The sequence below is a fragment of the Lissotriton vulgaris genome, chromosome 11 (assembly GCF_964263255.1).
Source record: "Lissotriton vulgaris chromosome 11, aLisVul1.2, whole genome shotgun sequence".
NCBI lineage: Eukaryota > Metazoa > Chordata > Amphibia > Caudata > Salamandridae > Lissotriton > Lissotriton vulgaris.
In genome coordinates this window covers 1,062,723,344-1,062,833,012 of record NC_141699.1, presented here as the reverse complement: position 1 = coordinate 1,062,833,012, position 109,669 = coordinate 1,062,723,344, and the positions used below count along the sequence as shown (strand labels likewise).

At 41.1% G+C, this 109,669-nt stretch overlaps 1 protein-coding gene across 3 annotated transcripts; it reads left to right on the top strand.

Annotated features, from left to right (window-relative positions):
- Positions 1-15,592: 15,592 nt before the first annotated feature.
- On the top strand, positions 15,593-91,070 carry LOC147684074 (dehydrogenase/reductase SDR family member 4-like). Of its 3 annotated transcripts, XM_086944431.1 has the most exons (10): positions 15,618-15,889; positions 19,400-19,543; positions 25,029-25,208; positions 34,561-34,738; positions 49,144-49,245; positions 50,949-51,019; positions 59,708-59,759; positions 63,672-63,806; positions 81,585-81,640; positions 90,455-91,070. In XM_086944431.1, the coding sequence occupies exons 3-10, from the start codon at positions 25,033-25,035 to the stop codon at positions 90,567-90,569; spliced, it is 885 nt and encodes a 294-aa protein (XP_086800557.1). In that variant the 5' UTR covers positions 15,618-15,889; positions 19,400-19,543; positions 25,029-25,032; the 3' UTR covers positions 90,570-91,070. The 3 variants fall into 3 exon arrangements, with proteins under 3 accessions (XP_086800556.1, XP_086800557.1, XP_086800558.1); XM_086944430.1 differs by lacking the exon at positions 19,400-19,543 and having other exon boundaries at positions 15,593-15,762; XM_086944432.1 differs by lacking the exon at positions 19,400-19,543 and having other exon boundaries at positions 15,651-15,889; positions 24,965-25,208.
- The last annotated feature ends 18,599 nt before the right edge of the window (positions 91,071-109,669 follow it).

Genomic DNA, 109,669 nt, shown 5'->3' with positions numbered 1-109,669 from the left:
CACTTTTGCGCCGCCGGTGCTTCATTTTTTGGGATGCACCAGTGGCATAAAAAAATGCACCTTGTTGCACCATATTTTACAAAGTGATGCATCTTGGTAGATCCGTCACTTTGTAAACCCCTGCTCCACATTATACCTGCACCAGGTATAATGTATCCAGGGGGGCGTTCCGACGCAAGAAAGGGTCATAGAAGGGACGTAGTGAAGGCTATAAGATTTCACTGTGCCACTACTAGGACGCAAATGCGTCAATATATTACTCCTGCCTCATAGCAGGCGTAAGACTGACGCAGGCACATTTCACATGGGACTTGCCCATGTGAAACGACCCATTGCATCCACACGCTGGAATTCGCTCCCCCGTTGTGTGCGGTTGGAACCCTGCTACTTACGCTTCCGCAAACAGCTTAAAACTCTGCTCTTTCCCAAATAAGCTCTTCCCCCCTCTTGGCCTTCTCAAGCTCTGATAGCGCGGGGATGCCTCCGGGTCACCAGGCGCTTTATAAATCGTTAAATAAATAATAAATAAATAAAATTGCTGGAGTTGCGGCACTTTTGTGACACAGTCCAGCAATGCAACATTTTTGCGCCCACAGATACTTCAGAAAATACTGACTTATCTGTAACTCCTTGTGACATGATGTGTCATGATGTGTCATACTGTAAATATGATGCAGCATTGGTGTCGCAAGGATAGCGCATTGAAAAGTGACTCATTGCTCTTTTCTCGCAGCGATGCGTCACTTTAAACGAGGCCCTGAATGTTTAGCACTGGCTATCATGCAATGTATTTTTTTAATTTCATGTGAACAATTGCAGTATGCATATTCGTGGCTAAGAGGGGGGGAACTTTGTGGCCGGGCTAGCCCATATTTCTGCATAGCTGCATTAATTTGGAGGTTGCATATGTTTCAATGTTGTTAGCCAGCAGTCTTCAGTTTGGAATGTTATATGAGGCATTGCTCTTAGTGTACTTTTACTACCATTGGCGGCCGCCGCCTATCTTGAGTGGTAGGACGGCCCGGGAGGAGGGCAGGGGTTTGGGGAGGGGGGGTGAAATAATAATAAAAAAAAGATTTCCCTGCCGCTCCACTGGTGGCCGCCTCGCTGCTCCTCTCGTCGCCATCAGGCCGGAAGGGGATGAGCCCTCAGAGCACAAGCTCCGCACCCAATACAAATGCTGCTCTCAATGAGAGCAGCGCCAGGATTAGTCTGTGGGGCCTTGTTTGCTGCTCAGATGGTGCATTGGAACCTGTGCCTTTTCTCCAACCCTGGTGTGTAACACAGCATGGTCGAAGAAACATAAGTGAGCATGTGTGCTTGGCCAGCCTAGGACTGCCGGCCAAGCTCACATGCGCCCTTATGAGTGCACCCTACTCCTCCCTGACATGCCTGACCCTTCCCCACCCTATAGTCAATGTGGAGCTTGGCCAGGCAACAGAAATAAAATGACAATATCTGTTTTATTGTCATTTTATTTACCATCTGCTGGTGGGGGCTGTTGGGGCGACGCTCCTCCGCCACGACGGAGGAGCCATGCCTGTTTACTTCATAAAAGTGGCCTGACACCTTTGGCAGATATTAGATATAGGATGAAGGATGTAATGGAGGGTACAATGGTGGTTGGAGGGAGCGCGACTTTATGAAAAACAAACATTCTTGAAGTCTTTCACATCAATCCAAATGGATGTATTTCTACTTTAAAAAAAAATGAATATTGAGAAGAGCTTACACTAGCTCATGAAGTTGAATATCTGCTATGGTGTCAATACCAGCAAGTTCGCTTGGTGGGCTAATGCACCAGCTGGACATATTTGTACATATGTAAGGTTACTTTCACTTTGTTAGATAATTGATATAGCGTGAAGCTAATTTGAATGAACTGTTAAAAGTTATTCATAAAACATTTGTATGCCAGGAGAAAATAGAATCATATATGCTGATGGTCAGACAGGAAATATGTTCTTTCTCATAAGCCTTTAAAGAGGTATTGTGAGGAAAATCTGTTGGTAGAGAAAAGATATTCCTCTCTTTAACAGAGAATTTTTTTTCGTTATCTCTATACTGCTTTTCTGCAGAGTAATACAAGCAGTGGCGGCCGCCACCTATCTTGAGTGGTAGGGCGACTGCAGGAGGAGGGAAGGGGTTTGGGAGGAGGGGGGGTTAAAATAATAAAAAATAAAAAAAGACTTACCCCGCTATGCTGACTGCCACTTTACTGCTCCTTTCATTGCTGTTGAGCCAGAATTGGATAAGCCTTCAGGGCACAGGCTCCACACCCAATCCAGACGCTGCTCTCACATGACATTTGAGTTGAGATTCTAGCAATAATTATTACAGTGCAAATCTTCTCCGCCTATGGTTTTTCGGAGGTAGTACTAAACACTAAAATCATTCCCTACACATGTTACTTTCCTGTAACAAAATACCTCTCTGTGGGCTTTAATACAGAGAAATATTAATCCACCCTAATGCCTATTGACTTTAAACATATGCTTTTCACAATCAGTATGTCAGGCCTACTGCCTTCATCATTCTTTTTTCTTATAAACTATATCCTCTATAATTGTCCTGTCAGCCTGTGCAACTCACACCTACTATGCTGATTTAGAAACTTTCACACAAGGCAACCTTCTGATAAACTTTTAAGAAAATTAAAAATATGCACAAAATACAGTTGTAAAAACAGGGGTGTATTTTACTACATGAAGTCAAAGAAAGAATGTGCTTTAGAGACACGGAGGCAGAGTGTAGAGAATCAAGGTGGGGAGTCAGGAGAGACTTGGCATTAGGAGCAGTCATGGGGATGGTGCATAAAGAAAAATACATGAAAGGTCTGTGAGGAGCTCGAGCTTTTACATGAATCTGTTTTACAAAATAAAGTCCTCATCACAGACCCTGATAGACCTGATCCTTCAATGGCATAGAAAAAAGACTAGCATTAAAGAATTGCCTCAACTCCCTTCCAAACAGGCTAAAGCACTGACTTTCATAAAACGTGACTTGCTTACACTCATATGTACTGCAGCATTTTGTATTACGTTGAAGAGGCTGTTTTATAATTTAACACAGTGGTTCCCAAACTTTTGACTCCTGAGGACCCCCAAGCAATTTGTAGGATTTAAATTTCAAACATTAAAAGAGTGATTCGAAAAAGATTACCACACGTGTGCATACAAAACAAATACTCAAATTACTAATGATTTTAGGGGCATATTTACATCACTTTTTGCAACGTCCCCGTGGCGATAGGGGCTTCGCCTTATTTTCAAGGCAGTGTTAAGCCACTTAACGTGGCTTAACGGTGCCTTGTAAATAAGACCCCCTTTCACCCAATGCTTAGCATGAAAGGGGTGGGCAGTGGGTGTTGTGGTGCGCATTTGCCCTGCAACACCCATTGATTTTGATGCTGCCCCCTATTTACAAGGGCAGCGAAATGGGAGGCAGCACCATAATTAAGACTAGGGAAAACCTGGTCATAAGTTGGCAAAACAAGGAGAAATGCTTTATTTCTCCTCGTTTTTGCAAAACGCCTTGGATTGTTTATGTTCAGGAAGGTGACCCTTCCTGAAGGATATATGATGTTACAACGCGGACTTTTACTCCGCATACCGTTACAACGCGGTTTTTACAACGCGGATACTGTAACAACGCATGTATTTACAACGCATTTTTTTACAACGCAGGTACCTTTACAACGCAGACCATTACAACGTAAGTATTGGTAAGTATATGTTAATATTAATAATATAATAGTAACTTAATTTTAAAAATATAATTTAATGTAATTTTAAATAATTTAATTTCCGTTAATTATTTTAAATTTAAATTAATATTACTTTATTTTTACCATGTACCCCTGTACCCCAGAAACTGAAAACTGACCCTAAACCCCAAAAATAAATTAAAGTAATTTTATGAAATATAATTTAAATTAATTATTGAAAATAAAAAAAAATATAACTTTATTTTTACCCTGTACCCCTGTACCCCAAAAACTCTAAACTGACCCTCAACCCCAAAAAGTAATGCAATGTAATTTAATTTAATTTATTTACTATTAAATAATTTAATTTAAAATTAAATTTAATTTATTTTTACCCTGTACCCCAAAAACTGAAAACTGACCCTGAACCCTAAAAATACCCCTTTACCCAAAAACTAAAAACTGACCCTGAACCCTAAAAATACCCCTTTACCCAAAAACTGAAAACTGACCCTGAACCCTAAAAATACCCCTTTACCCAAAAACTAAAAACTGACCCTGAACCCTAAAAATACCCCTTTACCCAAAAACTGAAAACTGACCCTGAACCCTAAAAATACCCCTTTACCCAAAAACTAAAAACTGACCCTGAACCCTAAAAATACCCCTTTACCCAAAAACTGAAAACTGACCCTGAACCCTAAAAATACCCCTTTACCCAAAAACTGAAAACTGACCCTGAACCCTAAAAATACCCCTTCACCCAAAAACTGAAAACTGACCCTGAACCCTAAAAATACCCCTTTACCCAAAAACTAAAAACTGACCCTGAACCCTAAAAATACCCCTTTACCCAAAAACTAAAAACTGACCCTGAACCCTAAAAATACCCCTTTACCCAAAAACTGAAAACTGACCCTGAACCCTAAAAATACCCCTTTACCCTAAAACCCAAAACTGACCCTAACCCCTAAAAATACCCCTTTACCCTAAAACCCAAAACTGACCCTAACCCCTAAAAATACCCCTTTACCCCAAACATATAACATTTAAAAAATAACTATATACTTACCAATACTTACGTTGTAATGGTATGCGTTGTAAAGGTACCTGCGTTGTAAAAAAATGCGTTGTAAAAACATGAGTTGTAACAGTATCCGCGTTGTAATGGATGCGTTGTAACAGTAGTGCGTTGTAAAAAATGTGTTGTAACAGGTGCACACCTTCCTGAACATCAACAATCTTTACAAAAAATGACATTTAGTAACTTCAAGATTGTTAATGTGCTGGAAGGGGGGCCTTCCTGTACATAAACAATCTTCCCCAGTTAAGTGTAGCGCCAGCTCAGGGGAAATGCAGGGCTGCACCATATTCTTGTAAATATGGTACAGCCCTGCCTTTCTGAAGTGGCGGAGTGTGTTGTTAAGCCATGGAGGCTAACGACACTCTCCGCCACTTCTGTTGTGTTTTATATTGAAAGAATTTGCAAGAAAACGAAAAAAGTTAATGAGAAGGTTGGAGCTGCACCTCCCTGACTAACATTTCAATGGTAAGTTTTATTTTGCAGTACGAGGCTCATGCCAGTGCCAGACTGGAAACCCAAAGCAGCCCTGGCAAATGATTTCAGCACCACCAAGTGCAGTGAGTGAGCCTTACCACTACAAAGGGGGTGTTGGGAGGCTCTCCCCCCCAAAACATTTAGGAAAGAATGGTGCAGTCTACAACACAGTTATCATTATATATTGATTTGTATTAGCTTTTAAAAAATAGTAAATAAAGACCTGACTATGCTCCAGAATACGACAATCTTTCTAGGAGTTCTTCAATGATTCCCCCACTATGACCCTCCAACAGCCCTCACCATTGCCCCTCTGTCACATGTATTTCATTTTTCATAGCATCCCTCATACCACTGTAGGATGTCAGAGCAATTTACATCACACACATAGAGACAGTGAATCATACGTATAAATCAGTGTATAGAAAATGTTACATAGGGCAAAGGGGACTACAAGGTGTAGAATTCACATGTCATTCATACTGGTAGGCATTTTTAAAGAGTGCTTGGTCTAGAGAAGCACAAACTCAGTATTCAGAACATAACACAGTGGTTAGCATTGACTTTAACAATAAAAATGCATTTCCACCCAAATAAACCTTTTTAGCAGCATCAGGATAATGAAAGACTGGGAAAAAACATAAGTCACTAACTTGTACCTTGCAGTTTGCAAGCAGCTGCTTGATGACAGTTTATAGGTCACTGTGCTAGATTAGGATTGTCACTCATGAACTGCACAGTAATGAAAGAATCTCTCTGACAAAAGCAGTAACCCACTGACCTAAACATATAAAATACAGTTTTTTAAAAGGCATGATACAAGTTCTTTGCAGTAGGCATATTAACCCTCTGTGCTACATTAGATAAGTCGAAGCTGCCACTGGGCAAAACTCTCATCTCTCTCCAGCAGCGACATTAATCACTGGCATTATCTTGACACTTTTATTGTTCTTTGAAACTGCTAATTATACAAGATACTTTGCAGTGTTTTTAAAACTGCTGCCTGCGGACCCCCAGGGAATTTGTCAGGGACCCCTGGGGGTCAGCGGACCACAGTTTTGGAAACACTGAACTAACACACTTCCCTCATTTGGACACCATATTGCCTGTACTACCAGTGTAAAAGTTTACACAAATTTCAAGAAGTACAGTCCAGCCTTGTCGTATTCCTTACACTTTCTCACGTAAAACTGTGCATGTGTTGGGCGACATAAATGTGAGACTAATTCTGAGCCCTCTCAGGATACGTTGGCCTATATTCCTGCTAGCTCACAGTGCACCATCTGTACCTCTAACCTTACAGGCCATAAAATGGATGTGCAACCTCAGAACATGACAACCCTGACTCCCCAAGGAAATCATGGTAACAGATCTAGAACCCTTTCGCTCAGTTACTTACGCATACCCAAAGAGGTACACAAGAAGTACATGACATATGCTTTGAATATTTATTGAATCATTGTGATTCTTGAGTAAAATACGTTTGATGTAATGATTACTAGAAGGAAACAGAATAATGTGATTAGCATTACAAGAATGGTGAAAAAATTGAACAATTCAATCATTTTGCTGATTAGAGCACATTATATGCTTGCATATACATACTGTAATATAATGTACTCTTACCTATAGTATTCTACCCTATCGTATCTAAGGAGAGTGTATCTACCAAAATCCCTATCAGGTGTCCTAATTCCATGTTACCTGTGGGTAAGTGTCAGAAATCTGCCCATCTTGGTATAGAGTTAGACAGCATCTCTCTCATGAGGTGACAGGAATCAACCGAGCTGAAATTCTGGCCTGCACCAAAATCTCAGTGACAGCGAAATGCTCCTCTTAATAAAGAAATGCTTGATGCCATATATATAATAACATCCTCCATGCTGCCATGCCGCAGCCCCAGTCAGGCTGCCATTGTTTATTCTATTGCGATACCGTTGTCACATAGTGGCCAAAAACAAATACCATCTTGCATGCTGAACTTAGCCCTTGTACAGAATGTTCAATGTGTTCTGATAGAGTGCCCACAAAGTGGTATTGTAAGCAAACAGAGTTCAGAGTTGTGTTTAGGGAGAGAAGGCAACTTAAGAACGTGAGCATGTTAACATGAGAAAAGTGACGCAAAAGTGGCGCAAAGGGCTAGTAAATCTGCCCTGGCGTTTTTTAACTGGACCTTATACTTCCACGTGACCTCCTGAATTGTCAGGCAAAGCCCCATCTATAAAGAGAAACAAGTGGGGCCTGAAGGGTATTAGCTTTATGAGGCTTTCTCGAAGAGGTGTAAACTGAATATTTCAGACAGTTTGCAAGGGGTCCATATCTGAGCATACCCCTAGCACTGAGGTAAAAATCAATATGCTTGTTTTAGGGTAATATTCAAAAACGTCCTGAGCAAGCAAAATCTTCTTGATTTATGTTACACTTTAAACTGTTACCTTTTTGGAGTCTATACATTTAAAGGTTTTTGATTGGACATGACAGTCCAGCCAAATGCCACACATCAAGGGTTATCACATCAAGGGTTATCCTAATGCATGTTAGTGAGTGTCCCCATAATAATTCACAAAAATGAATTTGCCACAAACATTTAGCTCCTCTGGGCATTGCCCAAGGCTCTTTAGTTTCAGTTGGCTTGAGTAAAGCCAGCGCTCATTTGGATAATCTTCATGCACAGTGAGTCAGGTCCATAGAAGGAGTGATTGTGGTGGACGTGGAAATATTACCTGGGCCCAGCTTGTTACAAGGTATATGTGCTACAGGCTCTAGCCGTTTGGGTGCGAGAGGGGCCTGCTGCAGCACCCCGGAAATACCCATGCTAGAGTTCAGAATGTGAAGGAGCAATAAAGATGCCTTTTTGATTTTGTTTTATATCTTGTAACAGAAGTAAAATGTTGCTGCTTACTCTTTTCACATGGGGATTGGTGTTTATCTTTCTCTGACTACAAAGTAAGATCATTTTGTAAAGTGAACTGTGTTACAGTCTTGCGTACAGCTAGAGTGAAAGGCTGTAGGATGTCAGATTTATTCTAACTCAGGACACAACTTAAATACCTGTACATAAACTGTACAAATATTTCAAAATATATCAGCAGTTAGGAAAGCATAAAGGAAGCACTTTGTTTTGTAATTCTGAGCTGTGATGGAAATAAAGCATTTAATACGATCAAAACAAATCAAGACACTTTAGTTGGTGATGCACAAATGGTATGTTAAATATTCACCGTACCCTGAGTACTACACATTATCCTTTGTGTGCTGCATAGTTTTATCATTAAACCTATGGGGATTATTTACACACCCAGTGCACTACTGGGGCACTTTTTTGACATTCCGGTGGTATACAGTGCGGACCCATATCTGCGAGGGCTGGAAAGCCACCCACCCTGCATGGCTTGTCGTGGACTCGTAGATTATAGTGTACGGCGACCAAGCGCAAGTCACTGCATTGCCAAACACTGCCTTGGGGAGGTGTGCCATGGGATTTTTTTTGTGGGTGTTCCCACTCAGTTCCCATTGTTTTTGACACGTTGCTAGATTTACACACCGTCATTCTGGGAATGTATCAAACCACTATGCCTACATAGAGGTGCCTTTGTAAATTTAGTAGCCATTTTTATGGAAAATGTGCTGTCAATGAATGCCATTTAGCTACCACACCATGCTTTAGAAATATATTTGCACCATCATGCTCCTAGATACATAATTAGCTACATACCACCGCCCTGTCATTTTCCTGCTGAATGGGTTTTGCTTATTTGCTACATGTGTTCTTTTTAGGACACTTACTACACGTGTTCTTTTTATGACACTTAGGGTTTTCACAATCTCTATTACTTCAGTGATGAAACATTGATGGCAACACCCCACTGTGAAAATGATTCCAGCACCACTGATATGTTCTGTCAGCAAATCCTGGAAACTCAGATGAACTCTGATCAGCTTGCAGGTATTGAGAGCAAGCTCTGAGATGTTTGCTGCTCCAGGGATCAGTGATCAGCCACGTACTCTGTGCCACAAGTCCCCCCACCAGTTTGAGGCATTCAGTGCTCTGCTCAGAGTCTGGCCAGACTCAGTGCGATCAGACTGCAGCAAGGATTGTTAACTAGCAACATAGTCACCTGGATTGATTTTTTAGGTCTTAAACCAGGTAATCCAAGTGAGTGAATCAGTCCTGGTAAAATTTCATGTTTTACCTAATCTTCTGTTCTCTACGAGTATATGCTCTCACTAGATGTTTTCTGGAGTTTATTTCCATGCAGCATGTGATACTTGTATTGTGCATAACTGTGAACGGAGTCACCTCTAAGTATGAAGGTGAATTCAGGTTATTTATGTGTAAGCATAAGGGAGCATGATTGAGACCTGTGAAATTTAAGATAAGGGCAGTATGTTCTTCTCACTGTGCCTGTTGGTGGCTCATAAAGGTGTTCATACTACATCATTGCAGCACAACCCAGGAGGGTCAAGGGAGGTTTAAAGAAAATGCATGTGCTGACTCCTCAATTTTACCACTATACCACACAAATAAACACTTAAGTCTAAGTAAGAAAAAGAAACTGATTAAAGAAATAGAGGATACCTAACTGGAAGGGTATTCCTTTTTAAGGATGGTTTCCCTCATCCAACATAGGTGGCATGCTTCAACATCGGGAACTTCCTTGCACCATGATATCTAGGCAAGGTGAGGGCTTCAATGATAACACTGAGAAGGCGGAGCTCAACTGATGTTTTCAGAGCTATGGTAGGTACTCTACGAAAAAAAGAGCTGAAGGGTAGTGGGGTAAGTAGAGCATGCAAAAGTGATTTGGTGGTTACAACTGGCTATCGGGTACACATACACCTTTATTTGTGTGCCCCTGGGTCAGGATTAAAAGAAAGGACACTGGAGGAGTAACCTAAACCTGCTGAGTGTGTCAACGGAGGAGGTTAACGTGTTTCTGCCATTATATCGTCTGATGATGTGTTATGGCATTTGTCTGGACCTAAAGTAAATGTGCTTGAAAATATTAATACAATACAAAGCCAAACAGTTATCCACTGGTTAATTAAAGGGGTATCTATCCACTTTCTGTCACCTGTATACAAATATAGATACCTAGGCTATTGTTTCCAAAACACATAGGCTTGTTTAGTTGTGCCACCTAACAGCTAAACAAAGTGATATGTACAATTGGACCTATTGTTGATGCATGTAGAGAGGACACACTGAAACAACTGAGTGAGACACAATCGGAACAACTGCTGAGGTGAGTACTTACATATCAAAGCAGGTGTACATGCAAAATAATCCCAGAGCAGAGGTTTTGCTAACAATCCCCAGGTGTGGTGCATCAACTTTTGCCCCAAGTCTGGCAAATCGTTAACATGCACTCCTTTGAGACAGAACATGTGCATTCATCTGTCAAACCCTCAATTCACCTAGATACCTATAAATTCCTTTTTTGAGATTCACCTTTGAGTACAACAAAGAGCAACTTCCTTTCTTGGACCTCCTTATTTACCCTTCTGCCGGGTTTCTTGAAACCGAACTGTCCAGGAAAACCATTGCACAGAATGCCTTACTGTCTTATAACAGTTACCACCCTAGGTCACTCATAGATAACCTGCCTTTTTGGCAGTTCCTGCACCTCAGGTGTAATTGCTCTCGTGAAAAAGTTCAAGGAACTTGTTAACACCCTGTCTACCCAACTACTAGACAGACAGTATTCTGCCCTGCTAATTCGTATGTTGGCTAAGAAAGCCAGGAAGCATAATCGGGACAAAATTTTGAATATGAATATGCAGTAATTGGCACATTCTGAACAAAGGGAATAAGTCTATCCCATTCCCCCTGTTTGCATTCAAATGCAGCCTTAACTTAAAGGGCCCGTTAGTTCACACAAGACTCCAGACAGTTGCAAACAGACAAGACACACCCAGTACAAGTTCACTTCCCCTGTGGCTCCTGCAGTGTTTGTGCCCTGATGGAACACACCACTCACATATTGACAACTGGAGCAATACCCCTTGGGAATTGCGCGCAGACTGGATTATCGAAAATCTCATCGACCTCATCACCTGCCCTTGTGGGCTCATTAGGTTGGTATGATGACATGAAAAATTAAACTTGCATTACTGAGCACAAAAGCAAGATAAGATGCAGGACAGAGGAAACTAAACTGCCCAATCGTTCCACCGAGAAAAGGACATATACCCGATGAATTACACTGGACAATATTGGTCAAACATACTGTGCTGCTATTAGTTGCAAACATCTCGCAATACCTTTTGGTGGAATAAAAAAAAGTGGATCTTTAGAACACATAGCCACATTAATGGCCTCAACAATGAAATACTATGGTCCTTAATCCCCTGAAAAATTAAATGTACTTCTATGATGACATGATGCCTGTATATATTGAGTGGTCTCCACCTACATGCACACCCATGTGCCTTAGGTTTTATTCGATTGCTTCCATTCTTAGCAAGGGTTTCTAGGGCAGTCGCGTACCATCTTTAGGTAGGTCTGACCCTCAGACATATACCATCAAGGCATATCTTGATAGTCAATCATGGGATGACATTCTGGATCGATTCAATTATATTTCATTTATTTTATTAATATATGCCTGCAGATTTTTCTTTACACAATGGCTTTGCCTCCCTTATCGCTCTTTGCTATCACCCACTATGAGTTGTGCGGCGATATACTACCTCTCCCATGTTCATATTACGTTTAGCATTCATAGCATGCCTTTCATGTGCATGATGTTTGGTAGACCACAGCTTTCTGGTGCAACCACGAAACTACACTTCTAAGCATGCCTGATTGACACATCACAGCGTCCCCACTGGTGCATGAGCATTGAGCACTGATAAGCACTTCCATCCCCGCTGTCAGTGTCCTCGAACCTGCCAGTGGATGCAGCTGTGTTACACAAAAAGGAGGGTTGAACCCATGCAGTCACGGGGATCTGGGTGCTACGTTGTACATATAAGAGGGGTCCCCGTAAGGATAGTGTATTGTAATAGACATACACTAAGATGAAATTACTCAAGATATCAATTAGACAAACATAAACAATAAATTTGGAATTGGTATATCTAATTTATTACCAAAAACACAGCGTAAGATCTGATAACAATTAATGAATCAACTTATGCAAATTAACAAGCCCCAAGAAGAGGGAGGAAAAGGTAGTGCTCTGGGGAGTGAAAAGGAATAAGGAATGTTGACACAGTATTAAAAAGGATAACATCCAAATTTGGTAACAGTACAAATCAATTACAATACAAATGCCCAAAAAATATAAGGCAAATTTCACTCATAGTCAATAAATCATATTCAACGGTCACAGCTTATTGCTTAGTGGATCGGGGGTGTGCCGGAATCTCAAGGAAGGAAAAGTCGACGTTTCGACCCCTATTAATAGGCTAAATATAGTCCTTAAGCGGGGTCTTCATCAGGACGTCATACTGGAGAAGAGGGGGGAGGGGCAAATCATGGAGTACGGCCCAGCCGGGCTCTGTACAGGATATGGCCGCCACACCAGCTGTTGCGGAGTTCGTGGACATACCGATTCAGACTACGCTGCCTGCCGTTCCGATTCACACGTCAGCGCTTGAGTTCAAACCGCGCTTTTTGAAGCGGCACTACCCGCCTTAACCCAATATTTGATACGCGAACGCCGGAGTTGCATTCCTGCCCTGATTCAGTCCGTGTTTTTCAACTCCGTTCCTCTTGCATGACGGAGATCCAGTAAAAGTCTCATTTAGCCTTGACGCCTCATTTTCTTTGAGGTTCCTACCTCGTTGGACTGACCACTACTTTCTGGTGTGGCGGCCATATCCTGTACAGAGCCCGGCTGGGCCGTACTCCATGATTTGCCCCTCCCCCCTCTTTTCCAGTATGACGTCCTGATGAAGACCCCGCTTAAGGACTATATTTAGCCTATTAATAGGGGTCGAAACGTCGACTTTTCCTTCCTTGAGATTCCGGCACACCCCCGATCCACTAAGCAATAAGCTGTGACCGTTGAATATGATTTATTGACTATGAGTGAAATTTGCCTTATATTTTTGGGGCATTTGTATTGTAATTGATTTGTACTGTTACCAAATTTGGATGTTATCCTTTTTAATACTGTGTCAACATTCCTTATTCCTTTTCACTCCCCAGAGCACTACCTTTTCCTCCCTCTTCTTGGGGCTTGTTAATTTGCATAAGTTGATTCATTAATTGTTATCAGATCTTACGCTGTGTTTTTGGTAATAAATTAGATATACCAATTCCAAATTTATCGTTTATGTTTGTCTAATTGATATCTTGAGTAATTTCATCTTAGTGTATGTCTATTATAGTGGATGCAGCTGGACTTGGAACAACCTGTAGAAGTGGTGGACACTGTGATGAGTCATTCAAGCATTGAAGAACGGGCACAGAACCAGGTTACGGGTAGAGTGGAACAAACTGGGAGTTCGCATATGCTGGGCAGCCATTATTGCATCCTTAAACCCTGACAATACAACTTTGAATATTCTGCTCACAAAATGTGTTACCATTGCATTGAATAGGTTTAGCCACCTGGGGGCTTCCCCGGGAGTTCTGGTGTCATCCCGGATGTGCCACTGAGAGGCCTGGCCTAGCTCCATCCCCCCCAGGACATTAGTTCAATGACTGATCTGCTATATAGCTTTGTACCACTATTTACAAGCTTCTCTAATTAATGTAATGCTGGTAGTCACACAGGGCCGGGTTCACACATGGGTCAGTAGATTTAAAATGTTGAACGTCTGGGGCGTGGCTTCAGTCCCGACACAAGATGGTGGCTCCTATTTAACCCCTTCGATGCTGATGACGAGATCAGCTCGTCATCAGCTACGGCGCTCGTATGCTGATGACGAGCTGAGCTCGTCATGTAACGCAGGTTTTCGAAAAACCCAGCACACAGCGGAAAAACCGCTAGCGTGCATCAAGCCCATTATCGCTGCTTTAGCAGCAGTTTCCTGCGGATAAAAGCGGTAATAATGTATCGCCCTTTCTTGATAATATGGCCCTAGGTACGTCGTCGCCTCACCTTCCTATGATTCTTGGCAAATCACTTTATCTCCCTGTGCTTGAAAAGAAATAAAGTTTTGTAGTGTAATCTGGTGCTGATGTAAAGCCTTCGGATGCCTGTGGGGCACATTTAAGCAAAATAACACAACAAAAAGAAAAAAACTGCCACCAGTATTCCTGAGAAGCATTCATGCCAGTGGTGCTAGGATAGTGTCTGCATTGGAAACCTAACCGGGGCCATCTGAGAGAGGCCATGTTTGTCCCACATACAGTGGAGCCAACCCGTAAACGAAAGTGGCATTGGGGGCCAAGCGGACACCAGTATAATTGAGGAGCTATTAGTATCCCACTGAGAGAGAAGAGTAAGAACCTAGGGCCATATTATCAAGAAAGGGCAATACATTATCGCCGCTTTTATCGACATGAAACTGCTGCTAAAGTGGCGATAATGGGCTTGATAATATGCCCTTGTAAATTCCCATAGAAGCCCAGGTTCTGGTGTTAACCTGGGCTTGTTTACATCAGAGGTTAATTTGTAAAAAAAAAAAAAAAGTGCTGGGCTCTCGTCAAGAGGTATCTAGCACCAGCCAATCGCTCCTGTTGCCCCGCCTAAAACAGAACCAACTCCCAAGCATGAAAGTGAGGAGATGATGTGGCGTAATGGACAGAGCTGTCGACTTCGGAGCTGGGGCACCAGGGTCGAGTCTCGGCTTCGACTCAATATCCTGTGATTTTGGGCAAATCACTTATGCTCGCCTTAAATGAATACATCCCTAATTAGTGCTCCTGAAAAGCACCCCTGTTGAGGAGTAAGTGCCGGGAAACCACCGGCTCAAATTAAGCATTGGTTTCGATATAATGTCCACCGACAGGTGGGCTGGAAAAGGGAGGGAGCCCTGCAGTAAGTCCTTCTAAACTTCTTAATTTTAACCAGTGTCTTTGGAAAATCATGCAATCCAATGCACATAAAGCCAATATTTTAGTTATTTACTTTAAGGTAGAGCCACTGAAGACTATGGAGTGGACTAGGCAGTGGCTCACTGTGACTGCAATTTGTGGCTTCCAGAGCTGTCTGAGGCTTGCAGTGCAGCCAAGCTATCCCTTGTAGTCTGTAAAAAGTAAAGTAGCTATCCAGCCCCCTTGGAGGAGAGAGTGGGGGGCCCTGGGATGTGAGTACAAGGCACGGGCACTGTGCGCCGATTCTGTGAGGCTTTTGAATGGGGTGGGGGTGCAGTTAGTTTTGTTATCAGTAAGACACAATAAATGATGCAATCGTTCCAAAGTTCTCTGCAGGGCCTCCCAGTCCTAAACACGCCCTCTGACCCGGCAGGCGGAGCTCCTGCCAGTGCTGCTGTTCCCTCTGTGGCCAGGGACACAGAGGCCAAACTCACTGCCACCGTCCGTCGCTGCCCTGCTCTGTGATCCGAGTGTCTAAAGACCTACAGGGGAAGCTGGATCCAGGTGAGTGAAGTGCCATGGATTAAAGAACAGCTGGGCACCTCGGCTCCTGCTGCCTGCACGGCCCTCTGATGCTGCTGCTCTGCTGTCTGCCTGCAAGGACTTGTACTTTGTTGCTGGGGTGTGACTAGTGCAAAATAGGAGGCAGCAGAACAGGTTTGAGGTGCTTTGCAGAGGGGACAGGATATTGTAGGCCAGGAAAGAGGTGCATTAGTGAAAATACCGCAAGAGAAAGGGATGGTTATTTTGCATGGCTGTATATTTGAACAGGATTTTGTTTGGTACATAAAGCAAAATGCCTTCAAAGGTTCATTAACATGTGCGCATCTGTAGTGGCCTTCTTTTCATGCATTTTGTAGTATTTTATAAAATACCCTTTCAAGACAGCCACCGCTGATGGGACTGTCTTCGCAGCAGCTATATAAGATGTCAGCAAGCATTGGCAAAGCCAATAGGTTCCAGGACGAGAGCTGATGGATTTGCTTATACTTTGTTTGTCTGTGGGCCATTAATTCTTCAAATGTGTTAGGATGTGTCTGCAGAGGTATGTTTTGGGCAAGGCCGAGCGCTAGAATAGCGACGCCGCCATTATGGCAGTCGCACCGGTCCCCGGGGACAAGGTGGTGGTGGGAGCACTCCCACCTCCCGTGAGGGTCCCATGGGAGGGTGGGGGGTGTGTGTGAAGTGAACCGGAAGCACTTTTGTGTTTCCGGTTCACGAGGGCGCCCAATTTTTGGGGTAGGACTGGTTTAGACCGGGATACCCCAAACGTTACATTATCTGTCTAACAATGTATCCAGACTTTCTGCGTAATTGTACATAATATGAATAAATAATGTTTTTTAATTTTGTAATAAATACGGCCGGGGGGTTACAGCCCACATTCCAAAAAGTAAAGTTGGTGTGGTCTTATTGTTTGCTTAGAAGGAGGGAGGGTTACCCCGTCTGTACAAGGGCTGCGGGTAAAAAAGGCAAATAGGGACTCGGGGAGTACCAGACCATATGAGGCTTATGCTGGAATGGCAGGTAGTCTCTGAGCTCTCTGTGAAAGGCTCTGGTAGAGCTGTGTGGGTCCCAGTACAAGACTGAAAGGGGATTTATATGGACCACTGAGATGTATTGAAAACGGTGTGTGAATCGCAGTTATTAACAGCAGAGGATTCTAAACGTTGGAGTGTGGGAGCATTGGATGTGTTTTGTGTGGGGTAGAGCTGGAGCAGTGGTGATGGAGAAATATGTGCATAAGCAGAGCTGTGTAGGGGTTCTAGTAATGCACTTCTGACCATACAAGTCAGGAGTGAGGTGCACTGGAAGAGCTGTATGGTATTCCTCAGTTCACTCTGTGCGGATTCCTGCCTTGCAATAGGAGGTCAAGAACAGAAGAGATGTGGCCTAATGGCTAACCTGTCAATGTTGAAACCTCGGATATTGGTTCCAATGCTTGCTTCAGCTGTTGACTAAAGGTCCTGTGGTTTTGGGCAAGTCACACCGTGTCTTAAAAAATGTGATTATGTGAAATGCAGTTATGAATTGTAATGTGTTATGCAATCAATCAATTTGTTTCTTTATTTATGAGTTGGAGCTCCAAAGAGGTCCATATAAAACCACACCAATACAATAAATAACAAGCTATAAAATGAAACCTTTGAGGAGTAGGAGAATAAGCGTAAGGATTATAAACACTTGTACTCATGATCTCATTTCTGGAGCAGCCAGATGAGTACAAATTGGAATAAGTTCATAAAGCCCTAGAATTTTAAACTTATGAGCAAATTACTCCATTAGGAGTGGCTAAAAAAGGTTATTGTATTGTGCATTTCGTAGACAACAATCCTATGCTTGGTATACACATTCTTATATTGTCTCCCAACACTCCCCATAATGTGCATCACTTTGTTGCTCCCTAGCTAGGAATGAGAGAGAGAGAGAAATCTGTTTATTTAGACCGTGGTCTCTAAACTTCGAGTTCATAAAAATTATAAAACATTACAATCCCATCAATGACAATTGATGCGTAATGATCTCTAAAATCCCACAGTTACTTTTCTGAGCTGCTCTACTTATACATTTATAGCAAGCCATAAGATACCATTGGCTCATATTTTTCAGTATTTCCAATTTAAAAAGGATCAGTAAAAAAATGTTAAAAACATCTGAACTTAGTAAAATAAGCATTACAATCTTTAAAAAGCCCTTTACATACATCATTATTATTTTATAAAAGTTAAAACCATTTAAACTAAACGTACATCGGTCTTTCACATTATGTCCTGCAAAAGTAGGTAAAGAATGAATCACAATACTTTTTTGAGTTTTTCCCTGGCCAAACGATTTACACCTCTCAGATAATTCCCTAGTGCAATTGCAGTATCCAATTTTTCCATTTTTATCAGTAGAATATCAGCTTGCCCTCGTGAATTTATGCCATATTTTATAAATAATGGCCGTAAAAACTGCTTTCTCACTCCTAAACTTGTAAGGCAATCTAACAGTGTGTGCATGATATCACACTTCATCTCCAGTCCACACTTACATCGACCGTCAGGATATAGCATTTCTGCCTTTAATCTCCCCTCCAATAGCCAAGGGTTAATTCCAATTCGGATTTTTAAAATTTCCCACCTCAATTCGTAGTTCGGCAGGGTTTCTAAGTATGGATACCATGCATCATTTTCCCATGCTTCTAACATACATTGGACCGACTTTTTCTTTCTCAAGTATTTTATGTCCTGGTTTCTTGATAGCTCCCTTCCTTGTGCTCTAAGTAGGCCCTTGGTGAATGCAATTTCTACAGGATTCTGGTTGACTCTCACCTTTAAACTACCGGATACCTCCTTTATTTTCCTTTTTGCCTCCGCTGCCCATTTAGGTTGCTATACCGGATTTCATTACTGCACCAATGGAACACCTTCTGGGTTTCCTCTAGTAATTGTCGTTTCCAGAACCTTGCCACTGCCATTTTAGCCTGAATGCTCCATGCTATTGTTCCGGTCTCTAATCTAATTGCCTGAATCATCACTGACTTCGGCAAGGACAGAAGCATTTTCAACACCTTACCTTCCTCTCGATCCCAGCCCACTTTGCTGCTGAAGTGGAGAACTTCCACCCCATACAATACTTGGGGAGGGATCATTGCTTCATAAGCCTTTAACATGGGTTTATGCGACCGGCCCCCATAATCTCTATTACATTTTTTCAACCCACAAATAGAGGATGATGCTTTTGCCATTTAGGCTTCAATATGTATGTCCCATTTTAAGGAGCTTTCAAACCATAGGCCTAGGTATTTATATTCCTTTACAGTTTCCAATTTTGTTTTGCCTAGGTACCAGCTAAAACTTTTAGACCTTTTACCAAAACATAGAATCTTTGTTTTATCCATATTTACTACTAAAAGTTTAGCCTTACAGTAGTCACTAAATACATTTAATTTTCTCTGTAACCCTAGCTCTGTTTGGTCAATAATTACTAGGTCGTCCACGTATAGCAGTCTTGCCACCTTCCTGCCACTCATTCTTGGACTAGCACTTCTTTCGACTTCCAGTGCTGCTGGCAGATCTGCTAAAAAAATAGAAAAGAGGAGTGGGGCCAGGACACAACCCTGTCTTAGCCCGTTTGCTATATCTATTTTCTTTGTCAGTGCTCCTTGAGTGTCTTTAATTACTTGAGCCCAGTTCTCTCTGTGCAATTCTTTTAGGATTGCTAGTAGTCCCACTGGGATTTCATATTTAGTCAGGCACTCCCATAGCTTCCCGCGGTCCACCAAGTCAAAGGCTGCCCGGAAGTCGACGAAACAACAGAACATGTTCCCCGTTTGTTCCGTCGACTTACGGGCAAGTGCCCACAGGGCATAACAGTGGTCCACCGTGGAGTGCCCTTCTTTGAATCCCCCCTGTTCTACCGGGACAATTGAGTTCCCTTCTACCCAAGTCTTTAGTTTGGCCAGCACTATCTTAGTAAATATCTTCTCCCCAATATCTAACAGGTTAATTAACCTGTAGTTTTTTGGGGTGTGCTTATCACCTTTTTTATGTATGGGCCTTATTATTGCCCCTTTCCAATTATCAGGGAACCTTCCAGTGTCTAAAATTACGCGGAACATATTAGCAAAAAATGGATCAGGCTGTATTATCTCAGTGTTTAGTGATAGTTCAAGTTCAAGAAGCTTTATTCGATTATTTTAGATAATAATCATAAAAGCAGAAATTAAAAAACACAATGCATTCCTTATACAGCTATTGCCAATAAAATATTCACATAAGAATCTAGGATGCTTGTTTCTAGTCCAGAGAGGACCTGGCTCGCAATTTGGGCTGGACTGTGCCCATTGGGCGCAGGGTCAAGACTGATTAGCATATGGCTGGGTTCAAACTTGAATGGCATGGGAAGCAAAAAAACGATGGACTTAGGCCCAGATCCTGTACTGGGGTAATGCATGACATTATTCTGCATTCTGTCAATCAATTTTTCTTTTTGCATTTGTCACCCAGAGTGGGACAGGTATGCCCAGAAGCGGGTCCTGTGCTCTGCATGTCACTGGAGTCAAGTTAGCCTGGCTGATGAGAAGTGTTACCCCGAAAACCGGTCCTAGTATGCTTGTTTCCAGTCCAGAGAGGACTTGGCCTGACAGTTCCATCTAGACTGCTCCCATTGGGTGCAGGGTCAAGACTGATTTGCACATGGCTGGGTTAAAACTGGAACGGCATGGGGAGAAAAAACAATAGATTTAGGCCCAGATCTCAGTACTGGGGTGAATGTATTACATTGTTCTGCATTCTGTCCATCAATTTTTCTTTGTGCTGAAACCTAAAGCATGCTGCCCGGGATGGAGATGAGGGGCTGCGAACCGCGGACACCACTAGTGAGTTTGTGTTAATTCATTTTGGCAGCCACTCATAACAAAAGAAATGAGTGGCTGCCATTCTCGTACCTGAAAGTGCCTCGCTCATGTCTTGAAAGCCATTGCAGGAAAGAATGTTGTGTCTGCAGTAGGACAAAATAATGAAAGAAAACAGTACTCACAGACTAAATAAACATACTGTGTAGCCACACAAGTAAAAAGTCCAGTCCTCCTGGGAGGCTAAAAATACAGACAAGGCGCTACTAAGGAGGGACTAACAAGCCTGTTAACGACTCAGAAGCAACTATTTAGAAAGGACAGAAACAGGAATCATTTGAAAAGATAGGCGGAGAGTGGGTGGAGCTTCAGGTCCATACCTGAATACAGCATGCCTAAAGAGCAGCGCATGTGCTGCCCAGGCTCGACCTAAAAACAGTGCTAACTGGGGACAAACGTACGAACCCAGCAGCAGACCAAGGTCAAGCACCTTCACAATTTTAGTTTCCAAATTCTCAAACTGAGTGCAACAACTTCCGACAACTGCTGCTGAGAGATGCCTATTTACAATACGAATTAAAGACCAAAGGAAGGTGCACTACATAGAAGTCAGGACAAGTAACGCCGATCAGATACGAGCTATCATGCTGTTCGTCTTCGTATTATGGAAGTTCTGATCGTTACATACTTGGAGGCCGAATTTGCCATTTACTAGGACCTCGCACTATTGGTATCCCAACTCTTTTGGAATTGATTTTACCCAGATTCTCAGCGATCACCACTACTCATCGAGGCAGATGTCCTTGCCTGAAATGTATTCATTATAAAGTAAATGTAAATGAATTTATATAGCGCAAATCACCACCGGTTTCTAAGCGCTTGCTTAGGGAACCCGTCCTGGTATTCCCCTGTGAGATAACCCCGGCAGGGTATCCGCAAGGTGAAAGCCAGGCATCCCGCCGCGATGGGCCGTTGTGGAGATTAAGCAAGCTATTGCCCAGAGTCGCAGAGTGTGAACCCGTGAATCGAGTAGGCACCGAAGCGAGAATTGTGGAGTCCATGGACATTTTAGGACTCAAGACCCCGCGGAGCCGGGAATTGAACCCTTGTCCCGGGCTGACCTCTGCTTCCAGGTCTGCCTCCTCTAACCAGTGAGCCACACTTCTCCACAAAGCCAAGGTTACTGTGCTTATCTTGGTGATATCCCGCTATATGTTGTTATTCCATCGATACCCCCTTGGGATTCTTTCAATTGGTCAAGTATAGTTATTAATGATGACTGATTTTCAGTTTTACGGTTTGTAGCATTAATTTCAATCAATTCAAAAGAGCTGGAATTCCTCTTTTAAATACTACAGAGTCTCATCATTTAATTAGGGCAACATTAACTGATCGTGTAGCACATATTAATCATCCTCAAACGATTACGAGACATATCACCTTCTTGGTTACTGAAACTTTATATATACCATAAGCCCTGACGAAGTTCCTGTGGCACGAAACGCGTTGGCTATGTGCCGTTGTTCTTTTCAAAGAATTCAATAAAAAGAAGAACCTTCGAAGCATTTACTTTTCCTGATTTCTATGTAGTACACCTTCCTTTGGTCTTTAATTCTTAGTGCTAACTGGGGTACAGTGGGCAGGCCCTTTACACCTGTGGGCCCAGTGCCTCTGCACCTGCTGTGCTATTATTAGCTCACACCTGCATTGGAATAATAAGTTGGTTGTTTCTCACATGGAGATTTCTGCTCCTGAAATTAGGCAAACTGTCTATGTGCAACACCGGAAAACAATATGGAATTTGGTACATAGACACTACTTCCCACAGGATAGTCCCCCACGTCCTAAAATCCCCTACATTTCTACACCCTTAGAATTACCAGAACCCCTGGTAAAGTTGATTTCAAAGACTGTGCCTGTTTATGTGCCCTTGCAAAAGCCTGCAGGCACAGCATAAAATTGGTCAGTACTACGCAAGTCCCCATGCAATCCTAGGTAAATGGAGGCCTGCGTACTTTGGTAAAGTGATAGGGACTTAGGGATACATTAAATATGCCAATGATTTGAGTGCCAATTTCATCAGGTTAAAAGGGGGAGCACCACCACTTTACCACTGGTAATCATATGTCAAGTGCACAGAGTTCTACAGCCAGCAAATACAGTCCAAGCAAAATTGTGGGGTTACACCATGCAGAAGATGGTCACTTCTAATAAAAGGTTTTCACAAACTAGTATTGTTCAAGAAGCACAGCAGGTATGAACTGCTCTGGGGAAACCAGTTTATCTGTGACCATAGTCACACTGGCACTTATATCTCTCAGAGCCTCCCGTATCTCAGAGTCACTCACTGCACCCGCCTACACAGGGATCTCTCGTCCCCTCTTTAAGGTGCAGCTGGGTGCCATTTGCTCTGCGAAACACGGAGCGGCTTCGAAGCAGCAGCTCCGTGTTTCACTTGAATGCGTTGCCCCCAGGCTAGTGCGAGTTCACAGATTCTCTGGAGCCAGCACATTCAACCTAATAGGGCACACTTTTCCTGTTGTGCACGGTGTACCTCTTGAAGGTGAGGGGGTGTCCCTACGATGGTTGGGAACACACTGGTTGTTTTTTGGTACCCCTCACACACCAATAGGCCCCTTGGTGTCATGCTTCATCATTGGGGTCCTCGCACCCCTCTACGGGATGCGGCATGCTGCGACCTACGGTTGCGTGGGAGGACTTATAGTGGCTATGTGTGGTGTGGGTGAGGGAATTTTAAGTGAGTGCTATGGTGGGGTAACAAAAAACTTTATTTGGCCCCCGGGCTTGTACCAGCCCGGGGGCCAAATAAAGTTTTTTGTTACCCCACGAGCCAGGCACTTTTTAAACTTCACTCACTATCAAACCCACATCCCGTAGAGGGGTGCGAGGACCCCAATGATGAAGCATGACAACAAGGGGCCTGTTGGTGTGTGAGGGGTACCAAAAAACAACCAGTGTGTACCCAACCATCGTAGGGACACCCGCTTCCCCCTTCCTAATGGATTCCTTTTGTTTATAGAATTAACCCAGGGAGAACGAATCCATTTAAGATTATTCTCTCCCTCCCCCTTTTGTTAAAACCTGTTGAAGGTGAGCCATAGCACAAACATGGAAAGTGTGCCCTATACGTACTAGAGCCCCAGGTACACCTGCGGCATGGGGTGTGTAATTAATGAATTGTACTACTAATGGTATCTTCCCAAGTCATCTGGATCCTTACAATTTTGCAATGAGTTTCTTGTTTTGCCCTTTGGAAGAAACATACCTATGAGATTTTAATGTGGAGGGCAGAAGATCAGTGTCTACTCTATGATGGTTTCTGTAAAAGGCAAAACAGCACTTTGGTTGGCCTAAGAGTGTAACATGCATTTATTGCACAAATAGACAGCATGCAAACAAAATAATGAGCAACAATTGTCAGTTCAATGGACCAGAGATTCTGCCCAAAATCTAATTGCAGCGTATAGTGCTGAAACCCTCACATTTAACACTCACTTTTTTACAGCTTTTCTCAATACAAGTTAATGGAAATGTGATCATGTGATTGAAACTGTTACTTTGAGCAAACAACTAATAAGAGGGAAGGACCTTTTCCCAAGAAAGAAAATGAAAATCCCTTGATATTAAAATATAAGCAATAGCTGCGTATACATTACATTTTACAATTCACGCCTCGGGTGGCAAACCTCAAAACACGGCTACGTTTACTACAGGGCACTAAATGTGCATTTGTACATTGCTGAAAAATTGAGTCTGGGTCTCCAAACTACATGAAACTTTGGAATCATATTAGAAATACTGTGAACCTCAGAATAATACAAACACAATATTGAAATTCGGTTAAGGTTTAGGGATACTTGAACACTGAGGTTTCCACAAAAATGAACTGGCAAAGAAATATATAAGGTTTTTGGACTTTTTAATAATTAAAACAATATATTTTGAACAACTGCCTTGTTTTACAGGCTAGGTGAGCCCACTACTATTGTAGGTAATGCGCCAAGTAATTCATTAAGGAGCTTTAAACAGTGAAGAGAAAATTACACTATTACAATTAATCTGTGTGGTACTTTCCTTCTCCCCTCCGGACCTGTCCCAGTTGGAAGGTGCGAGAGTCTGTTGATCTGAAGGTTCTACAGCTGACTTCAGCTGACTGTATCCTGCGGTTGTGTAGATATGTGTAGAATAAAAACTTTGCTGAACTTTTCCAGTGTCATCTCTCTGTAACATACACAGTTTTCACCTATTTTGTCTTATGCAATTTCCAATATGACTTGTTTATGTATGAAAACACAAGCAATTACATTACTGCATACAAGCCCATGAATAATGCATGGGGTGCTATAGCATGCTGCAAACTATAAACTATAAATACACTGTCTCTTAGTCACTTTTTATTTTTATTCTACAGTAAGATGTTGACTGTGACGAGAGGAAGAAGAATGTTCAATTCTTTGATCAAATCTTATGGAATTAATCGACAGCCGGCACTAATGAATCTTGGCCATTTACTGAGGCTGAACAGCACTGCGGTAGACTGGAACACTATCCATGCTGGCAAGGTGGCTGTTATGACTGCTTCCACTCAAGGGTAAAATCGATGTAACTTTATTGGATTCCACATATTAAACCTATGTCTGCTGGTGGGTGTTGATTGGTTATGCAACCAGGCATCACCATCGTTTTGTGCCTTCTTCTAGTTTTTGGCTATTTTTCCACAGCGGGTTCCCTTAGCTCTATGAACGGATGTATGACATTACAACGCATGCTTTTACCACGCATGCCTTTACAACGCGGTTTTTACAACAAAAACCTTTACAGCGCATAGCGCTTGGGGTGCTGGATAGTGAATAGTTTAATTTACTATTCCAACTCCAGTCCCCGTGGACACTAGGGAAAGTGTTGGATAGTAAATTAAACTTATTCCCTATCCTAGAGCGCCCCCCAGTGCAATGCGCTGTAATGGTTTGCATTGTAAAAGTTGCGTCGTAAAGGCCCTGCGTGGTAAAAGTTGCGTTGTAAAGGATGTTTCCCCTATGAACAGTACTTGCTCTACCCAAGCACCTTATTTAGGACCAAGATAGGTCTTTATCTCTGATGCTACATTCAATACAGGTTAGGTTAGTGAGCACCGCATTTAGGAGTTTTAGTAAATACTGCATGAAGGAGGAAGAAGAGAATGCTCGAACACAAGGACAAATAGTTTCCCCTCTGTCATCTCTGAAAGGCTGGTAAGACTGGAGGACAGTCAGATGAGGATACCTGTACCAGAACTACATGACCTGCATGATTTTCAGAGGTACCAATTAGCTCCTGATTTTCACATTGGAGAGTTAGCGTATAACCATGAGTCGGAAAGTGCTCCAGTCCATATATCTGTTTCATTCTCAAGTGATATAATGAAGCCCTATTTGAATCCTTAAATATGTACACAAACAATTGGTATTCTATAATACAACTAGTATTTATAATGCATCATTCCTCTACAAAAATGCAAGAAAGAATTATAAAAATTATTAATAAACAACTAAGTGAATACATTGTAATAGATGTGTACGTAAAATACACTCTCAAAATTGTTGATTACATATCCCTAATACATGACTCTATCTGCCAAACTACATTATCTATTACTCTATTGCTCTATATGCCTGACTACATTACATTTTTCTGCCTTACAAATTATAACCATATGGTATCATTTGCCTAGTCACGTAAAGCCTTCAGCCAACCACAATGCCAAAGAAAAAACAGGTAATCTGTTTGCATTTATCTTTGTATTTGTTTGCACTCTTTGGCTGAATCCATTGAACCAATCCCAACTTTTGAGATTAAAACTATGGAGGTGGGTGTCAGTGCATGTACCCGTAGTTACACCTAGTTCAATGAAGTGGGAGAAAATACATAGTAATTGGGAGGCCTGTGTGGGCTTAAATTCCATGCAGAATAAATTGGGGAAACTCTCTGGTCCTGGGGGTAGAAACCTCATTAGACACCATGAATTTTTACATTAATGAAAAAGAAATGGGGCGGGCCGAACTGCCCAGACAGGAAAGGCCCCAACAGTCTTTCTGCCCCCTGTACTGCAAATTAAGGGAATTTACTCCCATGTTGCCATCCCCGGTGTGGTTACAGAAAGCCCACTAGGCACCAGGGATATTTTGTATTTAGAAAAAAGAATGGGTGGGGTGGTCTGCCCCGGCCCCCAACAATCTTTCTGCCCCATCAGCAGCGGATTGAGGGATTTATCCGCAGTATTCCATCAGGGGGGGTGTAGAATGCACACTTGATGCTACTGATAGATTTCGTTATAATAATGTGGTGGGGTCTAACCCAACCTGGAATCAGGCCACAGCCATCACACAAAAGTTGATGGGAGGAATGTTTGCAAAATGTCTAATGATTGGCATTCTCTCATGGAAGCATTAAATCCATGTTTTTTGTCCACTGTGCCACTCTACACATGAGCCCACCTTGAGCACATCAGCACTGACCCTGCTCTTCATGGGGCCAGTTCATTCAGAACTGCCAGGGAAACCCCCCTCCAGAAGGGAAAACCAGCACCCGAAGACCAGTTTCTGTCTACTTAGACCTCACCAGTGAAGTATAGCTTGGATCTTATGCCTCAGTGAGCCATGGATCCAGGACTAGATATGCCCTTGGACACTGATGGCATAGCATTAGTCACAAAAAAGGTGATGGGAGGAATGGTTACATAAAGTCTAACCAGTGTCAATACTTGCAGAGCAACACTCAGAGCCTAAAATCGCAAAGACCCCCTCCTTTTACTGCATGGAAGTATCTAACACTATACTGTTCTGCATGACCATGATTATTTTGTCATCTAACTAATCTGTTATAAAACCCAGGGAAATTGCAGTGGCATTGGCTATTTCTTACGGTATCTCGGTATTACTTGTAGTATCTCAGATACCCTGCCCTACATCATAGTTTGAAAATAGAGTGGACAAAAATGTGTATGTTTCTGTGATGTTGCAGTGTCCCCCCTTTTTTGGAGAGTTTGTATAGCAGAACGTCTGATACCTAGGGTAATGCAGCCAAAATAACAGACTCCAGCCCATTCTTGAGGGAACCAGGGATAGACTACTGGGCCATAAAAAGAATGACCACATCAGCAGAAGTTTGTGAAACACCATACCAGTATGAAGGTGGTATTCATAGGATGTGATTTGAAAGTATCATTTCTACAGCAATGTTAAAATTCACCCTGGCTCACAAAGACACTCAAGTTGTGCTTTTTGCTGCTCACAAATTCTGAAAGGTCAAAATGAGTGACATCAGGTCTGTAATGGGCCCAGGGGATTGTTATGAATTCTGAGGCCTTGTATAGACTTGGGAGACAACAGCACAATGAGTCATTCTTTGTCCATGATAGAGCAGATCAAAGTAAGACTTGTTTTTGCAGAAGGACACTCTGATCAAAGACACACTTGCCCCCACGTTAACGGTCAAGTGAGTGCAGTTTCAGCAGGAGGAAAATGTAATTGTCTGGCTGTGTTGCTCAAGCACACGCAAATATTTATTTTCATACATAGAGTGTCTGCTCTGCTCAAAGATAGGTTCAGAACAGTGGAATTTCTTGATAACCCCCCACCCCACTTCAATGATATATCACATTAAAAGCCAGAGACCTAGGGCAGTGGCAAAGATAGCAATCCAGAGCTGCAGAGGGATCTTGTTTCCAGGTGACAGCTGCTTCCCTAAGGTAGAAGCAGGAATGATGAAGGATGATGTGTGCAACATTATATGGCTGCGGAGGTGCAGGTGGAGAAGGTGGTCACTGGAGATCCAACCCACCGGCAGATGGAAAGGTAGCAACAGGAACAGCCCCAGCATAGAGATCCAGTCTGAGGTGTGATGCAGATTGGCAAGTCACCCTGGGAGGAGTGTGTTTGTGATGTGCAAGACTTGTTAGGAACCATCACAGTAGGTTTGCAGATGATCTGCATTTCTGGTTTTTGATGCATTGGAAGGTGATTTAATATGTGGGTCAAAAGTGTGATTCTCATGAGAACTTAACTTTGATTTGTAGTGATTTGTTCTAACTATTGAGATGTCACAGTACCACCAAGGATGGGAGCGATGTTGTCTGAATCTGTGGCTTGAGACGCGGTTAACATCTCGCTACAGTGTTCGTTTTCTGAGGAGCATTTTTTCTTTGAGGAAATTTTCGGCAGCGACGACGACAAGACTTGAATACATGTTTGGACTCCGCTTCCATCCTTAGAAGTTTTGAGACTTTCTTTCCCCTTTTTGCTGGAGCATTTTTGAAGTAGTTTAGAAATAGCGCACTAGTAGTACAGACAGTATTCTAGTCAATAATTAATCTTAGGGTTCTGTGTAGGGTATGCAGGAAGAATGGTACCCTAAACTGGTAGCGGTAAGTTAAGCAATATACAACAAAAAAGAGGTACGGTGCTACTAGGTCAGAGGAAACGCCAATAACCCCTGAAAGGAGTAGCAAGGGCCCACTCAGTAATTGCAACAAAAGTCCTGTGCACACGTTAGGTTACTATGAGTGATTGTCATTATGAAGAAACACAATGTAATGGCAAGAATGGAGACAAGGTAGAGACCAGTAGACGGTTTCTTTTAAGGTGAAATATATTTGAACCTTCTTCTTCAGAAGGAGAACATCAAAGAAAAAACAGCTGACACGTGTTTAGTCAAGCGGGCAGTGTACCCGTGACTCTTTTGGGCTGAAAATAACGCAATAAGCTCAGTGTCATGTGACCGGTGATAATTCCAACCCCGCCAGAGTGGGTTCTGTGACAAAGGCAGGGCCAGTAGTGGCTTGAAATCATGAAGGGAAACATGGGAGGAAAAATCAGTCTCTTCCCATTGTGTCAACAAGAACAAGGAATGATGGGCGGGTTCAACCGTCACCAGTGAAACCTTGGAAGTCCTAGTGAAAGTGGGCACGTTGCTCTTTCCACTACCAGGACACAATTGAAAGAGAACTTGAGCCTGAGAACAGAATTTGTGAAGACAGCTTATAACTTTTCTGCAATATTGTAAGGGGACATCTTCATTCAGTAGTAAGTCTATCTTAGTTGAAGGGATGGGAGGGTTTGAGGTCCACATCATGGGCCATCCCTCAATTATCTTTTATGGGCTCAGCTTGGTTTTCTGTGTAGGTACACCACTAATTGATCATAAAAAGAAGGGAATCAAGCCATTTCAGTTGTGTCTAAGTACATATCTTAACTATCTTATTCTTGGAAGAACTTTTTTTTGTTCTACCTTTCCTCCTGTTTCATGGTGATAGGCATAGTGGAAGTGCTTAACAATTCCTAAGATTTTGTAAATCTCCTGCAGTATGGATGAAATGAAGTGTGTTCCTCAGTCCCTTAATAAAGAACATGAAATTCTGAAACGTTGATTGAAGTCCCTAAGTAAGCGTTTACCAACTTTGAGGGCATCTGCTCTTGTGCACGGGTAATCTTCTACCCAACCCAAAACATGAAGATTATCATTAATATGTACGAGTACCAGGACATCTAGATATATTCACGCTTCTGTTTGATCTAGTACTTCAGGAAGGCACTGAAGACCTGGCTCTTCGACCAGAGCGGAACTGCTGACACCCCCCCCCCCCTCCCCCCCAGTGCCTTGAGACCCTCAAGGGTGAGTAGTGCGCTTAAAATTGCCCTGCTTGAGTAATTGAATACTGTTTCTCACTCTAAGAGGCTCATTTCTGCAACACAGATAGATAAATATTTCAGGAAAATCAGTTTCTATGAGATACATAGCATCATTAGCTTTACCTAACAGAGCAGCCATTTTTCGCAGCCGAATCAGCGAGGGTATATTCCCAGGACACTTCATCATGAGAGTATTGCAGGCAGCACACTTAACCACTGCTACTCGAATAGATCAACATCAAGGCATTCAACACATCCTGCACATATTGAACATTTTTATAGGGGTTCCATCAGATGTTAGAAATCTTGTTTGCATTGAGAGGAACCTAAAGTCATGCATCACTCTAAATACATAGTTGAGTCAGTGTGCACAGTTACAATATTTTCTCAGCAACCTGAGCATGCTAAACATAGGCAATCAGCAGCTTCCAACAATTTGATTCACAGTAGATACAGTGTATCCTCTACCATGATGCCTTTATCCTTTCTGAGAAATGAACCATCCACAAAATACATTAATTCCCAGTTTGGCGTGGAAGTGTCAGTCCATTCAATACAGGGTATGGTGAGATGTGCAGTTAGAGACAATCGTGAGATACTCACTCTTCAAGGGAGGAATCAGAGACGTGGGGTTCAAAGTGCAACAGCAGACAAAACTAATATCAGAAGCAGACAATAATAATATCTCATGCCTGGATGATTTGGCCTTAGAAAAATGTTATGGTTGTGAGACAGGAGAAGAGCAACAACAGCATGGGGCCTGCAACTATCAAAGTGGTACTTAGTAATATGTTTTTAGAGCATTGATAAGATGGGCAGCGGCAGCTACAGAGCAGAGACTGGGTGGGAGCCCAACCACAGCTGTTCAAAATCTATATTTTATCTATATATAACGTTTATAACAATACCGAGTAAAGGTTTAGCATATTGAGACAACCCCAATGCTGGTGAAAAATTCAGTGCTTGCATTATTTGTACAAATGTATTTTCAGCTTATTCAGACCACTACAAGGGCTCAGCGGTGTCTTTCCTGACACAGTCTGGCAGGGGCTGTGCCATAGGAATAGTTTTCCAGATTACCCAGTTATACCCAGGAAAGTGCATACCTGGGATACCATCACTAGATGGGGCAACTTGCTATTGGCTTCAATGTGCTCGGGTGAAAGGTGGCACTTGCCAGCTGAGATTTCACAACCAAGGTATCACCCTCTGGGTAGACAAAATTGCAATCTGTGTTTCGATGCCATAGGCCCATTTTGAGCCATTACAATGAGGAGGTGAAGTGAGTCCACCTTGGGGTGATCAAAAGCAGTTCATCAACATATTGTTCCAAAGTAGACCCACCAGGGGAAGACCAAAATGTCCACTTTTTTTTAAAGCTTGTGACAGATTGATGGAGACTCCATCAATCCTGTGGGAGCCTCTGAAATGAAATGTTGGGACACTTCGAAGGGGAACTCAAAGAAGAACTGACTCTCTTTGTGTATGGAGATGGAGAAGAAGACAGAGCAAAGGTCCACCATGGTAAACCATTTGGCGCTTGTTGGGGTTACAAATTATGACAGGATCTTTTTGTAGGAAGAATGGAAGAAGACTTTGGTAAATTGATACAACTAACACCAGCAAGAGCTGACTCTGCTATTTTCTAAATTAGCTGCACTGTGCATGAACTATTCAGTTGAAATATGCCATGTAGTGCACAGGCTAACATGCTAGAGACTTGTTTAAAATGCATGCCAGGGTACAATATTAAGATTTTAGTGGACTTGAAGTTGGTCAATAAACAAAATATCAATTGATTAGGAAGATGTTACAGCAAACATCAAAGGTACACATGGGCACTGGCATTTTCATAGTACATGGATATGTATTAATGCACATATGCAAGAAAATTCATTTCCTCAGAAGGTATGTTCAGTGAATGGCCCACTAAATAGAGAAACATGCGAAGTCATACCTTGCATCACACTTAATATTCCCCAATACGTAACCATTATATTGCAACTGCATGGGAATGGTTGGTCTACTTGCTATTGAAGTGGCCATTTCCGGTGAGAATGTACCACCGCACCATTACCATACAACTTGTGTTTGTACTGAAAGTTCAAAGAGAAAATTGTTGACTGAGGTGCAACTCTAGGCTCTATCGGACCCACACCATAATATTGTGATTTTTATGTGTCTTTTCTTGACTCTTATCACTTTAAAGTTGTCATGTGTATGTGCTGTTTGAGAACTAAACTCACATTTTCTCTGAAAGAAGCCTATTGCTTTATTTTTAGCTGCCAAACAGTTCATTAAACCAGTGCTTACAATAGGGTTACTTAACTTTACCACATCTCATTTTCTGTTCACCCTCTACTTGAAATCCAGAATTTCACAAACATCATGCTAACTAATGCACTCACAGAAGAACAAGCTATTCAGAAAGGCTTAAGGAGAGAGGAGCTAAACATTCTTCGAGCCAAGCATCTTTCTTTCTGAAGTCATTTCACAGTTAACATCTCTCTCTCCTGTCAGACACTTTAGATAGGCACTAGGTTGGTGACCTGGCGGGTGCCTGCTCTGATGTTTGAAGACAACACTTTGTTGTTGTCCAAAACATCAACGGGGATCCACCGCACCCTGGACGGTTTCGCATCTTTCTGCGCAATGCGTGGGCTAGAGATAAACCTGGATAAGACCAAGTTTATGATTTTTAACCCCCCTAAACAGACTCGCCCTAACCCCCTTCTTAATGGTACTCACCTGGAAAGAGTTAAGACTTTTGAGTACCTGGGTATTTGATTGGGGATCTCAGATAGCAAAGGCGTCTCTTAGGCTATCCCAAGTGGTGGGAGGAACCAGTAAACTCCATAGAATTTCGAACTTTAAGCCAGCGGCCCCGGTCGAAGAAATTTATAGACTTCAGGCCAGAACTGTACGGAGCAGAACTTTGAGGATACAAACGCATAACCAACCTCATGAGGGTAGAACATGCCTTTATGCGGAATCTATTTGGCCAACCAGCAAGTACACCGCTTATCCCCCAGCGTATGGACTTGGGCCTAGAACCTATAGAGGAGACAGCAGCAGCACGGCCGATGATGTATTGAAAGAGGCTCTGTTCCGTGCCTGAATTAGCTTCCTATAAAGAAGAATTTATAGAGGTGTGGGCTACTCTAAAAAGTAAGAACATTCCTTGGCTCTTGCACATTAGGGCACTCTGTGAGCGTGTTGGTTTATCTGAGTTGTGGGAGAATCCTGAAGAAAGCTGCCTATGGACAACTAAATCCGAGCTGCGGTGTCATCTAAGGTATCAGAACTTAAGATCTTTGCAGAGATGTACGACCGTGGGAAGATTGATTGTGGAGTTCCTCCAAATAAAAAATGAATCTAGAATGGAGGATTTTCTGGACTTAATCTATCCTTCTATTGGGAGGAAACTCTACATACAGTTAGGATTCGCAGCCTTCCACTTAGGGCATCAGCCTGAAAATGGGCTAACACAGAGAATATTGCATGCCCGGCATGTAATTATAAGCAAGAAGATGTACGCCATGTTTTGTTCTTCTGCCCTGCCTATCAGGCAATAAGGTAATGTTGGTTGATACCACTTTGTAGGAACCTAGGTTTTAGTCAATGTGCCCAAGCCTGCAGGGTTCTAAGATATGATACCCATCCCCGTATCGTCTTTACTGTATCACGATTCTTATTTGGTATGTGGCGTAGACGGAGATGTTTTTTATAATATTTGGGTCCACTTATTCATTGTATTGTACAGTCTGATAACAATCAAGTTTAATTCAATTTTAGGTCTAATTTTTTACTGGATCTGTAATGTATTGTTTTATTATTCTTGTGCTTTTGTGTATGTATTTTATCTGCACTTTTATGGTCTGTGGCGACCGAAATAAAGTTATCAATGAATGAATGAATGATAGGCACACAGTAACCAAAGATTCAAGCTCAGATACAACATGAAGCAAAACTGGGAATGAAGCACCTAACCAGAACTTCATCTGCAGGGGAGAAAACTGAATTGGATTGCATCACACTGACGTTTCCACAAGTCAAAAAGAAAATGTCTTTCAAATTCATACATTGATGATAAATATGTCTCAAAATGACCCTAGTACAGACATTATTGACACCCATAAGCAGGGTACTTTGCTACTTTTCCATACTAAATGAATATACCTTCATCTATAGAGTGACTACAGAAAAAGCTAGCAGAGAAAAAGTTCCACTAACAAATCCTGCTTTACTACAGTTTGTTTACCTCTTGTACTCTTGCAGGATTGGGTTTGCCATCGCCAGACGCCTGGCACAACAGGGCGCCCACGTGGTCCTAAGCAGCAGGGAGCAGAAGAACGTTGACAAAGCAGTTGAACAGCTCAGGTCAGAGAATCTGTCCGTGTCAGGGACAGTCTGCAGTGTCACAAACAAAGACCACAGAAAGAACCTTATGGAAATGGTGAGTGGAAACTTAAAAAACTCTATAGAACCCAAGAGAGACCATGAATAGTCCCTCTTGTAGAGAGAGGAGAAATACATTCAGAGTTCTGGGCTGCTTTTTGGCTTAGGTGATATCTGAAAGCTCGCGATGCTGAATACTTCTGAAAGATAGTTGTTTTGTTTCTTTGCATTAAATAAATGTAAGAATGAAATCAACAGCTTTTAAAGCAAAGATCCAATACCTTTAGAGGCAAACACAAGTCTGAAAACAGTGCGAAATTATGTGTGTCTTACAATGTATGTTGAAAGGTAATACTTTAATTGCACATTGTGTCATGTAAGCCTGATTAACAAAAATCAAAAGAGGAAAAGGAAAATGTGCAGCTTTTTGGCGGTACCACCCGAAACAAGGCCACTAGGCAGAAGAATGGATAAATTTTGAAGGTTAATGAAACTGCCTCAAATAACACTTGAGTTACACAAATCAGAGACTGCATAGTTGACTTCAAACTAATTAAGTGAATACTGATAACCTTTAAAAGGAAATCCCTGAACTAATAAATCTCACATTTTGTTAGGGAGGTGATGTAGCCCTTTTTTCCCTAATTTCAACGCAAAGCGCTACCGATGAGCCCTGCGAAACGTTAATCCCTAAGGATTTTGTTGCTCCACATAAAGGGGCTTATTAGGATTGCGGATTTTTTGCATCCTCTGGGCCGGCGGAAGCCACCGCCAGCCCGGAGGATGCGGAATATCCGCAGCGGACCCACCAAAGACCCACCGCCACATTAGGATGGCTGGTGGGTCCTGGTTTCCGTCCGCAGCTTTTCCGCCGCGGTTGGCTTACAACCGCAGTGGAAAAGCACTAATATGGTGACGGTGTCTCTCAGACACCGTCAGCCAGATTAGGATGGGCTCTGATATATGCTTTTCCGCTGCGGCTTTTCCGCCATGGAAAAGCATGAGGAACTTCACGGCAGGGGCCCGTTGTGGACCCCCTAGGTGAAGGGGGGGGGGGTGCACATGTGGGGTACCTATGGTACCCCCCAGCGTTTGTATGCAGAGAGCGGCTGGCAACGCGCGGTGCCTGCCACTTTCTATATACAAATGCAATGCGTGCATTTTTAACATTGCTGCGGGTGCAGCTTGAAGCCGCACCCGCCGCAATGTTAAAAATAGAGGATGTGACCTCCTGCTCTGGGGTCGCGGACGGACGCAAGTCCGTCCGCGATGTTAATGGGCTCCAAAGTTTGGTCAACTTGTAAATCACATATTTCAGAGTTAAATGTAAAGCATGTTAGGCCACACAATAAACAGTGTGAAAGAAAATACCAGGTGTCAACACTAAAGAAATAAGGGGAAATGTACAGAAAGCACCCAGATGAAGTAGTTAAAAAGGTGTAGTTGTATTTATTACAAATGGAAAAATAAAAACATTCATATTAAAAACATTACAAATAATGATTCAAATTGCACCGACAAATCTATGGGTAACCTAATGACACATAAATCATATACATATATCACAGTTACAAGAAAGCAATTTTCAATTAAAAACAACAGACAAAATAAAGCATTAAATCACAAATTGAGAGAATTTCATAAAAAGATCTGGTGGCAAACAATGTAGGTCGACGCGCGTTTCGGCGTTATGGAAAACGCCTTCATCAGGAGCCACAAATAAAGCTGAAAAACATATTTAGAACAGAGTTAAAAAAACCAAATGGTTACAATCCTAATTATTAATATAACAGCGAGAGAAATGTCAAACTGTTATCAAACGTGCTTTCATGACAATAATCCCTACTTGTATGGCTGAAACATACATCCACACAAGGTACAAACTAGTGGGTTAATATTTGAGCAGTGTTAGGCGAGCAAAAGTGCTCTAAAATCGCGAAATGGATAACAACAAGAATCAAATAGGGGTTCATACACTTGAAAGATGGTACCATGATATGTTTAGAAAGGTATGACTGTAAACAGTCGCCTGTAAGAGTTTAGGCGTCTGAAAGAGCCCATCATTGTTGGCCAGAGTGGTATTGATGGATCTCACATTGTCTATATAGCTAAGTGGATATCGCTTTGAAATTAGTGTCCATTTAAATCAGAAGTTACTTGGATGGGGAAAAATTTCATGAAAAATACTGATCTACATACCAAACTAACTCCCAATCACTAATTGAAAATTGCAGGGGTACATTTATAGTCGACATTGAAAATGAATCTAGTAAAGGGATGGGGTACAATGGGCCTTCACTTACTGGGCCCTTACTTAACCACTTGGCTGCTAAGGTACAATTACTCCTCTGCTGTAATTTCCATTGAAATCAATGGAAAGTCCATGACGAGTTACCCTTGTCATTAGCGGCGAAGAGGTTAAATGCAAGATTCAAGAGGGGGTCCTAAATTTCCAAATTGAATCCTAGGTACCCAGGTCCGGAAAATAATGAGGATGTCCAGGACAGTGCTAGGTAGAACAGAAATCTCCGTACCTAAAAAACTCTGATGGTGCATGTAATAGTCTTCTAAAACAACTGCAAGAGAGCAAGGCGACTCATTTATATTCTGGTAATGTATTGAGTAAGCGGTGCACCTGTAGTAAGGGAAGAAGCATGGGAGTAGTTGGTACATTTCATAAAAGAGGGTTTAAGCTCGCCACTGAAAAGTGGCCAATCAGATTACAAATGCCAAATGGGCCCTTATCTTACCGTTATTATAGAAACATGTGCAGGTGCATCAACCTATGGGAGCAGTAACAACAATATTATCTGGCATCCCGTAGCAGTTGGTAAAAACGGAGTATTGCAGCCTTTCAATGAAATGAAATTTCTAAAATACAAAAAATAATAAGGTTCCAATTATTTTACTAGTCTAGGTTCCTATGCTGGTCTAGGTTTGCTAAATGAAAGGCCCGTAAGTTGTGACGAGGTAGAACAGGAGTATTAATCTTACCGTGGATATACGAATATTTTTTATCTCTCTTAAACTCCTTCCACCAAAGGGAACCTTTAAGCTTGTATGCTCAATAATATGCAGCCATTGAAAAAGGAAAATGCCACGGTTTGATGAGATATTCTGTAGCCGACAATGGTGTAGGGTATCTCGTTCAGGATGTTTACTAAAATATAAAGAATGAAGAAGTGATAATTAATAAAAAAGCCTAAATGGTCTAAATAACGTGTGTACTGACAAGGACCGGGATTGTGGTTCAAAGCGGTCTTACCGTGGAATCCGGATGTAAATGATTGCCTCAACCGTGGAGTTTGGATGTAAATAATTGCCTCAAACGTAAAGAATGGCGGTAGATGGCAAGAACACAGCTGCGATATAGGCCGTGTTTCTGTAGCGATACACAAAAAAAAGGGGGGATGGAAAGGGACTTTTAAATGCTGATGAGTATTGCGCGAAGATAAGTGAAGTTTATTACGAGAAGCGGCATGCTTTAATATCTTACCGGAGAGACAAGGGTTCGCACTAAGTGGCGGAGACACAGCTATGATTCCGACCTTGTTTCTATCAGGAAGGGGAAGATAACAAAAAAAGGGGGGCGGATAAGTCGTGGTAAAAATAACGGGGAGGTAAATGGTGCCCATAGCGGGAAGCGGCTTACATACGGTTCTTACCGTGGATAGAAAGGTCACCGGCGTGTGCATCAACCTGCGGGAGCTGCGGAAATGATCTCTGCTGGCGTCCCGCAGCCGTTGGGAAAGGAAATAAACCCGGCATGTATGTGAGCCTATCCTTATATCTGAATAAACCGGATGTATACGTTTATGCAGCGGGAGGGTTTTTTTTAAAATTTAAAGAGAAAGCGTCAAAAATAGAAGCTTCGCTAAGTACCCCCAGCGGGGAAGTTTCCCTCGGTCCCTAGGGGATATGTACAAGGTGCTGTACAGTTTATTAATGTTAGGAAAGGTAGGTGGTTGGGTGAAATAAGCCACCAATATCGACTGTCTATAAGATGATACCACACAAGGCGAAACCTCGCTCGATGTTGGAGATATATCACATACCATTGACCCGGTCTATTTTAAGAATTTAAAGAGAAAGCGTCAAAAAATAGAAGCTTCAATGGGTAACCACAGCAAAAAAACCTCCCTCAGTCAACAAGGGACACGTAATGAGCACTACATAGCCCATCATCGCCAGAGATGGTATGTGGTGGGGGGAATAAGCCACCAAAATCAAATTGTCCATGAGACAATGACACAAAAGGCGAAACCTCGCTCGATGTTAGAGATATATCATACACCACTGACCCGGTGATAACAGTGGTAATAGACCAAGATATAAGGTGAATTATTTTATATATATACAAATGGGTCCACACTGATTAATTAGTGGATCATATCTATGGCGATAGATGTTAGTGAAATCTACACTATATCTATAAATTTCATCCGTCTAAGCTAAAAGGAAGGTACTGTCTAATAAGGAAAGATTATAGAATCGCATTTTCCCAGGGGATCTCATTGTTGAGTCCCCTTTTGTGCGTATCAAGGACAAAAATCCAATAGACTTCTCTTTTTTTGCGAATGGCACATCCACCTCTGCTGTCCGGGGTTTTAATTTTTTCCAAGATGCGCCAGTGCAGGTCTTCCGGTTTGTGATCTAAATCCAGGAAGTGCTTTACTAATGGTGCTTGCAATTTCTTGGTGTTGATGGCTGATCTGTGTTCTGTAAGTCGCGTCTGGACGGACCTACAGGTTTCGCCAACGTAGCCTAGGCCACATGGGCAACTGATGAAGTATACCACGTTAGTGGTCTTGCAGTTCCATAAGTCAGTGGCTTTAGTATGGAAACCGTTGTGAGTGAAGGTATCACCACTAAGAATGTTTTTACAGGATTTGCAGGAGGAACAAGGAACTGTTCCTCGAACCGGAAGGTTAGTGAGTACTGATCTCCGCGTCTGGTTATTGTTGATTGTTTTGGTAGTAAATTTGGAGTGGACAATCTTGTCTTTCAGGTTCCTATTTCTCCTATGGGCAAATAAGGGCTTGGGTAAGGCAGACATAGAAGATGGATTGCAGTTCAAGATGTGCCAGTTGGCATTAATGATCTGCCTAACGCGTTCATTCATAGTTGAATGAGTGGTCACACACACGAGTTGTTCATTGGCCTGTTTTTCTTTAGGAGTCAAAAGGGCGTCTCGATCAAAAAATCGTGCTCGCTTGTAGGAGTTTCTTATCAGTCTGTGTGGATATCCACGATCTAGAATTTTTTTTCGCATGATGGCAGCTTGCCTATCAAAGTCAGATAAGTTGGAGCAGTTTCTGCGGACTCTGAGAAACTGAGAAAATGGAATCGCTTCCCTTTGACATTTGGGGTGGAAACTACTAAAATGTAATAGGGTGTTGCGGGCTGTAGTTTTAACGAATAGATCCACTTCCAATTTTTTATTTTTCACTCTAATTAATAGATCCAGAAACTCAACCTGGTTTTCGTTGTAGTGAGCAGTAAATTTCAAATTGCTGTCGGTCAGGTTGATCCATTCAAGGAACTCCAGCAGGGTGTCTATCCCATTGGTCCAGATAAAAAAGATGTCGTCTATGTATCTGGACCAATGGGAAATCGACTCGAAAAAGGGGGCAACCTCGTTGTCAATAAATTGCTCTTCGAAGTGGGACATATATATGTTAGCTATGGAAGGGGCCACTGACGCTCCCATACTAACACCTCTGAGTTGGCGATAGATATCGTTTCCAAATTCAAAGACATTCTCTGTGAGAACAATGTACAAGCAATGTATTAAGAATTCCTTAGGACATATGATTTTATGCTTGTCTATGAACCAGTCAGTTGCTATGATGGCTTCGTCTATGGGAATATTGCTGTAAAGGGATTCGATGTCTAGGGTGACTAGTATATCCTTCCCCGGTGTAATGTCAAGATTTTCTACTATATTTATCATACGCGATGTTAATGGGCTCCAAAGTTTGGTCAACTTGTAAATCACATATTTCAGAGTTAAATGTAAAGCATGTTAGGCCACACAATAAAGACTGACATGTAATATAAAGGAAACCAGGAAGATTTATTGACAAATTAAAGGCAAAGAGTAAGTCAGTCATCTTTCATATAAAAGCTTGAAGCTCAGAATGATATGCAATGAATGAAATAGACACCCAAGTATAATTCAAACCAAGTAAATAAGTCATAAATCATAGGTCAGATCAAAAGAGTGTCGCCTTCTAATGATATGGGGAAATTGAGGCCATTGTCCTCTGGTTAAGGCTAATTTTATAGGATGAAGTACAATAAGATTCATCCGCTTGGTGTGACTGTGCAAAGGTATGGCATTCCTATCCGATCATGTTAAAGTAAGAAGAATACTGCTTAAAATCACATTTGTCATTCATACAATATAGCTCCCATCCTTGGTGGTCCTGTTACATCTCAATAGTTGGAACAAATCACTACAAATCAAGGTTAAGTTCTCATGAGAATCACACCTTTGACCCACATGTTACAGCACCTATCTATGCATCACAAATCAGAAATGCAGACAATTAAGCACATGAGCCAACTCAACAACTGATATCTAGGCCAATGGAAAAGTTCATGCATTTTACTACAAAATTGTAAAATAAGGTGATACAGTGTCAATGCTATAAAGGCTTTGAGGAAATAGGGCAATACGGAGATACAGAGAAATGTGAAATCAGAAATTAATGTAACTCTCAAGTGGGCAGCAAAATCGGGAGAGTGTTGAACAGCATCCTTAGTAGAGCAGGAAAGTCTTCTGGCTCACCCCTGAAATCGAGGGGTTTTATACATTATTTAACACATATGAAAGTAACATAACTACTGAATCACTGTGGCGTGAGCAAATCTTTAATTTCATCAGCAATTGAGAGCACACAGTAAAATTACACTTTATATTGCCTTAAGAAGCAAGCACCAACTCACTACATGAATACTTATTCTGCCCTCTCTATGCTAATGTCATCCAGGGATGCTAGAACAAATAAGATAAGTAAACAACAATGTGTTATATAAATCTACAGGGCACAGTGATCTGGTGGAAGGACCTTGAAGAAATAGTTGTAGTTCATGACTGAGCCGGGCTAAGTTTATGAAAGGATGCATGAACAATAACATTATCATTGTAAATGAATAAATAATAATCTGCTTAACTTGGTGCTACAGTAACAATAGGGAATGAGGCGAAGGCATGAGTGACAAAGATGACTTCTGCCTTGAACAAGATGGTGTTTTAGTCTGCATTGAGGCCTAGTTACCAAGGGTCAGGAAAACACACTTCTACATATCATAGATAACTTGTTTCAAAGCCAGTACTATAAAAATGTGTGCAAGTGTTATCAAGGTGAAAATAAATTCTGCAAATTGTTAGTGATGCAACAAAATATAACCACATTAGAAACACCTTAACATTGCATGGGAGCTGCACAGGTATGTCTATCGTGTGTCTCTTCACTTCTGAGATTAAATAGTGCACTGTTTGATATTCTTCTATTGTGCCTGTGCTTACAGAATTAGCAGTCAATGGTCTAGGGCCCCCACCCACTGTGCACTCTAATCTTCTGTGAACTCAATGGCAGAGTTACATTACTCTTGCCCTGTAACATTAGAGTCTTTCTGTATTTTTTAAATTGTTTTTGTAAAAGACATTCACGTGACATAGTGAAAAATGTAAGCATCTGCAATGAGGAAGAGGGGTGGAAAAAGCAGATTAGTGGTCTTAATCAAGATGAAAATGCTCCATGGAAGACGTGAATCTTTGAATGTCAGTGGAATGATAAAAAGTTGCTTTCCTGCCAGAGAGCCACAGGAGGGTTCCAGATGGAGGAGGATTGTTGCTGCTGGGACTTGTCCCCAATAAATTTGTTTTGGAGAGGAATTTGAGAGAGAGGGTTGGGAGGCCGACATAAAGCTTCGACTTGGAGGGTAGACAGTACAAAGGTTGGCATGGTAGTGAAATGCCAAGCAAGGCAAGACTTTAAAGGGTGGTAAATCTAATACTTTGTAAACTTGTAAACTTGGGGATTTGTAGAGCGCAGTTGTTGCCCATGGGCGTCCAAGCGCTTTGTTTGACAGGTGACCAGTGAAGTGAGTTTAGAGCTTGAATAATATGATAAGTGCTTTTCAACTTGAGGGGGTTGGCAGACAGCACAGTGTTGTGCTCTTTGTATTTTGATAAGGATTTTGGCTTGAATGGCCTCATTGCACTATTCAATGTAGAAGAGATCCATAGTTACTATAAAGGAGATTTGATCTTGAGCTTGTAGATCACACAAATAGACAAATAGATGGGTGAAATAATGATAAAAATGCAATGATATAATAACTTGCAAATCCTGCTTGACAATAAGTGAAGTATTCAAACTCTGGTCCTTGACTTTTTGGGTCTTTCGCGTTGAAATGAATGATACCTCCTAATAGCTTTTCATCACTGTAGGAGAGCCACAGATTCACGCTCTTTATTGTTGTAGTGGATGCCCTCATTTGCTTCAATGGAGGATTTAATTTGTACTCTTTAATAATGAACTCCATTCCCTCATTCACTCTCATTCAGTCTCTTCATAGCTGTCTTGGAGGTCCTCATTACTGTAGAGGAGGCCGTAATTCCTGAGGTTGGATCACAAACAGTTTTGACTGGCACTAATGCTAATGTAGCTTGTGGTGGTAAGTAAAGTAGTGGTTGCAAAAACCAAATTTTACCACAGTGTTTATAAAAGCAGATTTATGGCGGTAGTAATGTGTGAGCAGAATGTTGTTACATATTTGTGTGTTGTACTTTGTTGTGGAGGGGATGTTGTATGTTTGTGCTGTTGTGAAAAATTGCATTGGGTCATTATTGTGCTATATTGTGGTTTTTGTGTTGCATTCTGGTTTGACTGTTTTGTGTTATATCATTGTGTTATGTCTTTGTGCGGAGCATGCCTGGCATGTATTCTAATGTCATATTGTTATCAGTTCTTTAAATATACATAAAGGTGCTTAGACTGCACCCAGAAGAGTATACCTTTCTCACCTACTGGTGTATCATTCTGCCTCCAAGGAACTTGTTCAATTGGAATTCATAAAGGCGCATTTTAATTCTAAAAAGTACATTTTGCCATCACAATGTGTGATAGGTTCAAATCATTATCTCCTTTAGCTACTCTGTATTGAAAGCAATCCTTTCTTGCTACTTTTTTCCAACATTGGCCAATGTTAATATGACATAATTAAATATAATAAACAGCATTTGTGTATGCAACACACGTAAACATCATTTTTGAATGCCTGTGTTAACAAGCATTGAAACAATAAATCCAGGCCTATTTGCTTTGCCAAGGTGTTTTCTGTATATGAAACTGATAGGAAAAACTTGATACCAAGTTCAAAGTCTATTCAGTGGTTGAACTTCTGGATGCATTCCTATTTAAATGTTACTAACCAGTTCAAACTGTATTAAGTGAGCCTAATATAAAAAAAGAAATACATCATGAGGTAGTACAGAAAACGGTATCTAAATAGTTACAAATCTAGTTTTCAAGCGTAATTCCAGGCAAGAACTCACCAAACGCAAACAATTGAAAGGCCAGCTTTTGTGAACATGGTTAAATGGATAAGGGAATCCTTGTGGTATACAAAGATGTGGTGCCTTTAGTACAGGAACTGCCCTAAAGCCACACCCCTTTCACGAAAATGTCAACTGCTTGCATTCTCCATTTGGAGGGGAGACCAGCACTCAGCTATATTTTTCTCAATGTAGGGCCGGGTCCTACTATCCCTGCAAAGCAATTATTTTGAATATGGTACTAGATAATAACATATGGGACAGTTCTTTACTCTCCGCTGTACAAGTAATTTGCACAGCTATATCACTTGACTCATATGCTGTTGCACACCAAATAAACAGTGTATTTTATACTTGTGGAGATAATTCACCTTTCTGAGTGGTCTATCCAGACTTTACAAATGTCTTTAGGCTAGAAGTAGTGGTGTTATGACTTTCAGTACTGAGAGGGTGCCATCAGTCTCGCTGCTGGTGGTCATTTATAAAGCATTATCAGGAACCTCAGTCCTGGACAATGCATATTGGTGTTTGGTGCAGGGTTGCGTCAGCATGACACAAACCGGCACTAAACTATTTTATTTCAAAATAAAAAAAATGCTCAACTTGCCCTGGGAGTCATCTTCCATGGTGGGGCATGTATTATTTACATATTACTGTCCCTCGCTGCAAGGGTTTGCTTGACAGTCAGTGATAGACAGTAAAAAAAAAGGCGACATGCCAACCCATCTAAATTGGGTGGGCAGAAGGATATGTCATTCTAAGAAAAATGGATACCAGACACCGTAGTGATGGTGGCCAAGTTAATAAACTATGGGGTACTTTATAGCACTCTTTGAGTTTGGAGGGCATTTAACTGACATCAAAATCTAAGTTTACAATTAGGAAGGCAGTACTCTAGGTTGGTCCCACCTATAAATCTTAGGAATTTTCTTAGATCCCAATGTTGATGTCCAAGTATGTATGTTGGGATCAATGAGTGATGTGAGGCTTTCTTAAGAGCTATTCCCATAAAAGTAAGCTAAAAAGAATGTGTCCCCTGTAGTTTCAAAGGGGAGAAACATACCACTCAGTATGCAAGATGCTGTAAAATCAGAGCTGAAAAGATTATGAGAGAAGATAAAATTGTCCCTGTAGAGGCCACTGGGTGGTTGGCTTCAGTAGTGGTTTCTTGCAAGGATAGTAGGGACAGTAGACTGTGTATTGACCTCTGAGGGATAAAGAATAAGTACATTTGGACTAATTTCAATTACCAAATTTGATAGAGATGTTGTTGACTACTAAACCTGATTCCAAGTTCTTCACTACAATGGATGTAACATCTTTCCATCATATTAGACTGCATGATAGATCTCATGATATTTGCCATACCCCTGGGATGGATACATTTTTAAGAATGACATTTGGCCTCGTTTCATCAGCTTCTAAGTTCCAAAGGGCTTTAAAGGGGGCTTTAAAGGGTGTTGTAGTAGCCCTGGATGGCTTGATATATGTCCAGTATGATAATCTGATATATGGTAAAAACTGGGATGAGCAAATGGCTAGGGCATGATGTGTGTTAGAAAGACTGAATCAGGAGGGTCTCAACCTTAAGAGACATAAGTGAAGTTTTGGACAGGAGCACATTTCTTCTAGGACACACAATCTCAAGCAATCAGTACCACCAAAAGTGATCTGGTAGAAACCACCACAGAGCTAGAAACTCCTCAACCTAAGGCAGAGGTTCTGACTTTTATGGGGATGGTAGAGTTCTATACTAGAAACATTTTCAATACTCTTGACAACATGGTAGTTAGAAGCACATCATAAAGAAGGGTGTTGAGTGTTTATAGAATGATGAGTGCAAGCAAAACTTAGAGGGTCTTAACATAGTTGTAGTTACAGCTCCTGATATATGTGTGTTCTGCCTGGTAGAACTACTTTTTTTTGTATCAACAATCTATTTTATTGTGGAAAGATAACAATAAGGAGTGTCTATTAGCATGTGCTTTCAGAGTATTCAGAGTAGCGGAGTATAATTACTCTGTAAAAGAGAGGGGGGCCATAGCTGTGAATGGGGCAGTAGAAAAATTTGGTGTTTCCAGTGAAAATCCTAATTCACCATTAGATCACATAATGAACCTCTGAGAGAGATTTTTTGTAAGAAAGGCCTTGACTTGGTATCTGTTTGCATTAGTAAATAGGTTGTCAAGCCTCAAGAATACTATTTTTTTTAAAAATAATATTTTATTGAAATAAAAACAGAGCAGAGTCAGCAGTTCAATAGCGTAATGACATATACAATATGATATGGTAAACAGTGCAATCATAGACATCTGATATCAACTGGAGTCTTGGTGTATAGGTCTAGTTCTATTCATAGCCATGTCAGCAGTAGGAGAGCTACAAATCTCGCCCCTATAAACATTCCAAGGACCCCAATTTTTGTCCCATTTTTTGGGGCAGCCCCTAAGTTTATAGACGTTTTTTTCAGCAATCATTGATTTGTCCATTTCTGCCACCCAGCCCACTATTAGCGGACGTTCAGACGTGCCCCAATGCATTGCTATCGAGCGTTTTATGAGAAGACATCCCCGGGCCAGCCATTGACGCTCCACCTCTGTCAGATCCGTCGCCTCCTAAATATTGAGGATCCCTCCCTTGGGTGACATTGGGATTGGCTTCCCCAACGCCTCCGTTAGTTTCTTGGTCACCCCTGTCCATAGGAGTTGAATTACAGGACATTCCCAGAGGGTGTGATAAAAGGTGCCAGTCAAGCCACATCCTCTTAGACACAGGACGTCAGGGCGTCGGCCTATCTTAGCCAATAGGGGACCAGACATGTATGTCCTGTGTAAAATGTTTAGCTGTATCAGGCGGAAGCAATGGTTTATTTCTGTTTCCCGTGGGGACATCAGTGCCGCTAGCCAGTCTTCGTCTTCTAGGTGTCCTAAGTCACCCACCCATTTGTCGCGTAGGGCTTGGAAAAGAATCAGGTAGATTATTGAATAGTTTACGATATGTGCATGAAATTGCCTTAGTCAAAAGGGGTTCAGAGAGCAGTCTATCCTCAAGGGGTGAGGCTTCTGTGAGAGAGGAGAGATCATGTATGTTCATATGAATGGCATGTTTAATTTGCAAGTATCAAAAGGCTTCTCCCTGAGTGAGTGCGTGTTTCTTCTGGAGGTCGGGGAAGGTTAAAAGTTTTCCCTTGTGAATAAAGACTCCTAATGAGGAGATTCCGATGGTGTCCCATTTGTCAAAACCGAATTTGAAACATAGGGAGTCAAGGCTCTGTGAGGACCATAGGGGCGTGGCCTTGGTGAACCGATCAGACCAACCCAGGCTCTTAGTAGCTCGATGCCATATAGCTATTGTCTGTGCTATTGGACCCACATAGCGATTACGAACAGGTTTACTATATAGAGCCCCTAAGTATCCTTCTCGCAATGTTTGGTAGCGTTCCAGATGAAATGCTGGGTTCGCGGGTGATCCGTGGATACAGTGATTTGTGGCCACCAGTTGGGATGTCCAATAATACAGGCGCATGTCGGGTAGGGCAATGCCGCCATCATACCATCCCTTGGTGAGCTTACAGAGGGCGATTCGAGGTGTCCCTCATCCCACAATAGGAGGCGCAAATCCCCTTCCAGTGCCGTAAAAATCGAATCTGCGATGGGAAACTGGCAGTTCCGGAAAGCATATAGGAAGCGTGGGAGTGCCAGCATTTTCAATAAGGCTGCCCTACCGGGGAGGGACAGAGGCAATGATCTCCAATGGGAGATATCTTCATGTAACCTTTGCAATGGGCCGAGTAGATTACGGTCATAGAAAAGTTTAGGATCTGAAGTGATGAAGATGCCGAGATACTTAAAACCGTTGAGGGACAAAGTGATGGAGTAGCCTCGGGGCAGGGTGGGCGGGGGGCCATACAAGATATACAACACTGATTTAGACCAATTAATGGAATAGCCAGAATATTTCCCGAAATTTGTGATGACATGAAATAGGCTGTTGATGGAAGACTTGGGGGAGGCCACGTAAACTAAAATATCATCTGCGTAGAGGCAGATAAGAATACTCCTTTGATGTGGAATACACACTTGGGTCTGTCAACTACACAGCTAACTGTTGCCAAGATTAGTCTCCAACTTTTCAGATTCAGCTGTGAAAGAGCGTTCAGTGGAAGATGAGTTATGCATTGAAGAAACAATAGATTTTATCACCCACAGTGTAATTACTCAGGAGGAATGGAAGGGCGTGGGTGTTGACTCTAGTTTTCATCAGTGTTTGGAGAAGGGAATTCTTTGTTCTGCACTTCACTCGTATTCTGAAGTCAAGTGTGAACTCTTTAGCAAGGAAGGGCTCTTATTCTGAGGCACCAAATTAGTTGTCCCAGAAGATTTAGGGAGTAGTGTGATTTACATTGCCTATGGGGAACATTAGTGGATTGGTAAACTAAAGGAGCATCTTCAAAAATATTTATGGTCCCCGGGTATTGATTTGGCTGTTGAAATGTCTGTAAAGATCATGTATAGAGTGTCAGAGTAGTAAGAAGGCTTGCAAATCCCACCTTCCTCCGATGGCATGTAGGGACTTACCCAATGGTCCTTGGTTAGAAATTGTGAAGGATATAGTGGTTTCTTTGAAAGGAGAGGTATTATCATAAACAAATGTGGAGGCCTAATTACTAACAATGTAATTTAATTCAATTCAAAGTTTAGTTATGCAAATGTATGTTAGGTGGGTATTCTTAAAAGTTGGAATGCTTTCTGCCCACCTGGATCTATGTTGTACACCACTGTTTTTTACTATCTATGAAACATTTTCTTTCGCCCTAGATATGCTAACTAATGCCATATAATTGCATGTTGAGTGCTTCATGGTCCTCTAATTTTCTGAATTTGTTTTTGAATAAGGCTTTAGAAAAACATGGGAGAATTGACTATCTATTCTCCAATGCAGCCGTGGGGTTCGATGCCAAGAGCATCTTTGACCACACAGAAGAAGAGTGGACTGAGGTAAGACTGCATAGCTCTTAAAAGGCTCTTATTTTGAGAGTCCCCACTCAGCTCAATAGTATTACTGGGAGGCTCAGTAAAATGTACTTCAAACACAATTATATACAAAAATACAGCTATGTTAAAATTGGCCTTAGAAACTGGATGCAAGCTCACAAAATGTACTATGTACCAATCAAAAGCTACAACCGAACCAATTTTAGATATAAATAACACAATAGATTACACTTGTTTTCAGAAAAGAAATGTACATTATCGTTTGGTTTCCAGGTGAATTGTACGGTATTAACATTACTGTGCATCAGGCTACACTGAATTTTACTGAGTCCCATCTGCCAGAAAAGAGAATTATCTGCATACAACAATCTTCCATACTCAGCTACAGTACAGGTCTATTTTCCCACCTTGAACAACACCTACCAGATACCCTTTCCTAACAAACTGCAGTCATTAGAAATTATACTAATAGGTGACACTGGAGGTTGCAGCTCCCACATTCTCCCAGGATTATTACAGTGATCGAGCATCCATTTGGAAGACTTACACCATAGGAAAGGATACAAAATGGATGAAACCAAAATGGTGCACAGAGCTTTTTGGAACATGGACTGCAGCAGTTCACCAAAATGCCATCACTCACCCAAGTGCACCAATGCTTTGTAAAAACCATTAAATAAATAAATTATCATGTCGCTTTTATTCACCACCATGCAATCAGAAGGGAATCACACGTCCAACTATTTCAGCAGCTAAAATACAGAACCAATCAGAGACCTAAAGGCCAACAGATTACCTCCGGTACCAATAAGAACAAGACAGCCTGTAGAGAGCCCCACATGGTCCAACAGCACTCCCTGGAAATGACAGCATGTGCTTACTTTTGACCCTTTACCAACTCAAATAGCAAATTATTTCAGGAGCAGTTAAGCCAATAGATCCCCTCAGCTGCCACTTTGGAATCAATGTTCATGTGTGCCCTGCGCTTGATCACCAGTAGACAGTGAGCAGAAGAGATCACTTTAATTCTCTGACCAACTTAAGGACTCATTTGCTATTGACATATCTGAGCATATATCAAATGCTCTTTGCTAACCAGATCCATTATTAGTTATGCTGTCCAATGCTGGAACTGATATTTTGAAGGGGTCCTTCCCAAATTGTATCTTTAAAAAATTGGTGTCCCATTGATGATTAACTCCTTATGATTAAACATTGTAAAAACACTTTGGGTTTACAGCACGCTCCTTGCTTAAAAAAGTGGTAGTAATGGGATGGACATGAATAAATGTATAGTATACTAGTTGCTGTTTATTCTTCAGTTCCATACGACGAAGGAACTATGGACAGTACTACCAGGAAATGCAGTGGAAGTGGCAGGAGATACACAAACAATAGCATAATTCTCCTGGTAATTTTAAAAGATGTCTTTCAAAGCTGTCGTATTACCGGTACAAACTATGCTACTGATGGTATTCCACTAATGAATGGGTTCTTTATACTGTATTTAGAGGGGCACTTTATGATTGGAGCAATGGTAGGTAAAAAAAAACTGAGGAAAAGTATAAATACATGCTCAACTTACTCTAAAAATGATTTGCAAGCAGTAATATCCTAGGCAGTCAAGCTGAGGAAGGCTGATTCTCTTGACTCTATCTCAAAGAAGATATTCAATCCCACTTTCATTGTTCCCTTTGTGATTTCAGGCTTTCAACACAAATGTAACTTCAATGTTCCTGTTGGTGAAGCAAGTCCTTCCTCACATGCAGAAGATTGGGTAAGGCTCACAAGCACTGGCGAATGAAGAAATAGTGGGTTAAATGTAGCGTTTGGCTGATGGGATACTCCATCACAAATGAGGCTTCCTCTGTTTTGCCATAATACACTATAATACAACGGAGAGGACATCTACTTTGTTTGTGCTGGAGAATCTTATCATCCACACTCTAAATAGGCCCCACATTTGATAATGTTGTATCAGAATGCTGTTGCACAGTGGCGTGGGTATTTTCATACTGCCATGTTAAATAGGTGGTCAGAGTCAATTTTACTTCTGACTGATCAGTTCTAGAAGAAGGGTAGAAGGTTATGGAGCATATGCCACATTTTATCAACTCATCCTGACTTGGATATCCTACTGATTGTCCTGAAGGACAACAAAGTTTAAGCGGCAAGGACTCTGTAGTTGAAGAATGTAAAATTCATTGTAACCATAGCCAAAAAGTAATCCATCTCTGGCGCAATAAGCCAGCTTTAGAACTCCCTCCTTGCAAAAACAGGAGCTTAACCCACTCTCCATTTAGCATGCACCTATCTAAGCTCAATCCTTTGGACCTCCTCCTAAAGAGAACACTCCCTCCCCACATTTCGAAGGACTATTTATGGCACACAGTTTGCCCTGCCATACATCATAAGGATATTACAAATCACTAAGGAGCTCCATGACCATCTAGAAGAGCATAGCAGCATGCCAAGTTCCTTTCTATGGTCATGGAACTCTGAGGTGACTTGTAATACCAGGGGGTATTTTATATTTTATTCTTTATAATAAATGGTCACACCATTACACACCCCTTAAAGCCTCTTAAAACCTTGGCGTCTTGCTCTTTCATACCAAAGGAATAGTATGGTTTTAGTATAAAGAATGGAAGGGAAATCTGTAGCGTGAACAATCAATTGACGAAATGCAGTAAATTGTTGCAAAAAGATATTCGAATAATTCCAATTTATGTCAAATGTCAAAATTGGTGTAACTCAAAATTGTATGAAACTTGCAGAAATATTTTCTGTCCTGTATGACACATCGATCTATACAATATATATGTTGCTACACATATCTCCTTTCTGCTGATAAGTGTTTCTTTCAGAAAAACAGGTTAGAAGGAAAAAGCAGTTCTCTTTTTCACTGTTTAAACTGCAGCTTTTATTATCCTCTCTGACGTGCCTTGCACCTTGGCTGAGGCATTGCTGGTACGCCATTTCATTTGTCACTAACAGGATTTATACAAGGATTGCAGGCTCACATGATTTATAATCTAATGTATCCTGCTGCTATGTAGATTACTATATATTCCCTTTGTTCTATACCCAATCAATGTCTTTCATGTTAATATATCCATGGATATCATTTGTAGTAGGGTACAGCTGCATCATAGAAAACTGGTATTAATGAAAGTTTAATGGAAGAAGAGACTGAAGGTCTGATTCTGAAAGCTAATTGTAAGTTTGAATGTATCTGACATACACAATAGCCATTTTTACAAGTTAACTAGTTTTGAAATGCACATACATTAGTTACACCCTTTTAAGTGAATTTACCCAAACAAAGATTTCCCTGTAATCAAAGCTACTCACTTGGAGAGGGAGTGAAAGGGGGATGTGGGCTGAAGGGGCTCAAATGCCCTGGATTTGTGTGCACACCCACAATCATACACAATTGTAGGTTTTCTCAAACTTCCTTCAAATCCAACCTCCCTCTGTAAAACTTTGAAGAGTTACTCCGGCAAAGAGCAGGAGAAAACCTATTTTTTAGGCTATGAAGGGAAAACTTCTGAAAATAGACGTGGTGTTTGGTATGCTTTTTTCCAAAGGGAGAAACATTTACACCATCAATAAAAAAACATGGTCTTTCACACATCAGTAACATTACTCTATGTGCAATTGTTCACTATACAATTGTACAGGTGACAATACAAACCTTTTCCAATATGCTGTCTGGCAGGCTTTCAGGTGAAAGGTTTGTGAATTCCTCAAATTAGTAAATGTCCTCCCCTCTGCTTGTATATTATCTGATATTTTAAGAATCAGACCCTGAACAGGAAAGAAGCGGGCCACAATAGAGGAAATGTATTGTATATTTGTAAAGTGCACTACCGCCTGGTGCTGAGTAGGTGTGTGTACCACGCTCTATCTCCCTCTATGGAAGGTTGGTTAATTGAAAAGCCAGGTATTTAGCTTGTTGCAGGATTCAAATGTATTATGAAGAATCTCACAGAGCAAGCAAAAATAAGGCAATATCGCTGATTAATCAGGATTTATTGGAGCAAAAAATGAGTGTAGAAGAGAAATGTATGGTGGACACATTATGACGTATTACTATTATATTGTGCATTTAATAATGGAATATTCACAAATTACTGTCAAATTGGAATGACTGCATATTTCCCTCAGCAAAAACTGCATAAAGAGCAAAGTATAAATGCGTGTTATTAATACCACAAGTTGTTCCACATTTGATAGAAAAAAGCCCTACATCCAGTGGTAATACCATGCATCCTGAATGTGATATCATTATTAAAACAGCAGAGATTACCCCTGGATTTAACATGTCATCTAAATGGAGGCCTAGGGAGCGAAACATCAAATGCGGTGGTTAATGAATTAACTTCAGATCTGAGTTGTCTGAAAAGATATAATGGATGGTAAGACTGCTGAAGTGTTTTTTACACACGATAATTACAGAATGGCATGAAGGCATTGTAAAATGCAATCAATCACTGCAAAGTGAATTGTATAGTATTTTGTTTATGTTTATGGAGAAGTGTGGCTCAGGGGTTAGAGGCGGCAGACCCGGAAGCTGAGATCGGCCCTGGACCAGGGTTCAATTCCCCGCCTCGGCGGGTCTTGGGCTCAAAAAATCCACGGACTCGATAATTCTCGCTCCGGTGCCTTCTCGACTCACGGGTTCACACTCTGCGACTCTGGGCAATAGCTTGCTTAATCTCCACAACGGCCCCTCGCGGCGGGATGCCTGGCTTTCACCTTGTGGATACCCTGCCGGGGTTATCTCACAGGGGAATACCAGGACGGGTTCCCTAAGCAAGCGCCGGGAAACCCTTTGTGGGTAGCTGTGCGCTATATAAGCTCAAATACATTTACATTTACATTTATGTGTAAGCATAAATGCAGCATCAAAATGGCGCTTTTCAGATTGAAAAGGCTGTTACACCGTCTAAATACAGCTTTTTTTCTGTCACTCTGTCCGAGGAAATTTGATTCATTAAACAGGGTAATCATTTCCTGTCTTCGAGTGCTGCTCTCTTCCGGATGGAGTTTGGGAGGCTGTGGAATATGGGATCCGAGGAAAAGAATAGATTCTCTTTCAGAAAGGATCAGGCCAGTTTCTGTCAATAAATACAACTTTATTCCATTTGATTATCCAATATTCAGATCCAAATGATATTTATGATATCATTCATCCAAGTAATACTAATTGATTAACACAGTTGACATGTGTTTCGCTTCTTTTGGGCTGTCATTCGAAAATAAGTAAATGTTAAGAACGTACTTCCAAAATACAATGAATCTTCCAAAAGCCACAGACTATTTTATATTTATGTTATTTGAACATAATCATCTTAGTAAAGGAATCATAATCAATATGAAAATTGCCCGGTAACTTATAAACCTGCTGTGCAAGCATAATATTCACTGTACAAAGATTTGTATGAACATGATTTCCATTCCATTAACAGAATTAAACATCTCGATTAATGGTCATAATCAGAATGGCACCGCCAAGCTATGTATATGGCATGAGAACAAGATATTCCCTAATACAGACATTTGAATTGTGTAATTTACATTCATATAAAAGCACAATCAAAGGGGATTTATTAGAAAAAGAACAAATAGTTTTAATGTGTCAAATTGCATCATTTCAATCTCATAATATGGACCAAAAAAGAAAACAAATATGTATATTTTTTTAATTATTTTCCCAACACAACATCCCTGCAATGCTGACAAATATATATTTAAGTCTAGGCAGTCATTTAAAAAAATATGTCTGTAAAAAAGTTATTCCAACATAAAGGACGATTAGGAACCTAAATAAAGACCCAACTACCCAAAGGGATTGTAATATAGATCTTCTACTCCCTGAACCCTGTCTACATTTGTGTGGTCACCTTTCTCCAAAACCAATTTCATCAGTTAATTTAGGTAATGTTCTTTAGCAACCCACCTGGAGTTTTCTTTTCTCATCAATATGGCTACTTCAGGTCAGTCATTAGCTCAAAATCCCAACTCCACATATACCAATACATGTGATAATATTAGTCCCTAAATGTTTTTTATTCTATATCAAACCGTGCTTTAACAATATATTTCTGTTACTCCACCCAAACCCAGAAAGCATGAATTCCTCCGATACTGAAGCCAAGTGATTACGAAAGTTGAATATACTAAGATAACTTCTCAATAACCCATCCCCTGTTAAATCATATCCAAAGAACTCAGTTAACCCAATATTCATCTTGCAGTAAATGAAATTCCTCACCCCAACTCCCTATGTGAATGAATACAAATAATGACTGTATGCCAAATTTCCTCATTTTAACCCATCTAAAATTCGATCGGCTCACCTTATAGGAAATCATGCAAATGGTCCTCTAGTACAGAAGTTAACGAATTAATGCCATGTTAAAAGGAGGCTGAAAGATAAAAAATAAATGTGGCACATCTAAAGTGCATACCTCTCAAGGATTACATTTAACTGTGATTATTTCATATAACCCAGCACATTCCATTGTTCTTACCTTCACACTTCTAAGAAACATGGTCCTAATCTGACCACTACATAGTGAACCAAAGGTTTAACAAACCCTTTCTTATATACCGTTTCTAAATTGCTCGCCAAACAATCGCCACATGGTCTTATCCCGGAATTTAATCTGACTATTTCTGATTGATTCTCTTGTCTAAATATTAAAATGTGCTACTTTTCAACCCACAATCAATTCTTATGAAAATCACACACTCATAATGGTTATAATATATATATTTTTTTCGCACAAACAAATTCATTTTCACTAAAATTAATCAAAATTCATCAAAGCAGATTAAGTTGTATTCAAACCATGTCTTGTGAAACCATAATGTTAGCTGTGTCAGTACTCTTCAGCTACACATTCATTACTTGAAAACAGATAAAATACCCTCCTTCATTTGATTTAAAAAAAGGAAAATAATGAGGAAGGTCCCCATGACTTAATCCAATTCAAATATACTACGTTCTAATTCGAAAAGTTTTTCCTTCTTTTAGATAAGAGATTTATTGAGCTGGTTTAATAAAATTAGCCAAAAGCAAAACCCCAGAGTCCATTTGAGGTGTAATAGTGCCTGCTATAGCCTACATGCCAAATCTCAGATTAATCTCTCATAACAAAACACTCCCACATATAAAGGAGACTACTAATGAATTACCTCCATTGCATGTCTCATATCAATCTTACAAATACCCACCACCATTGCAAATGTACTATCTTAGCATACAAAGAAATTATTTATAAGAACAAAGTTCAATTTCACTTCTAAAATTAGGTTTTCACAAAGCTCCCAGAAATAGCTGTTGGCAACAATAAAAAAACTGACCAAGCTACAAGAAAATAAAGATAACGTGGTCAGTCAATTCTTCTGTAATTCATTAGCCTCCTTTTTCCAAGACAAGGTTAAAGCAGTGTATAACATCTTTTTGCCCAACAACGAGCCCTCTCGCTCTCCTTTCAGAAGTGCCTCTTCAGGTGGCTTAGAGTTAGCTGATCTATAGGCGATGCCTCCACGGGTAGCTTAGCTGATTTCTCTCTGTGTCCTCTTCTGGCTTCTCATCTGGCACAATTCTACTATATTGACAACCTTCTCTATATTAACTTCGGATCAAGTCGAGAGTTAATTCAGCAAAATGGAATTTGGCTCCCCCTTGGATCCCTGCCCTCCACAGAAATCTTTTTCGTTTCTTAATCTTACTTGTTGTCGTTATTGCATTGATGTCCTTTCCACCCTATTGTAAAGTGCTCTGATATCCTTCGGGATCTTGTTTGCGCTATGTAAAACTTTATAAATAAATAAATATCACCTGAATTCATGTTATGGACATTCTTAGCATGATGTTCAGCACCAGCTATTTCCCTAAAGAGTGGTAAAAAACCTCCATCTTTCCCCTTCTAAAGAAGCCTAACCTAGATGTCAGAGACCCTACCAACTATCGACCAAGCTTGTGTCTTTCCTTCGTAGCAAAAATTGTAGAGAAGGACGTCAATTCTGGACTGATGTCGTTCCTCAACAACAAAGCCCTAGGGGATGCTACCTCCTTGGAAACATTTATTAAAAATATTGTGGTGCCCATGGCCCCCACACAGCCTCGGGGAGTGCCACCTCTTCAGGGTTAACATAAATTAATGTAGGGGGTTTGTCTCAGACCCCGACCCAAGGGACCACCCCCCATGGGTCTTCTACGATGCAGGGGGGTGTGCAGCCCCCTTCATGGAGCTATTTATGGCCCTAGGGACCAATCACCCCCCAGGGATGGCTGCTGCTACCTCCCAAGATACCCATCCTTGGAAGGTAGCTGTTTGCAAAAACAAACATTAGTCCACTTTCTGCAAGTTGGAGCTGTCAAACATCTCCAGCTTGCATAAGGCGCAGTTTTCATCTGTTTCCCTGCATGAAAATATGCATGCAGGGAAACAGATTAAATAATTTGCTCTGACAAACAGGGAGCTTACTTTCAGCAGCCTCCTGTTTGTCAGAACAATGCCGGCTCCTGCAGAAGGAGAGAAGATGGCTAGGACCAGTCTCATTGCACCCAGGGGGCACCCAGGGGATGGGGTTCCTGGGGCCGATATTGGCCTAGCGAGGAGGGGCCACGTAGCCCCTCTAACCTACAATTGTTTTTTTTAAATGTTGGGCCCCTTTGTGATGTAATATGTGAAGTCAAAAGCAGTGCGTACGTTATAGTTAGCTCAGGTGTCTAAAAATACTGGATTGTCTGTTTTTGTATGAGTGAAATGTGAGGCAAACTATAACATACCTGTATCCTTTGCCTTTTTTAGTATGTATATATATATATTTATAGTAAGAAACACACGAAGAGAAGACCAGGTCTAAAGTGGTGTCCAGAACGGTGAATGTGGATCACAAGGGAAAATGTGTGAAAGAAAGGATAGAGTATTAACTAGGCCAAAAGAACCATCAGACCACCCATGTGGCGGTATATCATCATATGGAAATTATTTTGGTGGTCGCTCCACGTACCGCCTATATCGTCAAATGGCGGTACAGGAAAATAAAGCGCCACATTTCGGCCCAGTCATACTCAAAATAATCTGGAAAAAGTGCAGTGCTCTAGAAAAAGTGCTCGCTAAAATTGACTACCTAAACTGAGGAAAATGTGTAGGTATCAAAATTAAAAGATGCTCCTAGTAGTAAGTGAGTGAAACTACATATTAGCGCTGTGTGAAGTGGTCGACTAGTTTCAGCTAAAAAGAGTGTTTACTCTAGCTTTCATCAGGACCTATAAGAAAATATGCTACTGCAGTAGCATATTTCTCTTCGTGTGTTTCTTACCTTGTTCCTAGGGGCATGAGTCGACAGGTCGTTAAATTATTTCCCCTTTGACCCCCTGCACATTTGTTTTTTCGTATATATATATATATATCCAATCTCACCATGCTCGTAAACAGCACACGTGCACTCCTTTGAAATAAACAGCGTCACTGAAGTTATGCTTCAAACGATTTATTTAAGCATAAGCCAAAAATACTCTATGCGTTTCGGCGATGAGCAAGGCGTTCATCGCCAAAACGCGTAGGGTATTTTTGGCTTATGCTTAAATAAATCGTTTGAAGCATAACTTCAGTGACGGTGTTTATTTCAAAGGACTGCACGCGTGCCGTTTACGAGCATGGTGAGATTGGATGGATGACAGGGAGACCTTGGACCCTGTAGTGCACCGACGCATCCTTGTCCCGGCAATTCTGAGGAAGTGAAACATTATATATATATATATATATATATATATATATATATATATATATATATATATATATAACACACCAGCAGCTTCTCCTATCCTCATGCACTGGCCTTGATAATGTATAGCTATTCCTTACAGTCCAGTATGGCATGTCCCACTGTTGATCGCAACAAAATAAATATATATATATATATATATATATATATATATATATATATATATATATATATATATATATATATATATATATATATATATACACACACACACACACACACACACATATATAGGGGATTATTTTACCTTAAATACATTGACCCTGCTTGGTAAAGGCATGCATGGTAAACGTACAGCATTGTAAAGGCATGCATGGTAAAGGCATTGCATAGTAAAGGTATAGTCATATAACGGCAACAGGAACATGCAGTACGCCATTGTAGGAAATAGGACATAGTTTAGCAGGGTGGAGTCAAAATTAATCTGCTAAGTGTGTGAATGTTTATAAAACGTCCCTGCTCCCCTCCACCCACCGACGAAGAAAATACCACACACATGTACACATTCAAACTTGCTGACACAAACACCACATGCTCTCTATATGCACAAACATATATACATGTGTGCATGTCTGCACAGATATTAGCGCATGCAGTTACCCACACACACCCATCCTGCCTCTAATCCTGATTCTCATCTCTCTCTCTCTTACAGGGGGGGATCCATTGTCCTGACTTCATCTGTAGCTGCCTATACATTTGTTCCAGTAAGTATGTTTCAATATATATTAACTAAGGTGGCATAATGGTAAATAATTTCACGTAATTTTGTAAAATACTAATGCTTCATTGCGTTAATTTTTAATGTGAGTACACATTGAAACAAACGCACTGTGTTCTTTTGCTATTCCAATTCGTCTGCCTTAAGTTTTTACCACAAATGTCACCATTCGCCATTCAAGTTTACGGAGGCCTAATATATACTGAGCCCCACAGAAAAAGCAGTGACAATGCCCACCGGTTTGGCACTGGCTCTTGGCTTTTACGATTCTTTTTTCTAGAATAGCTTTTGTATGTAGACATGTGGCACTTTGGTGGCTGGTACCAGAATTGGGGGATTCCTTGCTAATATAAAAAACAAAATTAAAAAACTAAACAATTTTTTACTTTTATCAATCTTACAAGTAATAATTGCCATGGAAACTCTAAATCAACCCATCAAGGAAGATGTAACTCTCCCTCCAAAAGCTGATTAAATTTGCATCCACACTGAATACATAACTAACAGTGATGATTGAGCATTTCTCACAAAGGTGGAAGGATATTAATTTTGGATCATTGAGTACCTTCCACAGGGTTATGCTCTAGAAGAAGACCAATTGCAACACGATAATCCAGCGAAAACGACAGAACAAACAGAGACCATCTACCTATACTCAAAATGAGTTTCCATCAGCAAAAGTTGGCATGTATTCAATCCCCTTCCTCATTCTGAAGAACAGCACACTGAGATCAGACTTGATTCTCGCTCACAGATAAATAAAAAAAAGTACCTTGCAAGATGACTACTGCACACGGTTCTCCCACTATAGGAAGAACAGCAATTCTAGAACACATTGGACTTGTTGTATACATATTTCTATCTACCTATGCATAAAGCCCATAACCAATGTGTGTCGTTCACAGAACATGGCAACCATTACTCATTCAAAGAACTTCTATTTGGCATAAAGTCAGCACCAAGACTAAGTGCCAAATGTCTAGCAGTTGTTGTAATACCTCTGGGTTGCAAGTGTATTTATTCAGGTCTACTCTTCCCTGGATTACTGGTTGGTAAAGTGGAGGTTCAGAAATGTCATAACTACACACAATAGACAGTCTTATTGCTACACAAACTAGGGTTTATTGTTAATTTATCCCTGTTAACTTGTTTATACTTTCAAAATGTATTTATTCAGGCTAGTCCCATTACATATTCTGAGCTTGTTGTTTGAGAAATTGTCATTGAGAGTTTGCCATTTTCTGGATGTATAAAAACACTAACAGGCCTACAGATTTATAGTGCCCCATTTGACCCAGTGAGTTTGCACTCCTTGGTTTTAAGGTATTTTAGTGGGTGGTTATCAGATGCCTCATGATTACACAGTGTCGAAGGGTGGCTCAGTGTCCCTTTTGGTAGTGAAGAGCATACTTTGCTAAAGAATGTGACATTCAAAATCATATGGACTTCAGACCAGGTTTGGCAAGATGTAAAACATTGCTGTGATATCCTACACATTGCAGTGGGAACTCCTCTGTGCATAACTGGAATTGGCATAGCAATTCAGATATTTGAGTTTAGGAGACCGGTAAACGTTAGTTGTTTGCCAGTTTCCAGTTTGTTCATCAAGAGGCACTGAAATCATCCGAAAGGTTACAAGCAGAATTCTTTATTTCACAAATAAGCTTTTATCCATATCCCCAATTATGATTTGATGATTTTACACATATTACATTATATGGATAACAGTCAAGCCAATGAAGAAGTGAAAGTGAAATGGGTTCAAATGAGCCCTCCAAGTATGAGTAATGTATTTTTATTTTTATATCTGTCCCATTTTCAGCAGGACTTGGGGGAATGTGCTGTGAAATGTCAAGAGTCTGATAATTTTATAATCTGAGATAATTAGGCTATTTATATTATTAATCCATAGATCTTAAAAAACATTATGAAAAGGCAGCAATGCCTTTTTAGGATTGTTTGTCTTTATTAATCACCTGTGGGTCAATTTCAATGAGGTACATTGGGATGGTTCATTGTACACCAGATGCCGAATAGAGGGTTCTTATATTATCCACATGATTGCCACTCAAATCTGGACAAATATTTGTTGAGAGTCTTTACTTTATTAATCTCATCCGCTTGAAAGAAATCAACTGTCATACTTCGGCATTAATGTTAGGTATGTCCATAGTAAGAGAGACCTTCAACCTTTACCCTTGTTGGTGTGTCTGTCAGACAACCCCTGGTGTTTGGACAAAATATAAAAAAATTATATTGTGATATTACAATATTGTGTCAAAAATATTGTGACAGAAAAATATTGTTGATAGGAATATCAAAGGTAAAAATATCGGGACTCATTTATGAGGTTTTGACATAGGGCAGGGATGCAAGGAATCTTGCGGCACTGCCCAACGTCAAAACAAAAGCGCAGGAATGCATCATATCTATGAGATACGGTGCACTCCAGTCCTTTTCCCCTGCGCTGGTGCACCAGGGTGCAAGAGTGCCTGAGTTGTGGGTCTGATTGATTGATTTTGTGCAGGAAGGGACATCTTCCTGCACAAAATCAATCAAATCAGGCGTTTACCTCTTTTTTGTGCAGGACACATAGAAATAGGAAAAACGAGGAGAAATAAAACATTTCTCCTCATTGCGCCTCCCTAACGCCCTCCCTGGGATAGCATTAGATTTTGACGTATTCCCAGGTTTATGATTTCTAATGAATCTGGGAATGCTTCAGATTCCATGGGTGTTGTGTGAGCCCTTAGTCTTTGAATTAATGTTCATTGCTAAATTGTTACGATATTATAACATGCCATTGCTGCTGCTTATAAGTAACCAAGTGTTACTAATTATCTGGTTGTTCAGGATGTTAATTATTCAAACAGTTCCACAATCATGACAAGTTTGGTCTACTCCTGAGAATGTTGGAGAAGTAGGCATAATAAGCAATCAAGGCCTCAGTGGCCATAAACTCCAATTCAGTGTCGCACTTCATTTTGTGATGATGTTACATTGTTGAATAGTAATGTTCCTTGGAATTATTAGCCTCCTGAACACTGTGGCCCCCACGCTGATACCAAAGGATCACCCACATATTTAAAATCCCCTCTTCCTGATGAGCATCTCTGTGTCTTCAGTATATCTGCCTCACTAGTGTATGTACTGAAGATAAAGGCGAGCTGAGCCTATAGTTGTTTTGCCCACTCAGTATACATTTTTCTGAAGTAAATTCCATAACAAAAAGGGAGTTAAATAAGCCAAGGATGCAATCACTGTGACCGGATGTCCATTTGGTGGAAGGAAACCCAGGTCAATGTTGTCCAAAGGCCATTAGTATAACGAAACTCGAGGGGGCCTCTCTGAAGACATGTGGAGGGGCCCCCTCCGGGCTCAATCAGGAGTTCTGCAGCCTGAGTGCTGAGCTGAGGGGCTCCCCAGCACCGCGGGGGCTGTGGGCGCCTGTGTTACGCCCCTGTCAAAGGCAGATGCCCACGGTTATTATGCTGGGAAAGACCTAATTGCTCCAGTAGCAGCTGCTCTTCTTAATGGGTGGTGTGGGGGTAGGGTAAGGTTTGTTTGGATCTTACATGAGAATCTATCAGCAAGGATTTTGTGAATACAACCAACGTAATACATTGTAGATATGTGGAAATCTTTAGTGTAGCTGCCTCTTCCTCTCACCAAATAATTATGGTTTCCCTCCTTTTCTTCAAATGTTATATTTAAAAGTCAATCTGCCAATCCTACTTTTCTTATTTACTAAATGTATTTCTGCATTGAATCTTGATTCCGTAGAGCACGAATTCGAATTTTTGTAAAGTGTGTAAAGCATTCTGTGAATTGGGCTTTCATCCTCCTCATGTTTCTCTTTGAAGTTAAGTAAATATTCTTCTTTTCCTCCCTGCAACAGTATTTTGGTCCCTACTGTGTCAGTAAGACTGCCCTCGCTGGTTTGACCAAGATTATGGCATCAGAATTATTTCCAATGAATATTCGGCTAAACTCATTGGCGCCTGGAGTGACGCGGACCAAGATGAACGCTCCTGTAAGTATTGTCAGCATTAAACAACTAGGTAAAGGGGGTACTCCTGTGTATGCAGATGAAATGCAGATCTCTTTAAAAATTTCCTCAATTCAGGACATCTATCTTCAAAGAAAGTGACTCTGGAACATGCATTACTGAATGTGTTCAAACCTGCTTAAATTGAATTTAAAGTAAACTGAAATTATCATTCTTATCTACAGACAAAGAATTAAGTAATGCATCACTACTCATATGACAGAGGAAAAGGTCCAGTGCTCCTGTCTGAAAATCACCATTAGCAAGCGGTAGTTTTTATTAACTGTTTCCTTCATACAAACAGCAATCAACCTTATGCATTATATACACTTTACAACAAGAATTGAGTCTTTGAACCATACTCTGTGGTTTAGCAGGAACACCATGTACATCCTCTTTGCCAAATGTTACTACCATCAAATCGACAGGCTTACAAAAGTGATCGTGGTGGCAGTGAAATGATTGTAATAGCAGGAAAGGATGTTTTACCTATTGTCTGCTAGAAAGAATGGTCTACTGACCTCTCCTGTGTTTTTCTAAATTGGTTTGCCAGTCCCCTATGACTGGATCCACCACTCATCTTTGTGGGGCATTGTCACATGTATATACCTTACTTGGATGTATGAAGGATGCATGTTGAGCATCTCAGACACATGGATGTGGACACACTGGGTCCCTTTTGTGCCTACTGTTTCAAGTGGCACATTAGATGGAGGTTTGGACAAGGAGCATAGTCTGCAGATGTGGAATTGTAGGGCTTCCCAGTGAACTGTGTAAGGGTCCTTGGTAGTGGCTCCTACTGTATTGAGTTAAGGAGAAGAGAAAAAGGGTATTTTTTAAGAAAAGGAGTTTCATGTTGAGCTTTGTTGTCCCATTACCCTCTGGAGCGGAGCAGAGGATCAGTCAGTAGTCGGCAATCAGCAGCGGACCGCACCGGCAGCGAGCTGACAGCAGCAGCAGGCAGTGAGAGGCGAGTGATTGCACGGAGGAGGGGGCGTCAAAAGGTTAGCGGCAAATGTTTAGCTGCTTCAGCACTCAACGGTTTTGCCCTCCTGCCCGCCGCATGAACACACAAACGCTTCCTGCCTTGGTGAACTGCAGCGGTGGCTACGGGGCTATGGACCTGTGAAATTGAGCCTAGCCCAGCTCAGCCCAGCCGTAAAGGAACCGCAAGGGAGGAGAGGATTTGGCTGGGTAGGATCAGTGATAGCAGCGTGAGTTGAAGCTCTTGGACAGTTTTTTTTGGACAGTTTTTGTTAGCTGAGGCTGAGGATCAGGACTGTTGTGGGTGTTTGGCGTGAGAGGCTGTGTATCTGTGACGGCTCTCAGCTCCCGGTTCCTGGTTGTCCTGCCTGTTGCCGCTGCCGTTGTGTGCCCCGTGCCTCGCCCGTCTGCAAGTTCCTCCCTGCGGCGTGCGGCCCCTCTACTGCCGCGCCAAAACCAAAAAAGCCACACCAAGCCTCCAATAGGCATCCTAAAAAGACACCCCCATCACCCCCCAGCACCTCCAGCAAGAGAACTGAACCGGAACCTATCCAGGAGTCAAGTGGGGGGGTCTGCCACAGCGGTGGGAGCCTTGAGTTTCACCAGCAGGATTGCTCTAAGCGGGGGACTAGCCTGCCAATTAGCAGGAGGAAAGCAGGGAACAAGTCAGCTGTAATATGGGCGCAAAATCCGCTCCACTGGCGAAATCTGCGAATTTTCGGCAATTTCGCGATCCGCGAATCTCGCGAAATTGCCGAAAAATTTGCGAATTCGCGAGTGGGCAGATTTTTTTTGGGTCCCAGTAAGCACAGTTAAGGCAGGTGCTCGAGTTGAAGCTAACTTTGTAACCATTTTAGAATGCGCCGGCAAGCTGCCAGAGTGCTTGCTGGCGCCATTCTAAAATGGTTACAAAGTTAGCTTCAACTCGGGCACCTGCCTTAACTCTGTAAGTGCTTCCTGTGGGCCAAAAATTTAACCTCAACAGGAAGCACTTACAGATATAAATAAAGCAGCTGCCCGAGTTGAAGCTCAAATTCAGTAACGTTTTAATCAGCCCAAAACATTAGTGAGCACGGTCGAGGCTGGGCAAGTGTTTTTTTACCCAATATCTGCCGTCGAAAATTATCTGTAATACCCGAGGGAGGTCTTTGCATCCATGAGTTTCTCAAGCGCAATCCCCGTTCCTGTGACCAGGAGGTTGCTTTCTCCTCACCTTCTGCCCTGCTCGCTCTCTGACCCTTTATACACAAGGCATGTTGACACGCATAGAAGCCCTGCACCACACACTAGCGGTATCAAACGTCTTCCCACCCTTTCCCAACTATGATGGACAGCTCACTCAAGGGACCTCGGCGCCTTTTGGTGCTGTGGCAAAGTTACAGGCACACACGGTCAGTGGAGACAAATCTTCTGGCCCTACGCAGCTGCAGTGTAGGAAAAGCACTATCATTTACCCAACGAGGTAGCACTTACTGGATTAGCCATTAGTACTCCAGTAGAGTAGAGGTATTGCACAAAACGGTGGCATCTTCGTGGATAACTATGCAGGGCAGGATTCATTCTGGCACAAGGCTCCTGTCACAAAAATTAAACCTCAACAGGAAGCACTTACAGATATAAATAAAGCAGGTGCCCGAGTTAATGCTCAAATTCAGTAACGTTTTAATCAGCCCAAAAGCATTAGTGAGCACGGTCGAGGCTGGGCAAGTGTGCTTTAACCCCATATCTGCCGTCGAAAATTAGCTGTAATACCCGAGGGAGGTCTTTGCATCCCTGAGTTTCTCGAGTGCAATCCCCGTTGCTGTGACCAGGAGGCTGCTTTCTCCTCACCTGCTGCCCTGCTCGCTCTCTGACCCTTTATACACAAGAGGCATGTGAACACGCATAGAAGCCCCGCACCACACACTAGTGGTATCAAACGTCTTCCTGCCCTTTCCCAACTATCATGGACAGCTCACTCAAGGGACCTCGGTGCCTTTTGGCGCTGTGGGAAAGTTACAGGCACACATGGTCAGTGGATACAAATCTTCTGGCCCTACGCAACTGCAGTGTAGGAAAAGCACTATAATTTACCCAACGAGGTAGCACTTACTGGATTAGCCAGTAGTACTCCAGTTGAGTAGAGGTATTGCAGAAAACGGTGGCATCTTCGTGGATAACTATGTAGGGCAGGATTCATTCTGGCACGAGGCTCCTGTCACAAAAATTAAACCTCAACAGGAAGCACTTACAGATATAAATAAAGCAGGTGCCCGAGTTGAAGCTCAAATTCAGTAACGTTTTAATCAGCCCAAAAGCATTAGTGAGTACGGTCGAGGCCGGGCAAGTGTGCTTTAACCCCATATCTGCTGTCCAAAATTAGCTGTAATACCCGAGGGAGGTCTTTGCATCCCTGAGTTTCTTGAGCGCAATCCCCGTTCCTGTGACCAGGAGGCTGCTTTCTCCTCACCTGCTGTCCTGCTCGCTCTCTGACCCTATATACATAAGAGGCATTTGAACACGCATAGAAGCCCCGCACCACACACTAGCGGTATCAAACGTCTTTCCGCCCTTTCCCAACTATGATGGACAGCTCTTGGGTTTTGGGTTCAAAAGTGAGATTAAGTCTGGGGTCATCAGTGGTAAAAAGCTTTGGTTGTCACAATCTGAGCCTAGCAACCCCTTTCAGCCCTGGGACACTGAACAAGTTCCTACAAATATCAATTCAAAAAAGCGAACCTGTCTTTGTCCTCATTGGCATTGGCCATCAATGCCATATCACTTGGTATGTAGATTGACCCAGATGTGTCCATGTCCCCTTACATTAAGCATACAGCCAAAAAGAACAAGAGTCATGCTTCGTGCTATAATGAAACGGCAAATGTATTTCATCCTAATGGCTTTTGACATATTGTACAGATTGTTGTAATAACAAACAATGGTTAGGCAAGCTTAGCTGGCGCTGTATCTTCTGCTCTATCCCCGATCAAAGCACTACTTCTTTCGAGGGCAAGACTGCTCTTGGGGTTAAGGAAATGTGACCTTCCCCAGCACTAAGAATCACAATCGGCTCCTCTTAGAAGTTAGAATAAAGTTCAAATTGGTGTGTATCACTTTTAAATACCTATCACCTTAATGCATATCGTAAGATCATTGGCACTAACAAAAACCCAACAAACCTAATAATTCTAAGATTGGGATGAAAAAGTTTGGAATTCTTTTAAAGTTCTCCTTACAGTTGACTGAAGATACTCAAATACCCCAATGTAATTCCCTAAAAAACAAAAAACTTATTTGTGTTAATTCTTTCTGAACTCATCCAAGTTTTCCTTGTTTCGTCTCCAAGGACAGCTCACTATGGCTTCTACCATTCTTTCCTTCACATTGGGGGGCATATTACCAACCTACAGCGATATTTATCGCTAAGTAGGGTTAGCGGTAATGTTTTTATCGCCGCCCTTCACCTGTTTTTATCGCTGAGATAACTTGCTATTAGCAAGGTTTATCTCAAAAGCGATAAAAATCAGGCGAAATGCGTGAATATTGCTGTCAATACAGCGATATTCACGCATTAGCGTGACAATGCTCTTAGCCATGTTATCCACCTCCCGTTGGATAACATGGCTAAGAACTGGTCAGGGCAGGCGTTAGCTTTTGGAGATATTCGCGCTTAGCGCGAATATTTCCAACGCTACGCCTGTGTTGATCATAGGCAATAGTGATGCTAGCGACTGTTTTCAGTCGCTAACATTTTGGCACGCCCACTTTGCATGTCATTAGCGATAAATAATCCAGACATGCAAAGCGGGCCCCAAAATGCTCGCTATCGCCTACAAGCTGTCTCTAACTGGTGTTAGCGACAGCTTGGTAATTGGGCGAGAAAATTATCGCCGCTTTAGCGGGAAAAAGTCCTGCTAAAGCGGCGATAAGGGCCCTTGGTAATATGCCCCTGAATTCCTCATTGCACCATTTACATACTGCTAACTGCCTAGTGTTTGTCTCTCATCCCTGTTACCTTCATTTTTCAAGGCTGCCCTCTCTGTTGCTACACCTTGAGCTAGCTACCTTCCTTTCACTCTTCAGCTGCCATTTTCTTTTGCAACTTTCCTCTCTTCTCTGCTCTTCCTTATCTCCCTGGCAGGATGATGCCTTTTGTGTCATGTTCTTAAGTTGTGCTGAAATAGACAATGAGATGAATGTCATTTGATCAAGAATGTCGTTCATTGTAAGGGATGTTGGCATCTTTATCTCTCTTTGATGTGAAAAGCTTTCTGACAACTTCCATGGAAGTGGTGCTTCTTAAAGGCACAAAATAAATAGATGTGTGTTGTAATAGTGGAAGAGTATGTGGTGCTTATGCTCTAAAATTGGCTCCTGGAATTTTGGAAAAAGAGCATTTCTATTAACAGGTTAATGCATCTGGTTGTGTAATCTAAAATTAAATGTGAGTGTAAAATGTTGGCCTACTCTCTCCCAGAGGATATAGTGAAATTTGTAATAAAGATTGGGTTGTTCTGAATTGATGTGGGTGAAACAACATTAGAGACTAAGTGCCTGATTACAACCTTGGCACTCTAACTGCCAGTCTGCGGTGGCCCCAAATACACCTCCAAGCTGTCAGTATCCCACCTGCAGTATTTGCATGTTCCTGATGTGCTGACAGCTGCAGTCACCCGACGGAGGGAGGCCACCGCATACAGTAGCCCACAGTTTTCCCCACAATGCCAATGCATTTGTATGTATTTTAATGTGCATTGGTAGAAAATACACACATATGCATTAGACATATAGAGACTGTGTTTGTGTGAGCAATGTCCAGCAGCATGCGTATACAGCCATTGAAATAGTGCAGGAATGTATGTGGGGCTTTCCTGTTCCTCTGGCAATGAAGGTGTGGATTTTCCGCGTTGACAAGTGTCAGCTTCCAAGGGAAGACTTTGACGTTGGGCTCGTTGATGGGAAAAGAGGTGGAAATGGGACATAAGGTGAGTTTTCACCAGGGGTGGCCTTAGGCATGTGCAAGCTGTGCACCTGCACAGGGCCACCAAACTCCAGGGGCCGCCACGCCAATATGTATCTTTAGTATAATAATCCTCTGAGGATACATACATATTATGGTGGCGGCCCCTGGCAGGGATTTGGCGGCCTCCGGCTCCGTCCCACTTCCAAACACCCTGAACTCCCCTCTTCACTGGCCTCCGCGCCTGCATTCCTCCGGGGGCCTCCTACCTACACTCCCTGCTCAGGGCCGCCATGAGGCTAGAGCCGCCCCTGTTTTCACCTTATTTCCTGTTTTCACGGCGGGTCGAGAGTGGAGGTCTTCCCGTTACACTCGACTTTGCGGTAATTCACATTGTAATCTGCACGGCTAGTACAGTGTCTGGACTTCTGTCATCAGCCACTTCAGCCTGTTACTCCATCTCAGAGGGCGAGAAAGCCTGGCAGTGGTGACGGGAACCAGGTGGTGTTACATCTATGGGAGCGCTTTCATCGAAATATGGCTGGTGGATGCCAAGCCAGCTAGTATTGACAACGGCACTGCTGTGACAGCGGTACTGAGACCGCAAAAGAAGTAATCAGGCCCTTATTTTTCCTTACCTTAATTTAAAAAAAGCCTTTTATAGGATTTTGGTAACCTTATTGGAGAAATAACACTTTTGGATCATGAGACTGCATAGGTCTTTTCAATGTTGCACACTTCCTACAGCACTGCCTCAAAAGTATTATAAGAAACATCATTTCCAGAGAGGCGCTTTCCAAAACTTCATTTTAAAGCCAGTCACCACACTTTTTTGACTGCCTGTAATATTTTAATATTTGTTTTTTCGTTTTTTTCTATGTTCTTAATAAAGATAGTGATTCGGTATTCTAATTTAAAGAATAAGAGCTTGTAACTGATACATGCGTGTGCCAAAAAATATATGGCATTTGGGAAAGAAATCAAATTAACCAGTGTATTGTCCTGATATAAGAGTTTGGATTCTGTTTGTTGAGATCATCAAATCTCATTGTTTCTTTCAGGATGGACCCTTAATTAATTAATATACTTTAGAAAGAGTTATGAAGATCTTCATAATAAAGTACTTTATTTGCTGTTTAGAGAATTGCTTGATGTGTGGTTGTTTTTTACTTTAGCACTTTTTAGAAGTATTAACCTTGCATCCTGAAATATTGTAAAACTTTTTCGAAAAAGCGAATAAGAGCTGTTGTGTCATCCCTTGTAGAAATAGCACATTTATGTGTAGAAAGGCCTTGCTTGAAGTACTCTTAAGATCAGGGATTTGAATGTCAATTGGCAGACTTTCGTTGTTCTGCTAATTATCTGAAAATTCGTACATATTTCTGAATAGAGTTTCCTAAATGATTTTTTGAATGCTGAGCAAATATTTTTTTAATTCATCAGCCCATAAATATAAATCATGATAGTATCTGGGTACCACTCAATGAAATTGTAGACTATCAAAGACTCATGGACTAAAGAGACACCTTCTCAAGAACTCTCTTGAAGGATAATATTCCTGGTATATCAGGAAAAAAGAAAACGTCAAAACATCCGACAATTACATATTTCTTGGACCTCATATTGTAGTCCTTACATGATCCTAATGTTGTTGATGCTATTCCAGTCTTCCAAGTCCACTACTTTCCTATGAAGCAACCAAATTTCCTGACCCAAGTTAGGGGCTATAGTCAAGTGATTCAACTTGCCCTCTAGCATGCTGGTGTATCGTGCAAAGGATTCCAGTCTGAATTGAAAATAAGTAGTGTATGCTCATCTGCTGAAATAGATTTGAGCTCTACATTGGTCTCAATTGCACTTGCCTGGAAAGATGCAGTTGAGGACATTATGGTTGTTAGCATGCACAACATTGCTTGGAGAACGATCGCTGCCACTTCTTGCCACTTTGGTTGTGAACGATCTTTTTCTACTTTACAAGTAAGGACTTCCGTGACCAGAATTTGCCATAAAGATGTCCAGTGTGACATATGTAGATACTGAACGATGATAACCAAAAGCAGTGGAGACAGTAAAACAGGATGTTAGTGAGGACAAATCTCCTGTAGGTTCAAGGAGTACTTCATCTGTCAGACTAGTGAGCAAGGGATTTCAGAGGAAGACATTAAACAGCTTGCCCTATTTAGGGTGGATGGTGTAATGTCTTTTTGGGCCCATCCAGCACTGCCACAAAATGGTTCACGGCAGGGATAGAAAAATAACAATGACCCAACACACACTGGGAGAAAACTCCCAGGATGGGGGATCATAATTATTTTGTGTTTCAGAAAATACAAAACCTCCTACTTTGGGAATTTTTTTCTGAAAAACAATCAAATGTTAAAAGCTTGGTGGAGTGCCATCAATGCTGACTGCGTCCAACCACCAAACATTTTGTAATTTGAACGGAGCCACAGACACAGTGGTTCTGATCAATGTACACAGATGAGCGCTAGGCTGACGGTAATCTCTAAATTGGGCAAACAGTTGTTTTTCAGGAAAGGAGAGGAAAGGTGCTCACCATCCTGATGGACGGGGTAATCCAGGCTCCAAGAACTGTGATTCCATCTCTTGTCCATTTAAAACCCAGCTAGTTTCAGCTTGTCCATTAAAAATCAAGCCAGTTTCAGTCCTGACAGAATGCCTGGACACATTATGAGGGCCTTGATCCACTAAATGTTGAAACTTATAAATACAGTGGGTATTATAATCAGTTCTGCTCCTAAGTCTACCGATCTGGCTTTTTCGCTTATCGAAACATTAACATCTACTAATTCCTGCGTTTCCAGTCATGCTACAAGGCCAGATAGACTGCCTAACAATTTATATAGGGGAAAACCACAAAGTTGGAGGCCTTACATCAATCTGCTTTCTAAAACAATTCTAGCTGGTATGGAGATTCCACCCTCCTGGAAATTAAAGGTAATTATATCTAATTATAAAAAAGTGACAGAATAATTTCAGCCAATGATAGGTCTATAAGCCTGATCGACTCCCCACAAAAAATCTTTTGCAAACAGGTTTTGGCTCATATACAGAACTGGATTAGGGACAAGAGTATAGTCTCGGATTGGCCGGCGGGTTTTAGGCAAAAGTGAGCACTGTGGATCAGATTTTTAGTTGTGTGTGTACATACTGGAGAGAAGTGATTATAGGCAAGGGCAAACTTTATGTTGCCTTTGTCGATCTTCGTGCATTTTTTGATTTAGTTCCCCGTGCCAAGCTATGGAGGGCCCTTGAGGAGGTGGGGTTACCAACACCTCTGCGGGATATCCCTGTGAAACATCATGCAGATACACTTGCTCAGGTGAGATGGGGCAGGATGGGCTATGACCGACCCGATCCATATTGATTTGGGGTTAGGCAGAGGTGTGTTTTGGCACCCACTCTCTTTACGTTATACATAAATGGTGTAAATGTCTTCTTGGATAGAGATGGGTGTGATGCACCCAAGATAGGAAGGCTGGGGGTTCCCGCACTTCTTTTTGCTGACAACACTTTGTTTATTTCCAAATCGCCACAGGGTCTGCAACAACTTCTGAACTCTCTTCAACTGTTTTGGATAGAGCGGGGCATGGAGCTTAACAGCTCCAAGACCAAATGTATGATCTTCACCAGACAGATGCCGACTCGCTGTTATCGGAGGATGCTAGTGGGTGACACAATTTTATATGTAGTGTCCAGTTTTGAGTACTTGGGTATTAAATTGACCAAGAATTTATGCTGGACACCGCAGGTTGAAAAATCTGATTTATCTTTGATTCAGCACAAGAAGAGTGGCCCCACATTGGAAATATATAATGTGAAGACCCTAGGGGCAGGTTTATATGGCACTGAGCTCTGGGGCTATTCGCATTCAGAGGGCCTTTCCAAAGTGGAGCAAAGGTTTTTAAGAATCTTCCTGTAAGTACACGTTTTGACCCCCTATATTTAGATATGGCCCAAAATGAGAATTGCCCACAAGATTGAATGCAGAATGTTGAACTATTGGTGTATGCTATGGACAACATCTACCCTCGAATCTTATCAGGATGGTATTCCAAATCTTTTGTTCCCACAGTGTGCACAGAAAATAATGTGGCTCAGTGCTATTAAGTCCCTACTTAACAGATTGAAATTGAATGAATATTGGACCTCACCTGAGAGCATGTGTTTGATTGGCCAGTATAAAGGGACTAGTTTGGGAAAGTGCGGCAATTGATAACATTAGGCAGTGCAAAGGCTCTTTATCTGTGTCTTTTACTGACCGGAACACAATGGCCTTTAACGAAAGTTCTATTGATGAAATTGTCCCTCCACTGTTGTGGATGTAGCCTGATGGCTACAGCGGTCGAACTCGAAAGCTTGGGAACTGGGTTCACGCCTCAACCTGTGATTCTGGACAAATCACTTAATCTCTGCTTACCTACCAAAAATGAACGTGACCATCTGTAACAAAACTGGTCCTCATGTAAAGCGCTCTGATACCTGATATCTTTGGGTCAAGTTTGCGCTATACAAAACTTATAAAAAAAAAAGAAACAAAAAAACCTGAGAAGGAATATTTATCTTCAGTTTAAGTATGGCACTTTACCCATAAAATCATTTACTTGTAGACGGCAAGAGGAAAATTGTCCAAACAGTGATCTGTGTGTAGGCTGTGAAGGGTGTTCTGAATCGCTTATCCATGTTCTGCTTTCCTGTCCCTTTTATAAACATAAATGTGCAAAAGAGATTGCTACCCTGTGCAAAAATCTGGGTTGTAGCAAGCTTCAGGAAATGTTCAGAAATTGCAGTGTGACACTAGTCAGATTGTAGTTGTTTATCTGGCTATGTTTTTACGGGCATTTTGGATTAAGCGTGCTAAATTTCTACAGTCTGCTATTGATCTTTGATAAGATTTTTCATGGTGGGTGTTTTTTATTCTGTCGATTTTATTTGTGATCTTTGTTCTTTTACACCTTTAGACAGTGCTTTTTGTCATGAATTTTTGTGGTTTGTCTACTGTTTTTTTCTACTGATATATTTTATCTACTGATATTTATATTCGCACTTCCATGTATATGTGTATTGTGGCTGTCTTGTTTGTCTATACTTTTATGATCTACAGAGATCGAAATAAAGTTCTATGATAATGTTAATTATCAATGCTTGTTTAGGGCCTGTAAATAAAATGGGTTAAGTTCAACCTTTATGAACAATGTTAAATGCCCTTAAATCGAGCCAAAGGTGCTGGTCAGACAGGGATGGCTCCTTTCTCCATTATTATTTCTCTTGACCTTACAATCCCTCTCAGTCAAAATCCATCAATTGAAGGCAGTTGTGCATATAAAGTTACTACGTAGACAACAGAAATTATTTCCGCGAGCTGTTGACAACGTCTTTACTTTATCTCAATCACAATCCTTAAACCCTGAGATTTTGTCTCTGACATCTGAATTTTCAGTATTCTCTGGCTACTATATATACAGGTCCAAGTGTGAAGCTCAGCCATTTTCAAATTTCACAAATGTTATTCAAATGCCACCTTTGACAGATTAACCTTGAAATGGCCCCTTAAATTAAATGCATGCAGTATCTGGGCTCCTTGCTTACCAGGTCTAACAAATATTATGTAGGACAACTAACTTCCACTGATGCAGAAGACAAGCAATGACATCCGCTGCTGGTCATGTTTGCAAGTGTCACTATGGGGCAGGGTGCAGATGGTGAAAAAGACTAGGACACCAAGGTTCAATTTTGTATTTGCATTGATCCCTCTGATTCTCACCTAACCCATGTTGGGTAAAAAAATTCTCTGATTAAAAGAGTGTGTGTACACCATCTAAAGACCTAGACTTAAACTCCATCAAGTGGAAGTAGAGTTAATTTATAAACAATCACTGTAATTCTATTTAAGAAAACAAGAGTCTTACATTGGAAAGAACTACAAAGCATGTCTTCATATAGGCCCTCAATGGAATTATATGGGGAACTGTTAAAGCACTTAGGGCATAAAAGCAAAGCAACCTAAAAACCAACAGTATACTGACTCCCTTCAGAGTACCAGCCACAGTACCAGTCACAATTGCAGAAGCACACTTACCCCATACTGGCTAGCAGTCACACACTGCTGTCAACCCTCACACCCCTCACAGTGGAGTAGTCGGACAATACTGACTGAATTCTCTGACCCTCACACACTACCAGTCTCTCACTTCTAACAACAATGTTACATACTGCACAGACTTGCATCCCCACACTATTGCCAGCACTATCACACCTCAGGGAGTAAGAGAGATACACTCTTCACAGAAGGTAACATTCACTCACAACTGGAAGATGCCTCACTCCCATTACAAAATGGCTGCAAAGTCAGAAGATCAGGCTTATAATTGAAATTGCTTCTTCATTGATTGGTCAGTTTGTGTGCATGGTATTGCCAATCGGTATGAAGGTGAATTCCAGAATAACTGAATAGGTGTATAATATGTGCATAGGTGCAAGTATGAGAGACTGAGAAAATAAATGGATGACGAGTCAACAAGTGCACTGATGGATGAATTAGTGACTTCTTGGAAGGAAGATTCTAGCACATTCAGTTATAAAGCAGACTCAATGCCCTTGTCAACACTCATTCTAGTTTGTCTCTATCTTCCGCTCACTGCAGTATATGAATAGTTTCAAGACGCCCCCACTTGTGAAAGGGATGGTCCTTCCTTTATACATTTTGTTCAATTCATTTTATTTACTGCATTCATGAGTAATTTGTGATGCTTACTTGACATTGCAGACCAGTAAATGTGGTATGCAGTAGAGTTGGATTTATAAAACTATTTAAACATAGAAGATTTCATATGCAGACTGGCCTATAATTAAATCTAAAGATTTCATGGTAGGTAATGCTGCAGAAATGGAGTTATGGTTGAGAAGAGCTATTTACATGTCTGGCTCTATCTTACATGCAGATGACTCTGTCCCAGGCCAGACTGCTTTTCAATTCACCTATTCATCATTAGATTTTTAAAGTTTAATGCACTCTTAAGGTAGGAAGACACAATCAGTTGTTTCTTTTGTCCTTGAAAGAAGTATTAGTTCATAGTAGAATGCCACTACATGCAAGCCAATAATATTGCATGGTTGTCAGATATGTTTGCCAAGCCAGGGTGCAAGGCAGTGGCTAGTGTATCGCAACCATAGCGGTTATGTTCATTTGTCACTGATTTACCAGGACCTGCTCTAATATGGTTCAACAAACAGTGCCAAGTACAACCCCTTGCACACTTGACTCACAAGGTAGTGAGGGCGAGCAGTCACAGACTTCTTAGGGAGATAGTTTGGGGGTACTTATGCTCAGCACTCAACCATTTAAGAGACAATGAAAACATTTCAATATCCAGCCCAGTGCATGTCTTTTAAACAAAGAAAGTACTTTAATCACACAGTTGTACTAAACACAAAACAATCCCAGCAGTCATACAATTCTCTGTCCTTCAATGCAATTCTTTAGGTCACCACACTCTCCCTGCTCCCTCTACTACTCCATCATGGATGCCTCCAGTTATTTGACCCCTTGTTCACCTCTGGTATAAGCCTCCCACTTGACTTCTATGAATGCTGCAGTCAGTCATAAGTCCATAGGGCCATGTGGGAAGTTGGACATAGACAGTGTCAATCCGTGTGCTTGCCCAGCCACAATCTGTAGAGTCCGCGCCACAGGCAATGATGTGGCTGCCCAGGGTGGTCCCTCAAGATTGCAGTGATGTTGCCGCCCCTGGGCTGAGAAAAACTAACATCTGGGTTGGTCCAAGGTTCATCACAGCAGTTGTGGTCCCATATGGACCAGAGGGTGCAGCCTACCTTGATTAAAGCGACTGTAGTGCCTATCTGGGACAACATCAATCTTGGTAGTAATATGCCCTGTCTATGCCCAAACGATCACTGCAGTTGTATAGTCCCTATCTGGACCTATGGCAGTCATGGCAGATGTAGCCTCATCCAAGTCTCTGGTCATCACAGCAGTTGTAGTCCCCAGCTGGGATGATGGCAGTCACGACATGTGGAGCTCCTATCTGGGCCTTTGGCAGTCATGCAGTTGCTAGACATTTACAGTTCCTTCCAGGAACTTGGATAAGGTCCTTTCAAGCTCATTCATGTGTAGGAACAAACCAGGCCTGTCACCTCTTAGCCAGTCTCTCCTCTTGCAGGGCCAGGCAGGCTCCTTCTCTTCCTCAACTGGCAGGCTGGCTTTTAGATTCTTCAGTGAAGACCCGGGGCTCCTCAAGCAGAATATGCAATGTTCAGGTGATATCTGCTCAACTTTAGGAGACTGTCTTTCTGTCAGACAAACACTATCCTTAGTTGAACATAAGCCCTTTGAGTATGCTGAGGAGTACTCTCTTCTCTGGTCATAAAATACATGAAACTGGAACACAGTGGAGGTTTGTGTACTATGATTTTTCTTCCAGGAGCCATACCCTCTATGCTCCCTCAGCTACTTTCTCCCAGGTACCCTTCCAACTCTGGATCCTGACTTCGGGCATACACATAGTAGCAGAACATAACACAGGTGGACAAGTAAATGTCTCTCTCAGTGGTATAGTAAAAAAGGTCTGGTGACACAACTAAACTACTGAGATCATCTTAAAACATACTTATACTGAGATCACCACGTTATGCGCTACACCTAGGACTGGACAGTAGACCACTGCTCACAATGAGGTCACGCTTGGTGCGCCCCTCCTGGTCATAGGACAGCCTAGGACTTCATATAGCCAGGGACAGACTTAGGTCTCTGCACACATGCTTAGATTAGCATGACACCAGGGCCATAATAAATGTCAGGATAACTCATCATCATCAATATATCAGGATAACTGATACACATGCAGTTGAGATCTGAGGGCAGGAGGACCTGCATGTAAATCATGCAACATAGACTCTCACAAAACAGTGATAACCTAGTTACACCCTTCAGATATTCGCACACTGCAATACCTGATTTCCCAGTTGTTTAGGAATTTGAAAACTCACTTCATAAGAAATCTGATATGTCCGCCCCATTTTTACTTGTCACAGAACTAAGTGAAAATCACAGTTGTACTGCCTCAAATGTAATACTTTTAACAGACAGATAGCTAACTACATGCCATGCATCTTCCTCGGGTCTTAATAATGTAACGTTTCCAAGAAAATGGGCTTGAACTAAAACCTTTCCTGCCCACTTGTGGATGTAATGTGTGGGATTGTTGATTATTGTGAATTACTAGGTGAGTTGCTGAAGAGATTGGGGATAATGAGTAAGATGCAGGGAAGGATACATGTAATGGGTAGAGTTTACTAATACATTGCATTGGATTGGTTGATGGTGTTTGTGTCCTCTGTAATTAGTGTGAAAGGGGGGATGGATGTAGTGCCTAGAGTAGGTAATTGAAGGTGCGTGATGATTGGAAGCACTGCGCTCGGTGAAGAAAAGTAGAGCATAGGTGAACAAATGTAAAAAATGCTTTAGCCTGAAGCAGTGCATTCAAATGATTCATGTAGTGTATGGTGGATTATAAAAAAGCATTGGGTTGATGGTTGGATGGTGCATTGATGTGTGTGGTGGTAGATGTACGGTGTGATCTCAGGGACGTCAATTCACTGGAATGCCAGGGGTAGTGGAAGGAACATCACATTCCCTTTGACCTCCACTTTCACTCACACATACACAAATCCACACATAAACACACTTTTACCCACAAGCATACACACAAAATATATTTAAAAGCGATTTTTGATTACCACAGCTGCTGTGGAAAGGCATATTCCAGCTTATTGTACTCCATTTTTATTGCACTAGTAGTGCATGGTGTATTTTAGTTATTCACTATTAGTGTAATAAAAAAATGAGGGAAAATAAAGAGACTAGAGCCCTAGCTGCCCCTGTGTTCCTGGCACTGAATTTGCCACCTCTGAGCCCAGAGGTCACAAAGGCTGTGCTAGTGGTACCAAAGGACAAGCCAGGGGTCGCAGATACAACCCTTAATGACGCCCATGTGTGTTTTAGCAATACAAAAACCATTGGGAGCGTGTATGCGGTGTATGGAGTGGGCACAAAGAAGACATGAATTACATGGGTGGGGTATGTAGGGAGAATGTACGACGTTGGATTAACCCCTTGGCTGCGGGGATAATTCCCCCGCTGTGCTGCCCCGGTGCTCATGACAAGCTCAGCTCGTCATGAGCCACGGTGGCCGTGTGCTCATGACGAGCTGAGCTCGTCACGGCCACACCCGTTTGTGGGGAACGTTCAGCACAGCGGGGGAATTAGCCACGCGTTCGAGCGTTGAAGCCTTTATGACGAGCTCAGCTCATCATGAGCACACGGCAACCGTGGCTCATGACAAGCTGAGCTCATCATGAGCATGGGAGGGGTTAATGTAGTGTGCATTGAGTATGGATTTATAGTGAATGCACAATACCGAGTTACAAAATATCTTCCAGCAATAATATTGTGCCCAGACTTTAGGTAGGTAAAGTAGGTAATTATATATAGTTAAATATAGGTTAACTATTCTTAACTCCAAATCTACCTACCCACCTGGGCACCAATATACAGAGCTAAGCATAGTATTTCAAAGCGACCATCACTGTATTGTGGTACTTAAAATTCTGAATGCAGTATTTTGAGATGGTGATAGATACGACGTGGTATAACATCATTTATGATGTGTGATAGGGAACTACATTGAATGGGCCAATCGATGCGCATTAGTGAAATGGATAAAGTGATTAGAAAGATTGAGATAAAATGCAGGGTTGGGAAAGTTATTGTAAGACATTGGCAGCACATGCAATAGATTGATGTAAGGGGTGGCTGAATGGATGAAGGCCTTTGGGTGGAAAAATATTGTCTGTAAGCTGAATACAGGGATCACATGAAGGAATAGGTTCGGTTGACTTAGTGTTGAGTGGCTTAGTGCTGGGTCTGGTGGCTTAGTGGACTAATGCATCCCTTGTAAGGACTTGTGTTCGACCTCATGCTCACAGATTTAAATCCCAGTGGGTTCACTCAGCCTTACATCCTTTTGCGGTGGATAAAATTAGTACCATCGAGTTGGGTAACAATGAATATCTGCTATTCAGTGCCAAGATACCCTTGGTTGAACGTATTCTTTATAAGTACATGTTATTTTATGAGACTATTTAAGGCCGGGACGGGGCTCATACATTTAGTGGGAAAATTGAACAACCCTCCCGTGGTTGATAAATTGAAGGACAGGATAGAAACTGTTATTTGATAAGGAGATGATGGCCATAATAGTTATAATCTGGATAAATAGGAATATAAACATATAGACAATGATGAGGCCCATCTGGCATTCACAATTGCGACTAGTCTTGCGACACAGAGACTACATGACAGCCAACTTTGGCATTGCATATTGGAGAAGAGTTGAATATTTAGAACCTGTAGAGATATTGCTAATTGGAAATTGTCAATTTTCAAACAAAATATCGAATCTGGCAAGAATCTCACTTCCTAAATTTCCCCCACCAACCTATACCTGTTGTGGAGGAAAGTCCACAGGTGCATTCCACGCTACAATGTAGCATTTTCTAGTAAATAGACGGTTTCCTATTGTTACCCAACTCCTAAACAAGTACTTAGATATTTGAAAATCATTAATTTATTGAGTGTGGTTCAGTGTATGTGTGGCAGGATCAGATACTGACCATGGGTTGTACTGTTATGAAATTTGAGGCTTTAAATTGTAAATAATGAAAATTTGAAAAACTGTAGGTGAATGTGAAACCCTATTAAAAAAATGAACATTTATTTTTTCCGCCCTTTCTTGAAACAGGTGTGGACTAATGAAGCGATAATGAATGACATGATTAAAGTCTATGGATTTCAAAGGTAATACTTTTTTTTTCTTCTGTATAACATTGGTCCCATCACTGGACGCTAACCCATAGTTACAGATCTTTGTAAATATGGGTTTGTGTCAAAATACAAGGGTGGTACCTATCTATGCAAAGCTGCACAAATCCCGATTAGCATAATTTTGTAAATCCGAACATGGATTTTGTGTTAGGGCGGCGCCAAAAAAAGTGACCTAACCCCCCACAGAAAATCTTAGGAAATCTGGGTCCTAATGATCAGCACAAATAAATTGACAATAACAGTGTTGCTGGCTGTGTTTTCTGCTTTTATTTGCACTTGTTGTCCACCCGTACTTTGCTGGTAGAAAGCAGTCACAATATTTCAGGGATGTGCCAGGTGTAGATTGTGTGTACGTGTGCTGTATGCATCACATAATATGTAGAAAGTAAAGTATGGGTACCCCAATAATAGAACCTGGGGTGGAGTAATATTTTGGAAACAATGGTTCAAATGTGGCCAAAAAATGGTCCAAGTCGTATGCACTTTAAATGTATTGTTGATGTCGCTGCCAGGTCTGGTGGTTCAGTGGACTAATGCATCCATTGCAGGGGCCTGTGTTCAACTTAATGGTCACAGGTTCAAATCCTAGAGGGTTCACCCAGCTTTTTATTCATCTGAGGTCTATAGAATGAGTACCATTGAGTTGGGTAACAATATACATCTGATATTCAGCGCAGAGATGCCTACAGGTGAACGATTGCTTTACACATACATGAGTTATGTTACTGAGAAACTCCACCCTATGGCTTGCTTTCAAGGAGCCTGTAGATTTTTTTCCACAAAGTCACGTGCTGCAGGCAAAGCTCATTCTCGCCCGCAGTGCATAATTTCCACATTAATAAGTGCTGGGGCCCAATATTTTTCGACAGTGCCAATACCAAAGCTGTCAAGTTTGGATGCCATCGCAGGCCTCTTTCATCCACCACAATCCATTCCCTGCCCTTTATCTCACGCTCAGAGGATCTTGTTATCCCTTTTTTAATTTTCCATTTTCTCTTCTTTCTCCTGCTTCTTCTTTTGCCCTTTTCTGTCTTTGTCTTCCTTATTCTTGGTCCAAGTCTGATGATAAAAAATAAGTCCCAGTCCCCAAAATTAAGTCCAATTACGCACTGCTTGCAGCCCTTCCAGGTACTCACTCCTGCATAGCTGAGGCTCAAAAGAAGCGGTGTTCCCCAATGACCTTAGGTCATGCGTTGGTTGTCTTCCACACCATTGTAACTATTTTTAACCAGTAAATTTCCTGAAATATGAATGTCTGACAAAATATCGAAAACAAAAATATCGATATACAAAAATATCGGAACAAAAATATTGAAGTCAAAAATATCGGAATCCTATCCCTAACAAGGTAAGTACAAATATATCGAAAATAAAATATAGAATGACAAAAATATCGTTTTTTGTAAAATATCGTTTTTTTTATATAATAAAAATGTAATATTAACAAAATAATACTTATAAATGTAATAAACATATTTAGAAATGTACTATAATATTTAAAATAAATACATAATGTAATACAAATTAATAATATTAAATATATAATACATAATATATTTTTCATTAATAATAACTCTAAATTAATTATTGTCATAACTTAAAAACAAATAAAAATGTAATAAATTACTAATACATTTATTTATATAAAAAATTCACATAAATAACAATTAATAACAACATAATACTAATAAAAAAGCTAAATACATTTTAGATAGCGTATGAGTAAAAATTACTATTCCCACTCCAGAGAGTGCGACAGTAGGGAAAGTGTTGGATAGCGTAGCAGTAACAATTACTATTCCCACTCCAGAGAGTGCAACAGTAGGGAAAGTGTTGGATAGCGTAGGGTTAAAAATTACTATTCCAACTCCAGAGAGTGCAACAGTAGGGAAAGTGTTGGATAGCGTAGGGGTAACTATTACTATTCCTACTCCAGAGAGTGCAACAGTAGGGAAAGTTTTGGATAGCGTAGGGGTAAAAATTACTATTCCCACTCCAGAGAGTGCAACAGTAGGGAAAGTGTTGGATAGCGTCAGGGTAACAATTACTATTCCAACTCCAGAGAGTGCAACAGTAGGGAAAGTGTTGGATAGCGTAGGATTAAAAATTACTATTCCAACTCCAGAGAGTGCAACAGTAGGGAAAGTGTTGGATAGCGTAGGGTTAAAAATTACTATTCCAACTCCAGAGCGTGCAACAGTAGGGAAAGTGTTGGATAGCGTAGGATTAAAAATTACTACTCTAACTCCAGAGAGTGCAACAGTAGGGAAAGTGTTGGATAGCGTAGGGGTAACAATTACTATTCCAACTCCAGAGAGTGCAACAGTAGGGAAAGTGTTGGATAGCGTAGGGGTAACAAATACTATTCCCACTCCAGAGAGTGCAACAGTCGGGAAAGTGTTGGATAGCGTAGGGGTAACAATTACTATTCCAACTCCAGAGAGTGCAACAGTAGGGAAAGTGTTGGATAGCGTAGGATTAAAAATTACTACTCTAACTCCAGAGAGTGCAACAGTAGGGAAAGTGTTGGATAGCGTAGGGGTAACAATTACTATTCCAACTCCAGAGAGTGCAACAGTAGGGAAAGTGTTGGATAGAGTAGGGGTAACAAATACTATTCCCACTCCAGAGAGTGCAACAGTCGGGAAAGTGTTGGATAGCGTAGGGGTAACAATTACTATTCCAACTCCAGAGAGTGCAACAGTAGGGAAAGTGTTGGATAGCGTAGGGGTAAAAATTACTATTCCCACTCCAGAGAGTGCAACAGTAGGGAAAGTGTTGGATAGCGTAGGGGTAACAATTACTATTCCAACTCCAGAGAGTGCAACAGTAGGGAAAGTGTTGGGTAGCGTAGGGGTTTAAATTACATACTTATAAATTACATATATCAATTAATTAATTATTTAAAAGTAATTACCAATTAATTAAATTTATTTAACAATTAATAAAAATAAATGTATGCTTCCTACTAATTAATAATTAATTCTACATAATGAAATTACTTCCCACCCTATTCCCCTATAAACCCATAACCCGCTACAGAACATATTTATCAATTAATTAAAAATAATTACCAAAATAATTAAATATAATTACCAATTATTTTTTATTAATGTATGATTCCTACTAATTAATAATTATTTAAACATTATTACATTACTTCCAACCCTATTCCCCTATAAACCCATAACCCGCTACAGAACATATTTATCAATTAATCAATTAATTAAAATTATTTACAAATAATTCTCAATTAATTAATTAATAATTCCTACTAATTAATAATTAATTTAACATAATTAAATTACTTCCCACCCTATTCCCCTATAAACCCATAACCCGCTACAGAACATATTTATCAATTAATCAATTAATTAAAATGAACTAAAAACTAATTCTCAATTAATTAATTAATAATTCCTCCTAATTAATAATTAATTTAACATAATTAAATTACTTCCCACCCTATTCCCCTATAAACCCACAACCCGCTACAGTACTAAAAGACAATATTTAATTAAATTAAATTAAAAATAAATAATAAAACTTAATAAATACAATATAATATACACAAAATGTATTTAAAAATCGATATTAGTAACATCGAAATTATTTATTTCGATATTATTGACATCGATATTTAAAACTACGAAATTAATAATATCATACTAATATCTATATTAGGACTGTCGATATTACTTACCTTCTATATTTTGTCCCATCGATATTTAAACTTCGATATAATTGTATATTGAAATTTAAAACTCGATATTTTGTCTGTGTACCCTGAAATATATGCCGCTTTGGTTCTGCAAAACGACTCAGATAAAGTTAAAAAGGGGCGAGAACCCCACAACAGTTCCTGTGGGTTCTGACAGAAAACAAAGCTAAGTTTGGCCCTGTGTTTTCATATGGGGAGAAGTGGACTGGGAGGAATAACAAAGAAGTATGTGTATTGGTGTGATTACTGGTTAGCATGATTCTGTTTCTCCAAGTAGAATATCCTGCATGCATGGTACAGACTAGTGGGCAATGTTACAGGATTTGCCTTCTGAAGAAGGGCCTCTAGCAGAATAAACAAAATGTCCCAATTCTGAGATCCTTCACTTTGGAAACTTTATCCACACAACTGGAAGTTCTGCAGGCACTAAAATACATATGCACACCTGTACTCAGAGAAAAGTAAACATTTACATGTATTTTTAAAAAATGTCTAGTAAATGTGCCTTTAAAAACTTTAGGAGAAAGGACATTATGGTTATTATCCAAAACAAAGATTGGTAAAGAAAATAGGTCATTCCTAAGACACCTGTCAGCCTCTCCACTGCTATTTGTTCCCCTTAGATGGTTACTGTGAATGGATGTGCGTTGGCCACCGTGGAATGACTTTAAACAAGTTTAACGATGGCTGCCCATTGATGCAGCAGAGGGCTATGGTCAGAGTGCAATAATTTATGAAGAAAGGGGAAGAGCAAATTGAGGGGTAGAAATAGGAAGAGAAGTAGCCCATCATGCATTTCTCTTCACGATTCTGACATAAGCAGGGAAAGGATACAACGTATCCAATCAAAACATTGTAAGATGAAAACGCTCCTTGGGCATTTCGAACTCAAGAATTGGAAGGAAAGATATTGAATCAGAAGCAGTAAACGTAAACAGACAATATGCCCTTGGGGCAGATACAAAGCTCATTCTATGTCTGTATAGTTTATATTGTTTACAGTGGGTCTGTGTTCAAACACACATGAAAAGCAGTCTTTAGGTGAGACCTAAAAGCCACTGAAGTACCTTGTATAAGCCATACAATGACCCTATCTTTAAGAAACTGCCATAAACTCACACATGACCTCTGGGATGACATAGCAAACTGACATCACTGAAGCAGTGACACATTGGACATCATGTAGCAAAGAGAGCCTGCTGTATTGTAATTCACACACAGGGTGTATCTTAATAGACATTCAATTAAATTATAAGACTATGGAACTATTTTCAAGGTTTAGATGTCCTTGCTAATGCTGCAGCTCTACTAACAATTGACAGATATCTTTACAGATATGGACTGCGATTGTAAAGCTACAGCACCACTACCAATCTGCAGACATTATCTTAATAAAGGCTCGCATATATGCTCCCGAGCATTAGCTATTGTTAACAATATGTATTAAAGGCCTTTGTAAGGCATCTAGATATTGGCACTGTCATGTTCTTTGGCCCCTGCACACCTGTTTGCATTCGGAGAGAATATATGTGGTAGTGCAGCAGTGCTTAATTTGAGCCAGTGGTTTCCAGTGCTCGGCTTTGGCCTCTCACGACATTGTTATAGCTTTGTGTGGCCTGAAATAGTCTGAATTGTTGCACTTGTTGGAGTGTGATGGTTATTCTTATGTTGGTACAGTCATTGGCAGCACTGGCAGGGGGGCCCCGGCACTTAATTTATTACAAATTAAGCACTGTAGTGCATGATGCACTTTGTAAGAAACCAGGATGCATCTAAGTAAACAACATGTTGGATGAAGCCACAGGTCTCCTATGATGTTTGCAGGTGGTGGTGGGCATTATGAAGCTACAGAGAATAAGTACTTCGGAGCATCTTTGGTAGGCAAATTGAGTGATTGTTTCTGGAGTCAGCAGGCACAGCGGGTACAGGTAAGACCGATGGGAAGGTGGGGGGGGACTGTGTGGGTCGGTGGAGAGACGACAGTTGACGGACCAGGGAAATTCAAATTCTAAAAACATAAAACCACTTACCTTGTGCTCGCTGCATCGCTGGCAATGCAGCGAGCGCGAGATAAGTGGCAGTCGTTGGCGATCAGGCGTTCTTGACTACCAACTCACCAAGGCAGGCTTTCCCAGCTTTTGTGACCCTGAGCTGTAACAGAAAGTCAGCCAACTGACTCTTGGAGTCACTTCTTTCGTTCTGCCTAGTACAAGGGAATGATTTTTCCTTGATATGGGTAGTGCAGGGACATTCCTCTCTTTACCAGCCCAAGGAACTGAAGGTGTAGGACAGTTTTTGGTGCAGCCTATCTTAGTTGGGTCCAGGGAATATGGAGGCAGGCCTTCTTTGGCAGTCTCTCCAGCACAGATGTGATCTAAGGTCTGAGGGTCAAGGGTGCTACTTTAATGCCCAGTTTTCTGGGCATTAAAGCAGGCTCTTATCTCCCCCAACAACGTAGGTGACGTCATTGCCCTCAAGGATCATTATAACTCCACGATGACCAAAATCTTCGACTCAAATAAATACCTCACAAGGATAAAAACCCATGGTTTAGTGAAGCCTTGAATGAGGAGAGACGCAAACTCAGATCAATGGAACGGAAATGGAGGCTTCACCCCTCCCCCCAGTTGAAACTACTTCGAAAAGCAAGAACATCTCACAATAAAGATTCTAAGATAAAAAAAAGACTTCTTGAAATCAGAACTAGATAATGCTACAAATAGGCCTAAAAAGCTCTTCAAAATTCGGAAGCAACAATCAAACAAACTAGCCAAAACTTCACTCTCAACATCAACCTCACAGTTAAGTAGTGATGAATTTTCCTCATTCTTTAAGGCAAAAACAAATTCCCTCCAACTTGAACTCAAAATGGCTGCGACCAACCTACCCACCCCTAGGATCAATCATACTTGGTACTAAACAAGCGATCTCTACCCCAAAACAACCCTAACTGGTCCAATTTCAAAACTTATGATGTCGATGATATCTTCAAAATTCTGACAACTACTAAACTCAACAACCACTTCAACAACCCTGTCCCAGCCAAGTGCTTACCCCACGTCTATCGTAGCATAGCACCTCTATGGACCAAAATCATAAATGCCTCGCTCTCAGAAGGTCACAACCCTGACTGCCTAAAATCTGGTCAAGTTACTCCTATCCTAAAAAAAACGACAGCTAGCAACTCCGACCCCAACAATTTCCGACCAATAACCAACATACCTATGCTTGCCAAGGTCCTGGAAAAATGTGTTCAACAACAACTGAACTCTCACATCACAAACTTCAACTTACTGAACATACACCAATCTGGCTTCAGACCTCGCCATAGCACTGAAACAGCCATCCTACATATAGTAGACGACGCTCTCTCATCTCTTGACCGCAATGAAACATGTTTACTAATCTTGCTTGACCTACCTTCAGCCTTGGATACGGTCAACCACGACAAACTGCTAAGAAGACTAGAAGACAGGATGGGTTTCTCTGGCACAGTACTTCTATGGTTCAAATCCTTTCTGGAAAATAGAACACAATCATTCTTGACCAACAAGATTCTTTCCCCATCTTCGCCTAACCTACTAGGAGTTCCCCAAGGCTCCACCTTGTCTCCCACTCTACTCAATTTATATGTTGAACCACTCATGGAACTACTACAGCAGGCAAGGATCTCATACCACATGTACGCTGACGACACACAACTTTACATCAAAATCACCTCCATTGAAGAGATAAAGCTAATGAATCTAGCTCTGGAAAAAAACGTACACTAGCTAACGACCAACTTCCTCAAGTTAAATGCAATAATTCACAAGAAATTAAGGAATGGACCAAATTGATCACTGCCTTGAATTGCACCCCAACGTTGGTGGACTCCACACTATCACTTGGGGTCACTGTGGATAAGAATCTTAACATGCAAGCTCACATCAACTTGATGGATAAAAATGCCCGCTTTCACCTCAACTATCTAAGAAAAATGAAGCCTTTAATCGAGATCCCTGACCTCAAAACGGCAGTTCAGAACTTAGTCATCTCAAGGCTGGAGTATGGCTGTTCCTCCCTCGCTGGCCTTCTAAAAACCTCTACCGCACCGTTAAAAGCATGTCTCAACGCCACAGCTAGACTCATTATAGGATCAAGGAAATTCAATCACATTTCGCCACACCTGAAGGCACTCAACTGGCTCCCTTATGAAGCCTGTATTCCCTTAAAGATTGCATGTATTACCCATTAGGCGTTACACCACAATACCCTGCAGTTCCTAGCCCAAAAACTTACTTTATCTGGAGGAAACAGACATTCCAGGAGCACAGATAACCTACTCCTGAAACCTGCGAGGTTCATAAAGACCAAAACCTCCAACAGAGCTTTCTCTGGAGCGGCGCCAAAAGTCTGGAACTCTCTTCCGCCAATCATCAGCAAAATCACCTCATCATACCTCTTCAAAAAGGAAGCTAAATCATTCCTGATGAGTGATGAGCAAACTCCCCACTCTTACCAAGCCAGCATCAAACCTCATCTCAAAGATAACGCTTCTTCAATTTCGATTTGACTCCCTATTGTATTGTTGTTCTCTATTTCGGCCATCTTCCAGCTTACCGTATTATGTACTTGTCACTTATTTTGCATTTCTTTTTATGTACGTGTTACTTGATTTGCGTTTATTTCGATTGGTATGTGTTCACACTCACTTTGTAAAGCGCTCTGTTACCCTTCTCTTGGGTCTGGTTCGCGCTATAGAAAACTATAAAAATAAAATAAATAAAAAAATAAAAATGGTATGTATTTTGTCGCTGTTTTCCTTATATTTTATGTGGACACATCTTTTTGTACTGTGTTTATAATTCTGTGAAAAGTACCTTTTGAAAAATACATTATTTGTTCGAAACATAAACAATCATTCATAATATAACCAGTGTGTACTAGAACTTACTTATTCATTACCTATTAACCGTTTGACAATAATGCTCGATGTAAGATGTGAACGCTGAAAACATTATTGAAAATTCTTTAGTATCATAGATTAACTTAATTTTTAACAATTCATTGTTTTTGTGTCTTAGAATTGCAGAGCCGGAGGAACATGCTGGAATTGTGTCATTTCTCTTCTCATCAGATGCTTCTTACCTTACAGGAGAGACTATAGTTGTTGGGGGAGGTTTCAAGTCAAGACTCTAAAACGAATACAATTTCCATCTTTCTATGCATAACCTGAACATAATACAAGTTCTGGACTTTGAACAGTTAGACTTGCAGGTTATCAAGTTGTCCCAGATAAGCAGGTAGACAAGTTAAAACAGCTTTCATAGACCTAATCACCTTTCTTGGACACACCTGTTTAAATGCATAATGTAGACAGCCTTCATACATATTGTCAGCATTTTTTAAGTTTGAAAAAACATTCTCTCTGCCTGTTTTGTGTCAAAAAGTATAAGTGACACATTTAGTTTTGCTGCATGAAGTCAGTGTTTTGTAACCTCCTTATTACAGAAAGCTAAACTGCCCATACTTCACTGCATGCTGTTCTCCACATCCACCATAGGTAAGTGCAGGAGGTTGAGTGAGTGGTGTAACACATGCTACCAAGATTTATTTACAGTTTAGGATAAAGTATTTGATGCTGGTATTCCTGTACAAAAGATATGATTAAACGCAAATTGTATTTGTTTGAAGTCCGCATGTACTATGCCTATATATATATTTATTCTTGGAGCTCATTCTTTCATAACACACCCTAAAACATGCCATGTATTAGAACATTGGAATGTTGAGAGCACCACTGAACACAATGATGTGACTCAGAGCAATTAATGGATGGATGCTCAAGCACTCCAGTGCTTTGCTGTTTCTCCCTTTTTAAGAACATTCTACCCTCGACGAATGAAATGTTCTAATACCATTCTCATATGGCTCTGCTGTTTTTTGTGTTTTATATAGCGCGGACTCAACCGGGAGTTATCAGAGCACTTTACACAAAACACAAGCACCAGTTCCATTACAAAAGGGCAAATTTATTTTTGGTGGGCATTGGGAGATTAAGTGATTTGCCCAGAATCACGGGGTGTTGAGCCGACCCGAGTCTCGAACCCGATTCCCCAGCTTCGAAGTTGATCGCTCTAGTCGCAAGGTTACACCCTGTAAAGGACATCTTTGAATTATAGGCCCATGACTGTGACTCAGGCCTATAACACAGAAAGGTGACCTTCAACAACCTTTACATCCCGAGGCAGGAAACAAATAATTCCATAACATTGGCTTAGATCAGGGGTCTCCAAACCGGTCCTGGAGGGCCGGATCCATACCAGATTTTTAAAATAACTACATGTATCTCAATGGAGATATCCAAAAAATCTGGCATCCAGCCCTCCAGGACCGGTTTGGAGACCCCTGGCTTAGATAATTGGGTCATGGCTGATATAAAGAACAGTATTGTGACAACAGCTGAGGTTCAAACTACAACAAATAAATATATAATTTCCAGTTGATTTGCATGCACAAAGCAAATTAAACAATATATTTTTAAATTCATGCTGAACTTCTAATACGTCTCATATTTAGGGATAAGAACACGTTTTCATTCTTAAGTGCACCTTTACCAAAAAATAAAATAATAAAGAGGTAAGTGACCTGCGCTTACATACATTGAAAATATCACAATTTGTGGACTTTAAACGATTAGACTCGCTCTTTATCAAGTTGTTTCAGATAATCAGGTATTCAAGGTGCAAGCTATTGTGACCTTAAACTATTCACATATGTGTGTTTCAAGGTTGAGTGAGTATATTATCCAACACATTTTCACTCACAACTACCAAAGATAAGAAATTTCCATTATTACCAATCTAAATTCTATATCTAAATTCCATCTTGATATACCACAGTTTCAACCATTACTTGTAGCATACGGTCCTGTCTCACCACATTCCTATTTATAATTTATTTCCCTGGTGCAACTTGGGCTAGGTGAAAAATCAAATGTTTTACCAATGAAGGTGGAGGGGCTGAAAGACTGTGTTGAGCCTAGTGAGTAGGGGCAGTATTACCCATGCCTTGAGATAATTTCTCTTGTGGTCTAGTTTAGTAAAATCCTGCTCGCCTATTGGATTCCTGCTCTGGTATCCCCTCCTTCGGCAATCCACAAGCAGCAACCTACTAGGGACAGGTACCATTAAAGCCAGTCAGATCCTTTAGACTACAGCCATTTCATAGCAGGGTAATCATCATTGGAAGGAAAAGACATATCTTGGGATGCAGGGAAAGCTGCTCCATGTAGACAAGGGATTCCCTTAGGCACCAATGACTTGTTATTTCGTTTTCCCATTAATAGTTCCTATTATTATGAATTTGACCAGCAGGAAGTATTTGGAGAACATTTGTAAGTATATTCAACCTTATATAACAGCACATAGCAAACATGCGTTGACAAGTCAAGAATGTTTAACATTGGCTATCATGGAATGTATTTTTTCTATTTCATGTTTTTGTGAACATAAGCAGTATGCATATTCGTGCCTAAGGAAGGGGGGGCTTTAGGGTCCGGGCGAGCCCATATTGCTGTAAAGCTGCATTCATTTGGAGGTTGCATATGTTTCAATGTTGGCCAGTAGTCTTCAGTTTTGCTCTTAGTGTACTTTACTTCCAGTGGCGGCCACTGCCTATCCTGAGTGGTAGGGCGGACCCGGGTGGAAGGCAGGGGTTTGGGGAGGGGGCTTAAAATAATAAAAAATAAAAGACTTCCCTACCGCTCCACTGGTGGCCACCAACTTCAAGTTGGTGGTAATTTGCGATTTCTTTGCCAAAATGTACTTTTTTGCATTTTTCAAAGTGCTATGTGGCACACATACATGCCCATAGGGCATGCATGTGTGCCACCTGTGCACACATTCACATTTCAGGGGTGGAACAGGCTGTCCTTTTGACACCCTGGCACCCTTGAAATTGCATTCTCAATTTGCGATTCTCTAATTGAGAATCGCAAATTGAGAATGTCTTCCCATTCATTCCTTTGGGCCTCTAGGCCCATAGGAATGAATGGGGAGGTATTCCTTAATTGTGAATTGCAATTTGTGATTCGCAATTAAGGAATATGTAGGATTCGCAAAATGATTTGCAAATCCTACATACATAGCATTTTGCGATTATCTAATAGCGATTCTCTAAAAATCGCTATTTGAGAATGCAAAACCTAGCGCCTTATTGGAGGTTTTGCCTTTCCTAAGGACTATTATTTTACCTCAATTTGGATTGCCTTGGAGTTCATTCTTCGGTAACATTTTTTGAGTGGCTCAGGAGTTCCATTGTTCCTGAGCAACTTCAACGGATGGGAATTCCGGAGGAGCTTTCTTTAAGCGTCATCAATAATCATAGACGTACTGGATAAGTGCTGACGAACATTTGCGGTCATCACGTTCATCACGCAACGTAAACCAATATGGGTGCCTTTTTTTCTGTCTCTCCGGTATCCTAGCAACTGCTCCTACTCACCTGGAACCCATCAGGAACCTGCAGCATATTACACGCTGTAATGGGAAGATCAGGACGTCGATTCACAGGATTTATTGTAGTAATACTTCATCCTTCGGTGACACGCACACTGCGTGTCATTAAAACGTACTTAAACTTCTTTACTTGTACTTTTACGTTATATAAATTTATACGCTTATCGTTTTTTTTGTTTTCTTCTCCGTTTAACAGTTTAGTACCTGTGTTTTCAGTTTTTCTTATTTTTTAATATTATTACTGTTTTGTTCTTTTTTTTTAACCATGTCAGGCATCGTTCCTCCTCCATCATTCCTGTCTTCTCCTTGTGAACCTCCAATACCCTGGGAGATATGGGAACCTGTTTTTTTAGCGTATGTGGAAGTTTTGGAAGGGGAATAGTGTGAACCTGAGAGAAAATCTTCCTTGTTAAAACATTGTTTAGGTGGTATTGCTTTAAAAGAATTCAAAACATTGCCTGCATTACTTAATCCAGGTAATATTAATGTATATGAGCAGGTCCGTCCGCCATCCTAATAGACCCCTTGGTGTTTTCAGGTCGCCATATTTTTGGCAAAATATATGTAGCAAGATCAGGGCAGTTATTATTAGGGTGGCCGCATCAACAACAATTAGGAATTAAGCCTGATCCTAGAGCTGATCCCCCCGGTTTATGCTGCTGAGTCTCACAATATTGCCCACAAAGACAATTTTCATCTTGTTGATAAATTAAAGAAATTATTTCCCAATGCGTTCAGTGGAAAATTAGGGAAATATCAGGGTTTTGAACATGTCATTAAATTAGACGACAATGTTGTTCCAGTTCGTCACAAAGTGAGGAATGTTACTCTCACTTACAGGAACAAATCAAAGAACGTGTTTAAAGACCTGTGTCAAAAAACATTATAGAACACATTGAGTCATCACCCTGGGTTTCTCCCATTGTTATTTCCATTAAATTGTCAAGTGAGCCTAGGCTTGTGTGGACCTTCTCAGTGTGAATAATGCTATTTGGGTAGATGCTCAACCCTTACCCAACTTTCATGAGATGGTTTCAACGTTAGCTGGTGCACAAGTATTTTCATGCATTGATTTAGCTCGTGCATACCACTAGGTTGTCCTTGCTGAGAAATAAAAAAACGTACTGCTTTCATTACTCATGAACGGTTTTCAGGTTTTCTTGCATGCCTTTTGGTCTTGCTTGTGCTGCCTCAGTGTTTCAAAGACTGATGAGAGATACTTTGGAGGAATTAAATGGTGCCATTGCATTTCAGGACGATATTATTTTGTACGCAAGAATGGAGAAGAACATGACTTGAATTTAGAAAGTATAATTGCTGCTTTGTCAAAAAAAGGTCTCACTCTCCGTCTTGATAAATGTAAAATCAAGGCAAAGGAAGTAGAGTACCTTGGGCATACCATTAGTGGAATGGGGATCAAACCTAAACGTAATCACATTGAAAGTATTGTAAATACACCCATTGAAAGTATTGTAAATGCAACCATTCCCTCTTCCAAAGAACAACTGGTGGCATTTCTGAGTCGTATTGAATTATATGCAAAATTCATCCCAATTTCGCTTCTAAAATTGATCCTTTTAGATGTCTTCTCAAGAAAAATGCAAAATCTATTTGGGCCAATAATATGTCTAACATTTTTGAGAATTTGAAGGAGTTAATTGTGAATGCTCCATGTCTTAAGCCTTTTGTTTGTGGGAAAAAGTGCATTGTTATGGTGGGCGTTAGAAGCACCGGTTTGGGTGGTGTTCTTTTACAAAGAGACAATGAGAAAGAGTGGATTGTAGCATATGCTTCAAGAGCACTGAGAGATTCAGAAAAACACTATTCTGTTATAGAGAGAGAACTATTGGCTTGCGTTTGGGGGGCAGAACATTTTAGAACCTTTTTGGGGGTACCAAATTTGTTATAAAAACTGACCATAAGTCTCTTGTTTTTTTGATGGCTCAAGGCGGAAGATGGACTATGTCTGCACGCCTTGCAAGACTTGCTTTCAGGTTACAGTCTTTCCAGTTCCAGATAGAATATGTTCAAGGATGGGCTAACGTACACGCTGACTGCATGTCCGGATTAACTTCTTCTGTCGAATGTCCAGTTAAGATCCAAGATGAAGATTGTGAAGTAGCGTTCACCATGTGTGATGTTGATCAAAAAAATGGGTTCTGTAACTAAACATTAGATAATGGTGGGCGAATTCATTCATATAAAAAAAATAGGGTGTTACTAAGGGTTTTCAAGAATGCTGTTAGAATTGAAGGTGGTTCTGTCTGGAACTTAAACATAATATCTTTATTTAAAGGCGTTACTGATTTACAGGAAGACCATAACAGTAATGTATTTTAGATGTTGGGGAACATAATGACCAAGGGAATCATTCCCCTCCTTGTTACAATTCTGGGAATTCTAGGATGGTGCTTAATCATAGTCTTCCTGCAAAGTACAAAGATTTTGTCATGAATTAATTCTGTACTTATTATTTATTTATTAGGGCGGGAAGGTGTGTTGCATGCTGACACGAGCAGACACGAGCGGGACACTCTGTCATAACTTGTGACTGTCTCGTGTCATCTGGAGAATGTTTGGCGTTGAATATGGTTAGAAGGTTGGGACATTGTACTGGATGGGGGGGTTGGTCATTCTTGACTTGTACTTGCTTATGAGCAGACGTGTCCTTACGATTAAACCACTTCCTACATTGCCAATACCAGCAAGTTCGCTTGGTGGGCACCTGCTGGACCCATTTGTATATATGTAAGGTTACTTTCACTTTGTTAGATAACTGATATAGTGTGAAGCTAATTTGAATGAACTGTTGAAAGTTATTCATAAGACATTTGTATGCCAGGAAAAAATAGAATCATATAAGCTGATGGTCAGTCAGGAAATATGTTCTTTCTCATAAGCCTTTGAAGAGGTATTGTGAGAAGAATCTGTTGGTAGGGAAAGCATACTCCTCTATTTAACAGAGATTTTTGTTTGTTATTTTTGTACTGTGTTTTTTGCACAGAGTTAATACAAGCAGTGGTGGCCGCCGCTGCCGCCTATCTTGAGTGGTAGGGCGGCCGTGGGAGGAGGGAAGGGGTTTGGGAGGGGGGTTAAAATAATAAACAATAAAAGACTTAACTGCCACCCCGCTTTGCTGACTGCCGCCTTACTGCTCCTCTCATTGCCATTGGGCCAGAAGGGGATGAGCCCTCAGGGCACTGACTCCACACACAATTGCGACACTGCTCTCACATAAGAGCAGCATCAGGATTGGTTTGAGCGGCCTTGTTTGCTGCACAGAAGGTGCATTGGAGCCTGTGCCTTTTTGCCACCCTGCTGTGTTACACAGGAACGTAAGTGAGCATCTGTGCTTGGCCGGCCTAGGAGGGCCAACCAAGCTCACTTGCACAGTTTTGAGTTCATGCTACTCTTCCCTGAGGTGGCCGGCCTGCCCGCCGTATAGTCATTGTGAAGCTCAGACAGACAGCAGAAATCAAATGACAAAAACTTTGTTATTGTCATTTTATTTACCGTCTGCTGGCGTGGACAGTGGGGCGACGCTCCTCCACCATTACGGAGGAGCCACACCTGAACACAAGTACATACTGTTGGCATGTGATCACTGAGTTGGATATATGCCTAGTAAGATAGCCTCAGGCATATTCTCAGTAGTGAAGTCTCAGATATATACGCAGTAAGCAGAAGCAAGCATCTGTTACATGAACAGATCATTTATCCTCTGAACAAGGCGAGGTTTCGCCGAAAGTCGTTGGGTGTTTGGGTGTTTTTGCTGCTAATAAATCATTCACGCTATGGAAGCAAAAAAGGCTACATGTCTTTCTTCCCCTCAAGGAAGTTTGTTTACTCATATATACTGGTCTCACACCTGTGCATACACTGCAGATCACTGACACAATGTCGTGATAAACAATATTGTTGAAAACAATATTGTCAGAAATATTGTTTACCATAATATTGTACTACTACATATTATGATAAGTACAAAAATATAGGAAAAAATATTTTTGTGTCTAATGCAAAAAAATAGGCAACATTTTGATATATTTTTTATAATTTAGTTTTTTATTTTTATTGTCCTCCTATCACCATTGTCTGCAAAACTAGGCTGTTTCCAAGATTACCGCAGGCATGTTGCATACTTTCACTGGCCCTGCCAAACCAGTCCAACCAGCTGCCTGGTTCGATTCCACTCCATCTTTGAAAGTCGACCCAAATCCTACTATGATTGCCCCCCCAGCGCTGCAGCCAATATCCATTCAGCATATGCTTCTAGCAGCCTGAAGCCAGTCTATCGCTCTAGGGATAATGAATCCATCCAGCATTTACAGATCCCCATCCCGACTAAAAGCATCAAATAAAACAGCAGAGCCCTCTGCGGTCTTGTTAGAGGTTGACTGGGGCTAAACTTCCACCTTATCAGAATTAGTGTTAAGTCCAAAGGAGAATGTTCCACAGCGGATCAAACAACCAGCACCTCTGTTTTCCAACGTCCCTCAAAATGTTCAGTCTTTGTTGTGCTGACAACCCCCAGGATCTGCTGCGGTTCGGTCCCACTGGAAATCCAGATGAAGACTTTAAAAAAGAATGGAGGCAGCACCAAGCACGAAGTAAAACAGGACCAGGTTGTATCAAAAAATATATTTTCTTTTTATTTTTTCATATTTAGGACAGCCAACGCGTTTCGCTCCCCAACCGTGGGAGCTTCGTCAGGGCAAGGATATTGGTAAGTCTTGATGCGACACAATAACGTTGACAAGAAAGCTGGCCAATGAAGTGGTAGAGATGCTAATATCAAGATTCCGATATTGGGAATAAAGATGTAGACAAACGTCACGGGCCATTAGATGGATGTGAACATGAAGGGTAGTATTTCAATTGCATAGTAGTATTTGAAGTAGACTGTATGTAGAGCGATGAGCGTATGTGCAGTCCTTGGTAAGCTGCTACCACAAGTGCTTCAGGCGTTCGATCGAATCCGTCACGGGCAATTGCTAGAAAACGAAGCCAGCTTTCTTGTCAACGGTATTGTGTCGCATCAAGACTTACCAATATCCTTGCCCTGACGAAGCTCCCACGGTTGGGGAGCGAAACGCGTTGGCTGTCCTAAATATGAAAAAATAAAAAGAAAATATATTTTTTGATACAACGTGGTCCTGTTTTACTTCGTGCTTGGTGCTGCCTCCATTCTTTTCTAAAGAATTAGTGCTAAGCTTAGCGTTATATTTGCCCTAAAGATATCCTTAACCCCATTCTGCTCCTCCTGCCAATAGGCCTTTATTTCCGGGCACATTATAAAAATATGTTGGTCATCGGCTCTTAAAAGACCGCACCTACGAAATCTTGCGGTCGGCTCTTGTACAAACTTTGCTATCTTTTGGGGTGTCCAATATAACCTGTTGATGGTAAGCAAGTGGTTGCGCTTAAGGTTGGCTGGCTTTACCACAGAATACGGAGGTTTTAAGGAAGTTTGCCATACTGTTTCGAGTTCTGCCACCTGAATGACTCCTTCCCGTCCGGTGCCTTCAGTTTCTTGTTCTCAGCATTGTGCAGCGTCCAGTACCACAAAGAGACCTCGTATTCCTAGGGGTCCCATCCTGCAGTTCTGACTCGAATTCCCACACAACCCAATCTCCTGTGCGTTGGCTGTAGCCAAGAGGATAATTGGAGATACTTGAATCAGGAAAGGGAATTACCAGTCTTTGCTGCTAATACTTCCCAGGGCAAATTACGCTGCATGGTTAACAGATCCTGCAAGACTTCTATCCCAGTTCTCCCTAATGGATGACTCAACCCGTCTTTTAGACACTCTGGGGTACCTGGCAAATCCAAAATTGGGGAGGAATCAGAGAAATAACCCATACCCAAAATCCTTCTGACTCTAAGCCAAAGAGTCAATGCTGCCTTTAATATCTTCAACCGTACCGTTGCCCCAAACTTGTACCATAAACTTTCCAAGTCCCACTCCCTTACCATCTCTCCCAGCATGTCTCCCCAAGTTGAGGGCCCTGACTTACCTAAGAGCACCCTACCGTTTTAAACTGGAAACCATGCAGTACACATTTCGTTCTGGGAATGCTAAACCACCCTTTTCAAGCCTTTGCCTTTATTTTTTCCAGTCAAGCCGAGCTCCACTAGATGACTAAATGAAGCGGACTATTTTTCTCTGGATCTTATCTATTGCAATTCTCGGGAATATCAATGGTATGCAATTAAAAAGGTATGTCAGTTTGAGAAGTATCATCATTTTGATCAAATTTACTCTCTCAAATACTATCAGAGGAAGGTTCTTCCATCTGGCAAGCAAACCTTCGACCTCCTTTGCAACCCTGTCCAAATAATACTGGGGCATTGCTTCTAATGAGTTTAGAATAGTAATCCCAAGGTACCTAAGCTGATCTTGTACTTCTCCTCTCCAATCTGTTACGTTCCAACACATCACCCCGTACTTCTGTTTACTGAATAGCCCGATTTAGATGTCGAACAATAGTGAAGAAAGGGGACAGCCCTTCCAGGTGCCCCTAGTAACCGAGAAATTCCTTGTGAGTGAACCATTAAGGAATGTCCTAGCTGTTGAATGCTCACACAGCCCCTTTACCATTGCGATGAAGAAGGGGCTAAATCATGGTATTGCCAATACCTCCCCCATATAGACTCAGCAAACGCAGTCAAAAACCTTGGCTGCGTCTAATGTAACAACAGCCAAGGCACTCAACCGAGCTGTGGCAAGATCTATACTACCAATTAACTGCTGAGTACATTTGTAGATATGTCTCAGTGGAGCTAATCCCTTCTGGTCTGGCTTTATAAGCTGAGAGGCCAATTTGGCCAATGTCAATGCCAAAATACTTGTGAAAATCTTGTAATCTGCAATTAGCAGGTATATTGGATGATATGAGTTCACTTTCCTAGGATCTTATGCTGGTTTGAGGGTCAAAACTATGGTAGCTTCCTTTCATGACCCTGGTGTCTGTGTCCTTCCCTTATACACCAAATTAAAGGTGGTCTCCCAGACAGGGACAATTTCCTCCTTTAGGACTTTATACAACTCCGCGGGGATAGCATCAAAACTAGCAGCCTTCCCACTCTTAATATGCAACACAGCCCTTCTAATTTCCTCCTGGATGATCGGAGCTTCCATATATGCTTTTCCTTCTTCTGTAAGCTCAGAAAGTCCAATATCACCCAACCATTCTCTAAGTCTAAGAAGCTCCAGAAAGATCTCTTCCTTACACAGTGTATAGAATAAAGAGACCATATGTCTCTGCATGCCTTTTAGTTTATTTATAATCCCCCCTGGGAACCTACTACCAATTCATTTTTGTGTTCCTAGATCTATCCACCCTTGCCTTCAATGTCAATAGAGCCCCGCTCTTTCCCCATACTCAAACTGCCTCATACTTCCAACCTGCCACCTCTTCCCACATTTCGAGTCCATCTTGATTTCATAATTTAGCTGTGCCTCTTCAAGCTGTTTTAATAACATTTCTTATCCTCCCTTCCACTCTGCATCTGTAAGGAAGCCTCCAAAGTACCTACGACTTGCTCCATTTCTGCCACTTCTGCCCTCTCTTCCCTATTCTTAAGCACACCTGACTTTTCAATATCCCCCCGAATGTATGTTTTGAAAGCATCCCATACTAATCATCAGGAGGACGTACCAATGTTATCCAGAAAATACTCAGCGGTAACCTTTTTCAGAATTAATGCCACCTTTTTATCCAAAAGGAGAGTACACTTTAAGGGCCACCTTATATTAGGCCTGATTCCAGGAAGTTACATTAACATAGTGATGGCTGAATGATCCAAAATATGTGTTTTACCTCTTTTATATGTGCCGCTAAGCCCCTTTCCGCAAAAAAATAGTCCACCCTAGAATAACTGCCATATTTTGTACTGTGGTACCCTCTCAACTCGCCTTTTAAATACCACCAAACATCTACCAATCCTAGGTCTTGTAGCATATTTCTATGGGCCCATCTTCTCTCAGGAACCTGGACACCATGTCTCGCGGGTCGACTTCACTCTTATGGGCAGCACATTTTTCAACAGCAAGTTATCTTGAAAATTGTAATGCATACCTCAAATTCAAATTCTTGGACCATTCATAATGGGTGTGCCAGAGAAAGCCAACAGGCTCCTTTATGACCACAACTGTCCAAAATCATGGCCTACTCCAAAATCACACCAGCTATTAATGTTGATTGTAATCAAATAAGCCAATTTGAGTGGCACGTCTTGAAAATATAGTCTTGGTTTGGGACACTATTCTGTCCCATTTGTGCAGTCATGGTAACAATTATTGTCTTCATCACTGGAATCTTCCCATTAGGCATTGGAAAAATTGGGGCCACATCATTGGTATCTTCCTGTCAGGCACTGGCAAAAGTGTGATTCATGGTATTATAAAGAAATGTTTTCTGCCACAAGAATGACTTGCTTGTACTTTGTCAAAGAGCTACCACATTGGAGTATGGGTCAACAAACTCTCAACTGAATGAGGGACTAGCACAATAAGTGTATAACCCATCACAGTCACTTCAAGATGCTGTGTAGAAAATAATACAGGTAGAAGGAATGCTAAATTAGCAGCCCAGATGTTTGCTACTGGATCTAATTTAGAAGAAATGTAGGCTACTAGCTACTTTACCTCCATGCCACTGTGTTTTCAAATGAATATTGATTGTGCCCACCCTTCTCTCTCAAGACAAATACAAATATTTTCGTAATTCATCATTCAACAAGATGTGGATGCTTTATGACCATTTTCTAGTGGATTGTTCAGTTGGACAATTGCATCTAGCTTACAGTCTTCTTTTATTTTTGGCTCCTACCATCACGTCATCTATATATGGATCCAGCAATACATTTCAGGGCAGTTGCAAACGTCTTAAGCATTTATTCATTGCACTCTTTCACCCAGTGCTTAATTTGTAAAAACAAAAAGTGCAGGTGCTGCAAATTTTGAATCTATGACAAAATATTGACTACAAAAATATCTACCTACAAAAATATTGCAACAAAAATATTGATTACATTAATATCGAGATCCTATCTCTAACAAGTTAAGTACAAAAATATCGAGAAAAAAATATTGATGTCAAAAATATCACTTTTTTGAAAATATGTTTTTTAAATAAAAAATTGTAATATTAACAAAATAATACTTATAAATGTGATAAGCATAGTTAAAAATATATTATAATATTTAAAATTAATACATAATGTAATAAAAACAAATAATAATACCGATATATTACATAGTATATACTTCATTAATAATACCTCAAATAAATTATTTTAATAACTTATAAATAAATGAAAATATAATAAATTACAAATAAATTTATATACATCAAATAATAATATAAATAACAATTATTAAAAATGTAAACAAATAACAAAAATTAAATACATTTTGGGTAGTGTACGGGTAAAAATTACTATTCCCACTCCAGAGAGTGCAACAGTAGGGAAATTGTTGGATAGCGTAGGGGTAACAATTACTATTCCAACTCCAAAGAGTGCAACAGTAGGGAAAGTGTTGGATAACAAAGGGGTAACAATTACTATTTCCACTCCAGAGAGTGCAACAGTAGAGAAAGTGTTGCATAGCGTAGGGGTAACAATTACTATTCCAACTCCAGAGAGTGCAACAGTAGGGAAAGTGTTGGATAGCGTAGGGGTAACAATTACTATTCCCACTCCAGAGAGTGCAACAGTAGGGAACGTGTTGGATAGCGTAGGGGTAACAATTACTATTCACACTCCAGAGAGTACAACAGTAGGTAAAGTGTTGGATAGCGTAGGGGTAAAACTTACTATTCCAACTCCAGAGAGTGCAACAGTAGGGAAAGTGTTGGATAGCGTTAGGGTAACAATTACTATTTCCACTCCAGAGAGTGCAACAGTAGGGAAAGTGTTGGATAGCGTAGGGGTAACATTTACTATTCCCACTCCAGAGCGTGTAACAGTAGGGAAAATGTTGGAAAGCGTAGCGTTAACAATTACTATTTCAACTCCATAGAGTGCAACAGTAGGGAAAGTGTTGGATAGCGTAGGGGTAAAAATTACTATTCCAGCTCCAAAGAGTGCAACAGTAGGGAAAGTGTTGGATAGCGTAGGGGTAACAATTACTATTCCCACTCCAGAGAGTGCAACAGTAGGGAAAGTGCTGGATAGTGTAGGGGTAACAATTACTATTCCAACTCCAGGGAGTGCAACAGTAGGGAAAGTGTTGGATAGCGTAGGGGTAACAATTACTATTCCAACTCCAGAGAGTGCAACAGTAGGGAAAGTGTTGGATAGTGTAGGGGTAATAATTACTATTCCAACTCCAGAGAGTGCAACAGTAGGGAAAGTGTTGGATAGCGTAGGGGTAACAATTACTATTCCAACTCCAGAGAGTGCAACAGTAGGGAAACTGTTGGATAGCGTAGGGGTAACAATTACTATTCCCACTCCAGAGAGTGCAATAGTAGGGAAAGTGTTGGATAGCGTAGGGGTAATAATTACTATTCCAACTCCAGAGAGTGCAACAGTAGGGAAAGTGTTGGATAGCGTAGGGGTAACAATTACTATTCCCACTCCAGAGAGTGCAACTGTAGGGAAAGTGTTGGATAGCGTAGGGGTAACAATTACTATACCCACTCCATAGAGTGCAACAGTAGGGAAAGTGATGGATAGCGTAGGGGTAAAAATTACTATTCCAGCTCCAGAGAGTGCAACAGTGGGAAAAGTGTTGGATAGCGTAGGGGTAACAATTACTATTCCCACTCCAGAGAGCTCAACAGTAGGGAAAGTGTTGGATAGCGTAGGGGTAACAATTACTATTCCAACTCCAGCGAGTGCAACAGTAGGGAAAGTGTTGGATAGCGTAGGGGTAACAATTCCTATTTCAACTCCAAAGAGTGCAAAAGTAGGTAAAGTGTTGGATAGCGTATGGGTAGCAACTACTATTCCCACTCCAGAGAGTGCAACAGTAGGGAAAGTGTTGAATAGCGTAGGTGTAACAATTACTATTCCAACTCCAAAGAGTGCAACAGTGGGGAAAGTGTTGGATAGTGTAGGGGTAACAATTACTATTCCAACTCCAGAGAGTGCAACAGTAGGGAAAGTGTTGGATAGCATAGGGGTAACAATTACTACTCCAACTCCAGAGAGTGCAACAGTAGGGAATTGTTGGATAGCTTAGGGGTAAAAATAACATATTCATAAATAAATGTATTTTTTTAAATAATAAAAAACGTAACCATTAAATAAATATAAACCATTTACAGATACCAATACATAATTATTAAAAACATGATTAGCAAAATATATTTAACTAAAAAAATTAATAAAAAATACCATTTAATAATATTTAATTACCAATTAATAAATAATTAGCAATTATATAATTAAAAAACAATTAATTATTTTTTTAACTTAATTACATTTAAATTACTTCCCACCCTATACCCCTATACACCCACAATCGGCTACAGAACATAATTATCAATTAATCAATTATTTAAAATTAATTACCAATTAATTTAAAGTATTTATCAATTAATTCAAATTAATTTATAATTCCTACTAATTAATAATTAATTTAACATAATTAAATGACTTCCCACCCTATTCCCCTCTAAACCTAGAACCTGCTACAGTACTAAAATACAAAATTTAATCAAATTACATAAAAATAAATTGAAAGCATAATAAATACATAATAATATACACAAAAATAATTTAAAAATCGATATTAGTAACATCGAAATTATTAACATCGATATTACTAACATCGATATTTAAAACTTCAATATTACTATTATCGATATTAAATGTATTGATATTACTTACCTTCTATATTATGTCCCTTCGATATTTAAACTTCGATATTATTGTATATCGATATTTAAATATCGATATTTTGTCTGCATACCGAAAATGTTGCTAAGGAGGCAACCGCTCACGTCTTCCTCCGGTGAGACCCACTTTCAACACTCTCACTGCCTCAGTCTCTATTTAATTTAATTTAATTTAAAAAGTATTTGTTGAGCGCAACGTTCACCATGCGGTTTCTTGGCGCTATGGAGGCAAACTTTAGCAGTGACACAAACAAGACTAGAGATGACAGGGAGGGGAAGGAATTACATTGGGAAAGCTTGGGTAAAAAGAAGAGTCTTGAGCTCTTTTCGGAAGGCAGGGTAGTGAGTAGCCGAACGTAAATGGTCAGGAAGGGAGTTCCAAAAGGAGGGTGCCAAAACAGAAAAATTGGATCCACCCCATTTCTTACGTCTGTATCTGGGGACTTGTAGGAGTGATTGGGTAGATGACCGCAACTCGCGAACAGGGGTGTATTCTTTGAGTAAAGAAGAAATGAAGGCCGGAGCAGTCCCTTGGCGTGCCTGGAAGACCATGCAGCCAGTCTTAAATAAGGTTCGCTCCTTTACAGGCAGCCAGTGCAGTGCTTTCAGCAGGGGGGTGGAATGATGGAAACGAGAAAGTCCGTAGATCAATCTGGCCGCCTGGTTTTGAACCAGCTGGAGCTTCTGGAGACTGTAAGCCGGGATGCCGTTGTAGAGGGCATTGGCGTAGTCCAGCCGGGAAACAACCAGGGCGGACATGATTAACCTGAGGGCAGAAGGAGAAAAGAAACGGGAGACAGAGCGGATGGTGCGGAGAACAAGAAAGCAAGAAGATACGACAGAACTGATTTGTGAGTGGAGGTTGAGATGGTTATTGAGTTTAATACCCAGGGTTTTAACTGAGGAAGAGGGTGTGGGAGGGGGTCCCAAAGAGGAGGGCCAGAAGAGGGAGTTCCAGGGACTGGATGAACCACCTCTATCTTCTAACCTTGTTCTGTTGTCTGTCCCCTAAGTCTTTGCTCTAAGAGTCTATCGTCTCAGCTCTCTAATTGTTTTCTATCACCTTTGTCACACCCTGTATTTCTGATTTGCCCTCTATTTATTTTAGCCCTGCCCTTTTTTCTCTTCACTTTTATCCATGCTCTGCTCTCTCTCCCCTCGATCTTGGCTCTTTACTATCACTCTCTAGCAGTGATTAGCTGTGTCTCCATTTTATCATTTGTCTGCTTTTTTTCCTCTGTCCTGTACTCCACATCCATTCATTCTATGTTCTCTCTTCTTAACCCCTTAGGCATGGGCGCGATTCTGCACCTGTGCAGAGATTTTGAGAGTGGGCAGGTTCATGACGGCCCACAGCCGTCATCAGCACACGAGCACCGTGATGCATGACGACTGGGGGCCGTCCTCAGCATGGAAGGGGTTAATGCTCCCTTCTTCACATCATGGCTGCTTTCTCTTTGTATCTGATTTGCTCTCCTTTTCTTCTACTTTGCTTCATTTTATCTCTCTCCTCTCGTTGTTTCTTCCCCTCTTTATTCTTGCTGTCTCTCATCTCTAACACTGCTGCAGCCTGTGACCCCTGTCGTCAGTCTGTACATGTCCCTGCTATTTTGAACTCTGCGTTTTCCTGTTGTCATTCCTAAAGAAGCAGAAGATGACGTGTTTTACTTTCTTACCTACACCGAGTGCAAAAACAAAATGAAAATGCTTTTTTGCATTTATTAATCAGTGTGGTATGACTGGGTTTATTGTGGAACAGGCGGCTGCTTGAGCACAGCAGGGCATGTCACTGCTAGTGCTGCCTGTAATTAGTAGGTCCAGGGATGACAATTGCATCGGCATCCACAGCTCAGCTTGCTGTGATCTTGCCTGCTACAGCACAGGCATTGTCCCCAGCAGTAATCCTGCCAATGCCAGTAAGTATGGCTGTGGTGCCTACTGGACTCACTCACGCTCAGCAATTACCATGCTGGGGTGCAGCGCACAGATTCTACTGGCGACGCCATGGCACACAAAAGTTGTGTTGGGCCACAGCCGCATCAAGCACATTGAAGATAGAAGCAATGTAGGGCTGCTGGATATGCTACTCTGGCTACGCAACAAGTGGAAAGTCCACACTTACTCTAATTTATTCTTCCTCAAGAGCCCTCACTCCCAAGTTACAAATGCGCTCTTGCTGCTTCCTTGCCTCAACTCCGTCATGAGCCAGCCCACAGCTACAATTATCCAATGGGAAGCTTAGGCTCAGGCAGTGGCAGGGTGCAGCAGACAATGGGAATAGAATGCAAGCCATAGTTTGTCGATGACTTCTTGGATTTGTGATCAGCGTGATGACATCATCACTAACGTGGTGATACACAATCATGCCTGTCTGGACAGGCGTATGCTGGCCTGCCTAGGAACATTTACCAGCCAGTCACCATGCAATGTATGTTATTCTTTTTATTTTGAATTGAACAATTAATTTTGAGACCACCACCTGCAGGTTCAGAAATTGTAGCCCCGGCCCTGTGAAAGAAGTGCAGGTGCTGAGCACCTGAAAGCACTTTCTCCAATTAAGCACTGCCTTCACCAGACTATTACTTATTTAAAAAATCTGAACACAAAGAGATAGTGGCCATCCTCATGAAGAAGAATGGAGAAAAATGCTTGACACAAATTAATAATTGTAAACCACTTTGCATCCGCAGGAATTTAGAACAAATGATAGAAGTATTTGGTACCACTGGACAAGCTGGACATATAACATTATTAACTTTGTGCAGAACTTGTAAGATGCACCGATTCCTATCCGCTTTATTTCAAAGTCAGAAACTGGGGAATACATGACTTCTTAGCAGTCCTTCTAAAATGCCTTGCTCAATTATTTTTCTCAGTGACCGGCGTCATTCCTTTCTCTGCCTCATAAATAAGCTTGATGTGAGGAGTACGAGGATTCACAACATTTGGGTTTACTTTAAACTGTACTTGTTCTGCACTTTTTATTAATCAAATGTCTCTGCCACTAGAATCCCTAAAGTCCTTCTTCTTCATTATGTGCTTTCAAGCTAGAATGATGTCCTTTTTTGTGGGAGTCAAAAGCAAGTTTACTCTTGACTCTTTTTTATTTGTAATCAGAATCCTCATCCTGTGTTTGAATTGTTACAACATGCTGTGTGCAATAAATTACACAGTTCATTTTTCAAAGCAGATCATGACCCAACAAATTGACAGCACTCACTCGTGTCACATATTGTGAACTGGTGATCATTTTTGATTGAACTAATTTTTACAGGAACATTTACTGACATATTATTGGTAATTGGACCTCTTTTTCTTAGAGGGGTAGTTTGAGAACCTCAATTGGCCTGACCATGGAATGAGTAGCACCATCGATCAAAAATAATACTGGGTGGTCCATTCCCCTCACCATCTTCACACCTATTGGACTGCACCAAGCATATAATCGTCCCCCACCACCCCAGGCACGGTCATTGTGCCGGACTCAGTCCAGTAGGAGCATTTTGGTTATTTTCAATGTAATGACAATCACGCGCATGGTGACATTAAAAATTCTGCCATACTTAGAAGACGTTAAAGGTGAAAATGTTGGCACAAAAGGCTGTTTTTTCCAACTTAATTTCAATATTTTGTTTAATCCAATTGTTAGTTTCTATCAAAAAACCTTGAAGGATCTACACAAATAACCTCTTGTTGAATTCAGAATGTTATCATGCTTTCAGAAATGTTTATTTTTCCAGAAACCATTATTGGCTTCATACCCATTTGTACCACTAATTGGATGGAGGTTGAAAGCACACAAAATAAAAAAAATAGACTGTGCCCTGGTAAAATGCAAAACCTGAGTAGAAAGTTTTGGTTTTCTGACAAAAGTCTGCCTGTTCCTGACAGCTGGGAAGATGGTGATTTTAGCACCATAACCCCTTTG

Excerpts from the sequence above, each read along its gene's own strand:
- LOC147684074 (XM_086944430.1), top strand. The coding sequence starts at position 25,033 with ATGTTGACTGTGACGAGAGGAAGAAGAATGTTCAATTCTTTGATCAAA. Across the intron at positions 25,209-34,560 it reads ATGACTGCTTCCACTCAAGG|GATTGGGTTTGCCATCGCCA; the intron begins GTAAAATCGATG and ends GTACTCTTGCAG. Across the intron at positions 51,020-59,707 it reads CCTCACATGCAGAAGATTGG|GGGGGGATCCATTGTCCTGA; the intron begins GTAAGGCTCACA and ends TCTCTCTTACAG.